Genomic DNA, 144179 nt, shown 5'->3' with positions numbered 1-144179 from the left:
TGTATGACATTGGTAGGGCAGTGTTCTATAGGAACGATAGCAGGGGACCTTACTTAATCAGGTAAGGGCTTCCCAGAGGGAGAGATTTTTAAGCAGATACCTGAAAGATGATAATGAATTACCTAACAGAGAAGAGGTAGAAAGGAGGGGAGCAATTTAGGCATGGGTAACTGGGAGTGGGGTTACAGCAAGGAGAACTAGTTTGGTGATAATTGAGAATATAAAATAAGCATAAAATTGAAGTAAGTTTATTAGGGCTGAAGCAAATAGTATAAGGAAGAGAATGTCATAAGATGAGGCTAGAGTTAGATAATGTAGATTCTTTTGAGTCACAGTAGTTTAGGCTTTATCCAGAGTACATGAAATGTTTTTGGAAGGGGAGGAGGGCCTAATCAAATTTGAATTTTATCTGAATGTTATGACTGCAGTGTGGGGGAAAAAGACTGGATGCCAAGAGACCAGTTAGGAGAACAGTGCTATAGTCCAGGAGGGAGTTGATGGTGACCTCGTCTACAGTGGCAAACAATGGAGATGGAGAGAAGTGAATGGATTGGAGAGATATTAGGGAGGCAGAATCTATAGAACTGGATGTCTGATTGAGTGAAGGAGAGCAGATAAGGGAGAAAAACGAGTTAAACATTGTTCCCAAGCAGATGTTTGAATAATTGCAGAGATTAGGAGTCACTGAAAAAAAAAAAAAAAAAGTGGAAGAGTAGGCTTAATACTCTAGATACTCTTACTACTCTTAGATAATTAGGGAAATGAACATAAAAAATATAAGCGACTAAGTAAATTTAGTACGGGAATGGTGAAAAAATACATCATAGACCGTCTGAATGTGTATGAGACATTTTGAAGGAGATGGGAAAATACAGGAGGGTGTAGGCATCTAGATAAGGAGATAGATCTGAGCTGGAAATGTAGATTGCTACTTGAAGCCAAGGGAATGAAGCAGATTGGCCAAAAAGAATATGTAAGATATAAAGACAAGATGCTTCTCAGAATGATACCTTTTAATGGGTTGATAAAGGAATGAAAAGCTACAAAGGATAGAAAGGAGTAACCAGAGTAGCAGGAGAATCTGAAGAATGCCCCCACTATAGCAGGTGTTTCAAAAGGTTGGAAGGGGGCAGTAGTGGCAGATGCTGCCAAGGGTCAACAAGAAAAGGATCGGAAAGTATCTGTTGGATTTAGTGGCATGGAAGTCCTCAGTGACCTTCAAGAGAATTGTGGGGTCTGCTACATTGCAGTGGATGAGAAATAAATGGTAGTGAAGAACTGAGGATGGCAAGTATAGAGAACTCTTTCAAGACAGTTTGATCAAAAAGGACATATGAAAGGCAATAGCTAGAGGGGGAGATGAGTTTTTTGTCTCTTAGGACAGGAGGAACGTAATGAGTATATTTAAATATGACAGAAAGGGACTATTGGAAACAGATATAAGACTCTAGAAAGAGAGGATAATTAAGCAAGGTTCCTGAGAAGGCAGATGAGGGTGGGATTCAGAGCATAAGTGGTGGAATTAGATTAGACAGGAGGTAGAACTCCTCTTCCATTGAAGTGAAGAAAGGAGGAAAGGATGAGTCCAAAAGCAGACAGGCATGTAGATGTGATGGAGGAGGTTGGAGGTTTTCCAAACTAATGCCGTTTTGTTTTGTTTGGATTGGTTTTTGTAAAGTAGAAAGCAAAGTTGTTTGTTGTGTTCTGATAATACAGAAGAATGTTGGGGAGAAGGAAAATATTTGCAGGAAGAGGAAAAAGTTTGGAGTAGTAATTGTGGAGAACAGAAGAGAATGCTGATAAGGGAAACAAAGGGATCTCCACGCAGGGTTGAGGGCCAATTAAAGCTGGTGACGATGAATTTTAAAGGTGCCCTGTGCTTGGTTCTACCATGTTTCTGTAGTGGTGCCTAGCAGGTCGGACCCAGCTATAGAAAAGGCAAGTAATTGAGTTCATCCAAGATGAGGGGCTTTTATCCGGCTCATTTCCCAAAAGGATAGTGGGGAGAGATAATTTAAGACCGACCAGAAAGTGGTTTGAAGAAATGAACCATAAATTTGAACTAGACAGGGCGGCTGATAGACAGGGGTCGCTTCAGACAGGTTGATAACTTAGGAGTTTCCATGAGGCCAAGGAACTGGTGACTAGGAGTTACTGAGGAAGAATGCTACAGAGAGAGCTCTGCATTTTGCCCCATCCCTCCTGCTCTATCAGATGCCCAATTCCATCTGGTGTAGTGGCTTTAACTTCCTGGGTGTTGATGGCTACAAACTGTGTGTCTGAAACCCTTACATGGCACCTGCACCTATATATATATAGCTATTTGCTGATCATATCCACTTAGACATACTACAAATACCTCCAACTGCACTTGACTAAAGTTACATTTCTCATTCATGATTTCTCTCTAGTTAAGGTCAGCCATCATCTGCCCAAGTCAGAAAATAGAAGTTATCCCAGATTCATCTTTCCCATCCCCACAACTTCCTGACACGCATCAAATCCAAAAGTGATTTTACCACCACTCCTTACTTCAAACTTGACCTTTTGATGGCCCTTAGTGAGTAGTTCATTATCAGCACTAATTCACGCTGAATTAGTAGTAGTTAGCAGCCTCCTAGAGGAAGTGAGGTCCAGCATATTACTAGAAGAGAATAAATATTCAGTAGGGTTTTTTTTTCTTTCCACATTTTATTACTTAAGATTCTGACCTCCTATGAAGTTTATTTTGTTTGCATTAATCTAATAAACATCAGAAGTTTATGTCATAGCAGTTTCAGTTTATACTACAACTTTGTGTTACTAAATTATATCATAACTATGACTAATTCTGTAATTACATAGCAAATACTTAGAACTACATAATAATTTCTGCATGATGAAAGAAAACATTGCTAATCTGAACTCTTTTAGGTAGAGCAGATTGTCCATATTATGCTAAAACAGAACTTCTGGCAGACTATTTACAAAAGAATCTTCCTGATTTTCGGATACATAAAATCACACAACGTCCTGAGGTTTGGGAGGTAAGAAGCCTTTATAGTTTGTTGAACTCACTCATGCACAAAATGTGTTTTAATTTGATTAAATATTAGCTGGTGTATTAGATTGGCTTCTAGTAATGACTGTTCATGTACAAGTGATATTTGAATACTAGTAAAACAAGTCCCTACTTACCAGTCTCAAAATAATATTTATGTTTTTCCCTAATACCTAGTAGTACAAATGAGACTCTAATCAATAAGTGGATGAGTTTGGCCGCACCCCCTGAAGAATCCAGGTAGCTTACACTGCACTTGCTAACTTTTCATTCTCCTTGGTATTGATTTCCAGTGACTTCTTTGGGATACCCTTCTTTGGGACTCTGTTTCACCAGAAACAGACTTTGAGATGTAGATTTTGGTGAAGGGTCTTTACTGGGAAGTGGTCTTGGGAACAGCATCCTGAAATGGAATGAGGGCGGCAGGATTGGGTAAAGGAAGAAGTTGAATTTCGACATAACTGCAACAGAGGGCTCAGTGGATCCCACAGTGAACTCTTGATGGCCTTTCAGAGGTATTCCAAACTGAGGCAAGGTAGTTGAGCTTTTATGCTCCCTCCTCAACCAGCCATTGGATATCAGCTGCCCCTGAGAAGGAACTTAACCTTAGGCAAGGCAATTTTCTTTGGCTGAAGTCAATTCCTAGAGAGAGAATGGAGTCAGACTTTAAGTTATCAGCCTCTAATACGCCGGGTGCCTGAGAGAGTGAGTGCCTCATTTGTGAAGGGGGAACCTGGAGTGTACATGACAGCACTGGCTACAGTCCACCTGTTGTGCCTTTTGGATCCACATGCTCCCTATAATCAGTTCACACCGTCTTGGAACAGCTCCTTGGATTCTGGTTGCCATCTTTCCCTGGGGAAACTTTACAAGAGAAAGGTTAGTCAAATGAACTAAAGGTTAGTCAAATGAACTATAGTCTCCACTGCTCATAATTTCAGGGACAAACTGACAGTCATCACCTCTTTTCTCTCCCTCTCTTCTCTACCACCCATTGTAGATTTCCCTCACTCTCTGGTGGTCTGGTCTTCAGCTAGGTTATCTCATCTGCTGGGTTGTTTAGTGCTTCTGTCACAATAAATGTTCTCTGGTTGTCACTGCCCACTGGCCTCTATTATTTCAGGATTTTATCATCTCAATTGCCAGGAAGTTCAGGTGTGTAGCAGCATGTCCTTTAACAGCCTTGGCCACAATCATATGAAAAAATGCTCAACATTACAGGTTATTAGAGAAATGCAAATCAAAACCACAATGAGATTCCATCTCATACCAGTCAGAATGACTGTTATTTAAAAGTCAAAAATAACAGATGCTGGCGAAGTTGTGGAGAAAACGGAACACTTATACACTATTGGTGGAAGCATAGAAAGATAGAAATAACAATCAACCCAGAAATCCCATTACTGTGTATATACCCCCCAGAATATAAATCATTCTTTTATAAAGACACATGCAGACATATGTTCATTGCAACACTATTCACAATAGCAAAGACATGGAATCAACCTAAATGCCTATCAATGATAGACTGGAGAAAGAAAACGTGGTACATATACATCATGAAATACTACACAGCCATAAAAAGGAATGAGATCATGTCCTTTGTGGGGACATGGATGGAGCTGGAGATCATTATCCTTAGCAAAGTAATACGGGAACAGAAAACCAAATACCGCATATTCTCACTTATAAGTGGGGGCTAAATGAGGAGAACACATGGACACAGGGAGAGAAAAAACACACACTAAGGCCAATTGGAAGGTGGAGAGTGGGAGGAGGGAGAGGATCAGGAAAAATAACTAATGGACACTAGGCTGAATACCTGGGTGATGAAATAATTTGTACAACAAACCCCATGACACAAATTTACCTGTGTAACAAACCTGCACTTTTACCCCTGAACTTAAAATAGAAGTTTAAAAAAAAAAAAAACAGCCTTGGCTTAGAATAGACAGCTACACTGGGCTTCTCAGTGACACTGGGACCCCTCTCACCAGTGCATTCCTTATCACTTAGGTGCATGTCGTATCCTGCAGTCCCTTCCAGAGAACATGGTTGAATGGTGGGCTTTCTAGCCTTCTGTAGTACCACGTTCACTAGTCTTGTTTTTTTTTCTTTTTAATTTATTTATTTTTTTTGAAACGGAGTTTTGCTCTTGTCACCCAGGCTAGAGTGCAGCGGTGCAATCTCAGCTCTCTGCAACTTCCGCCTCCTAGGTTCAAGCAATTCTCCTGCCTCAGCCTCCTGAGTAGCTGGGATTACAGGCGCCCACCACCACACCCGGCTAATTTTTATATTTTTAGTAGAGATGGAGTTTCACCATGTTGACCAGGCTTGTCTCGAACTCCTGACCTCAGATGTTCCCTCTGCCTCAGCCTCCCAAAGTGCTGGGATTACAGGCGTGAGCCACTGCACCCGGCATCACTAGTCTTTTGATCCATTCTTCTACTGTCTTCCATGAAGTCTGGCATTTCTATTTTATTTAATTACTTTCTCTAAGTTTCTAAGAGCCAGCCTGGCAACATGTTGTCCCTGTCTTCTGAGGTCCTTGCCACTGTATACACTCTTGAATTGCAGAAAAGTGATTTATACTAACGAATTCTCCCTTGTCAAACTTCATGTTCCACTCTTGATTCAGCACTGTAAGGGTCCAGTCCTTTACACACACTCGCAGCTCCTGCTGGGCCATTAACATGCTCTGCAGGGTGCAGAAGGTTTTTTGGGGTAATGTTTCTTTCCTTCATAGGCCCAGTACTTCATTGGTCTGGCTATGCTGTGGCTAGAGGGGCCATGTTGGAATCCTCATAGCAGCACTGTTTGCTTTAAGTGAGATAAAGGCAGGCATATCTTCAATATCAGCAAGGAAATTAGTTTCCAGGATTTTATTGGTAAGGTGGCTGCATTACCCGTGCCTCCAATGACATGGTTTTTAAGACTGCTGCCATGTACTTTGCTGATAAAAATGTTGCTGTTTGACTCTACTCAGATCTTGTCATTGGAAGGCCTAGCCTCTACAAACCAGATAATGATAATTTAAACTTTTTCTGATAAATATTATCAGAAATCTCCAAATAACTTTTAGCTTATTAATTTAGTCTGAACCACATAAACCACACTCACAGATTTGAAAAACATTATCAAATGTTATATGCCCCTAAGACTGGAAATATTGCATGTGTAGAAGAATAAGGGCAAAACTAGTTGAATTTTTTAAAAAATCAGTTGAGTTGGAACATGTAGCCTCTCTTTAAGCTAAACACTTGCATTCCAGATCTCCTCAGCAAAAAGAACAACTTTCAGTACCTTTATTTGGTCAATTAATTTGAAGAATATGCTTTCTTATCTAATTAATCTGCTACTAACATCATCACTATTTTCTATAGTTACATTTTAGTCTTTAAGGATATCTAAATTATATTATATATATGTAGTGAGTAGTGACATTAAAAACAACCTGGTATTTTAATGTTTGAATTCTAAAGTATTAAATTGAATTCCCAGGCAGAGTTAATATATGACTTCACTTGGAATATCATTCAACAGGATTGGCTAAAAGATGTGTGTGAAAAGAATAAGTGGAGTCACAAGAATTCCCCTATCATATGGAGAGAGCTGTTGGATCGTGGAGGAAAGGGTTTGCTTTTGGGAGGATATAATGAGTTCCTGGAGCATGCCCAGGTATATAAGTTAACTTGACTTATCTGTTCTAACAATGATAATTCTCTTACATTATTTTATTTTTCAATTATCTTGCTTTCTGAGACATTCTCTCATGTCTCTTTTTATTGTATTTTGACTTTAAACAAAAACTTTCCATTATAGCCAATTTCCACTGGTTATCTATTCTCTCATGTTGACTTTTTCTCTCCCAATATTTAGCTTTACTATGATGTCACCTCTAGCATGACGACTGAGTTGATGATGGTAATTGCACAAGAGAACCTGGGGGCACATATAGAAAAAGAGCAGGAGGAAGAAGCCCTGAAAACTTGCATCAACCCCTTGCAGGTCTGGATCACCAGGTAGGACAGTCAAATCCCAGGATTCACAAGATTGACTTTTTATATTTAGAAAGGACAATGAGATGGGATTAATTTCATGATGGAATAATAACTGAGTGTGTGTGTATACTTATATGTATACACATATACATATGCCTCTGTGTGTGTGTGTATGTGTGTGTGTGTTTGTATTCTCCATATAACTCATAAATGAGTTTTAGGTTTTACAGACACACACACGCATATACTTGGTCTAAAAACAACTCAATAGCATGGCTGCCTTGCAGAAGCTCACCCTTTCTGACTGTTGCTCTCTCCCTCTTTCCCACTTGCTAGAGCTTTGTTTGGCTTTTCTCTATGCACCCACTCCCTCCCTGTAACCCCACTCCCCTCACCTTGCTCCCTTTTGCTTTTCTCCTTCTCATGTGTGCTCCTCTTTGCTCCCAGTCTGGGCACATGCAGTCCTTGTTGTCACACTGTCTCTCTTTCTTTCTCTGCACTGTCGCTCTGTCTCTCTTGCTCTCTCACTCCCACCCCCTCTCCTTTCCTCACACCTCAGTTTGTCTTTTGTACTTTCCTGCTCATACGTACGTGTGTATCCTAATATATACACTCATTTTTAAAATTGTTATAATGAAATATTTTAAATACAGAAAGGAATTGAGAATGATGTAATAAACATCCATGATCCTATCACCCAGATTTAATAACTGTCACATCTTCTTTAGATGTTTCAAAGGATTAAATCGGTACAGATACTGTTGAAACCCCCGTTGTACACCTCCCCAAACCCACTGTGAATACCAGAAATGCCCAGATATGTTTCTGAACTTCCCGTGGCAGGCATTACAGTTCACAGTTGATAGTCACAGCTGTAGACAACTGCAGAATTGTGGCTACAGATACACTTTACATAGCCTGTGTTGATCCCAGCCATCTTTGTAAGGATTTTTCTGTGTAAGAATTTGGAAAAGGTAGCCCTTTCCAAAAAAAAAATGTCATTATTGTGTAGATGAGGTTGTATTTTTTTAAAAAGAGCTATGGCTAACTGAAACTTTTATCTTTATCTTTTTAGGAGGAAATATAATACAGTTTTTTTCTTTTGATTTCTGTATGGGGGAATTCTGTTTTCTTTGAAAAAACTAATGAACAGGTGTATTTATTATTTGGGGACTGATTTCAGATGGTCAGAGCAAGGGATTGGTAGTGAGAAGTTTTTGTTCTACTTTTGACTTCTAGCCTTAAAATGTCAAGGAAGCTGTTGTGTGCTTATTTAAATATTAAACCACCCTATTGATGCACATGCAGAAATATCTATTAAGAATAAAGGCTTAAAAGGGACAAAGGATGTAACTATTCACAGTCCAGCTTTGCATTTTTATCAGTGCCTCTGCTCCTGCCTGCTACAACCTAATTCCCATCTTGACGAGTGGCGAAGTGTTTGGGATGCATACAGAAATTAGCATAACTCTATTTGACAACAAGCAGGCGGAAGAATATCTCAAAAGCCTTGTGATGGAGACCCAGGACCTGGCGTCACCCGTCCTGCGCAGTGTCTCCATCTGCACAAAGGTGGAGGAGGCCTTCTGCCAGGCCCATGTCATTGTGGTGCTGGACGAAAGCACCGACAAGGAGGTGTTCACTCTGGAGGACTGCCTCCGAAGCAGGGTGCCTCTGTGCAGACTCTACGGGTACCTGATAGAGAAAAATGCTCATGAATCCGTCAGAGTCATCGTGGGAGGGAAAACCTTTGTGAACCTGAAGACAGTTTTACTCATGAGATATGCCCCACGCATCGCACACAACATTATTGCTGTGGCACTGGGGGTGGAAGGTGAAGCGAAAGCCATACTGGCCAGAAAACTGAAGATAGCTCCTTCATGTGAGTGAATGTCTCTTTATGTTTTTGTTTTTATTTTGAAGCAACATGATTTCAAAGCAGCTAGGAAGAACACTGTCCCCTCTAGGAACATTCTGAGTATCTGGAATAGGAAGTATAAAACAGGCATAAAGAAGTTATTGTGTGATTCGACTACTGTGCAAATGTTGTTGTTGTTTTTTATTTTTACTGGCTTTTGTGTCTGGCTTTTTCCATCATTATAAAAATCAATAAATGTTTAATATGATACAATTTATATTATGCAGGTGATAATTTGACATGTCGTATTCCATTTGTTCCCATAATAATAGTCAATTAAGGTAACCAGTGTTTAAAAAAAAAATCAAAGCTATGTGCAAGTGGCTCTGCCCCACTTCCCACCCGTATGACCTTGAGCCGTCATTTAGTCTTTTCGGTGCGTCAGTATCCTCATCTGTAAAATGAGGACATTAACAGTGCCTATCTCCTAGAATTGATGTGAGGATTCGGTGAGATGTATTCCTAAAGTGCTTAGAAGAGTGTACGGCACATAATAATAAACATTTCCAAGGATGTTAGGCTTATTAATAGGATTACGATATCTGATCAGTTTCTGCTCCTATTAATCTTTGAATTGGTAAATATCAGAATCATATGAAGATAAGAAGATGAGACTAGATCAGAAAATTGATTGTTGCATTTGAAAAGGGAGATAATTTTGGACATATTTTAGCTACTTTTGCCCTTAGATGGAGCAGGTGCAACAGTGTCCATTGAGAAGGGAAGGAGATGCTAGGCATTCTCTCAAGCAAAATTGGAAAAACAATGAAATGTGAGCCTAGAATGTTCCCAGTCAGGACAAAAAAGGTTTCAGTGAACCCTTAACACTATAGCCAGAGCTGTATTTTCTTTTTTGTTACAATGAAACTCTGTAAATAATAATTTCTGGTATTCTTGCATACATATCTTTAGTATTTTATCCCCACAATCACTAAAACACTCAACCAAATTGATGCTAAAATTATTCAAAAGGAAATGAAAACTTTTTTCTATATTATCTCTGTCATCAACCTTCTAATTATATGTGTAGACAGTGACTTATCACAGAAAGTCTATGATACACTACTGAAAAGTATCAAGAAGAATCTAAAACAAGGTGTATGTGTGGGTTAGGGGGTTCAGGGGGGTTGGGGGCTTTCAGCCAGAAAGCTGCTGTCTTGTGGGTCTGCTGGTGCCATGACTCTAAGCTCCACTCTACTCAAATCCAATAAGCATGTGAGAAGCAGAAAAAAGATAAATGGAGGAAAGTTGGTAAAAGGAAAAAGGCATTAGAGGGACAGTAGCCCAAGTAGAAGTGTCAGTGAGGCAGCAAGGAGACAGCCAGCAATGACCAAAGTTGAGCAAAACATCATGAAAGAGAAAAACCACCAAGGAAATTATTCAGGGATTATTTGAGATGCCAAGAGGGTGGCAGACCTTTTCAGAAAAGCAAGATTCATGATAACCCCTAAGTTCAGTTCATAAATTGCACTATTTATCAGACCATGTGTATTGGCTCATCAGGACTCCTTCTGTTGCAAAAAAAGTCAACTCGAAGTGACTGAAGTCACCAGGTACCATGGCTCACACCTGTAATTCCAGCTACTTGGGAGGCTGAAGTGGGAGGATCACTTGAGCCCAGGAGTTTGAGGCTGCAAGTAAGCCATGAGGCTGCAGTGAGCCTGGGCAACAGATAAAGCCCTTGACTCAAAAAAATACAAAAAGTGATTGAAGTCAAATAGAGAACTTTTTTCCCCACATAACTGAAAAGCACAGGAGGTAGTTGTTATTTCATAGCAACTACCTATAGGAGTTATAGGTATAACTACCTATAGCTCTGACATAGCTGGATGTTGGAGCTCAAACGGTGGTGCCAGGACATACCTGTGCTCTCTCTGCTGGCCTATCACTGTGCTGTGCTCTCCGTGTTGGTCTCCTTCGCAGTTTGGTCCTAAAAGGTGGCAGAATGGTCACTGGCATCCCAGACTCACATGCTTGTAGTTTACATACCCCAGGAGAATGAGGGTTTTCTTTCCTAGATGTTTGTGCAAAAAGGAGTACAAACTTATCATCCAGGCTTGGACTGCTTGCCCATCTCTAAATCAACCATCACAGCCAGGGGCGGATGGGGGGTGGGTGGAATCTGCATCTAATGCCTATAGGTGGACCTAAGGCATGAGGACAGTCCCACCCGACACATAGATAGGGACTCACATTGGAGAAGGAGTACTTATTTAAAGAAAAATCAGGATGCTCTTAATAAAAAAAAAAAAAAAAAAAAAAAAGAAGAAGGAGGAGGGGGAATTCATGCCGAGAGGGAAGAAAGCAGATATCCACTATCATTTTCTGCAGCGTAATTTAGGGTGTTTAGAGCTATCAAGGTCCTCAAAGCTGGTAAGAAAAATGAAACCCAGCAAGATTAAAAGGCTTCTTTAGGCTGTAGGAAGGAAGCCTCCCATGTGCTTACCTGGCCGAAGAATTATTTTCCCCATGTGGGGAATCCTATGTGGGATCCTATGAGCTCCTACATAGAGACCTGGGAGCCATCACTAACTTCCCTGAGAGTTGGATGGTGGAGGGAGAACTAGCTATTCCTACTGCATGAGTCATTCTGATGGGGGCGGGACTCTCCCAGGATGAAGGTAGACAGTGGCAGTGGGCTACCCAAAATCTGTTTCCCACCCTCTTCTCCTGCTAGCCTCTCTCTACTACAGAGGCTCAAACAGTCACCCCTTAGCTTCATTGCAACTAGGAGTGGTTGAGTGATATAGTCTATTTGGGGTCCCCTGGGAAGAATATTTCACTTTTTGAAAAGAGAAAAGGCCAAAGAGGAAGCTTCTACCCCATCCTTTTCCCTATTGCCTGCCCTTGAACACAACTGTGTGAGGGTGATACCTGAACACAACTGTGTGAGAGAGGGTAATAGTTGGAGCTGCTGCAGCTATTTTATGACCATGAGGGGAAGGCCAAGAGAATCACATCTCTGAGCTGCTGAACCAGCACATGTCACTGCCTACCATGACTTACCTGAGAAAAGTAGTCCTTCTAGTTAAGACAAGTCAAAGACAAAAGCAATCTTATACAGAAGAACAGGGAAGAAGTTAATCTCCACAGTAAGAAGTGGTGTGGACTTAAAAGTGATTAAGTTTTTAGGCAAATAAATAAGTGAAATAAGTAAATAAATAAAATTATTTATTTGCAGTTTTCATACAACCTTCCTAGACAGTTCACAATGATAAAATCATATTGAATGCTAATGCCTATTTCTCTCTAACCGCTGTGGTCTTATTTTACTTCTTAGCATGTATCACTTTGTGTATAACAGTTGTTTTCTCATCCAATTTCCACCACCTCTAGAATGTTGCAAGGATTTGAGCTGATTTGTTTTCTTCTAAACCTAGTACCTTAGAGTTGCCTCACACATAGAATAGAATTCATAACTATTTGTTGACTAAGATGTTGCCCAGGGTCCTCTTACAATATCCTCATTTTGCCAGAGATGAAACCCATCAGAGAGTCAAGTGATTTGCCCTAATTTCTATTCTAGTCCAGAAGCAAGAACTCCTTGTCAAAAATCAAAGCATATTAAAAAGTCCTTTCTCCCTCACCTCTCTTGACCTCTCACTCACTCACTCTCCACCTCTCTCTCTCTCAGTGGCAAGCAAAGTCAGGACAAACACCAGTGAAATAATTTTCAGTAGCAGTTTCTTTCAGGGAACATTTCATTATTTCTTTAATTTAATTATACACCATACCATTCATAGAACATTATTAGGTACTGCCAAACTATGATAATTAGGGAGGTGATTCACACATTTTGCACAATTTTAGGAATCATAAACTTAGATTCATTTTATAACAAAAGAACCAATCCGAAAACAAACATGTACACAAACAAAAAATAGGATTCAAGCAATTTGTATATTAATATACATTATTATTTTTTTAACTTTCCGTTCTTCACAGACATTAAAGATGTGATCATTTGGGGTAATATCAGTGGAAATAATTACGTTGATCTGAGAAAAACAAGGGTGTACAGATACGAGAGTGCCATTTGGGGACCTCTTCATTATTCACGCCCTCTTTTAAACTTGATTTTTGACAGGTACGGTATATTTTTAAGTGAAGCATACTGACAGTGTTAAAATAAATGTTTAATGGTTGTAATCTTTTAAATCATCTTATAAATCTTTGTACAAAAATAACTTGCATTGTTCACACTCATATTTGTTCATGTTGTCTACCACAGAAACAGAAAATTCCACAGAATATCAACTAGGTAATTGATTTGATTTTGAAATTATGAATTATTATATTTCAGATCCTTTAGTAACTCATATATTCAAGTAAGGTTATCTCTAAAGCAAGCGTGTATAAGGGAATCTTACTAAGTGTAAAGACAGAGCTATCTATCCAGGTTGAAATTAATTGAAATGTTTTCAAGCAAGGAATTAAGATGATGAGCAGGCACAGGCCAGGCTGGGCGTTGTGTGGCAGGAGGCCGAAGCAAGAGGTCATGAGGAACACGGTCCCAGGACCAAGCCACCCAGGCTGGGATTCTCACTTAGCCACTTAGTAGCCGTGTGACTTTAGAGAAGCTGCTTAGCCTCTCTATGACTCAGTTTTCATCTGCGAAGTGGAAATGGTAACATAATAAGGGCCTTCCCTATAGGGTCTTGGGGAAGATGAAATGGATTACTCCCGATAAAGGACTTAGAGCTGTGTCTGCACAATAAGCCCTAGCAATTATGATGAGGCAGAGGAGAAGGAGGAAGGAGCACCTCTGAAGCATTTTTTCTAAACTTTGCAGCACTTTCCCAGTGGTAGCATTTTCTTTCCATTGCCTGTTGCTTTCCTTTTCTTCCTCAGACCATAGGAACTTCACCCCTGCCTAGGGAGGATGTGTCCCAGGTTCGCTATTTTGAAGCGTGATTCCTCTGCATTTGCTGCCTGGGCAGGACCAGTGTTGCATAGAGCTGTGTCGTGCAGGGTTAGCAGAGACTGACCAACTGGACTATTCTCTGAGTTTAGACTTCAGATCATAAACATATAATTATTTTCCTAATTCTCAACGTGATCCAGCTTGAGCACCCCAATCCAAAAATCAGAAATCTGATCTGAAATGCACCAAAAACTAAAACTTTTTGAGCACCAACATGATGCCACTAGTGGAAAATTCTACACTTGGCACCTTTGCTTTCCGGTGGCTTAATTTACACAATCTTTGCTTTGTGCACAAAATTATTAAATACGTTGTATAAAATTCCCTTCAGGCTATGTGTATAAGGTATATGTGAAACATAAATGAACTTTGTGTTTAGACCTGAGTTCCATTCCCATGATATTTCATTGTGTGTTTGCAAATATTCCAAAATCTGAAACACTGTGGTCAGATTTAGGCTAACATTTAGCATTTAGGCTAAGGGATACTCACCCTGTAATTCAATGTTTTATGAAATTATTTAGTTTAATGTGTAGGGTACTACTGGTTCCAAGGTAGTATCTACACAGGATCAATTCTTTGTAATGAAAATAATGGTTCTTGCCATTTTTAGCCACATTTCTGTGTTCCATATTTATAGTATCATATTTTTAGTTTGACATCTTGGGACTCCTTTCTACTACATTTCACTATTTTTCAATTGACTTTTTATGGGGTTGAAGACTCTTGAGGAAAGACACTAGAAATAAAGTCATATTTCTATTTTGACTGTGGATTAGGTTTCTGATACTTAGTTCCATTGAGCCAGGGAATACTCTTTTTCACTTTAATTCCTCTCTCCATTGTAAAATTGTTTCTTTCTCTCCTTACAGTGAGTGGGTAAAAAGAGAATTTGTAGCAACTCTTAAAAACTTGACCGCCACAGGAAGACAATTTGGAGGCATTTTGGCCGCACACAGTATAGCCACTACGTTGAAATACTGGTATCATGGCTCACCGCCTGGGGAGATTGTATCTTTAGGAATATTGAGTGAAGGTAAATCTGGGTTTTCCGTGTCTTGTAAAATCTTAAAACCTATGTCTGTGCCTTGTGCTCCTAATTCTGTGTCCCCACCCATCTAGCTCTTAACGTGGTCCATAAGCTGCCTGGACTTTTACAATTTCATAATAATTCATTCATTCAATTATTCATTCAGAAAGTCAACAATATTTTGTATGAATGCATTGGAAATACACATAGGAGTTAAGATGTGGCCTCTGCCTTCAGGAAACCTACGGTAGAATAAACAAGAGCCACATACATAAACAAAATCTGTTGTTAGGTTTTCCTAGCAAGAGATAAGGGGAAAGCAAGTTCTATTCTAGGCAGGAAGCAGGGGGAACCAGTACAGGCTTCATAAAGAAGGCGACACTCCAGTAAGCCTAAAGTATGAGGAGTGTTGACCTGGAAGACAAGTGTGGAAAGAACGCTGGTCACAGGGAGCCATAGGAGCACAGACACAAAGGCAGGATAGAGAGGGACACTTAAGGACCCAGATCTCAGGGTAGCAGGCAACACTGGGGATGTGGAAAGGTTGCTCTCCATCCACAAATACTGCATATAAACTTTTACAGCCCTAATGTTTTAATCTGCTAAAAACGATGCAGAAGACTTCTACATTTTTGTTTGTTTGCTTGAGATGGAGTCTTGCTGTGACACTCAGGCTGGAGTGCAATGGCACCATCTCAGCTCACTGCAACCCCCGCCTTCCGGGTTCAAGTGATTCTCCTGCCCCAGCCTCCTGGGTAGCTGGAACCACAGGCGCACGCCACTATACCCAGCTAATTTTTGTATTTTTAGTGGAGACAGGGTTTCACCATGTTGGCCAGGCTGGTCTTGAACTTCTGATCTTGTGATCCTCCTGCCTCGGCCTCCCAAAGTGCTGGGATTACAGGCGTGGGCCACCACGCCCGGCTGACTTCTACCATTTTTACACAACAGGAAAGAGAATAGCTGCTGTTCTGTCATCTATAAGGTCTATCTTAAGCATCTCTTCCCTTTGGGTTCTACTTTCTCCCTTAGCAAGCTTATCCACTCCCAGAGCTGCAGACCTGGGCCTCTCTGCCTCTAGCTTCTGAAACATTGTCACCTGGATGTCATGTCATCACTTCCATCCAACATATACCAAACTGTGTGTACTGTCTTCCTTCCCAATTGGTTCCATCTCTCGTATTCTTTATGTTATATGTAGAACCACGATCTTCCCTATTGTTTCAGTGACACCAGTGCAGGTTAAGGAAATCTCCCCAAATCCCTCATGTCAGAATGAATCTCTGTCTCTCCTCTGTATCCCCACATAGCATTTTGTTCCCCTGTCACAGAGAATATTATAGTCTGCCTGTTTTGATCGTGTGATTAGTTGCATATGTCCCCTTCATTGTGGCACCCTGAGGGCAAAGGCTTTTTCTGGGCCATCTCTTTGCCTCTTCACGGGAGAAGCATTTTATATCCAGACACTCAGTGAATCTTGTTCAACTGAAGTTAAGGTGCATGAACATTGCCATAGTGTGAATTCAGATCAGCAAATTATCTCCTTAGGGAAACAGGCATTTAAAACCTTACCTTTATTTGTAGAAAGAAAGTTTAATTAATCTCTGTAGGAATTATATTCAGAAATAAACAATGCAGTACTTGGGGGAGAGGGCTAGATGATTGTTGTCTGTCTCTCTGAAACCATACCAAGTAGGTAAACCCTCAGACCTTGTCTGCCCATAAGGCTAGCTCTTCACACATTAAACAAAATACAGCATTACTTGAAGACCTGGGAAGCCTTCTAAGGAAAAGTCTTTTAGATCTTGGTTTCTTGAATGTCCTCAATGTTTTTTGTTGTTGTTGTTGCTTCTTTGTTTTTGTTTGTTTGTTTTTGTTTTTTGCCCTGGTGACATTTTTGTTGTTTAGAATGGCAGAAATAATTTTCTTATGTGATTGAGGCACCAGAAACAGGGACAATTTTGTCTGAATGGTGCTCAGTTAGTAATACATATGGTCAATCTTTTTATTTAGAGCACATCCAAATATAAGTATTTCTGTATATCTTAAAGAAATTAAATGTGTTATTAAATGAAGGATGGCTTCTGCTTAAGATGTAGAAACATGTAAAGGAAATCATCCTACATGAAGCAAACACACACCAAAACACATGGCAAACTGGGGACTGCAAAGGAATAACCAAATTTCCTGCCTCCCCTCCTTTCCCTTCCCAGTTCCTCATACTCTGGCTGTGTGAGTGCCATAGCAGGCGAGAAGAGTGGAAGGCCAGATGGACAAATGACTTGGGCTCATGGGCTGCATAGGGGTCCAGGGAAAAGCCATGCAGACAGACAAAAAGAATACAGACAGGGCTCAAAAGAGAAAGACTGCACTAACCTCTGGATGAGAGAGAAATACAGATGGCAGAATTGTTAGAACTTAGATAGTTGCTTAGTCAATCCTTCTAGAGGGAGCGTTTCTGTCCTCCTTGGAGAAGAATTCCCAGAAATTTAATTCCATCATTATCATTAAAAATCCTGTACTATGTTTGTCCTTTTCTACGGTGCTTAACAGAAAAGGTGCATGTTTCTAAGTTCTGCCACATTGCTTTGCTTTGTGTTTGCTCACTGCAGGCCAGTTTGGTATTCCTAAAGGGATCGTCTTTTCTATGCCTGTGAAATTTGAGAATGGAACTTGGGTGGTTCTTACAGATCTCAAAGATATTGAAATAAGTGAACAAATAATGACCAGAATGACAAGTGATCTAATTCAGGTAATGTCAGAATAGATGCAAGGGGACTGACCTTGATAATGATCTTAAACCGATTCCGCTAGGCCAAGGCATATATTGGTTTTTCTATGGATTCAAATTTTTTTTAATTCCTAAAAGTAATGAGATAATAAAAGTTTGAAAAACATCAGTGAAAGAACATTACTCATTTGGTTATACAATTTCTGATATGTTAAAAATATTTGTTCATTATTTAAAAATGAAGAATCAAAGTGTTTTTCTATTAAAGAATAGTTAAGTTGCCAGGTGCGGTGGCTCACGCCTGTAATACTTTGGGAGGCCGAGGTGGGTGGATCACCTGAGGTCGGGAATTTGAGACCAGCCTGACCAACATGGAGAAACCTTGTCTCTATTAAAAAAACCTTGTCTCTATTAAAAAAATTAGGCGGGCATGGTAGTGCAGGCCTGTAATCCCAGCTACTTGGGAGGCTGAGGCTGGAGAATCACTTGAACCCAGAAGGTAGAGGTTGCAGTGAGCCAAGATTACACCACTGCACTCCAGCCTGGGCAACAAGAGCAAACTCCATCTAAAAAAAAAAACGAATAATTAAGTTAGGAATTGTGGTCATTTAATTCTGTGATTCTGTGATTATAAAATTTTTCAACAGGAGAAACTTGTTGCACTTGGAGACAAGATACATTTTCAGCCATACCAATCAGGTAAGCTCTTAGATGTGATGTTTTATTGGACTGCTATTAAATGTATTAACATATTTATTTTAACTGAATCATTGGTAATATGAATAACTCCCATTTGTATTTTATCATTTCTAAACTAAATTCATGACAAAATAAACTGTTAATTTCAATGTGTCCTTTGAAATTAAACATCTCATAAGAATTTTAAAGAAAACACAACTTAAGAACGCTATGATCTTATAAATGTTGTAGGTATCATATTTATTAATTTCCTAGGACTACCATAACAAATTACCACGAATTGGATGGCTTAAAAACAACAGAAATTTACTTGTTCATAGCTCAGGAGACTAGAAGACCTGATGTGAGGTATCAGCAGGGCCACACTCTCTCTGAAGGCTCGAAAATGAATTCTTTCTTGCTTTTTCTAGCTTTGGGTTGCAGTGCTTGCATTCTTGGCTCGTTGCTGCATCACTCCAACCTCTGCTTCTCTCTTCACATGTCTGTCTTTCCTCTGTATATGTCTGTGTTTCCAAATCTCTCTCTCTCTCTTTACAAGGATACCAGTCATTGCATTCAGGAGCCACCCTAAACCAGTATGATCCCATCTTAAATTGATGATGTCCACCAAAACTCTATTTCCCATAAGATCACATTCACAGGTACCAGGCATTAGGATGTCAACATATCTTTTTTTTTTTTTTTTTTTTTTTTTGAGATAGAGTCTCACTCTGTTGCCCAGGCTGGAGTGCAGTGGTGTCATCTCAGCTCACCACAACTCACGCCTCCCGGGTTCAAGCCATGCTCCTGTCTCAGCCTCCTGAGTAGCTGGAACTACAGGTGCACACCACCATGCCTGGCTAATTTTTGTATTTTTAGTAGAGACGGGGTTTCACTATGTTGGTCAGGCTGGTCTTGAACTCCTGACCTCGTGATCCACCCACCTTGGCCCCCCAAAGTGCTGGGATTACAGGCATGAGCCACCACGCCTGACCAACTTCAACATATCTTTTTGGAAACACAATTCAAGCTACAACACCAGATTTATTTTTAGATAACTTTATTAAAAGCCAACAAATTTCAATAAGCTTATATTTCTTATTGGTATTTTGTCCACTCATAAGAAATAAGGGAGGGCTGACATCTTTTCTTTGCCTTAAAGATGATCTCATCTTAGGTATGGATATATACATCTAGAAATAAAGCAATTTATTTATGCAAAGGGCTTTAGTCAAGTGTCTTGGAGCCCAACATTCCTTCCTTCTGCTAATGTGTGTGCGGTACCAACTATAAGCTAGTGCTAGGAGCTGGAAATACAGAGGTAAATGAGATAGACCTGATCTTGCCCTCTCGGAACCTGCAGTCCATCAAGGGGCTGGCCACACACTATATAGATGACTGCAGTTGTGGTGCATTGGAGGAGTAACTGCTGGCTGCCATGCTGTCAGAGCTCATGCCTGTGGATAGAAGGGAAGAACCTGAAGCAGGAAAGTATATATCAACTTGTTTGGAAAAACTGCAGAAAAGCTTATGTGGCCAAAGCCAGAAGAGATGGAGCTGAGAGATATAGCCATGAGGAGATGTGAGAGCTACAGAAGATTTCTAGATGGAGAGAACCTGGTCAGGTGTGGGATTAGTTTGAAAAACATCCTGGAATAAAGCAAGACTGTTTGCAGAAAGACTGGTATTGTGGGATACAGCGCATACAGCCAAGACCAGAGGCAGTAGAAATTTGAGAGATATTTAGGAGGTGGAATTATCAAGACTTGCTGATGAATCTGATTGGCTCTGGTGAATCCCAACTGGCAACCGGGCAGATTTACTATTGATAAGGGGAAAATGGTAAAAGAATGAGAGAGAGAGAGAGAATATGAGAATGTGGGAGGTGTGTGTGTGCATGCATGCCTGTGGATGGAAGAGGAAGAAGCATGGTGCCAGAGTAGAAAAAGTGTGAGTTTCATTTCTTACATTTTTATTCTGAAATACCTGTGTGATACCTAAAATGGAAATGTCACATGGAGAACTGCATACTTCTTGGAGCTCAGAAAGATCTGGACTACAGTTGCCAAATGGGGAGTTGTTGACTCATAAATAGAAATGAAGCTATCTGTGTGATGGAGATTGTCTAGAGAGAAGGTAAGAGAAGAAAGCCTGGAGGAACTTAGCCTGTCATGGTTAACTGACAGAAGGCCATGAGAAAGGGGTGGTCAGAGAGTCAGGATAAGCCCCTGAAATCTGATGATATAAAAGACCTGAAGACAGAGGGTGTTTCAAGAACAAGGACTGGTCTACACTGTCAGATGCTACTGGTGTGTTAGATAAAATGAGACCTGAAAAATACCCAATGGTTGTATGACCAAGGTCATTCATGACTTTGATGAGACTGATTTTATGGAATGGAGAGGGCAGAAATGAGACTACAGTAGAAAGGAAGGACTTTAGCCTTAGGGGCCAGAGTGTCACTCTGGAGCTGGCATGCTCAGTGCTGTGGGCCAGAGGAATGTGCCATGCACCTTGACAGCAGTGGGAAGGGCCCCATCAGGGCTCTGACCTGATAGAAGGGCTTTTGGGAGGAGGTAACATCGAAACTGTGTTATGAGAGGAAGGAAGGCCAACAGTCAGGGGCATGGAAGGGGCAAATGGGAGAGTTGTTCAATTCAGAGAAAGCAACGCATTCAAAGATAAAGAAAAAAGAAAGAACTTTTGAAGAACTGCCAATTTGCTTTATCTGGAAAATAGAGTTTGAGGAATGTCAGGAGGCCAGGAGGTAAGTAGAGGCCTTGTTAAAACCAATGAAGGACTTTAGGCAGAAGAGGGACAGGAGCAGCTTCTAACTTAAAATGATCACTGTCTGCAATGGGAAGAATGAATTGGAGGGGGAGAGACAAGAAGCAGGAAGACCAGCTCTGTTGCAGGTAGAGAAATGATGAGGACCTTAAGCAAGCAGTGACTGTGGGGATGTAGGGAAAGAGCTATATTTGCAAGAGATACAATTGACAGAACTTGACCAATCTGAGATTGAGGTTAAGAGAGCGCTCAAGAGAGTCAAGAATGCCCCTGATGTTTTCAACGTCTCAACACATGGTGATGGTGTTATCTGAGGCAGAACTTCCCAAACAGTGGGCCACAAATGAATTGAATGTGTAGAACTCTTGATCTCCTCAGTCGTGGGGGCAGAATCTGGGGCAGCTGGAGTCCCCAAGCTGGTTGCCTCTCCTGTCCTTGTCACTTACTATGTGCTCTGAGTCAGGAAAATGATTGGGAAGATGCAATTAATGTAATAATACAGGAAAAGGAGCAGACTTTCAAGAGGCATCTAAGTGAAAGTTCTGGTGGGTAACATATCTCTGGAGCCCAGGAGAGAGCTCTGGGCTGGACATGGGAACACAGAGTTGCCAGCAACTGATAGTAATGAGAAGAAATTGATAACCATCATGACCTCCTGGAGGAGGACCTGAGTGGTGGGGGACGGAAGACTTCTGCAGTTCAGGGTCTCTTGTGCCTGTTGGATTTTGTTCTGTGTGCATGACATACATATCCAAAAATACAAAGACATGGATAGATATCTGGATGGTTGGATGTTAAAGTTTAACTACTATTAGAGAGGAGAGGGTGAAGATAGAGGGGGAGTGAGCAGAAGGGTTCTCTGCTCAAGTAGAACTCAAGTGCCAGAGCACAGGGTCAGCTGCAAACTGAAAGTGTCTCTGCTGCTAAGGCCAGAGGGAAGGGGAGAAAGTGATGGATGCAGATGCAGGTCGGTGTGTGGAAGGGAGGAATACGGAACCAAACAGGCAGCGGGACCAGGTCCTGAAGGCCAAAGACTCAGGGAAAGGCTGGACTTCTAAGGAAGGACATGAAGGTTTGAAATGCAGGCATGTATGCATAACGACATTTTGGTCAATGGCAGATGGCATGATACCACAGTGGTCCTGTTGCGGGCCAAAAGAGTGAGGGTCATGATCAACTCAGTGGAGGCTATATGAGTAAACAGCAAACTGTTCTCATAAATGCAGAATGTTGGCAAACTGACAAACTGCATCTGCTGCCCAGAAGGAATGCTGAGGGCTGTCGCACCCCAAGTGCAGTGTTTCTTGTGATTAGGCATATCTGAAGCTTGTTAGCTATAATAATGGGAACCTGTGATCAATCAAGCAGCTGACCAACCATTAGCTCCTCCCTCCTCTTTCTACCCAATAAATATGAAGGACTGTAGAAGCTCAGGGCTGCCTTTGCTCACTAGAAGCAAGAAGCCCCCTTCTTCCCTTGACCCCTTCTTTTTCTTTAAAACAAATCCCTTTTCTTTGTCTTCATTTCTACATTGGTCCTCCTTTGTTCAGTCCGGTAGTAACTGGGGCAAACCGTGGCATGGTCTCATAACGTAATGGAGTTGAGCAATTCCTTCCGCCTAGTGACCTCCTGATGATCCTGACGCTGTGTAGGCCTAGGCTAATAATGTATGTGTTGGTGTCTTTGTTTTTAACAAAAAAATTTGAAAAGAAAAAAGTAATTTTTAAAAATAGAAAAAAGCTTATAAAAGGACATAAAGGATCTAAAGAAAAAGGATATAAAGAAAAAATATTTTTGTATAGTTGTACAAGGTATTTGTGTTTTAAGCAGAGTGCTAATACAAAAGAGTTTTTAAAAACATAAAAGCTTAAAAATACAATAAGCTAAGGTTATTATCAAAGAAAGAAAAAAAAATTCAGTGTAGCCTAAGTACATGGTATTTATCAGTCTGCAGTAGTCTACAATAACGTCCTAGGCCTTCACATTCACTCACCACTCACTCACTGACTCACCCAGAGCAACTTCCAGTCCCGCAAGCTTCATTCATGGTAAGTGCCCTATACAGTTGTACCTTTTTTTAAATCTTTTATGCTGTTTTCTTTTCTTATACCTTTTCTATATTAGATATGTTTAAATACACAAATACTATTATGGTTACAATTGCCTACAGTATTCAGTACAGTAACATGCAGTGCAGGTTTGTAGCCTAGGTGTATGGTAGCCTATACTATCTAGGTTTGTGGAAGTACATTCTTTCATGTTCATGCAATAACAAAATTGCCTAGCAATGCATTTCTCAGAATGTATCTCCCATTATTAACTGACATGTGACTGCAACTGTTAAGCGGAAGGGAGAGACACAAAGCAGAAAAAAATATAATTTTTTTCAGAGTTAAGGGCTCAGTGGAAGTTAGGGACCATTAATTTGTAGTGCCTGCAATGTATGATTGTGTGATTCCTTGCAAAGATGCTCAGCTGCCTGGATGCAGGAGCAGAAACCTAGATGCATGATTGTAGTAAACCCCAAAATATTAGAGTATACTGCTACCCCCTGTTATTAGAATAAATGCAGTTAGAGTAAAAGTAACACCACAACGTATTCCAACAAAATTTTGAGTTCTTCCATGTTGACTTTATTTGGAGTAGCAAATTATTTCCAAAAAGTTTTTATTTTTCTCACAATTGTGCACGTGCTTTACTGGTGCGTTAAATAGGTGCTAAGGTGACTTTGGTTATCCACATTGAACATGAGAGTGGAAAATGAGTCCAGTTCACTTAGCACTTGGGAACGAAGAAGGTGAGGCAAAGAAATCGAAGGCCATTGCAAGAAAGCAGATGAAGTGATAGACTATGGGAATCTAGATTGGATAAGGAAGTAAGTAATAAACAGAAATAAAATAAAAGAGTCCAAACAAAGGGGATATTGAAACTATTTAACAACCAGTATGGGTACAGATCCCAACAAATTGAAACAGTTGCTGCCTTTCAGAATGGACTAACTCATCAAAATCAACTGCAGGGGACAGAGTGGGTGCCATTGGTCCAGACCATAGAGGGTTGAGTAAGGTGAAAGTACAGGAAGTTGGGGAGGAAGGACAGAGGGAGGGTGGGGTTTGGGAATTCAGAGGAGGTTCTGGCTGATGGCCAAGTCACCAGGAGGGGGCCAAACCAAAGCCCAGAGGAGGCAGGAAGGTGGAGGTGCAGGCACAGAGGGATATGTGGCCATTGATTTTAACTCATTCTTTTATTCTTAGAATGTAGAGGCCCTCTGTGTGGCTTCCTATACTAAGCAGAATAGAGCTTCAAATTACTTTTATGAGAGTGGGCCATAAAACAGTCATTCTAAAATTGACTCCATTGACTTATAGTTAGTCCTAACTGTCCCATATATACTTGCATTATAGAAGTTTTGTGACAGACAAAAAAAAAGACTTGATTTTATGCTGTGTTTTTACTAACGAAGGTCAAGGGGTGTGTGTGTGTGTGTGTGTGTGTGTGTGTGTGTGTGTGTTTGATTGATCTTAACTCTGTCACCTTTGGCTCTTGCCCCTGCAAAGAAGCACTCTTCCAGATACTCCAAAATCAGTGAATCTCACAGTGTGGAGATCTCTGCTTACTAACATATCAATGAGATTATTCTTGTGTGAGGCTTGTTTAATCTCTTCAATTAATGCAATAATAAATTTCCTGATTTTAGAAACTGAACTACATAAAAAAGATAAAAGGATCTCCTTACCCATCACAGATGACAGCCAAGAAGAACAGGTCTCAGATGGTAGGTACACTTACACTCAATTTTTTAAACTGCCCTTTTTATTCAAGAGTTAACAGTACATTGCAAAGAAAGAAATTTGATCACCCACTAACCATAAAGTGGGAGTTAAGTCATCCTATATTCAAAAAATAGGATTATATTTAAAATCTGTTTAAGTCTTTGGAGAAAATTGCCAGATAGTCACTGTGCACCTTCTATCTGCTGGTCACTGTGAGAGACACTGTCTATCTTCTGGTCACTGTGAGAGAGATAAGGAAGTGATGGCCCCACTTACTGGGGAAAGAAGCCATGAGAATATGAAAAGGTAAATGCCAAGACACACAGTGAATTAAATGGCTTAATCAAACAAGGGAAGATAGGTCAAAAGGAAGGAAAGTACATAATAAGTGGTCTAAAAACTCACATGTAAAGGAGAAAGCCTGTAGAGAGGAGAAAATGTAATTGTATCTTGAAATCTAGTTGGGACCTAAGATGGCTAAAGATCTAAAAATGGGCATTTCTTCAGAAACTGAGCTAGTTCAGTCACGGAATATGAAAAATGTCTGGAATCTTCTGTACAACAATGTGCATGTCTTCCGAATACAATGTCTTCCAGATGCATATAGGATGGATGAGGCTGGAAAGGTAGGTAGGGGCCATCTGTTGTTTGGCTGAGTGGTTAGTTAGCAATATGACTGATGAATGGTGGATGATGGGACTGTTGATGAAAAGAGTCAAACTCTGTAAGATATTTTAAGAGATTTATTCCGAGCCGGATATGAGTGACCATGGCCCATGATACAGTCCTCAGGAGGTCCTGAGAACGTATGTCCAAGGTAGTCGGGGTACAGCTCAGTTTTATATATTTTAGGAAGGCATGAGACATCAATCAAATACATTTAAGAAATACATTGGTTTCATTCAGAAAGGCGGGACAAGTCAAAGATGTAGGTGGGGGGCCTCCAGGCTATAGGTAAATTTAAACATTTTCTGGCAGACAATTGGTTAAGTTTGTCTAAAGACCTGGGATTGGTAGAAAGGAATGTTTAGGTTAAGATAAAGGATTGTGGAGATCGAGTTTTATTGTGCAGAGGAGGCTCTCAGATAGCAGACTTAGAGAGAGCAGGTTATAAATTGTTTCTTATGAGACTTTAAAGGGTGCCTGGCTCTTAGTTGATTATCTCCTGAATCTGGGGAGAAAGGAAGGAAAACAAAGGGGAGAGGGGATTCTCTATAGAATGTGGATTTTCCCACAAGAGATTTTGCAGGGCAATTTCAAGGTCTGGCAAGGAAATATATTTTGGGGTAAAACATTTTGATTTTCTTCCTTGTCATGGCAGAGTCAGATTGGAAAGTAAGTCACGATATACAGGGTTAAATATCTGATGAGAATTTATGGTTTATAGGGCATGACTCTCAGACTCCTTAGAAAGGAATTTAGGTGGCCGGGCACAGTGGCTCACGCCTGTAATTCCAGCACTTCTGGGAGGCCAAGGCAGACAGATCATCTGAGGTCAGGAGTTCGAGACCAACCTGATCAACATGGAGAAACCCCGTCTCTATTAAAAATACAAAAAAATTAGCTGGGTGTGGTGGCACATGCCTGTAATCCCAGCTACCCGGGAGGCTGAGGCAGGAGAATCACTTGAACCTGGGAAGCGGAGGTTGTCGTGAGCCAAGATCACACCATTGCACTCCAGCCTGGGCAACAAGAGCAAAACCCTGTCTCAAAAAAAAAAAAAAAAGAAAAAAGAAAAGAAAGGAATTTGGGCAAGATAAAAAAAATCAGAGCTTAGTCCTCAGGACAAAGCACAAAATAGATGGGGTCAGGCTTAGAGAATTAATCCAGCTATAACATGAGCACTGTAGGGGATTATCAACAGCCCAAATCACTGTCCTGACAAGTGTGGTGAACTCAGTCCCACCTAGACAGTGTCTCTCTAGATATCTGAGTGGCAGCACTATTATTGCATTGGCCCAACTGGTGTTAAGCAACACTTAAGATCTGAGGGCACCAAGGCCCTTGTCAGAACTGAGGAAAACTGTAAGATCTGTCATGAAGGAGATGGCAGCTTTCCAGGGTGAAGGGAGAGAAGCCAAATTGTAGAGTGTGTATTCCTGAGACTACTCGCATCAGAACAGTTTAAGTTGCTAATTACAGTTTTAGGTTCTTAGACCTCTACCTGAACAAATCATAAGCTTATGCAGATTAAAGAACTTTAGTTGTGATAAAAGAAAATGGGGTTGATTTAAGGTTGTTTTGCAGACCATTTGTTGAATAAGCATAGAATCAAATATAACCAATTACAGTGTTTTCTACATTTTGAGAAACATTTCCATAAGCTTAGGTGGATTGTAAAAAACATACAGTGATTAATGAAATCAATTTAATCACTAGCATTTTTCTCACAGAAATAGAATGAAATTGATAAGAAAATAGTAAGGAGACCAGATTTTTTTCCCCAATGAACTAGAATAGAATAGAAAGAAAAAGTCAAGTAGAAAAAACAAGAAAAGGGTAAGTAGGACTAGATTAGTGTATTAGTCAGGGTTCCCTAGAGAGGTAGAACTAATAGGATATATAAATATATATATAATATATAATTATATATTATATATTTTTATATTTTATAATATATATACATTATATATATTTATAAATATATAATTTATAATTTATTATATATTATATATTAATATATACTTTATATATATATAAAGGGCAGTTTATTAAGTAACAGCTTACATGATCAAAAGGTCCCACATTAGGCTGTCTGCAAGCTTGAGGAGCAAGGAGAGCCAGACCGAGTCTCAAAACTGAAGAACTTGGAGTCCAATGTTTGAGGGCAGGAGGCATCTAGCATGGGAGAGAGATGTAGGCTGCAAGGCTGGGCAATTCTCACCTTTTCACATTTTTCTTCCTGCTTTATATTTGTTGGCAGCTGATTAGATTGTGCCCACCAGATTAAGGGTGGGTCTGTCTTCCCCAGCCCACTGACTCAAATGTTAATCTCGTTTGGCAACACCCTCACAGACACACCCAGGATCAATACTTCGCATCCTTCAATCCCGTCAAGTTGACACTCAGTATCAACCATCACAAATTCACCCCTTGTCAACTTAAACCCATACACATCTCCTGAGATCATACATAATCTTCAAATAAAGACAATAATAAGGTCATAATTATGCCTAACATAATACAACTCTCCTTCATACAACCGGAAACGCACTAATTTCCAACTCATATACTGTTACATAAAGTTAATAATACTTAAATGGTAATATGAAGTCAATAAATCTTATTTCACATGATAAAGCAAAAGGAAATAAAATGAAGATATTTTCTAAGTGTATACATGCACAAACATGTTTTAAACAAAAGGAGGAAACACTCATGACATTTACAGTCCTCATTTCTGCAGCTGGTCACATGGTTGTAGCTGGTATCAATGACTATCTTCTACTGCACATTCTATATTCCCTTTGCCTTCAGCAAGCACCTCTGCAGGTCGTAGTTTTTTCCCTGGTGGAGCGACCCAAGCCTTCATTCCTGAGGGGTCTGGACCATTTGTAGTCCTGCCTGGATTGGGCTATTGTAGTTTCCCACTGGCCTTAATCACAGGGCATAGTAATACTAAGATAGGCCCTAATGAATCTCCCGTATTCCATGCATACTCTTCCTTACCTCCATTATGGAGTAGTAAACTGATTTCATCTTGATAGTCTGGGTCAGTCACCCCAGCTAACACTGTAACTCCTTTCTTAGCCTGTTGACTGAAAGGTAGGAGGAGCCAAAGTGTCCAGGTGGCAATCTTAACTTCCAGTTTAATGGAATGGTTGTGTCTCCTGGTGACAGTGTTCTTCCCTCTGGAACTAAGACCTCTAGGCCAGCAGAACATAATGTCACAGGAACAGGAAGCAAAAATGTTGCTAATGGATCACTAGAGGTGACGGTGAGTGGTGCCACTTCCACTTCCACCCCTTGATTCCTAGACCTGTGATTCCTGGCTATGGGAGAAACAGTATCATATATTGGACGCTGATTCAGATCATACACGGCCTTCTGGAGAACTTTGCCCCAGCCCTGCAAAGTATTGTCACCTAGTTGGCATTGTAACTGTGACTTCAAAAGGCCATTCCACTGTTCTATCAATCCAGCTGCTTCAGGATGATGGAGAACATGGTAAGACCAGTGAATTGCACGAGCCTGAACGCACTGCTCCACTTCTTTAGCTGTAAAGTGAGTGCCTTGGTCAGAGGCAATGCTGTGTGGAATACCATGCCAGTGGATAAGGCTTTCCATTAGTACATGGATGGTAGTCATGGCAGAAGCATTGTGTGTAGGATAGGCAAACCTATATCTGGTGTAAGCGTCTATTCCAGTGAGGACAAACCTCTGCCCTTTCCATGATGGAAGAGGTCCAGTATAATCAACCTGCCACCAGGTAGCTGGCTGATCACCCCAAGGAATGGTGCCATATCGAGGGCTCAGTGTTGGTGTCTGCTGCTGGCAAATGGGGCATTCAGCAGTGGCTGTAGCCACATCAGCCTTGGTGAGTGGAAGTCCGTGTTGCTGAGCCCATGCGTAACCTCCATCCCTGCCACCATGGCCACTTTGTTCATGGGCCCATCGGGCAATGACAGAAGTGGCTGGGGAAGAAGGCTCAGTGGTGTCCACAGAACAGCTCATACTATCCACTTGATTATCAAAATCCTCCTCTGCTGAGGTCACCCGTTGGTGAGCACTCACGTAGGATGCAAATGTCTTCAGTTTTTGACCATTCAGAGAGGTCCATCCACATACCTCTTCCCAAATTTCTTTGTCACCAATTTTCCAATCATGCTTTTTCCAAGTCCCTGACCATCCAGCTAAACCATTGGCTACAGCCCATGAATCAGTATATAATTGCACATCTAGCTATTTTTCCTTCCATGCAAAGTGCATAGTTACACTGCTCGAAGTTCTGCCCACTGGGAAGATTTCCCTTCACCGCTGTCCTTCAGGGATGTCCTGGAAAGGGGCTGTAGTGCTGCAGCTGTCCACTTTCGGGTGGTGCCTGCATATCGTGCAGAACCATCTGTGAACCAGGCCCTAGTCTTCTCTTCCTCTGTCACCTGATCATAGGGAACTCCCCATGAGGCCATCAGTGCAGGCTAGGGAAGAGAAGGCAGGGTGGCAGGAGTGGAGACCATGGGCATTTGAGCCACTTCCTCGCGTAACTTACTTATGCCTCCAGGACATATTTGAGCCCAATCACATATATACCACTTCCATTTGATGATGGAATGCTGCTGAGCATGACCCACTTTATTGCTAGATGGGTCAGAAAGCACCCAGTTCATGACAGGCAGTTCAGGTCACATGGTGACTTGATGACCCATAGTCAAATGTTCAGTTTCCACCAAAGCCCAGTAACAGGCCAAGAGCTGTCTCTCAAAGGGACAATAGTTATCTGCAGAAGATGGCAGGGCCTTGCTCCAAAATCCTAGAGGCCTCTGCTGTGATTCACCTATGGGGGCCTGCCAAAGGCTCCAAACAGCATCCCTATCTATCACTGACACCTCAAGCACCATTGGATCTGCTGGGTCATATGGCCCAAGTGGCAGAGCAGCTTGCACAGCAGCCTGGATCTGTTGCAGAGCTGTCTCCTGTTCTGGACCCCACTCAAAACTGGCAGCCAGCCTTTCAGGTCACTCAATAGATGAGTGGAAGTAACACACCCAAATGAGGAATGTGTTGCCTCCAAAATCCAAATAGGACCACTTAGCATTATGCCTCTTTCTTGTTTGTAGGAGGGGCCAAATGCAGCAACTTATGCTTCACCTTAGAAGGAATATCTCCATAGACCCCACACCACCAGACCCCTAGAAATTTTACTGAAGTAGAAGGTCCCTGAATTTTAGTCAAATTTATTTCTTATCTTCTGGCATGTAAATGTCTCACCAATAAGTCCAGTGTGTTTGCTACTTCTTCCTCAATGGATCTAGTCAGCATAATGTCATCAGTGTAATGAACCAGTGCGATATCTTGTGGAAGTGAAAAGCGATCAAGGTCGCTCCAAATAAGATTATGACACAAAGCCTGGGAGTTGATATACCCCTGAGGTAGGACAGTAAAGGTACATTGCCGGCCTTGTAACTGAAGGCAAATTGCTTCTAGTGGGCCTTATGGACAGGAATGGAGAAAAAGGCATTTGTCGAGTCAATGGCTGCATACCAGATACCAGGAGATGTGTTAATTTGCTCAAGCAATGAGCATCTGGTACAGGCAGCCGCAACTGGAGTTACCACTTAGTTAAGCTTACGATAATCTACTGTCATTCTCCAAGATCCATCTGTCTTCTGCACAGGCCAAATGGTACAGTTGAACGAGGATATGGTGGGAAAGACCACCCCTGCATCTTTCAAGTCCTTGATAGTGGCACTAATCTCTGTGATCCCTCCAAAGATACGTTATTGTTTTTGATATACTATTTTTCTAGGTAGAGGCAGCCCTGACGGCTTCCATTTGGCCTTTTCCATCATAATAGCCCTCACCCTACCAGTCAGGGAGCCAGTGTGGGGGTTCTGCCAGCTGCTAAGTGTGTCTATGCCAATTATGCATTCTGGCACTGGGGAAATGACCACAGGATGAGTCTGGGGACCCACTGGACCCTCTGTAAGTCAGAACTGAGCTAAAATTCCATCAATTACCTGACCTCCACAAGCCCCTACTTTAACTGGAAGACCACAATTATGTTTTGGGTTCCCTGGAATCAGTCAGCTCAGAGCCAGTGTCCAGCAGTCCTTGAAATGTCTGATTATATCCCTTTCCCTATTGCACAGTTACTCTGGTAAATGGTCAGAGGTCTCCTTGGGGAAAGATGGGGAAAAGATTCACTGCATAAATTGTCAGTAATGTAGTGGGGTCCTTCCTCAAGGGGGCTTGGTCTCACCTTCATTCAAGGGGTTCAGGGTCTGTAAACTGGCTCAAATCTGGAAATTGATTGAGGGGCCATGATTCTCTGTTTTATAATTCAAATGAGTCTTTTATCTATTCAACCTAGAAGTTTTCTCCTTATATAAATTAAGTAGGAATGCATAGGCTTCCTGTCAATTTCACTTCTAGGAACACCATGATTAATTAGCCAATGCCAGAGCTCTACACAAGTAAGACTATTCTGATTGCTGCTTTGTCTCTGCTGTCCATTATGGCAGTTATACCCACCTTGGCTTTTTTTTTTTTTTTTTTTCTTCTTTTGAGATGGAATCTGGCTCTGTCACCCAGGCTGGAGTGCAGTGGCATGATTTTGGCTCACTGCAAGCTCCGCCTCCCAGGTTCACGCCATTCTCCTGCCTCAGCCTACCAAGTAGCTGGGACTACAGGTGCCTGCCACCGTGCCCAACTAATTTTTTGTATTTTTAGTAGAGACAGGGTTTCACCATGTTAGCCAGGCTGGTCACAATCTCCTGACCTTGTGATCCATCCACCTCGGACTCCCAAAGTGCTGGGATTACAGGTGTGAGCCACCGCGCCCCGCCCCACCTTGCCTTCGACCGTTAGTTAAGTGCCACAACTTGGCCCCTGCCACCTTGGGATCCAGTTATTCCCAATGTATTTAAGTTTTGTAGTTGAGTGACTATGGTTCCCACTGTTAGATCTGACATAGAGAGTAGAGCAATTACAGGGTTCTTCAAAGATGCAGGTGCTACCCTCACAAATCTGTTTCACAAGGCATTCGTCAAGGGTATATCTTCTGTATCCTCCCAGCTGGGATGAGTAGGTCTAAAGTGACGAATCCACTCCACCATCCCAATCTCTCTAAACCTTTGGATCCCTTCCATTAAACCAAGGGAGATCAGGCATTTCCAGCTTACTCATAGTGGGCCATCTTTTAATCCATATTTCAGCTAACCAAGCAAATAAACTACTAGAACCTTTTTTAACTTCCCGAGCAAAACATTAAATGCAGAGTCCCTACTTAGTGGTCCCAAGTCAATAAATTCAGCCTGATCCAATTCTGTGTTCTTTCCACTATTATCCCATACCCTTAATATCCATTCCCATGCCTGTTCTCCAGATTTCTGTTTATATAAATTAGAGACATCAACTGGGCACAGTGGCTCATGCCTGTAATCCCAGCACTTTGGGAGGCTGAGGCAGGCGGATCACAAGGTCAGGAGATCGAGACTATCCTGGCTAACATGGTGAAACCCTGTCTCTACTGAAAATACAAAAAAAAAAAAAATTGTCTGGGCTTGGTGGCAGGCACCTGTAGTCCCAGCTACTCGGGAGGCTGAGACAGGAGAATGGCGTGAACCCGGAAGGCAGAGCTTGCTGCACTCCAGCCTGGGTGACTGAGCAAGACTCTGTCTCAGAAAAAAAAGAAAAAAAATTAGAGACATCAAGCAGCTCTTTTTGAGTGTAGCACACTTCTTCATGGGTCATACTCTCAATCTCACCTCTGGAGGCCCACCGAGACTTTAGTCTAGTTATAGGTCTAGAAGCAAACAAGGGTGTTAGGGGTGGCTCCTGAGGAGAATCAACATTATCTTGCCTGGCAACTGCCTCAGGGGAGGCCATCACTTTTGCCTCAGGCAGCACAGGGTTTATCTCCTCAGACAAAGGCAGAAAGGCTGATGACAGCATGGGTCGGGGAGGGGATATTGCTGCTACTGATATGGGGAAGCTGTTCCTTCCGGCAAAAAGTTCATCAGAGTTTACAAACTCAGTGTCCCCAGCTTCATCAGGGTTCTCCCACGTGTCTCCTTTCCAAGTTGCAGGGTCCCATTCTTTTCCAATTAATGCCCTCACTTTAACAGGAGACGCCTGGCAAGGCTGTGCATGCACCTTTAATTGCAGTTCAGCCACTCACATAATAAGAGCTTGTGTCTGGTTTTGCACAATTTCAGCTATTTCTCTACAGGAGATAAGACTCACTTAGGGCAATCTTTGCAGATTTGAGGCTCAGTATCTGCTTCTGTAGCCAGGAGACAGAATCTCTGAGTTCATTATTTTCTTTCATCACTTTGTCTACTGAACTTAGGAACAACTAACCAGCTTCATTATGTTCTCTTGTTCACCACATATGGTCAAAGGTATTATGTATAGAGTCATTAAACCCCCTGCCTCTCATGAGCAGTGAATCAGGAGTGTGAAATGCATTTATTTTGCGTAACTCATTAAACAGTTCATGCCAAGGACTATCAGTGTTCTCCATACTATTAGAAGTAGAGTCCTTAGCATTGGGGGTCTAATCATACTAACCAGCCAACTCCAGAAACCCAAAAACCAACAAAAGAACTCCATCCTTAATATTCTGTTTCTCTAGAACCACTTCTGGTACCAAAATCTATATAGTCAAGGTTCCCTAGAGGGACAGAACTAATAGGATACATATGTATAAATAAAGGGGACTTTGTTAAGTATTAACTTACATGATCACAAGGTCCCACAATAGGCTGTCTGCAAGCTTGAGGAGCAAGGAGAGCCAGTCTGCATCTCAAAACTGAAAAACTTGGAGTCCAGTGTTTGAGGGCAGGAAGCATCCAGCATGGGAGAAAAATGAAAGCTGGGAGGCTAGGCAGTGCTCACCTTTTCACATTTTTCTTCCTGCTTTATATTTGCTGACAGGTGATTAGATTGTGCCCACCAGATTAAGGGTGGGTCTGTCTTCCCCAGCCCACTGACTCAAATGTTAATCCCCTTTGGCAACACCCTCACAGACACACCCAGGATCAATACTTTGCATCCTTCAATCCAATCAAGTTGGCACTCAGTATTAACCATCACAATTAGAAAAGGATAAGTATTATTTCATGTAATTTTGTTTCATTAATATGTACACAAATGTGCACACTGAACTATAATGTAAAATATGCCTTTTATTGTGTGTCATAGTCACTGAAGTTTGAAAAACATTGACTTAGAACATCTCATGACCTAGTCAGGTTGTTGGTTATATTCTATATCCAGCATGTTTAATTTAATTTTGATTTCAGAACATAAAGATCTGGCCCCTGATGAAGAAAAAAATCTAGTTATGTCAGACGGTAAGTCAGTGGGGTTATAAACAGTGTCTGTATTGCTAATAATCATGACTCGTATTGTCCAGTTGTTAGGGAATAATGTTATGGTCTAGCAACCAAAGCAAGTTTTAAATAACTTCATATGCTTCACAGATACTTTGAAATGTGCACAAAAATGTCAACTTTTTTTTTTTAAATCACTAAAACTGCTTCCTTGTCATATTCACCTCAAACTCTCCCAAAACACTCTAACTTCAGCTCCAATCCCTTGTGTCTCTTGCTTCTCACCTATCCCTTTTCTTCTCAATTCTTTATTATGAAGCCCAAAATAACCAATATGGCAAGACAGCGTCTTTCTCAGAAGACAGGTGAGAGGAAGAGACTGAGAGGACCAAGTTAGAATTCTCCTTAACAGGGAAAATCTGGGAATTTTTGTCTCATTATGTGTATATATATATCTCATCATATATATAATTTATAATGTGTTACATAAATACACACACATGTATATGCTGTTGACCCTTGAACAGCATGTGTTTGAACCGTGCAGGTCCACTTATCACGCAGATTTTCTTCCACCTCTGCCATCCCTAAGACAGCAAGACCAACGCCTCCTCTTTCCTCCTACTCCTCCCCAGCCTCATCAACATAAAGAAAATGAGGATAAAGAACCTTATCATGATCTATTTCCACTTAATGAATAGTAAATATATTTTCTCTTCCTTATGATTTTCTTAATAACATTTTCTTTTCTCTAGCTTTTATTGTTAGAATGCAGTATATGATACATATAACATACAAAATATATGTTATTCAACTGTTTTGTTATCGGCAAGACTTCTGGTCAACAGTGGGCTATTAGTTAAGTTTTGGGGGAAGTCAAAAGTTATAAGTAGATAATTGATGACACAGAGGAATGGTGTCCCTAATCTCCGCATTGTTCAAGGGTCAAGTGTATACATATAATATGAGTGCTTGCACATATTTATGTAGAGGACTGTATTTTTTCTAAAGCTGCCTATACAAACCGTATATCCAAAAAATAATAATTTAGTCTGTTTCCATTTTTACAACTTCACCTGAAACTGTCTATTTAGAAGGAAGCTAGCAATCATTGAGAAGTTGCCTAGTGGTTTATGGGGGCCAGGGAAGGAGGCTTCATAGGGATGTTGGTAGAAAGATGCTATACTAAGCAGTTGACTGAACATCTGCTTGTTCATATTGTCCACTCAGGACATGGATAAGTCATCATCAATGGTTGAGACTTTATATAACAGTGGTCTAGCATCTTGTAACTCCTAGGAGAGCAATGCATTCAGAGAAACTTCAGAGTGGAAGGAACAAGATAGAAGAAAATGAAAATAACTGCAAAAATTATTGCGCTTTACATACTAAAAACTATTCTTTTAACTCTATTTGCAGCAGCAGATTTTCTAAATCGGATTCCTCAAACCACCTTTGAAAAGCCACAGAGTCTTGAGTTCCTAAATGGTAGGTGGTAGACAAAACATTAACTAATATTTTCTTATTCTACAAGTGTAACTGGGTAGTAGAGGATCAAGTTTCCTTGCAATACTAGTCTTGTCAAACCCTCCCCACTTCCCACATTCCCCAGGGACCCAGCCTTGATTGCTTACTCTCCTGGATCCTAGCTTCCAACTTTTTTTTTTTTTTTTTTTTTTTTTAAAGACAGAGTCTGCTGTGTTGCCCAGGCTGAAGTGCAGTGGTACAGTCACAGCTCACTGCAACCTCAGCCTCCTAGACTTGTGATCCTCCCAACTCAGCCCCTCAGGTAGCTGGGACCACAGGCATGCACCACCACACCCAACTAATTTTTAAATTGTTTTTGTAGATCTAGGGTGTCACAGCGTTGCCCAGGCTGGTCTCAAACTCCTGGACCCAAGTGACCATCCACTTTGGCCTTCTAAAGTGCTAGAATTACAGGCATGAGCCACCATGCCTGGCCTGCTTCCCACTTTTGCAACCAAACCTTTGAGAACCTAATCCTTCCCTCAAGATGAATAAGTAAGGAAATTGACACAAGTAATCTGCATGTCCAGAATTCCCAAGTATATAAGTGAGTTGAAAACAAAGCTGATGTAGGTTTCTTTGTGGTTGACCAGTCAGGATATTCACCCAAGCCCCCACCCTTTTATTTAAATGTCCAACAAAATGAACAAAATCTCATGCACCTTTCATTCTGAAATGTATGGTATGAAGGACGTAGGAATGGGGCTAATCGGGGGAATTAGAATTGGTGCATAGAGGAGCAGCAAAGCCAAGAGCAGAAATGGAGCTGACAACATAGCTGCATACACGATTTGGAATGAAAAGCAAGGTGCCAGGAGAGAGCACATAAAAAAATAGCTTGTGGCCAGGGAAGAGGCCACAGTTAGTTTTGCTGTATGAAAATACCTAGCTAGCTATGATCTCGTGGCTTTATTTCCCCATAGAATCACTCTCACGCGTGCACTTTCTCTGCTATTGAATCATGAATACAGGAATCCAGCAAACAAAAAAGCTATAAAAACATATGCTACTAACATATTTTGGAAATAGTTACATATTTTCATTTCTTTTCCTTTTACAGGCTTTGAAGGCAAAACTGTGGAATCCTAACAGATCAAATTGGATGAAATACATAATTATTTGGTAGCATAATAAATATAGAAAGAATTTACATAAATGTCTATATTGAAGGAAGAATAATTTGAAAGATTTATGTCAATCTTAGATAATACCATGCAAGGCAATTAAATCACTGTGACAACATAAAGGTCAGAGTTCAGTTATTTTGCGTTACTTGTATCCACTTACATTTGTTTAATAATAATTGCATTTTCTCAGAAATATTTTGGTGTCAAATGCTATCTTTTATACTACATTAAAATAGAGTTGTCAGTTATTGCATCTGCCCATACATCTTCTGAGAGAACCTGCTTCCTTCCACCAGTCATACCTAAGACCTGCACCTAAGTGACCATGTTTGCTCAAATGTCCTCACCACCTTGGTCTCAGCTAATTAAGCCAAACAGATGTACCTCACTCAAGGATAACCAATCATATTTTCTCTCTCTCTCAAAAAAAAATTGAACTGAGACCAATGAGTAAGTTGGTGACTGGGTCAGGTTAATGGTAGTGAACTATGTGCCTGTGAGCTCTTCAGAGCTAGTTGGGTTCACCACCTTCATAAGACCTGCCTTTGTACCCTTTTTCCTTGGATGTGCTTTGTTTAAGTGTCTGTACAATAAATCACACTTTTTTAAAGCTTAGATTGAATAGGTTTCTGCTCCTTGACAACAGACATGGCCTGAATAAAATGAATTTTGAAAGAAAAGCATAATATTTTTACCATATAATTGCATGGTTTAAGTAAAAATTACAGTCTTTTATTAAAGCAGTAATAGCCAAACCAGTATGCTCAGATATTTTCCAGCTAGTAAGAACCTTTACAAATGCCAATTAGGAACTTTTGAAAGCTCAGGAGTCATGTGAAAAGCTGCTGATATCTGTGCTTTCTCTGTATGCTTAATAGCTCTTAAGATATAAATCATATTCTGAAAATTCAGGGAAATTGCAGATGCATCTTCTGCATTGCTTCTGCACCATTATAATGCAATGGGTAGTTTCAAACCCGTGACTGACTTTTGCTTGTTTCCAAAGTCAGCACTTCATTTGATGTTATTGTGAAGAAAGCTTAATATCTGTGTTAAGGACATTGATTTTGTGCCCTAATCTTACCAATACCTTTGCCTGACTTTGTGGGGTCCTCAACCCAAGGAATGTGACCACAGAGAACAATACCTGGATGGAAAATCAAATGGCGCTTCACACAGAGCTGAGCACATGGCGATTTTGCCCGTCAACATGCAGGGCTTCTTATGAGAAAACTAAGCAAGATTGGAAACCGTGATTCAGACCAAGAAGCCCAAGCTAAACTTCCTGCTCCATATCCCTTGAATCAGTTATGTGACTCACTTATTACCCATAACCAGATAGAAAAGCTGGAACAAAGAACACAACCACGAACACATCATCTTTCAATGTAGTGGCCCTGCCCCTTAGTGATTTTCTTCCCATGAGTGCCAAATTGTGAACAATGAGGTAACGAGCTTCTTCTCCAATTGGCGGACATCTAGAACAGGGCTAGAGGAGATCTAGACAGAGTTTTGTCCCATTTTGCGACATACTCATCCCATCCCCAGAAGTCTGTACTTCCAGCATGAATATGAACTGCCACATGTTTGGACCACCATAGGATGACAAGAATGCTCTAGAATAGTCTCCTATAGGAGAGTAGAATGGATTGATTTTAATCACCATATCTACTACCACACATTTGTCCCAAATTAATATATGGAATTACACTGGGAGGAAAGTGTTAAGTGTTTGCTATTTATTTAGAAATAATAATGATGCCACTTCAAAATATTTTTCAGGGTGATTTCGTTTGACTCTGTGTCTCCACCCAAATTTCATCTTGTAGCTCCCATAATTCCCATGTGTTGTGGGAGGGATCCGGTGGGAGATAACTGAATCATGGGGGCGGGTCTTTCATGCTGTTCTCACGATAGTGAATAAGTCTCACAAGATCTGATGGCTTTAAAAATGGGAGTTTGCCTGCACAACCTCTCTCTTTGCCTGTCGCCATCCACATAAGATGTGACTTGTTCCTCCTTGCTGTCCACTATGATTGAGAGGCCTCCCCACCCTGTGGAACTGTGAGTTCAATTAAACCTCTTTCTTTTGTAAATTGCCCAGCCTCGGGTATGTCTTTATCAGGAACATGAAAATGGACTAATACATGGGGCACAGGGAGGTTTTTTTTTTTTTTTTTTTTTTTTTTTTTTTTTGACTGATGCACTAGTTCTTATGGTAGCCTGTTATACATAATAGACCAACTTGGGAAATCTCAAGTCTGATTTTCCCGTTAAAAGTAACTTTAATGTGAGGTTATTGTAAGTAGTTTCTCTATGTTGTTAAAGCTATCATGGTAAAGCCATGAGGGAGGAATATTCTGTAGAAAAATTAGAGTATTGTTTGGAGAAAGGCATTATGTGTATAAAGTAATTAATTGGTCACTGAAATCTGAGTTAAGCATCTATAAATCTTTGTAGCTATAGCAAGCACTATTAGTTGCCCTCCTTACAGCCCGGCTTCATTCTCGTGACCAACAGAAGTCTGATTTTGTTGGGATGGTTGATGGGCCCGATAAATGGTGAAATATCTAATTTAGTCCCATTTGCCAGTGATTGGTCTAGGGGTAGGCATACGGCTCAATTTTGGACACTGATAGATAAGTGTTCTGGAGGCCTGCATGAGAGAGAGAAAATAAATGGTATGCAAGGAGAAAGCACTTTGGCTCCCACCTACTTCCTTCCTGCTTAAATGCTGTCCTACTGAGATATAATGCTCACAGCTTCAGCAACCATTTTGTAGCCATGAGAAGAGACATCACCAACATAGGAGGGTAGCAGTAAAGAAAGACAGAAAAAGCCTGGTGCCTAATCCTGAGGCCTTGATGACTTCAAAGAGCCTCTGAACCAACCCTGGATCAACTCCAGAACTTCTGTCTAACAAACAATAAATAACACTAGGTTTTAAGTCCATGTTAATGATGGGTTCTATTACTTATAGACAATGGCTGCATACTTACATATGTGGCTATCTATATTATAGCTAACAGCTATTTAACTTAATAGAGAAATATCTTTCAATCATTCGTTTTAAGTGAATTAATAAGAAATATATTTAGATCATTTGTTTTTTAGAGACAAATTCTCGCTCTGCACCCAACCTGGAGTGAAGCAGCACAACTACGGCTCAGTGCAACCTAGAATTCCTGGGCTCAAGCCACCTTCCCACCTCAGCCTCTCAAGTAGCTGGGACTACAGGAACATGCCACCACACCTAGCTAATTTATTTTTGTAGATGGGGTCTTGCTATGTTACCCAGGCTGGTCTTGAACTTCTGGACTCAAGTGATCCTCCCGCTTCAGCCTCCTGAGTAGCTGGGACTACAAGCATGAACAACCACACTCAGCCCCTAGACAAACTGACTTTTCTGACTCAGCCAGGCTCAAAATCTATACTGACTGTTATATTTGTTCTATTTTCCCCAATTCCAGTCAGTAAATGCCATCAACTTACTTCAGTTTTAGACCATGATTTTTGACATTAGTATGAATCAGAATCACTTGTTAAAACAGATTGCTGGGGGCCGGGCATGGTGGCTCACATCTGTAATCCCAGCTCCTTGGGAGGCCGAGGTGGGCAGATCACTTGAAGTCAGGAGTTCAACACCAGCCTGGCCAACCTGGTGAAACCTCATCTCCACTAAAAATACAAAAATTAGCCAGGCATGGTGGCACCTGCCTGTGGTCCCAGCTACTCCAGAGGCTGAGGCTAGAGAATCACTTGAACCCGGGAAGGGGAAGCAGAGGCTGCAGTGAGCCAAGATCGTGCCACTGCACTCTAGCTGGGGTGACAGAGCAAGACTCTCTCAAAAAAAAAAAAAACACAAAAAAACCAACAAACAAAAAAGATTGCTGGGGACCATCTCCAGAGTTTGTGACTCAGTAAGTCTTAGTTCTAACAACTTCTCAGGTGAGGCTGATGCTACTGATCTGGGGACCATACTTTAACAACCACTGCCCTACACTATGTCTTCAAATTTCATCTCACTGAAGCCTCGATAGATCTTACACAGTGAGGTGGCCTTTCCTCTCTTGGCCAAACCATTACTTATTTCTTTTTATTTCAGGGAGATGAACATTATGAGACTCCAAGAGACAGAAATAGGATAAAGGGCTATTCCTCCATCTACACCCTACCAGATGCAACTGTGAAATAATGTGTGACTTCCATTTGCTCCTTTGCTGGCCTTAAAACTAACATCTTTAACTCTAAAACGGTCCTGGCCCAGAGCTGAAAGCTTACTCGGTCTGCAGAGGACACAGAAAGGTTACCCAAGCTTGCAGCTGAGTTTCTGGAAGCAAACTGGTGACTCTCCCAACAGTGAGCAGCTGTTCTGCCCCTCATATTAATTTCTTCTGGGCAGAAAAAGTGAGCCCACAGAGATATCTAATCACAAGTCTCTCAGTTTCTTGGTACAAAGAAGCATGATTTCTATACGGAGAGGCCACAGCAAAGGTTTTGCAGAGTCCTGGCAGCCTCCTTCTTTGTAGGTGGGCTACCCATCTCTGGGAAAGCAGCCACAAACCCTAGTGTGTCTTGCTCAAGAGCAACACACATAAGTCACACTTAAGCAATGCCATCAAAATTACGTTTTCATCTACAGTCCCCAAAATTACCACCATGTTTGCAAAATCCCATGATGAACCCTCAGTCCTCATGCTGACTTGACCCATCTGTAGCATTTAACATACGTCTTAGGCCCTTCGTGCTACTATAACAAAGTACCATTGACCAGTAGCTTAGAAACAACAGAGATTTATTTATCACTATTCTAGAAACTGGGAAGTCCAAGATCAAAGTGGCAGCGGATTCAGTGTTAGGTAAGAACACGTTTCTTGGTTCATAGGTGGTACCTTTTCACTGTATCTCCACATGGTGGAAGGGGCTAGGCAGCTCTCAGATGCTTTTTTTAGAAGGACACTAATCCTATTCATGAGGTCTCTACCCTAATGACCTAATCACCTCCCAAAGTCCCCACCTCCTACAGCCTGCTGTGGTTTGGACGTTCATCCCAACTAAACCTTATGTTAAAATTTCATCCTAATGTTCAATGTGGAGCCTAGTAAGTATTTGGGTCATGAGGGTGAATCTCTCATGAATAGATTAATGCCCTCCCTTGGGGTGAGTAAGTTCTCTTGCTCTTAGTTCCTGTGAGAGCTGATTGTTGAAAACTGCCTGGCACCTCCCAACTTCTCTTGCTTCCTCTCTCACCATGTGATCTCTATATATGCCAGCCCCCTTTTGCCTTCCACCATGAGTAGAAGCTGCCTGGGGCCCTCGCCAGATGTCCAATCTTGAATCTTCCAGCCAGCAGAATTATGAGCCAAATAAACCTCTTTTATTTACAAACTACCTCAGGTATTCCTTTATAGCAACACAAAGCTAACTAAGATAGCATCACATTGGGGATTAGTTTTCAAAATATTAATTTGGGTAGGGGGAGCAAACACTCAGTCCATAACAACATAGCCAGTCACTTCCTTTTCTCTGATACACTTACTTCACCTGCCTTTTAGGGCATGAGACTTTCATGGTTTTCTTCCTACTTCATCCCCATGAAGTACTTTACTATTTTTTAGTCTCTGTGCTGATTTATCCTCTTACACCCTTATAATATTAGAGTACACCAGGGATCTGTCCTTGATTGCTGTCTATAGCTACTCATGACTCCACCTAGTCCATCTATATGCAAGTAATCCCCTAATTTATATCTCCAGGCTAGTCATCTCTTCCAAAATGAAGATTCCCCTATCCTACTTGCAATTTGCACTTAAATGGCTGATAGATGCGTGAATTAGCATGTTTCAAACTTATCTCTTAATTCCCATATCTCCCACCTGCTCCTCCAACAAAATCTCAATAAACAGGAATTTCATCTTTCCATTCACTCAAACCAAAATTCCTGGAGTCATCCTTACCTTCTTTTTCTTTTACACTCTATGCTCAATCACAGGAAGTCCTGATAGCTCTACTTTCAAAATCGTTTTCTGGATTTACCAGAAGCCAAATTTTACCATTACTCTCTGGGTCCAAGCCTCTACTGTCTTCTGGATTATTGTAGAGCCTCCTAAGTAGTCTCACTTCTTTATCCTTGGCATCTTACAGACTATTCTTAGGATAGTAGCTACTGTGGGGTTTGTATATTTGATTGAAATTTCTAAATGTCATGTTGAAATTTTATCCCCAATATAGATTCTAACAGGAGGTATTGGGTCATGAGAGTGGATCCCTCATGAATTGCTTTGTGCCATCCTCACAATAAATGAGTCTCACTCTGTTAGTTTCCACGACAGTTGATTGTTGACAAGCATCCTGGACTTCCCTCTTCATTCTCTTGCTTCCTCTCTCACTGTGCAATCTGTGTAGGCCAACTTCCCTTCACCTTCTGCCATGAATAGAAGTTTCCTGAGGCCCTTATCAGAAACAGATGTTGCCACCATGCTTCTTGTACAGCCAGAAGAACTATGAGCCAAATAAACTTATTTTCTTTATAAATTATCCAGTGTCGGGTATTCCTTTATGGAAACACAAATGGACTGAAATGGTAGCCAAAGTGATACCCTTTCTTAAAATGTAAATCAGGTGTAAGGAAGGGGTCCAGTTTCAGTTTTCTTTATATGGCTAGTCAGTTTTCCCAGCACCATTTATTAAATAGAGGATCCTTTCCCCATTGCTTGTTTTTGTCAGGTTTGATGAAGATCAGATGATTGTAGATGTGTGGTGTTATTTCTGAGTTCTCTGTTCTGTTCCATTGGTCTATATGTCTGTTTTGGTACCAGTACCAGGCTGTTTTGGTTACTGTAGCTTTGTAGTATAATTTTAAGTAAGGTAGCGTGATGCCTCCAGCTTTGTTCTTTTTGCTTAGGATTGTCTTGGCTATATAGGCTCTTCTTTGGTTCCATATGAAATGTAAAGTGATTTTTTTCTAATTCTGTGAAGAAAGTCAATGGTAGTTTGACAGAAATAGCATTGAATCTATAAATTACTTTGGGCTGTATGGCCATTTTCACATTTATTCTTCCTATTCATGAACATGGAATGTTTTTCCATTTGTTTGTGTCCTCTCTTATTTCCTTGAGCAGTAGTTTGTAGTTCTCCCTGAAGAGTCCTTCACGTCTCTTTTAAGCTGTATTCCTAGGTATTTTATTCTCTTTGTAGCAATTGTGAATGGGAGTTCATTCATGGTTTAGCTCTCTGTTTGTCTATTGTTGGTATATAAGAATGTTTGTGTTTTTTGCACATTTATTTTGTATCCTGAGACATTGCTGAAGTTGCTTACCAGCTTATGGAGTTTTGGGTCTGAGACGATGGGGTTTTCTAGATACAGGATCATGTCATCTGCAAACAGAGACAGTTTGACTTCCTCCCTTCCTATTTGAATACTCTTTATATTTTTCTCTTGCCTGATTGCCCTGGCCAGAACTTCCAATACTGTGTTGAACAGGAGTGGTGAGAGAGGGCGTCTTGTCTTGTGCCGGTTTCCAAAGGGAGTGTTTCCAGCTTTTGCCCATTCAGTATGATATTGGCTATGGGTTTGTCATAAATAGCTCTTACTATTTTGAGATATGTTTTATCAATACCTAGTTTATTGAGAGTTTTTAACATGAATGATGTTAAATTTTATTGAAGGCCTTCTCTGCATCTATTGACATAATCATGTGGCTTTTGTCATTGGTTCTGTTTGCATGATGGATTACATTTACTGATTTGCATATGTTGAACCAGTCTCACATCCCAGGAAATGCATGCAGGACTTAAAGCCTAAATGATGAGTTGATAGGTTCAGCAAACCATCATGGCATATATATACCTGTATAACAAACCTGCATATTCTTTGCTTGTATCCCAGAACTTAAAGTAAAATAAAAAATATATATGGAAAAGAAGATTATCCTTTGGGAATTAAACTGCAGTCATCACATACAAAATGGATTGCAAGAGAGATATACAAAAAGGAAAAAAGAATTTTCTTCTCACTTCCAAGAATAGGATAGTAATGAATTATATTTTGAGGGTGAAATGACCAGTCATCTTAAAGTAACAGAATGAATCCCAAGCTTCAGTTAATAGCTAACTTTGACTATAAATTAATTTTAAATTTTGGTACGTCTAAAAAAAGGAATTATCAATCTAAAAGGAATTATCAATCAAAAAGGGATTGTGTCAACCATGGAAAAAAAGAAAATCACAAAAATTGGTGATATTCATCCAAATAGTTTCCAACAGAGTAACAGCTTTTTATAATACATAGTATAACCCCTTTGGTAAGATTATCTCTACAGAAAGGATAGATGAATCTGATGATTTTTAACTTTTACCATTAAACATATACTTTATTTAAAAAAAAAGTGAATCAGATTGTAGCTCAACTACGTTTAGGAGCTCAAAGAGGCTCTCCACTACAGAATAAAAGTCAAAGTCCTTATGATGGCCTAAGAGGCCACATGATCTGTTCCCACTCCCACCTTTTCATGTCCCTGATCTCCTCTCCTACTACTATTTTTCATGCTTATACCACTCTGCTGTCACCACATAAGCCTCTTGGTTGTACCTTACATCTTCCAGGCACACTCCCACCTCAGAGCCTTGCACTAGCCATTTCCTCTACATGGAACACTCTTTTGTTAAATGACATGTGACCAACGCTTCACTTCCTACAAGCCTTTGCTCAAATTTCACCTTTTTAATAACGCCTATATGTACCATGCTGTTTAACACTGCTATCTGCCACTCTCAGGAATCTCAGGCCCCTTTATCCTGCTCTACTTTTTGTTGTATTCCACAGCGCTTACAATCTCACATTATTATTGTTAGTTCATGTATTACACTTTTTGCCCATTGTCCTTCTAACACACTAAAAAGAAAGCTCTATAGCAGTAATACTTATCTGCTTTGTGGTGTTTTCTAAGCACCTAGAATAATGCCTAGCACACAGTTTTGATCAATACATACTTTGGATCCCTCTCTTCTAAATTCCAACAATACTCATTCTTCTTTTTTTCTTTTTTTTCTTAATCCCCTGGGCACCCACCCCTGAGTACCATGCACTGGCCGACCCCTGGAGTTCCACTTTGCCCCATTCCTGAGTGCCCTCCGTGTGTGCCTTCCCCCGCCATGCCCTCTGTAGGGCCCTGGGCACCTATCCCACCAACTGGGTGCCAGTCCTTAGCCCACCCTTTTGGATGTCCATTCCCTCCCACTCTGGGTGTCGGCAGCCTGGGTGCACTTCCCTGCCAGCATGAATGGGCTGTCTATCAGGCTGATATCACCTTGGTAAAATTCGCCACCATAGTCTATTCTTCACCTTGGCAGGATTAGAAGTATAGTTTGCAGCTACCATTAACGTCCCTCAGATAACCAAGCCAACAATACTAATGATAGAACAAGAATGCCAGCTTACCAATCTTAGACTTAAAATAGAAGTACCAAAGTTACCAGATGTTCACAGCTCTAAAAGTCCATTAACTTCCTGCACAAGCTACATGGAAACACAAATTATAATCAGAAGGCTCAGAGTCAGAACAAGAAGTAGTTACATGATTTGGGTATCTGATGGTCTTAGATGCTAATTAACTTGTATCTTCACAATGGAGCCATATCCAATGTCTACTGGTAGAGATCACAGGCAAGGCACTCTCCCTGCACAGTGCTAACCAGCCTCTCCTGATTCATTTATCCAACACATTTCTTGGGTACTTATGATGAGTCATGTAGTGTGGGAGGCAGACACTGAGCATACAGGGACAAATAAGACAAAATAGCTCTTGTTCCTGCTTTTGAAGAGTTCGTTTTCTAGTGAAGAAGGCAAATATTAAGCCAATAAACATATAACGAAGCAAGATGACCACAGGCTGCGCTGGGAGCAATGACTAAAACAGAGTGATGTGTTAAAGCTATTCCAGATAGGGTTGTCATGGAAGAGGTCAGTGGAGCCTGACGATGAATGTGAGGCAGTCGTGAGATGAGCTGGAGGAAGCTTTCCAAGCAGGGGCAGCAGCAAGTGCAAAGGCCCAGTGTAGGGGGTAAAAGAGGAGACGGTTACTTTTTAAAAACAGAAAGAAGCTAGCCAGTATAAGTGCAAGAGAGTTATGGGATATATTTGAACAAAAAGGCAGGTCTTGGAAATTTTCACAAAATCTTGGTAGGTAATTTGGATTTTCAAGGCACTAGCAAGTACATTCTGAAGAAAAATTTAGAGGAATGTAAGAATAGATGGTAGGATACCATTTAGGAGGCTATTATGAGAGTTCATGCAAGAGATGCTAGTGGCTTAGACTAGGAAGATGGTAATAAGGATGAGAAGCAGAAAAATTGAGATATATTCTGGATGGATATATCTCACTCATAGGATTTCTTTTTTTGAGACAGAATGTCACCACTGTTGCCCAGGCTGGAGTACAGTGGCATGGTCTAGGCTCACTGCAACCTCCGCTTCACAGGCTGAAACCATCCTCCCACCTCAGCCTCCCAAGAAGGAGTAGTGGAGACTACAAGTGCACACCACCACACCTGCCTAATTTTTGTATTTTTAGTAGAGACAGGCTTTCACCATATTGCCTCAAACTCCTGATCTCAAACGATCCACCCGTCTCACCCTCCCAAAGTGCTGGGATTACAGGTGTGAGTGACTGTGCCCAGCCGCATTCATGGGATGTTAAGTTGGAATGAATATAGCAAGGAGAGTAAATAAAAAGGAGAAATCAAAAATTAACTGGTTTCAGTTTGAACAACCAGCTGGATGATGGTGCCATTTCCTAAAATGTAAATAGAGAGGGGAACAGATTTGTGGGTAGAATAGAAAATCAGAGGCATGTCAAGCTTAATACCTAAGTGGAAGTACTAAGTTATCGATGAGTCTGCAGTACAGAGAAGAGGGCAGGCCTAGAGTCATCAATTTGTGAATCACTAGCTTAAAGGTGGTAAGGGACCTAGGCACAATGTGACATGTGTAGGAAGGGAAGGGTAAGGAAGGGAGCCCAAGACCCATTCTGAAGGCACTCCCATATTTAAGGGCCAGATCTACAAGGAGAGGCCAACAAAGAGACTTGAGACAAACTTCAGTTGGAAGAGAACCTGTAGAGTTGTAAAATAGAGGCAAAGAGACAATGTTTGGAAAGGGAAAGTTTTAAAAGATAAGCTAAACGTTGAGCAAATGAACATATATATCAATGTTTTTGGAAGCCAGGATAATCAAGATTGGGGAAGGGTAAAACAGATATAGGAAAGGGAAAGGGAAGGAAGAACACTGTGGTTTTGGATTGCTAGATTGGAATTGAAGGTATCATGATGAACTTATGAAAAGGCCTAGAAAACAGTGGCACCCCCATACAATGAACACATTTAGCACCTAAATTTTGAGTTCTAAAACCATTCCCTACTAAAAGAAACCAACCCTTTTTGAAGAAATTATTGGTTCTAGCATTGGGGCAGGGAACATATGTGATAAATCTGCAATATCTTATTGACCCAGAAAATGAGAAAATGCTAAAAAAAAAAAAAAGATTGGATGTGATATGTTTAAAGGAAGGACACAGACATCAGCTTTCAGGGACACCACCTTAATTAAATATACACACGTAATGTCACACGGTAATTAGACAAACAGTAGCATCCCCATAGCAGTGAACCTCCTCATGTGATACACTAAGAAGGACAAAGAGTTTCTTCTGGTATCCTTGCTCCCCAGAAATGTATAAATTGAAAAATAATCTTGGGGAAACAACATACAAACTCAACTGGAGAAACTTTCTACATGATAATTGACCTATATACTATTCAAAAATGTCAATGTCACAATAAACAAGAAAAGGCTGAGGAAGTGTTCCAAAGTACAGGGTACTAAAGAACTACGACAACTAAAGGCAATGTGTGATGCTGGATTGGATCTTGGATCAGGAAATAAAATGCTATAAAGGACACTATTGGCAAAATTTAAATACTGTCTGTTAGATAATAGCATTATATCAATTTTAAATTTCTTGATTTAAAAAATTATATAGTAGCTATGTAAGGGAATCATCTTAAAAAAGTACAGGCTGAAGTATTTAAGAGTAAAAAGCCAAAATGTCTGCAACTTAGTCTTAAATGGTTCAGAATAAAATCATGATATATGTGTATTTGTACAAACATTTTTACAGTAACAATTAGTGATTCTGGAGGAAGGGCATATGAGAGGTTTTTTTGTTTTTGTTCTTGTTTTTTTTACTGTTCTTCCACCTTTTATATATTTTGAAATTGCAAAATAAAGTTTAATAAGATAAAGGGAGAAAGATGTACTTTGGACTTAGCAATATGGAAGTCACTGATGAATTTGATCTATAGTTTTAAGAGTCTCAGCCATGAAATCATAGTCTCTGCTAGCTTTCTACCTAAATATTTTTAAATTTCTCTCAAATTATGAGTTAAATCTTTCTTTTATATTTTCCAACTGGATTGTTTTTGTAATTTTTATGTGTTTCACCTGTTCTGCAAACTGTGGCAAAATCATGAAATAAGAAACAGAAGATGTAAAACAATGGGAAAAAGATAAAGGGAAATCTCCTTGACATCAGTCTAGGCAACGGCTTTTTGGATCAGACCCCAAAAGCACAGACAACAAAAGCAAAAATAGGCAAATGAGATTACCTCAACCAAAATGTTTCTGCATAGCAAAGGAAACAATCAAGAGAATAAAGAGACAACCTACAGAATGGGAGGAAATATTTGCAAACCATGTCTCTAATAAGGGGTGAATATTCAAAATACATAAGACATGCAAACAACTAAATAGCAAGAAAACAAATAATCTGATTTTAAGATGGGCGAAAGACCTGAATTAAAATTTCTCAGAAGAAGACAACAAATAGCAAGCAGGTTTATGAAAAAAATGTTCACTATCATGAATCCCCAGGGATATGCAAATTAATACCACAATGAGATATCACCTCAGACCTGTTAGAATGGCTATAATAAAAAAGACAAAGAGTAACAAGTGTTAGCGAGGAGGTGGAGAAAAGGGAACCCTTTCATGCTGTTGGTGAGAATGTACATTAATACAGCCATTATGGAAAATAATATGGAGGTTCCTCAAAACATTAAAAATAAAATTATATGAACCAGCAATCCCACTACTGGGTATATATCCAAAGGAAATGGATCATTATATCAGAGATATCTGTCCTTTGTGTTTACTGCAGCACTATTCACAACAGCCAAGATTGGCGTAAACCTCAGTGTCCATCAAAGGGTGACTAGATAAAGGAAATGTGGTGTGTATACACAATGGAATACTAGTGAGTCTTCAAAAAGAAAAAAAAATCTGTCATTTGCAACAACATGGATGAACCTAGAGGACATTACATTAAGTGAAATAAGCCAGGCACAAAAAGACAAATATTTGCATGATCTCACTTATATGTGGAATCTTAAAAAAGTTGAACTCATAAAAGTAGCCACTAGATTGATGGTTACCAGGGGCTGAGAGAGGAGGGTGGTTGGGAAGATGTTGGTCAAAGGATACAAAAATTTCTGTAAGACAGGAGGAATAACTTGGAGAGATCTATTGTATGACAACTATAGTTTATAACAATGTATTGTGTTCTTAGACATTGCTAAGAGAGTAGATTTTAAGTGTTCTCACCCCAAAAGTGAGTATGTGAGGTAATATGTGCCAATTAGATAAATTTAGTCATCCCACAATGTATATATATTTCAGAATATCCCATTAGCACAGTGGCTCACACCTGTAATCCCAGCAACTTGGGAGGTCGAGGATTGAGGATTGTTTGAGGCCAGGAGTTCAAGACCAGCCTGGGCAACATAGGAAGACCCTGCCCCCACAAAAATAAAACATAAAAAAGTAGCCAGACATGTAGCGTACACCTGTAGTCCTAGCTACTTGGGAGACTGAGGCAAGAGGATCCCTTGAGCCCAAGAGTTCGAGGCGGCAATGACCTATAATCACATCACTGCACTCCAGTCTGGGCAACAGCACAAGACCTTGTCTCTAAATAAATAAATAAAAATATCATATATACAATGAGCATACACCATTTTTGTTCATTTAAATAGTTAATAATAATACCAAATGTCTTTGTAACATCTACTGAAATTATCACTTGATTTCGCTTACTGGGCCTATTAATAGTTATGTTATCAATTCCATATGTCAAACATCTTAGTAGCTCTAGAATAAAACCTACTCAGTTATGGTAAACTATTCTTTTAATATATGGTTTCTAGGTTCTTTATTTAGGATTTTCTCATTGATATTTTTAAATTACACTGGCCCATATGTTTTTATGTGAGAGTATGTGTGGGATAGAGAGAAACATATGATTGCTTTGTCATTTTTGGCATTCAGTGTTTTGTTGGCTTTATAAAACAAATTTGGTAACCTTGTCAGTCTTCTAAGCATTTCCAAAGTATAAAAATCTTTTGTTTTTTAAAGCTTTGAAGGCTTTACCCATAAAATGATCTGGGCTCAGAATGTGATATTTTAAGTTCATTTGTTCTATCTTCCTTGGTATAGGTTTTCTATTTTTTTCTTGAGTCAACTTTAGTAACTTTTTTTTTTTTTCTGAGATTATTCATCATGTATGTAAATACATGTAAATCCTCTTTCTCTCTTGGGAGTTATAGTCTTCAAATGTATGTGTAAAGAGCCATCAGAGAGAGAGTGAACAGAAAGAGTGCCTATACACAAGGAGTGGCTGCCCAGGTTCTGGCTGGTGTGAAACATTTATGTCCCAACCAGGGCGAATTGCGATTTTGTGGGAAGATTGCACCTTCTTCCTACCTGCTTTCTCAAGGTAAAGACAGAGTCAGTTACCAATTATGATTTATAGAAACTACTTCCTTGCTAGCAAAAAATGCCACCTCATCAGTTATTTATGATATTATAAGATCATAAATTTGATTTATAACCCAAAACATTTATAGGAAGAAAAAACTGGTTTTGATTTATAATCCAAAACATTTTACAGAAAGAAAAGGAAAAGTTTTAATATGACTATATGAACTTGAGCCAGCGGGCTGCAACAGTAACTACAAAGTTCCAGTTGACAGAAGTAAGTGAAACCAAAACAGTCCTCAGATCTTTTCTCTAAGCCTGTCTGAAATCCAGCCATGCTAAGAGCTTAGGACTATCAGTTGCCCATTTGCTTAGATTACTTTCCAACATACCCTGGTTCATTCTTAGGTACTTAAACATTTGTCTATTTAGTTATGTTATTTTGACTGAAACTTCAGACAATTTTTTTTTTGGCACTGAGATCCTTGTTCCACAGAATTAGTCAATGCCAGAGATGTCTGATGAAATCTAAAAATGTCAGCACTCAGAAAAATGTTCAAACCTCCTTCTATTGCTGCTATCTCAGACACTATGATGTGTCACAATGCAGATATAACGTAATATAAAACTTCTAAATACAATTTCAGCTTTGAGTCTGCAGTACTCAAACAGATACAGATTTCGTGTGCAATAGATTTACTTTCTTCCTAGATTTTTGTCTTATCTGTTCCCAGAAAATCAGTCATTTATCTAGACAAAGATCCATGATAGATTATTTTCTCCTTCACTTGATTCCATTCTTGCCCTGTAACTTATCAATTTTTAATTTTTTAAATGTCTCAAGTTTCAGTTTTTAAGAAACCAATATGTGATATTAATATGTTTCAAAAAGAAAATAATAAATTAGCTATCATTGGATGTCATTCTAACTTTTCAAAGCTGATTTTATTATGGGACATTCTAGAGTGAGTCTGTGCCCATTTATCAGAGTTGTTTTAAGTGTATCTGTTGGGACCTGAACACTCAGATATTTCAGCTCTCCAGGTGCTTCTCATGAAGTAAAATACCTATGCTTGGAGTTCAAACATTTTTGAAAGACATGTTAAAATTGATTCCTATATTAGTTCATTCTCAAACCCCAGACTGGGTAATTTATAAAGGAAAGACGTTTAATGAACTCACAGTTCCACACGGCTGGAGAGGCCTCACAATCATGGCGAAGGCAATGGAAGGGGAAAGGCATATCTTACACGGTAGCAGGCAAGAGAGCTTGTGCAGGGAAACTTCCACTTATAAAACCATCAGATCGCATGAGACTTATTCACTACCATGAGAACAGTATAGGGGAAACAGCCCCCATGATTCAATTTCTCCACCCAGCCCTGCCCTTGACACATGGGGATTATTACAGTTGAAGGTGAGATTTGGGTGGGGACACAGACAAACTATATCAACTCCCTACCTTTTCAACAGCTTGAAGTCATTAATGGTGAAGTTGTAATACATTTGGTTCAGGTGACATCACCTTTTAAAAATCCTAATAGGATTAGAACAAATTCATTTTTAATCTAAACTTCTTTAGAAATAAGACGTTTTCAGATTATACTTAAATTTAAGAGGAAATGTACATTCATAACAAATTATTACTATCCTTTTCAAGACCTGCATTATATGTAATGCCTTTTAAAAATGTGTAACCACATCTCTGTGTTTATGAAAGAATAAAATGACTTCAGTTCCACTCCTAGGTCACTCCTGTCTGAATTGGTTTGGAAGGTGGCGGTTATGTGGGACATGGAGCCCTTCTGACTGCTTGCTGCTCTCTGTGATATACCCTCCTCTCAATAGCACCCAGAAGTTTTACCTGCCTCTCCTACACATGAAACTGATATGAAAATGGCCCTTTGAAATAAGAGATGTGGGAGTAGCCTTAAATTATTCAGGATCTTTATTGTTAATGAATGTGCTTCTGCGAGCCCTTAAAAATAGTGCATCCTCAAAGATTACTGTTCTGCATACAATTGCTAGACAGCCAGAACAAGAAATCAACTCTGCATAGGAATGCTATATCTGGAAACCTGATTTTACTCAGCTTCTGTCTTCCAGAACTGCTGAGTCATATTTACGGAGGTTTGACTAGAAGGCTTCTCTGGGGAAACTAAGAAAGGTAAGGACCTGGCGTGGAGGCAGATAAATCGTATCTTCAGCTGTCCTGTTGACTAGCCGGGAGGCTGCACGCTTCTAGGCCTACCTGGGAACTTCAGGAATTTCTACACCAAGAAGAGTTCCAAACTGATTTCTCATGCTAGAACTTTTCTAAAAAATCGTATTTGAATATATATGGAAACTTGCTAGGTTTTGGGAAGTCTTAGATTACCACTATTGCTATTATTATTATTATTGTTATTATTATTGAGACAGAGTCTTGCTCTGTCACTCAGGCGGGAGTGCAGTGGTACATCTCGGCTCACTGCAACCTCTGCCTCCCGGCTTCAAGCAATTCTCCTGCCTCAGCCTCCTGAGCAACTGGGATTACAGGCACCCACCACCACGCCCGGCAAATGTTTGCATTTTTAGTAGAGATGGGGTTTCACCATGTTGGCCAGGCTGGTCTCAAACTCCTAACCTCAGGTGATCTGCCTCCCTCAGCCTCCCAAAGTGCTGGGATTACAGGTGTGAGAGCCACTGTTCCTGGCCGCTGTTATATTTTTAAAGAATGAAAGTAATCAGATTTTTCTTTAATTTTGCTTTTTGTAAAATGTTATTTATCTGCCCAAATAACTTGTGCTCTAATCCATTCATTCATTAGAAGGTGGGTAAAGTATTATTTAAATTTAATTATCATATAACTTCTAAAATCAGTTTTAAACTACCCATGATAACACAGGTAGTTATGTACCCATGTTACATCTTTTTCTGAGAACTAATAAGCCTTTTCTTATACCATAACCCATTCTTTTTGTTGAAAATGAATATATATATATATATAATATTAGACACACACACAGACTTCAAAAGTTCATGGAAAAATGGAATTAAAAGATAAAAATAAAAACAAATTTATTTCTCAGCATAAGCCTTATCAAGTTCAAGACACTTTTGTAAGTGATAATACCAGCCATTTAGTCCATCCTTAAAGAATCGAGGGTACTGAGAATTTAACAATGTCAGTGTAGTCCTTTTGACATTATTAACTGAAGAAAACTAGGTGCCCTTTAAAGATTTTTTAAAATTAGGAAACAAAAAGAAGAGAGAAGGAGCCAAATCAGAATTGTAAGGTGGATCCCTAATGATTTCTCTTCAAATCACTTGCAAAATTGTCCTTATGTGATGACAAGAATGAGCAGAAGCAGTGTCATGGAGGACTCGCTGGTGAGGCTGTCCTGGGTGTTTTTCTGCTAAAGCTTTGGCTAACTTTCTCAAAACGCTCTCATCATGAGCAGATGTTATTGTTCTTTTGGCCCTTCAACAAGCAAAATACCTGGAACATCCCAAAAACTGTTGCCAGAACCTTTTTTCTTGATAGGTCTGCTTTTGCTTTGACTGGACCACTTCCACTTCTTGGTAGCCATTGCTTTGATTGTACTATGTCTTCAGGATTATACTGGCAAAGCCATGTTTCATCTCTTGTTACAATTCTTCAAAGAAAGCCTCCAGAATCTTGGTCCCACATGTTTAAAATTTCCATTGACTCTGCTTTTGTCTGCAACTGATCTATGTGTAATGGTTTTGGCACCCTTCTAGTAGAACGCTAGCACAACTTCAATTTTTCAGTTAGAATTGTGTAAGCTCAATCAGCTTACACAATTCTATCTATGGAGTTGGCTATTGTTTCTTCTGTTGTTTGTCCTCTTAAATTACAGCATTCACTTTTCTTTAAAGAAAAACTTCATTTCTATCTTGCAAACTGATGTGGATGGTCTGTTGCTGTTGGTTTCATCTTCCACATCATCTCATCCCTTCTCAAAATGAGTTCTCTCTCTGTGAACTACTGATTTCTTTTGTCTTCTCTTTTTTTTAAATTTTATTTTATTTTAAGTACTGGGATACATGTGTAGGGAGTGCAGGCTTGGTACACAGGTAAATGTGTGCCATGGTGATTTGCTGCACCTATCAGCCCAACACTTGAGTATTAAGCCGTATATGCATTAGCTATTCATCCTGATGCTTTCCCTCTTCCTGCACCCCCAACAGGCCCCAGTGTGTGTTGTTCCCCTCCCTGTGTCCATGTGCTCTCATTGTTCAGCTCCCACTTATAAGTGAAAACATGCAGTCTTTTCTGTTCCTGTATTAGTTTGCTGAGGATAATGGCTTCCAGCTCCACCCATGTCCCTGCAAAGGACATGATCTTGTTCCTTTATATGGCTGCATAGTATTCCATGGTGTAAACTACTGATTTATTTGGGGGCATTGTCCCCATAAACTTTTTGTAAAGCATCAATTATTTCACTATTTTACCACCCAAGCTTCACCATAAATTTGACGTTTGTTCTTGCTTCCATTTTAGCAGAATTCATGTTGCTCTAAGAGCTATTTTCAAACTGATACCTTATCCTTCTTAGTGCTTCAGACTAAAGCCTGTTCAGACATGCTTCAACATGCTAGTGTGAGTTCATTTTGGTACAAAAAAAAATTTTGAAATCCTTGCCTAGTTTTTTCAAAGTATACATTTTCCACAAACCTTTCATGTGTGTGTGTTGTTTGAACAATAGTTGCAACATGAAACAATTAACAAAGGTAGCTAATTGACTACTCTTTTAAAAATTATTAACAGAATCTTATGTATACATATACATAATGTATGTATATATGCATATATGTGACAAATTGATAGCTTTTGTTAGAAATTTAATATGTAGAATTATTTAGCATAGTGTCATTAGAAATTTAAGAATTGAGAGTTTCAAATTTTGTTCTTAAAGTTCAAGCAAATTGAATCATCTTAAAGTAAGAATACAGTCCACTCTTAAAATTATAATGCCTCAAAGGCTGTAAGTCATCACGGTATTAGTTTCAGGAGCTGTTCTCAGTTTTCTGAGAAGCGTGGCCAGTATCGAAAGCCTCTACTTCTATGTTTCTCCTTGCTTTTTCCTCCCGAGATATTTCAGTCTCCTTGAACACCTTGCAGTCACTTTCCACAGGTAAAATGATTTGTTTAGTTGCCTTTTTGTTCCCCTGGCCTCATTCCTCTGCTGCAAAACCTTCTGCTTAAAATACTGGTTCATTTCTAGTTACAGGGACCCAACTGCCATCTGTCATTTCAAGAAATTTGTGAAATGGATCCAGATAAACAAGGTGAGTATTATTGTCAAGTTTCTGAGCATAGTTTGTAAACAGAAAAATTAGGCACAGATGTTATATTTTCAGACCTCTGATTTGAAGGAGAGTAAACATTTGGCAAATTTCTGGCTGAAAAGAAACTGTTATTTGATTAAAGTGGCTTTCTCTCTCTTCTAAACAGAAATCCACCATGTACTGAAGAATATTTGGTCTATTGTCTCGAAAGCACCAAAAATAATCTAACAAAAGACTTGATGTCAGCATAATTACATTTGAATTGCTATTCAAATACACGAAACTATTACCTTAGTTTTATGTATATTCATAGTTTACTATTAAAATGAACTTATCATATATATTTTAGTGTCATGGGTAAGTTCACAGTACTGTGTGGTTCAAGTTGGGAGAAAGGCCTCATGGTTGTCACTATATGAAAATTTTATAAGCGGATATGGAGAAACTAGTTCGCCTTTCTTCTAACTTCGCTGAATGCCAAGAACTGATCTGTGGCATTTCTATTGCTGGATCTATTTGCAGCCTTACTCCCCTAACCGAAATCTACATTGTTATCTTGCTTGTTTTATATGAAATTCTGTACGATCCCTAGTTGTTTATCTAAAACAACATTATAAATGATTTCAATACCTTCGGGTTTTCCAAATTTGGGCTCTCATATTAATATGCTTTACACAAAGCAGTAGGTAATTCATTCAACTCTCAATTTTCTTTTTCTAAGACAATGTGTCTCAAAATTAGCATGCATCAGAATCACCTGAAAGGTTTGTTAATATGCTGCAAAGTTTGTGATTCTGTGGGTCTGGGGAAGAGTCCAGGAATGTGCATTTCTAACGGGTTCCCAGGTGACCTGATGCTGCTGACTTGGGACCACACTCTGAGGACCACTGGCCTAAAGCATCTATTTTGGATCATCCAAGTAGATGATGGACATTTGAAAGAATTGTATTACATCCACCTTAGTATCTGTGGAAAACAAATATATTGATGGAGTTAAGCAAAAACAAGAATCCCGGTCAAAAGATATTTCCCAATCATTTTGCTTCCGTGAACAAGAACATGTAGCTTGTGTTACTATTTCTTTAAGCATCTAAAACTACTTTGTTTATAGCTTTGGGCGTGATACATTTGGTAATTTCTTCCTTTCTTGAGTTTGTTTTTGTTGTTGTTGTTTTTTTTTTTTTGTATCAGAAAAAAATGGAAGTTAGCCTTTAGGAAGTGAGTCTGGTGTTGGCTTACCTGGCCTCCTCATTCATTTTCCATGTTGCACTGTATCACAGCTTGCTGTGTTATGCTGCATAACTTCATCAGATGACGCTGCAAAGCATAACTTGACAGGAGAGTGATGGCCAGATGGTAGAGCAGCTACAGAGTTGCTCCTCCACCGACAGCAGCATCTGGGAACTTGTAGAGCCCCTTGTCTGCTGATTCTCTGTATCTGCTTGGTGCATCTGAGAGGAAACAGGGCACAAACACTGGCCAGTTTCCAGAGGAAAGAAATGTTGGGCATTACACTGTTGTAAATTATTTCCACCCTATTATGCCTACTCTCAATTTGTTTTTTTTCTCCAGACATAGGACAGAGGAGTTTCTGACATCTCCCATTCTCTAACATTGTTGTCTTATCTGAAAACTAAGCATTTTTAAAGCCTAAGGAAATGGTGAATAACAAAAGATTTAGAGCAAATTGTAGTTTTTTTTTTAAAATTTTTTTATTTTTTATGTTTGCACCTCTTGAAAAAGAAAGGAAAACATGTAGAGGGTTTTTAAACCACCTCTCTTGTGTGGGCGACAATGTTTAGGCACAGCCCGCTTCACCTGAGATAGGGGTCTTTAATTCATGATCATGTGCTGACTGTTGGATCAATATATATTCAGAGAGAGGCCTGTGGCATGCTCTCACTACTTTGGGATGGCTCTGGCCTGGTTCAGCACTGTAATCCCCTTTGTGGCTCCGCACAGTGCCTGGCACTCAGTATCTTATGTGTAACTTTACCCCACAACACTCAAGGGCAAGAAACATCATTTCCTAAATCAAAATCAAGTCACTGTACCTTGATATGAAATTTAGGCTAAGTTTGGGAGGGAACTATCCCTGGGAGACAAATAGAAAGCTCTAAGGCTGCTACCTTGAACCTTGGTCAGGGCCCTGATTGAAGTCCACTGTGACCAACACTTGTGATGCTCTCTGCCTTTGGCTTTGTATTCCACTTGAAGACATGGGACTCCATATCAAGACTGGACACAGAAGTCCTCATCACGCCTGTGGCTGGCCTCCCTGGCTACACCATGCAGCCATCCCTCCACTCAGGGGTCTGCTAGGAAGGGCAGCCCTGGAAACACCTCCTAAACCCAGTCAGACATTTCCCAGCTTCTTGTCCAGGCATCAGCCTCTCTCCACCTCCAGGAAAATTCCAGATTAATTCTTTCATGGGCCTGTCCATCTTTTCATATGAAGCCCTGAGTGGAGGTGACTTTAAGAGTGGCCCTTATGTGGTGGCTCACGCCTGTAATCCCAGCACTTTGGGAGGCTGAGGCCCGCAGATCACGAGGTCAGGAGATTGAGACCATCCTGGCTAACATGGTGAAACCCCATCTCTATTAAAAATACAAAAAAAAAAAATTAGCCAGGCGTGGCAGTGTGCCCCTGTAGCCCCAACTACTCAGGAGGCTGAGGCAGGAGAATGGCTTGAACCCAGGAGGCGGAGCTTGCAGCAAGCCGAGATCATGCCACTGCACTGCAGCCTGGGTGACAGAGAGAGACTCTGTCTCAAAAAAAAAGAGTGGCCCTTAAACACAGAGACATTGTTAGATCTCCCAGAGAAGTGAAAACAGCTTAGACTTACAGGATGAACACAGAAACATTGCCTTTCCATTATTTAAATTATCTCCCTTGCTGCAAGAACAAGACAAAAATGAATGTTACCACAAGTTATCTTGCCACATATGTTTGAATCTAAGAAATACACCAAGCAGTTCCTTGTTTCATTTTTGCTCAGGCCTATTCCAAGGCTGGAGACTCACTGTCTCACTGTGTCTGTCTTCTGTCTTACTCTCTCTCTCTCTCTCTCCGTCTCTGTCTCTCTTTCGGTTTGTTTCTAGGCTGTGTTTCTAGTCACAAAACTCCCCAGCACACCCTGCTAACACCTTATTGCCTGAGTTTTATGTTAATCAGCTAACATTACATTTGAAAGTAGTTTCATTTTCCTCAGGACTTCTTCCTCTGGGCATCATAATTATACAAGTAAGTCTTGGCCTCAGAGCTTGCTTGTGTGTGAAATCCTTGCCTCAGAATGAGCATTTCTGGGTGTAAACTCTAATTGGAATTTGTTACCACTGGAAATACTGGAGATGCACTGCTGCTTGGCAGTTCTTTCCAAAGTTTTTGACTGATTTCCTCTTTCACCCTTCACTATAACCATGCAAATCTTCACTATTCCTCAAGTTTTCTCCCCCACCACCTCCTCCTAACTCTAAGTGTGTGAACATGCCCCCAACTTTACAAAGAAAACAGAAGCTCTCAGACATGGCCATTTCCCCAGCCCATCATCTCCTTTTATAAGTCCTTTCAGGGAATGAGAGACGGCTTCTTACCAAAGCTAATTCCTTCACCTGTGCGTTTTCCTCCCCTCGCTACTGCAGCGATGGGAGCAGTTAGCAATACTTCAGCGATTGTGGCAGCAAACTTACCTCAAAGGGGCTGTTACCTTATAAAGTTAATTACCCAATCAAGAGATCTACCGTGCAGCATGGTGACCATAGTTAATAACAATGTATTATATTGTTGAAAATTGCTAAGAGAATAGATTTTAAATAGTCTTACCACAAAAAATGAATATGTGACATAATATATATGTTAATTAGCTTGATGTAGCCATTCCATGAGATATACATATTTTGAAACATGCTGTGCATGATTAATATATACAATATTTATTTGTCAATTAAAACAAATGAAAATAAATTAAATAACCAAAGGAAGGACTAGCTTTCCTGGGCTGGGACACTGTCACCAGGAAGCAATTTTTCTCCATCTCTAAGTTCATCTCTGCTCACCTTTGTGTATTGATTTCATTCTCAATGAAAATGAGAAAATACGGCAAGCTGTGCTACGGTGCAACATGGAAAATGAGTGAGGAGCCCAGGTAAGCCAACACCAGACCCACTTCCTAAAGGCTAACTTTCACATTTTTACACAACCTGACAAGAGAGTGATTGCTGCTCCAATCTACAATTTCAAATTCAAGACCAAGAAAAAAAAAAAAAAAGTCTGCTTCCCTGATAACTTGAACCGAGAGTCCTCGAACCCAGATTCATTGGAACATTTCTCACCTGACTTTGGTGTGTACCCACCTCTGGGGAGTGCGATGGTGCTCTCATCGATGGGCTGGACCTGGGCCACGTGCCCCCATGGAAGTGGGAGAGTTGCAGTTGACACTACTGGCATTTCATGGACTCAGATTAGGGGAGGTAGTTCACCTGAAGAAAGAAAAATGGATGCTGGGTGGCTAGGGGAACACGTGCCCTCTGAGAGGGACTTTGCTACATCGTATACTACCTGGATTCCCTACTTCCTGAGTCCTCAACCCCACTCTGTCTCTCCTGGCTCCTCCTCCCTGACCCATACATACATTCTGGAATTTCTCCTGCCTTTGAAAACCAATTTCGATTTGATGTGTTGTTCTAGCTGTGGCTCTCTTGTCTTCCCTTCACATTATAAGATCTTGAAAAAGTTGTCTGGTTGTATGTTTTCTCCTCACCTTACACTCACTGCTCAATCCTCTGCAATTGGATTTTGACCCCCATGACTCCACTGAAACCGCTGTCACAAAGACCTTCAATAATCAAACTAGTCATAAAAAGCAGAAGCAATAAATTCCCTTTATACCAGTAGTTTTCAAACTTTCGTTTGCATCAGATTTACCCCCAGGGCCTGCTAAGACTCAGGTTGTCCCCTAGATTCTCACCCCTAGATTCTGGTGTCAGAGACTTCTTAGAGCTTTGTTAGAAATTGTTTTTCTCCCAAGTTCCCAGGCGATGCTGCTGCTGCTGCTGGTCCAGGAACTGTACTTTAAGGTCCACTGGTTTATACCACAATAGTCAGTTAGAACACGCCATTTTAACTGCCTAAAACAAACTAAGCTATTAATGTGTATGATCTTATATAGCTTTATTGAATAACATTAAAGATAATATGACTAAATAGGGAGATCTACTCTATAGTTATTTTTTCTAGATATGAACACTGATCACTTCAGTCAGCAGAAAGCTCTATTGTAATGTTGTTATAATCTCTTAAATTAAATAACAATCAAATTTGGAGCAATGGAAAAAATTTAAAATTGTGGGTCCTTAAGAAAGGTAAGAGAAACAATTTAGGAAGTATATTGCCTATATTTTCTTATTTAAAATGTGCAAATACCCTTTGAGGAATGTACTGTAATTCCCATTCATCTGATGAAGAAATTGAAGATCAAAAGTAACTCATATTAAGAAAAATGAAGGAACAGAACTAAGTATAGCTGGCTCCAGAGCTCTCTCCCCTCCTCTACACTGTGCAATGGGCAAATACACACTCAATGCCTAGAAGGGCTCAGGAATGCTCGCTCTTGTTGTACTGCTATTGCTGGTGGTAACTCTCAAAAGAAGGTATATTAATAATTCTTTTTCTTATTATAAAAATAGCATATAGTTTTTATAGAAAATTTAGGTGATACTGAGTAGAGAGAAAATAACCATGAACACTAATAATTCAAGCACTCAGAGATGTCCACTGTTAGCAGTTTGGTGGATGGTACTAGAAGTTAAGCTCCACAAGGGTGGCCATCTTTATCTGTCTAGTTGAATGCTATATTTCAAGGGCCTAGAATCATGCCAGGGCCATATAGTAAGGGCTCAATAAATATTGGCTAAATGTATGAATAGATGGATAGCTTTGGGGTCTTTTTCATTTATGCATAAATACATGTGTCCACGTATAACTAGAATATATTTGCAAACTGGAATTTATATTTTACATGTAGTTTTTTTTATCCTGTTTGTTTCAAAGGCCATTGACTTTTTATATAAAAAGTGGACAGATTGATGGAGTATTCCCCACTTTTTGGTGGACTGAGAAGGTGAACTAGGTTCACCCATAGCCCTAGAATAATATAAGTCTATTATTATTTGTTTACAGAAAGAAAAAAGAGCTCTAAACCTTAATTTCCTCACCTGCAAAATAAAGTAAGCATATCTGATCTCTAGGATTTCCTTCCAGGATGTGGGATTTATATAATGAGACAGTACTTTATTCATAATATTTTATGTTTTCTTCACAGATGCTCTTAATAGTATTGAGAATTCCATTTACAGAACAGCCTTCAAATTACGATCAGTGCAAACTCTGTGCCAGTGTAAGTATAGGCTCTCCTGAAATATTTGAAATAATCTGAGCTTGATATGTGATGTAAAATTCATAGAGAAAACAAACACTTCCCCCATGCAGTGGACTGCTGGATTCTGGAAGTCTGGATTTGTGCATTTAGCCCATTCGCAACAGAGAAGGTGGAGGGATGGGAAAACATTGCGTGCTTGCAACCCATGTGTAGTTTTGCTGATGAGCGATAGAAATGACTGTGGATGAGGATTTTTAATTTTTTAAATATTTTCTCCCCCTGGCTTCTTCTAGAAAATGTTTTTGGTTTCCTTTTCAGGATACCAATATGGACACAAAATAAAATTACCAATAAAAGGTAGTTTCAAATCTGTACTTTTAGATTTAAGCATAAAAATGTAAAATTCCATCTACCACATAAGATTTGCGTTTTCAAGTTGTACCTGTAATCTATATATGAACATACAAAAGTAGGTACAAATGAATAAATAACCCATGGACCGTGAATTTTAAAATTATCTCGAGAATTCCCTGAGAACTGTCCCTTTTGCATTAAATTTATATCTGATTGAATGTATGGTTTTCTTTTCTTTTCTCATACTGTTATCTAGGCAAAATAAGGTAAAATGTAGTAAAAACATGTATCCTGTGAAAATTTTCCAAGGTGGAAAATAAACTGGGTCCAAGCTATGAAAAACACCAGGCATTCAGCATGTCTACAGTTATTGATTTCTCACTGCATGAAAGAAAAATCACTTCATGTAAAATGATTTCTGAAATTTATCATATCAGACCTAAGTTATGTTATATATGTGACATTTCTACTGAAGGCTGACACTTTAAAATATTTTTCCTCCTGCCTAAAAAGTTACATAGAGCAGTGGTTTTCAAATTGGGCTTCACAAAGTACATGTGAATGTGGGGTAGGGCACAAAAGAGTTAGCCAGGTGGAAAGAGGAGTTGCAAGCAGGGTGGGAAGATTTGGAGACCACATCCTCAACAGAAACAGCTCCATCCTTCTCTATTTTCTATACTGTGTTTCCTTGTGTGTGTGTGTGTCTGTGTGTATGTGTGTAAGTTGGGGGGGGTCTCACTCTGTCACCCAGGCTGGAGTGCAGTGGCGAGATCTCAGTTCACTGCAACCCCTGCCTTCCAGGCTCAAGCCGTCCTCCCACCTCAACCTCCCAAGTAGCTGAGACCACAGGCGTGCACTACCACACCCTGCTAATTTTTTGTATTTTTAGTAGAGACAGGTGTTTCGTCATGTTGCCCAGGCTGGTCTTGAACTCCTGAGCTCAACTGATCTGCCCATGTTGGCCTCCCAAAGTGCTGGAATTATAGACATCAGCTACCACGCCTGGCCTCATACCATGTTTCTGTATCAGGTTCCTTTGAAGAAGAAATTTTTGGTTTTAAAAACAGTTTTATGTAGATTACTGCTCTAGATAAAGAAACTCATAACTATTATTTATTATTCCAGGAACAAACAAAAGGCTAAAAATTTATCCCCAATTATGCTATTTTCCTTGAGAATTTCTCTCTCAGAGAAAGTTAGCAGCAACTGTTCACATGTCCCCATCATGAACGCCTGAGTATGTACCACAGTGTAATTTGAGGATGCACAGTTTTCAACATTTTGTTATCTCTGGCATCAGAAACAGTGAATATAAATAATACTCATGGGAAATATTAACAACACACAAAATCAGTGGTTGAAAAATGTTACCTAGAAAAGATATCCAAACAAAAATCTAAAAACAGAAAATCCCGGGCCGGGCGCGGTGGCTCAAGCCTGTAATCCCAGCACTTTGGGAGGCCGAGACGGGCGGATCACGAGGTCAGGAGATCGAGACCATCCTGGCTAACACAGTGAAACCCCGTCTCTACTAAAAATACAAAAAACTAGCCGGGCGAGGTGGCGGGCGCCTGTAGTCCCAGCTACTCCGGAGGCTGAGGCAGGAGAATGGCGTAAACCCGGGAGGCGGAGCTTGCAGTGAGCTGAGATCTGGCCACTGCACTCCAGCTCGGGCGACAGAGCAAGACTCCGTCTCAAAAAAAAAAAAAAAAAAAAAAAAAAAAAAAAACAGAAAATCCCAAACACCAAGATAAAGCATAACGTGAGCTCCAAATAGGAAGATCTGGAACACATCGCTGTATAAATCTTGTGGTGAGATTAATGGACACCACTATTATCTGGTTTGGTGTAATATAGAACTCTCAGCAGGAGATGAAATCAGCCTGTGTTCAGAATGCCTGGCTCAGGTGACAGGTTTTAATGATAAAAGAGTTTACAGCCTTCACCACCTGCAGCCAGGTTTTTATTTAACTCACATTCTGAAACTTGCTCCTCTGTTCCTTAGACTCTCCCCTTAAAAGCAATATCAGAGAACAAATAAAAATTTTTATTATACTTGCTAGATTTCTTATCTGAGGTTGATTTACAAAGTAGAGAGAAACCCAGGGTTTTATGATTTCACAGGCTGAAGCGTTTTAAATGCCAGGAGCTCTTGGCGCTGTTGACATCCCCACCTCTCAGATGGCGCAAGTGGCTGTTTATTAATTTTATCTGTCATCCTCTCTGCAAGAAGCTATGGGGTTAGCTCTATTACATTCTTGTTTCTATTCATTGCCTTGTAAAAATTTTAGGAGAAGGTGGTTAAAAAATATTCAGTATAAGAAATAAACCATTATTTTTTGTAAGCTGCTCTAGTTTTATTAAGTGCCTTCTCTAGATAATAATACTGATGGAACCAAGATTGTTAAAAGTGATATTACTGAGTTGCAGAATTCTCAGACTCTTTAGCCTAAAGATCTTTATAGAAGAGTAACTGCTCTTTTATAAAGATCACTGTTTTTTATTTAACTATGGCAATTGCTTTTTAACACACCATATTGCTTCTGAAGCTGGGCTGCAGACAAGAAAAACTATATTTGAACAGGAAAGGTAAATTTATTCAATCCACTTAATGAAGAGTATAAAAATGTTTTCCCCAACTTTTCATCACAGTGTCATAACTTTCTTGGAAAGCGTATTTTTCATTTCTCACTTCCCTTTTTAACTTCTTTCTATAAAACAACATCCTTGAAACCGTACTGTAATAATGTTACAGCTATGCTTTACTAACAGATGCACTTTTCCAAAATCAAATGAATTGGTAGAATAGTAACGCCTGAATTATGCACAAGGAATATATGTCCAAATAGTAGTCATATCTCATTCCCCTTAAAAGAAAATAGCGACCATAAAAAGTTCTTAATTACAAAACACTAAATGACATTTGTTTCATTTGAAGCCTTTTGTTCCCATCAGAAAATAAGGCTGAATTTTTCATTTGCTTCCTACAGTGGACTTGATTGACAGCTCCCTGATTCAGCAGGTCCTACTGCGTCCAAGTTTCTGGGAAGCTCGCAAGCGCTCCCTTTCTGTGCAGCAGCTTTCTCAGGCACTCCAAGAGCTGTTTCAGAAGGCCAGGGAGGAAAACCCAGGGCAGGTGCATCCCAGAGCTCCCGAACTCACTCTGAGCCTTCTCACGACAATGTGCAACAGGTAAGGGTGTGGACGTCGCGCTGTGACCTCATAGGCGATGTTTAGTTGCCAGTGGTCATTTACCATTTGGTGCTGGCTGATATTTGCTTGAGGTTTGGTATATAAGAAGCCTTCTTTGTTTTTCACTAATTTATTCCTCAGGAGTAGAACAAAGGAATAAATGCCCATCGGCTTTACGAATATAAATGACTCATGGATAGCAAAAAGAGGGGGAGAATTCCACATTATTCTTTCCTTCATACAAATTCATTCCTACTCTAGAGAAGCATAAACACCTTTTGCTAGGGCGTTTTCACTTCTATACATACATGTGAAAAGCGACACTTGATTCTTGTTACTGCTAGCTTCTTTGCTCATTTCTTTGTAAACTATTATCAATTTTTTATTTAGCTAGAATAAGGTTGAAAATACTGTGCATGGATGAGTAACTTATAAACCAGTGTAGACCATGTCAAAGGGCTGATTACATATGCTCTGAAGTCAATAGTTCTGCTAGTGTGTGGTAGGGGTGGGTGTGTTTTTTGAGCTGTAAGGTTTCAATTCCTCTGCCCCCTCCTCAATTTGGTTTACCTTATATATCCTTGACTCAGTAGACTTCATCCTTTAGAATAAACTTTTCAAAAATCATAGTGAATGCAAAACATTTGGAAAATAGAGGAAAAAAGTAAAGAAGAAGAAATACATTATTACCCATCAGCCTGCCTCCCAGAAGCAAGCACTGTTTTAACCACTGGGCAAATTCCTTAAGGTTATTTCGTTTTCTAGTTTTTTTTTTTTTTAATTTTTTTAACTGCCAAAACAATACACATACACATTCTCAAGTTATTTTTTCATTTCAGCTTCCTTAAACGTTAAGCTTTTGACTGTCATTTCTATTATCTGTGTGTGTCTCTAACAATTCCCCCGCCTTTGATAAATTGTCTAGTAGGTTTGTAAACTAGCCAGCAAGTGGGCAAGGATGATTAGGCTCTGAGTGAGGGCCTGTGAAATAGATTTTTTTTTTTTTTTGCATAAATATTTCCTCCTTTGCCTGCCTTTTGGTCCTTCCTTGTCTCTGTTGCTTGGTTTCCAGGCAACTGAGGCCTGAGGAAGTGATGCTATCTGCTCCATGAAGACAGGGTTTATCCCTGCATCCCTGGTGCCCGGTGCAGTGCTTAGCACAGAGGAGGCATCCAATACGTATTTTGGAGTGAATGCAGGAACACATAAATGACTGGTGAAATACGTTAATTCCATGCTCTGTTCTGCTAAATTCTAGGTATAGGATAAGAGGCCAAAAAAGCTAGAACTTAGAGCATCATGTCAAAAATGCCTATTAATAGTTATGGTTTTTATCATCCATGACACCAAAGGTAACCCTGGCCCCCCATTCTTGTCTCTGTTTGTCACCGTGCAGCACAGGAACAGGTTTCATCCAGCTTATGCCTGCAGCCGCTGCCCTAATAACCCTCTCAGGAGACAGCCCTCTTACGAAATACCGAGGTAACATGCGGAGGACTACGGGTGTCCTAAAGTGCAGTGAGCCCCAAATCCCCAACCTGGTATTCTGTATCCCCACCACAAGGCCTTCTTCTTTAGCATGTACTCAGCATGACTTGTGTGTTTATTGAAGAAAAATATTTACCATTTGAGGAATTTGGAATTTTTCAAAATTTACACTTCCTAATTACTTAGTTGTTCTTGATATTTATTTCTTTAGGGATTACCTAGACACCCGTAATCACTGTTGGTTTGAAGCCTGGGAGGATTCTCACATTTCTGTTTACCAACCTCATGATCTTCATCCTAGATTCACTGAATGATCAAGAGGTTGAAATGTGAATGGATTTCCATTAGTTATCAAATTATGGCTATTACAAAATCGATAGTGACCAGGCGCGGTGGCTCGTGCCTGTAATTCCAGCACTTTGGGAAGTCGAGGCAGGCGGATCACCCGAGGTTGGGAGTTCGAGACCAGCCTGACCAACATGGAGAAACCCCGTCTCTACTAAAAATACAAAAAATTAGCTGGGCATGGTGGCGCACGCCTGTAATCTCAGCTACTCTGGAGGCAGAGGCAAGAGAATCACTTGAACCCGGGAGGCGGAGGTTGCGGTGAACTGAGATCGTGCCATTGCACTCTAACCTGGGCAACAGGAGTGAAACTCCGTCTCAAAAACAAACACACACACACACACACAAAAACAGTTTTGGAGGCCTTCAAAATAGTAAGCCAATAATCAAGAACATAACTTTCCCTTCTCTTTCCTTTCATAGCCACAAAGAGACTGCTACTTCAAAGCAAGTACTCTTCAAAGATACATTGCAAGTATTCATTTTAAAGATTTTTCCTCCTACATGTCTAGCTCTTTTTCAGCTCTACGCAGAAAATAGCAGGGGAGGTTATGATTCTGGGCCACGCATGACGCAAAGGGTTTTGAGAAAACTACTAACAGATCTACAGCAGGTAAATCCCTAATACTTAAGAACTGTACATTTGTTTCAGTTAATTTGCCACACTTATTATTAAAGAATCTGATGTATTCAGTGTCAAGTCTATCTTTATATATATCTCCATGCAAGCTCTCTCCTCCATAGCCATTGCTGTTACTTGAGTATAACTTAACTTATACTCTAAGGTTATGAGTAGAAGGTTATGAATTATACTCATACTCATGAGGCTAAAGCTAATGGGGTCTATAGATAAGAATTATCTGCATTGCTATAAGTTTGCTACAAGTTAACTTTACTCTCTATAGAATTGTAAAATAGCCTCGCAAAGACAATGATGTATCTCTCTATAGGTACAGATAATCACCACTGAAAACATATCCAATAGTCTCTTTTGCTTATTCCAAAGAGTTTAATTTTTCCTTATGCTCCTATACCTTTTTCACTCCTATGTATTAAAATCTGTGCCTGACATGCACTAAGTTCTCCATGCCTGACTTCCGCATTTCTATCTACCCACAAGGCCATTGCCTATCCTTTCACTTGACAGACACTACTTGTCTTTCAATATCACTCAATTATTTGTCACCTCCCTACTCAAAACTTCTTTGACTTCCTATGCATAATTTTGTTGCAGCACTTGTCAAATTGTGGTAGATGCTTCCCCACTGGACTACTTCATTTTTATATCTCCAGTGCCTTGAACAGTGCCTGATACTAAAAGACATCCAAAAAATACTTAAAGAATGCATAGATGGAGTGCCACGTCAAGTACTCAAAATTATTTCCATCATTTCCTGTGCTTTAGGAATGTGTAAATTTGATTTGGTTTTTATTCTTACTAGGCAAGGGAATTTAACCTCCTCAAAGATGTTTTTTAAATGTTGAAATGAAGTAAATTGGTGTAACCAAGCAAGAACTTCTGCAAAAGGATTAAACAGGCTCTGGATTGTCTTGCGTGTAGGTGCTGTTGTCCTGCTGTACCTTTCCCTTGTTTTGAAGGATATCTCCATTCTTCCAGCTCCTACAAAATCCCCACACTAGATGTTTTGGACTGTAACAACTTAGGAACTTTCTGTCATTTTTTTCCTGGGTCTGGACCAAGGATTCTGAACTGAGGATAGCCATGATGGGAGCAGGGAGGGATAAGGAGAAAGATAATAAAAATCTCTAGGACAGGGAGTATGGATTGGAAAAACCTATTCAAAATTATCTTTGCTTTGATTTGGTTTTAATATTAAAATTTTGTGTTCATGATGATCACAATAATTAATATTTAACTTAAATTCCAAACATCATTTAAGATATTTATTTCTTAAATGGAGCAATGATTTTTTTTTTTTTAATTTGTAAGGTTAGAATATCAGGCATAGATACTTCCAAGCTGTCCTGGTAGTTGCAGCAGTCACATAGATCCCACCACCAAATGTTCTGCTGATTCTAAGGCATTTCTCAGGGAGCCACCATAAGTTGCAGGCTCACTTCCACCCATCCCATATCACAAGACTTGAGTTGATGGGGGCCTGATTTATGCAATCAGACTGGTGAGACTAGATAGGTGCTTAGAAGCGGATGTGACGAAAGGGGATGGACTGAGGGACATTTTCCTTTTAGAGAATTCTTTACGCTCTCCTGACTACTTGGTCCAACAGGCTCTAAAAATCTGCCCTTGTCTCAGGCTCAATTGAGGTCAATGAGCTGCTGAACTAGAAGGGGCCCGCAGCACTCGGCCCCTACCCGCACCCCAGGCATTAGTATGCTCTTGAGAAGGCAGAGATTTGCACAGAAACGATCATCCCATTGACTGCTATTATGGACTCAGAAATGGATTCCCAGAGAAAATTCCAGGCCCCACCACATGATTCGAATCCTCCCCTAAGCATTGTAATTATCACTTCAAGTGGTGTCTGCCTGTGCCGGTGTGCCATCTAGCCATGTTTAATTCTTCCTAGAGCACCTGCAAGAAATTAGCCACTTGGGCCATTCATCCACAAAATCTTTATGCACATCTTTATAGGCAAAAATGTAGGTTGAAAACCCACTAGAGAAGTGAATTTTCTTTGTACTTGTGTTAGAATCACAGAGCTGGTGAGAGTCATCCTATGTTATCCACCCACCTTATTTTACAAATGAAGTAAAACTCCTTTCCCAGAGCTCAAGGACATCAGAGGAGGGTGAATGTTGAATCAGCAACACAGTCTAAATAAGTGTTTCAGTTAGTTCATCAGCACTCCAAGCCAAAAGATGGGTAATGAGTTATGCTTTCAGACAAAGGCTAAATAACATAGGGAGTAGTTACTTACATTCAACTGGCGACAGGATTATTATCAATTTAAAGTACAAGCCATCTTGTCACTATTACGCAAATGTTTGTTGACTTCTGCCTGGCTAATTGTCAGCAAAGAGGTTCTGAGTGCCACTTTCCTGATTAGAAGAACGTTTATTCGAGTTGATGGACTCAGCAGGAGGGTCTCTGAGATTACTTCTGAGCTTGCGGGCAATGCCTGCTGACAGCCTGTGCTGTAGAAGACATCAGATGTGAAATTAGGACCCGTGACCAAATGGGAATAAATGGAGGTGACAGGTACATGTATCTGTGCATATAGATGATGTCAGAGCCAAGTCCCTGGCCATCTTGGCAGTCACAAAAGGTTCTTAGTGCCTTAATTGAATGCCTTATGGTGACTGTGGCTGAAAGGTGGAAACCACTGAGTGTGGTGGCACAGATTGAGCCGTTGAAATATATGTAAGTTCGGGCTGTGACAAAGCTTCATGGAAACTCCTCAAGAAAGAGTAAGAGTCCTGGAGTGAGACCCCAATTTTGTGCTAACTTGCTTTTTTGACCTTCAGCAGAATATCAAATCTCAACTACTCTTTGCTTTATTTCTTGAAAACTATTTAATTGATAATCAGAAACTGTATATATTCAAGGTGTACAACATGATGTTTTGAGATAGATATACATTGTACAGTGATTATCACAATCAAATTAATTAACCCATCTGTCCATCATTATGGTAACCATCATTACCATCTTGTGGGGGTGGGGGGTTTGAGGACACTTCAAACCTGCTCTTGCATCAATTTTCTTTTTTTTCTTTCTTTTTTGTTTTTTTGAGATGGAGTCTCACTCTGTCACCCAGGCTGGAGTGCAGTGGTGCGATCTTGGCTCACTGCAACCTCTGCCTCCCAGATTCAAGCAATTCTCCTGCCTCGCCCTCCCAAGTAGCTGGGATTACAGGATGTGCCACCACACCCAGCTAATTTTTTTGTATTTTTAGTAGAGACGAGGTTTCACCATATTGGCCAGACTGGTCTCGAACTCCTGACCTTGTTTGTGATCCACCCACCTCGACCTCCCAAAGTGCTGGGATTACAGGCATGAGCCACCGCACCTGGCCTCAATTTTCAAGTAAACAATACAATACTATTACTAGTAGCCATGCTGCAATTAGATCCCCAGAATTTATTCATCTTATAACTGAAAGTATCTACCCTTTAATCAACATCTTCTCATTTATCCCTGTCCTCAGCCCCTGGCATATTCACTATTCTTCTGTTTCTATGAATTCAATGTTTTTAGATTCCACATGTAAGTGCGATTATGCAGTATTTGTCTTTCTGTGCCTGGCTTATTTCATTTTGCAGATTGTCCTCTAGGTTCATTCCTGTTGTTGCAAATGACACAATTCCCTTCTTTCCTAAGGCTGAGTACTATTCCACTGTATATTACATACCACATTCTTTATTCCATTCATCTGTCAATGGACACTTAGATGGTTCCAGAAATGTGGCTATGATGAAGAGTGCTACAGTGAACATGGGAGTGCAGATGTCTCTTTGACAAACTGATTTCCTTTCCTTTCATCCCTTGCTTTCAACATAGGTAGTGATTGCCACCCTACCTCAGAAATTGGCATTTCTTAAAATGATATGATATGAAAGTGTTTGGAAAGGTTTTTCTTAAAGCCACTCTAGGCTTTTCCAAAGGTAGTGAGTTATCTCAGTAGATTGTTTACAGTCAGTTACAGATTGAACTTCTTGATCTACTCTTTCCTGCTTCTCACTACTGCACTTGACTAGTCTTAAAAATATGCATATATATAATAGCAAAGACTTGGACCCAACCCAAATGCCCATCAGTGATAGACTGGATAAAGAAAATGTGGCACATATACACCATGGAATACTATGCAGCCATAAAAAACAATGAGTTCATGTCCTTTGCAGGGACATGGGTGAAGCTGGAAACCACCATTCTCAGCAAACTAACACAGGAACAGAAAACCAAACACTGCATGTTCTCACTCATAAGTGGTAGTTGAACAATGGGAACACATGGACACCGGGAGGGAAACATCATACACTGGGGCCTGCCAAGGGGTGGGGCAAAGGGAAGGGAGAGCATTAGGACAAATACCTAATGCATGCAGGGCTTAAAACCTAGATGACAGGTTGATAGGTGCAGCAAACCACCATGGCACATGTATATCTATGTAACAAACCTGCATGTTCTGCACATGTATCCCAGAACTTAAAGTAAAAAAAAAAAGGTATATATATTTTAAAACTCTAAACTTTAAGACAGTATTATTGTTAACTTCATTTCATACGTGAACAAAGGCAAAGAAAGGTTAAAATAATTTGGAATCACGAGAAAATAAAACAGAAGGAAGCAGTTTATCACCCCATTGGCAGACTTCCTTCCCTTACCCTCCTCCCTCTTGTCTTTCCCACTTGCTTATTCATTGTCTTAACCCAAACATTGCACAAAACCTATACATTGCTTTGTTCTCTTGGATTGAGACAGTTCACCTGGTCTCAGATACCAAATACCTGTGACTTCATGGCCGTGGGCACCAGCTCTCAGCCCTGCTGCTTCCGGAGACGACATATTTCTCCACTTTCTAACAGCTAAGATGAGGTTGTCTCTTGCAGATCCCAACTGTCGTGGGAGAGAGTCGTGCTCTGTGCCCTGTGGAAAGTGCCACCCGCAGCTGTTTCCAAGGGGTGAGTGCCTTGCAAATGTCCCTGGAGATGGGGACAGACATGGTGCGTTGGGATAGTTTGCTGACTGATTTACGTTACAGACCTATTATTACTCCACACAGCATCTCAGATAACTGAATTTAGGAGGTAGTCTCACCTCCAGCTTTTCCTATGATAAACTTCTTCAGCAGAGCTGACAGAATTGGAGTCAGAAAAGAAAATGAAAATATCAAGTCACGCCTAAAAACACATCTTAGGGTGCCACTGTTTTTCAGGTGTTGAGCCCAGCAATCAAAGAAGAGAAATTCCTGTCTTGGGTCCAATCTGAGCCTCCCATCCTCCTGTGGCTCCCGACCTGCCACCGGTTATCAGCTGCTGAAAGAGTCACTCACCCTGCTCGGTGTACCATCTGCAGGACTTTCCCAATCACGGGACTCAGGTACAGCCATCAGCAGCATTTCTTGGGTTATCATTCTCCATACGGTTCTGCAGTTGGAGCTGCATCCCTTCAGATTCTTTTTGGGGTCCTCCTTACATATCTGAAATTCAGTTGACTTTTTTGGTTCAATGATTTCCTGGCAGGAGGCATCCTGGTTGATAATAAATTGTCTTTTATCTTCTACAATGGATGAAATATTAAATTCTTCCACTGATGCATAATGTGACTAATAGACATTTTTCTTCCTCTAAGGGGAACACATTTTGTCTTTGTTTTGTTTTGTTTTAGAGACCGGGTCTCTGTCACGCAGGCTGGAGTACACTGGCACTATCATAGCTCACTGCAGCTTCAAACTCCTAAACTCAAGTCATCCTTGCAGCTCAGCCTCCTGGGTAGCTGGGAGTACAGACACAGGCCACCATGCCCAGCTAATTTTCTATTTTTTGTAGAGACGGGATCCTATTGTGTTACCCATGCTGGTCTCCAACTCCTGATCTTAAGTGATCCTCCTGCCTCAGCCTCCCAAAGCATTGGGTTTCAAGCGTGAGCCACTGCACCTGGCCTGTCTTTTGTTCCAAAGAAGTCTTTTAAGTATTGACCCATCCATCATCATCATCATCCTAACAACACTACTTTTGTTAACTGTTAGACAAATGCCAAGCTGAGCAGTTCACATGGGCCATTTCATTTAAAATGTGTTGTAAGCCTATGCAAAGGGTTGTATTATTATCCCCAATTTGCAGAGAAGTTAAATAACCTACATGATTAGCAAGCCGCAGAGGCTGACAGCCTAAATCCAGAGTCTCTGCTCTGCAGCCATGATGCTCTGCTGCCTCCCTGTGCAGACAACTGCAAATGAGCCTCATGTTCACACAGATGATCAGCATTCATGAGAGCAACTCAGGCCTGATCTTCTCTCCACCTGGAGCTAAAAGCAGATTAGAGAGCTAGATTTGGAGGTGGGAGATGCAAATATTTCCATAGCTTTGAGGAGAACAGTCAAAATCCCATCCTAGAGAAAGAGTGTTATAGGTCTCCCGTAAATACAACCATAGGGAAGTTAAATAGGTTATCATTAAAGCTTGGGAGAAGAGAAAGAAACCACTAGGTGTAGGCCAGGCATGGAAGATGCCATTATTCACGATGAGTGAACAGGGGGCGGGAATGTGGGAAGACTAGAGCTATGGGACATCAGGCAGCTAAATACAAGGCAAAACTGAGGGTGCCCGGAAGAAGAAGGGGACAAGAGGCCTCAGGCCTCAGCTCCTGCTCACTTTGTTCCTTTTCTTTCCCATGCTTCTTGACCCTAGCTAACCCAGAACTGAAATATGCTCCCCATGGAGATAAACTAGGTCTGCTTGGTACACCAAAAAACTGGAGATCTGATTTTAATTTTGCCAAGAAAATGAATTGGGTTTGCAGAGAATTTGCAGGACACACTAAAACTTCATTCATGAAAATTCTGCAAGTAACTGATCTTTAGACAATAACACATATAAATGAACAGGACTGTTGGAAACCAAGCAAGCAGGAACAAGGAAATCTTCATACTACAATGAAAAATAAATTATTTATATTGGACAATGGGGAAATCCGAATATGATTTACCATGTTATGAATACATTATAATCATTTAACCAATAAGCAAGTATTAGTTAAGGAGTTACTGCCAGTCCTGCCCTAGGTCAAGTACAAGATTAACTTTGCAATTATATAAAACACAACTTTTACATTGACATATTTTTCAAAATTATTATATGTAACATAAAGCAGATACTATTTGTATTCTATAGATGATGAAATTTGAGTCTCAAAGAATTTGAGTGACTTACTTAAGTCGCCCCTAAAACTGGCAAAGGCAGAGGCCAAGAAATGCTGTACCTCACATATCTGTTGAGAATGAGAACAGAATTTCTTTAAAATGCCTCCAGGTAAACCATCTTTCCTCTTATACACCCAAGGCAATAAACAGGTGTCCTATATACAAAGAGCTGGGAGACCTGGGCAAGGTATTTAACCTCTATGGACCTCAGTTTTGGGTTTTTTGTTTTGGTTTGGTTTTAGTAAAATTCAGCAGGGTAGAACAAATGATGTCTGAGACTTCTTTAGCTCTAAACTTCCGATTCTATTAAAAATTGCCTGGATATATTATAATCTTAGCTTTAAACTTGTGTTTTGGGATCTCAAAAAACTCAACTAGTAGCTTTGGTTCTTTGGGAGATGAAGAAAGTCATGTTAGAGGAGAAGCACTTGCAGATGTGCAGGTAGCAGGAAGAGGACAAAGATCTGGCCTTCTAAAGAAAAAGAAGGTGCAAAGACCATACAGTGGCCCTAATCCAAGATTTAAATTCTAGAAGGACATGTGACATTTTTGCTCTGTGATAGCCATGGAAGGTTGAAATGAAATTGGGGGAAAACCTGGGTTCTATATTGGTAAAAACATCAACAACGGGCCAATCTCATTACCCCCACAATAACCATTCTCATACACCTGTAGGTAGTTGCAGAGCACAGAGGAACAAATTTAAGGATTGATCAGCTTATTATCCTAGATAAGCCAGTCATAGCCGTCTAGTTAATGCTTGATAAAGCAGCCAGCATGGATGGCTCATCAAATAATCCTTATAACAATAGTTTATTATGTTGTACGCTTCGTTGAAAAAGTGAATGTCTTCCCATTAATGTATGTTAAACAACTTTTAAAGTTTTCCAAAAATTTTACAAGGCCAGGAGGATAGGGTTTGCTAGGTCCATTTTTCCTTAGTTGAAGAAACTAAGTCAACTTCATTCAATTAACGTTCATTGAAAAACCTACCATGTACCAGGCATTCTCCTAAACTTAAGTGAGCTTAAGTTTCCAATTCAACTATTAGAACTGCTATAAGTAGTAATGATGGTACGTGAATTCAAACTCAGGGCTCCTGCCTTGAGGAGTGGTGGTCTATTCTAGTGGTTAAAATGGCAGGCCATCAATTCAGATAGTAACCTGGGACTCAAAATCTTCTACTACTTACTAAGTAGTTGTGTAACTTTGTGCAAATTACATAAACTCTCTTTAGTTCCATTTCCTCATCTGCAGAATGAGAGTAATTGTAAGAATACTTGAAAGAATTTCCATGGGGATTAACATGTACACTGCCTGCACATAGAACATGCACAAAAATGCTAGCTGCTATTATATCATCCCACACTATTTATGAATATCCTGCCATGGGACTCAGGGTTGGAAGTACAGCAGTGAACAAAGGTAGCTGAGGGGCAATCTCAAGGTATTTACATTCTCTTGCTCTGCCTCTAAACGACATGGATCAGACCATCAAACCTTCTGCCATCTGGCCTCAGAAGCTTTCCGAGGTTTTTTCCTGCTGTTATTCAGGGCAATTAGCAGGTCTGATAGATTCAATGCCCTCTAAACCCTTCTTACTCATCCCAATCTTCGTTGCCTTATTCCTCCTCTTCTTTCTACTTGGGATTTCCTTTGCTTTAATCTCCAGCCCAGCTTTCCATGTATAGCATGAGCCTCACTTTCCAGACCACACCAGCCCATAGGGCTCTCCCTTTGCCTCCCTGCTATAACCCTCTTCTCCATGCCTCTCATTGGGCACTTAATCCCACATTGCCTAATTCTGGAAGTTTCAACCTTCCATGTCAAAGTTTTGCTGCAAGATATGACATTTAAGAGCACTGGAATCTTGTCATATTTCTCTTTTGTAACTTTTAAGATACGGGTTGAAAACCCACATGCTTCAAAGGCAAGGCAAGCGGTGTACATGAAGGAAATAGGACAGGTAGGGACTATGGCTAGCTCAGAACTGTATGTCCAGTCTAAAAGGAGTAGCTGCCGCCTGGTTCTCACCAACTGTCACCATACGAGGACAGAGCTTTATACCTCACACACTGCAGTTAGAGAAGAGAATTTACATATCAGGGGAAAAATGTATAGCTCCCTGTTATTTTATAGACAAACAACATGGTCCCACTCAAATATCCTTAAAAGTTACTAACTGATGATTGCTAGGTCTCACTAGCTCCCCACTAACATCGCAATAGTTTCCTGAGTATTATGGGACACCCCTCCTAACCAGAGTGTGTCAAGACTCTCTCCTCTCCTTCTGACTATGAAGGCATTTAAAGTTGTCATTTCTCATCAGGAAAAAATCTCCAATGTTGATGGGTCCAGAAACTTGGGTGTGGTGAGGAATTCCCCTCCTCCACTTACATCTTTCTTACATACAGACTCCTATAAAATGATGAGTGCTTATTTTAAAATCTGTTATCTATGGCTTAATTTTCCCCAACACCATGCAGGAAGACAGGCCCAATATTATCATATCCTCCAAAAGTTTAAGGAAAGCCAAAATTTGATTTTATTGAAATCTATTTTTTAAACTTAGCTATTAAATTCAAAGTATTTGAGTGCATTGTGCAGCTGCACAAAACATGGCTGCAGATTTAAGGGTTTATCCTAAAGGTTGTAGTGCACAGCACCCTGCATGTAGAAGGCACTTTGTATTTTGGGAAATAAATCAGACCTCTATACCATAGCGTATGCGACATTAATATAATGCCATTTGAAAATACTTTAAAATGAAGATTTATTTGAGTAAATAAATGCATTAGAGTCATTTAATAATCTTATAGTTTAGGAGAAACTTTACACTGATTTGGTAGTTCGGACATCTTCTGTATATTTTGGGGTGCTCATTCTCCACTTGGATTTTTTTTTCTCATCTACCAGTGATGTAAGCTGTGCTTCTATTTTAATTGGCAGATACCGCTGTCTGAAGTGTCTCAACTTCGACATCTGCCAGATTTGTTTCTTATCTGGTCTTCACAGCAAGTCCCATCAGAAGTCTCATCCTGTCGTTGAGCACTGTGTTCAGGTAATACTGAATGTCACATACTAAACTATTAATTAATCAATTCAGTATAAGCTATAGCTGTGAAAAAATCTTTCCCTCCAGTGAAACCACAGATTCTGCTCCTGTCATACATTACAATATTTAAGACTAAGCAAGTGGCAAACTCCACCTTGAATATCTCTCAATATAAGTATGCTTTCTTCACGTTGTACATCTCAATGAAAGTTTTTGGGCACAAGAAAAGTCCAGAGTTCAGTCTGCAGTAATTGATCAGATACTCTGGACTAGAAAATGTCAGTGAAGAGTTAAAGGCAGAAGCATTGGAAATGAGTACAGATGGAAAAGAGATGTGCTCTGATGTGGCAAAAATGATGCAGCAAGACTTCTAGTTACTAACATATTTTTGGAGAATTTTTCTTTTTTAACATGTCTTTTCCTGAACCCTAAATTTCAAATATTTCTTCTTTAGGAAAAAAGAAAGATTATTATCTCAATGTTGACTGAAAAAGTATAGAGCTAAAACTTCACAGCTGCCTTTCAAATTTTTTAAAATTAGAAATACCTAGCAAGTGAATTCAGTTCTTTGTAAGAAGAGAACTAGCATAGTACATTTTAAGCAAAAAGCATTCTATTTTTTCCCAGAAAGAACATTTTCTTTTCATTACTAAATTCCAATGAGTAAGTTTCTTCACACAGATGGCAACCCCCTCAAATACCACAATAGCGAAGGATGTTGATTAATTAACTTTGCCAAGGATAGTTTCCCCTCCCTCTCTCCTTTACATGAATGGCCCACAAAGGTCAAGTGCCTGAATCTTGCCAAATAATTTCCAGTGGGCATTTCTTTACCCAGGTCCTCAGATTCACTGGCCTAGGATCTACCTTCCTATGGCTAAAAGTCTTGGATTTGTTGATGTCAGAGTGACACCATGTGGCCACTTTGTTATTACGCTTTAAATTCCAAGTGCTGAAACCCTTAAAATGAGACATCTCATCCCTTCTTTGCTTTCTTTTGGTAGAGATTCTTAACTTGGGGTAAATAAATGGATTTCGGGTGGCCTGTGAGTCCACTGAAATTATAGACAGAATGGAATGTGTGAGTATTTCACTGGAGATAAACCCACGAGTTATTACAACCCTAAATGTGAGCAACCACAGGCTTAATCCTCTTTGATGCACTCTTCTAGGTGTAGAATGCCAAATGGCTGGGTTACTCTAAGGAAGAAGACTTATTGAGGGGTTTGGGGTATTTAATTTGGAGACTTATGCTATCCCTATGAGAATGTGAAGAAATTCAGGGACAAGAAGGAGGTAAGATTATTTTTCTGAGGACTTAAGAGAAATAATTCCAAAAACTTTCATGGTGGCCAGTCCACCCAAGTAAGGAAAGAAGACCATACATAGACTGATCTGACACTTTTTAAAAATGCTGGCTCTTTCAGCAGATGTCAGCGATGCAGAATACAAAACTTCTCTTCAGGACCCTCAGAAACAACCTTCTTCAGGGGCGCTGTAGGAAGAAAGAAGCGGCGAGAAGGCAGCAGCTACTGGACCAGGTGAATCCAAAGGGTGTACCTCACCGTGCACAGGCCAGGTGAGTGGCTGCGAGGATCGGCCGGTCCCACAGAGCAGCGACCAGGGCCCTGGGTGTTATGGTAACCAGTCAGCAATCTGTCTAATGCTGAAGGTCCTAGACAAGGCAGGAGGCAGGTGAGGGATGGACTTCAGATACTGTTTTCCTCTAAAAAGGGCCTTTAATTTCAAAGTAGAACTAAGAGGCCACAAGATCTTTTGGTGACTCATCCAGATGTTTAGAGTTATTTCTACAACTGAAACCATCAGAAAGACAAAGAAGATATTTAATATTAGAATATTTGAATAACTTTGTTATATTCCTAGTTTTTGCTGGTTTGCTTTTGGACACCTAATCCAGAATTAATACTTTATTAAAAAAAAAAAAGGAAAAGAAAGACACTCAGCCTACTACCACTGACAGATGAGTGCTATTCACATTTTAGTGTGAAACAGGGATTAACCAAAACAGGGATTATGCTATAGATACAATTTTTCATTCTTAGTTCCCAAAACATCGCTTTTAATGGTCTTATTCTCTTCCTTGTAAGAAAATGCCACAATTCAAAAGCAATACATTATTGAATATTTGGCTATTTCCAAATGTTGTCCCCCAAAATTCTAGAGTCAACATCCCTATGCATACATTTATCTGATTATTTTTATGTTTTTATTAAGGGAAAACTCATTCAGTGAAAATCATTGAATAAAAAATTGCAAACTTGGTTAATCCTCAAAATGTTGAATGCCAAATTGTGCTCCAGAGGGGCACAGCCTGCCACTTCCAGTATATGCATCACATACCTGATCACCAACCTAAAGATGACTTCTAAAAGGTTTTTGTGACCTTCATTTTTGAAGTAGCCACTTTCTTTGTAATTTAAAATAGCAGAAGACAAAGGAAACACTTTTTTTTTTTTTTTGGTTTTTTTTGAGACAAGATCTCACTCTGTCGCCCAGGCTGGAGTGCAGTGGCATGATCATAGCTTACTGCAGCCTTGGACTTTCGGGCTTAAGCGATTCTCCCACCTCAGCCTCCCAGGCACACACCACCATGCTGGCGTTGAATTTTTATATTTGTTTTTTACAGAGGTGGGGTCTCACTGTGTTACTCAGGGGGGTCCTCAAACTCCTGGCCTCGAGTAATGTTGCACTTCAGCCTCCCAAAGTGTTGAGATTACAGGTACGAGCCACCATGCCCAGCCTCATCACACTTTTGAGAAAAAGAAATATTTATTCACTTCCATTTTGCCTACCAGGAGTATAAGAGTAGACCAGTTTAAGTCAGATTGGTATTCATTTGTTAATTTCTTTTGTAATTCTCTAAACTTTTCTCAGACATCCAGCAGCAAATCTCCATTTCAGTCCCAGACCCCTATTTCTGTGGTCATTTTGTTGCTTTAAAGATTGTTGTATTTTACAATATGTTTTTATGACTCTTTAAAGGATAAAGTACACAATGACCTCACAATTAGATGCTATCTATTATTCCTATGTCACATTTACCTATCAGGTTGTTATCAATATATGATTAAAGTTAGAGAATTTGGATATCATCTTGATGTATATCTTTAATATCGCACATAGAATTTAAATTTGAACATAAAAGCAAAGATATCAGGTTCCAGTTTATCTTTATTCTTAAAGCCAGCTATTTTCACCTTTCACTAGGAAAGTAATGATAAAATGTTAATCATCTGGATATATTGGCTACTTGAGATCTTGCCTAAATTTCTATATTCCCATAGTCACATCACAAAGATCCATACTCTTTTTTTTAGTTTTTCTTTTCTTTTCTTTTTTTTTTTTTTTTTTTTTGAGATGGAGTCTAGCTGCAATGCTCAGGCTGGAGTGCAATGGCGCCATCTTGGCTCACTGCAACCTCTCCCTCCCGGGTTCAAGCGATTCTCCTGCCTCAGCCTCCTGAGCAGCTGGGATTACAGGTGCACGCCACCACACCCGACTAATTTTTGTATTTTCAGTAGAGACAGGGTTTCACCATATTGGCCCGGCTGGTCTTGATCTCCTGACCTCAAGTGATCTGCCCATCTTGGCCTCCCAAAGTGCTAGGATTACAGGTGTGAGCCACTGTGCTCAGTCTCCATACTCTTATTTGCATTTCTTTTGGCTACTGAAGCCAGACTGATCTTTTACACATTTTTGACAAACATGACAGCACGTTTCACCCACTCATCCCCTCCAAACCCTCATGCCTTCCTTAAATCAGATTCCTCCATCATTTTCCAATTGTTTTTAGGCTACAAATGAAAAGTTGTAACATGACTTAGTCTTGGTCCTTTTGGTCCACCATGCTAATCTCTCCAGCTTCATTCCTCCTCCACAGTCTCTGTGTTCCAGCCCTGATTCTGCCCCACACATAACTAAGCCAGATCTATCCCACCCTTAAGACTTACACCTTTATTTTAAAGGATTTGTCATAGTTTGTAACTACACATTTATTTATCTAACTATCTGATTACTGTCTGCCTTCTCATTTTGCTAAAAGCTCCATCAAGGAACCTGATTTCACTCCCTCTTGCAACTCTACCACCTAGCTCATAAAGTCATGCAAACCATTCAATCCATCAGCAAATCTTGTTGGTTGTACCTTCAAAATAGATTTGAACTCTGAGTGAGTCTTGCTATTTCCACTGCCACCACCTTAGTGGTCCCTTTCTCCCGCATTGTCACACGACCTCCTAACTGGTTCCCCTGCTTCCTCCTTGGTCTCCCCATGGAATAATCCTGGTGCCACAGGCAGGATGACACTTTTCAAATTTTGGCCAGATCATGTCACTCCTCTGCACAAACTTTTTTGTGGCTTTCCCTCTTCCAAGAAAGCCACAGTCCTTCCAGTGGCCTTTAGCCTGGACCTATAAACCCTGTTCCCCACCAGCTCTTGGTCCTCCTCTGCACCTCTCCCTGACTTGTTCTGCTTCAGCCTCACAGCTCTCCTTGCTGCTCCATGAATATACCAGGCATGCTGCCACCTCAGGGGATTGGCACCCCTAGATCACCTCCCTGTATGGCTTGGCTGCTCACCTCCCAAAGACCCACCGAGGTCTTTGCTCAAATGCAGGCTCATCCTGCAGGCCTTTCCTGACAACCATTTACCATTCAACCCCTGTCCTCACTCTGGCACTCCCAGTTATCCTTGCTGGCTTTATTTTTCTTCAGAGCACTTCATCACCCTCTGACATCCTCTATCTTACTTATTTATTATTTATTGCTGTGCCCTTCTCTATAATGTAAGCTCTATGAGGGGAGGAATGTCCACTGTTTCCAGTTGTATTGCCAGCATCTATAATGTCTGAATATGATAAATGTGCAATAAATATTTGTTGAATAACAGACCAACTGAATGAATAATAAAATGTATGGTGCATGATGGAGGGATTGATGGATGGATAGATAAGGTGAACCATGAGCTCTTTTAGAATGTAGTGGGAAAGAGTCAAGGAGTGTTGGAACAAGGTAATGAAGTTTGACTGAACCTGGAACAGAGACAGAAGCCTTGCCCTCAACTAACCATATGTGTGGCCATGAGGAAGTCACCTCACTTTTCTATGGCTCAGTTTCTTTGCCTGTTAACTGGGATAATCTCTCCTCTCTACTCCCAGAGTAGTATTTCTGGAGGTGAGATGAGGAAAGGGAATTGCAAGGGCTGTACAAAGCCAAGGTTCTCTAAATGTCAATGTGTTGTACTCTGTCCACCCCAAGTACAATAGAGTTGTTTCCCAAAATAACATTCTTATGTAATAATTTTCAGTGTACCCTAGACTTTGATGAGTTCAGAAATTCTGATTTGTGGCTGATCTAGGAGAAAAGAATGTGGAATATTACTAAATCACAATGTAATAATAGTAAAAAACACATCTTTGATATCTATTATGTTGGCACACTAGCACTGACCATCTTCTAAGAGATTAATGGTTATTGCCAAATGATAATATTTAATTCATTCAATGATTCAGCAAATAATCTGCATGGTAATAAGCCTTCTCCCTTTTGATGTGGTTTTATTTACTTTACATATGCTAGTTTGCACTGAGAATACTTTCATTTACAAAACTAGAATTGAAAGTTAGATGCCAAATATCATCAGTCTTATTAAATATTTCAGGGAGTTCTTGAAAATATAGTTAAAAAGAATATTTAAATGCTGAAAAATAACAGAAGTACTTCTCTTTGTAGCTAATTTAATTGTGGATTACCAAGAAACCCCAAGTAACTCTAGCAAAAATTACTAGAATTAATAGACTTCAAATGATGGCAGAAAAATAAAATAAACATATACAAAATTCTTCACTGTACTAGCAATAACCAGCTAGAAATTTTATAAAAACCTCATTCAAAATACATGTAAAAATTATTTTTAAAAGAAACTACAAAAAGTTTAACAAAAAAGATACAAGACCTAAATAAGAGTATAGTATTTTATTGAGTACAGAAAACAAGTCCTGACCAAAAGGAAAAAATACCAAATTCCTAAATGAGAAGACTAGCATAAGAATGTATCTGCTCCAGAAATTAATAGTTGATTTTTGTTTTTTGCTTCAATACTTACAAATTTGCCTATTTGCAAAAATTTATTTGTAACCCGAAAATTAACACTCATGGTGCTTTTGCAGTATTTGCAGACTTGAGCAGAGTGGCGAAAAATTTTTGAGTTGCCTGATGCACGTGTTCCCAGCTGAGGTCAAACCGAATAGTGCTCTGTGTCACTGTTTCAGCCCTCATACTATAAGCAAGTGTCCTTTCTGTGTCTATTTTGTGTCATGATTTTTGCATATCTGTTCTTTTCGTTGGCAATTTTACTTTTGCAAATGGCTCCAAAGCATGGTACTAAATTGCTGTCTAGTATTCCTAAGTACAGCAAGGCTGCAATGTGCCTTGAGGAAAAAATACATGTGTTAAATAAGCTCATTCAGGTATGATTTATATTGCTGCTGACCATGAATTTAATGCTAATGAATCAACAATATGTATTTTTAAAGTGTCTTTATACAGAAACACATAAAACAAGTTTGTGCATTGATTGGTTGACAAAAATATTGTGGCCAGAGGCTTGTAGGAACCTAACTCTGTATTTCCTCTAGGAGCAATGGGTTCAGTATTTCCTAATTCAGTGTTCATGGTGGTCTTATAGAGCATAAGTACTGTGAATAATGAGAATCTACTGTATTTAAATTAAATGCATTTCCAGATAGAATCACAATGTTTTCTAAATAGGATAAAATAATTTTGAAGGTATGTGGGAAGAATAGTTGTACAAGAATAGTAAAATTATGAAACTGAAGAATAGTGAGAAGGGATGTTAATATCTGAAGAACAGATGTTAATACAACAGATATTAACACTTACTACAAAACTACTATGACCAAATAATATAGTATAAAACAGGAGTGAACATGTAGGTCTAAGGATGAGAATACAAAATATAATAACTGATATAAACATATATGGGAACCTAATATGTGATAAAGGTGGTATTTCAATTCATGGAAAAACAATGTATAATTGGCTATCCATTTGAAAGGAAAATTGGCCCTTATTTTGCCCCATATACTTAAATACATTCCAAATTGATTAAAATTTAAATGTAAAAAGAATTTAAAATAAATATTAGAGAATAGCAGAACATCTCCTAAGGAAGAGAGAAAAACAAAAAACTATGAAGGAATAAACAATGTATATGATAGCATGCAATTTTAAACATTTTGCTATGGCAAATGATACTATAAACAAAATTAAAAATAAGCCCTAGACTTAGAAAAATATTTTCGGTAATAAGACAAATGATGCTATAAAAAGGGTCCCTAAAAAGGGTCCCTGATAAGAAAAACTTGATGTGAGGCCAGAAGTGTTGGCTGCTGTGGAGAATTCAAAACAGGGACCTCCCTGGCCATCAAGATGGGAGAGCAAATAGTTTCTCATGCTGGAGAAATACTCTCCAGTGTGGTGGTCATATCTTGTAAGGATTCAGTCCCACGTCAAGTAATGTCTTTGACAACGGAAGGAATTGCAATCCCCCTGCTCAGTGCCAAAAGTGTGGGTGTGTTTGAAGCTTTTTATAATTCCATTAAACCTATCCAGATTATCAACAGTGCCATAGAAAAGATGAAGCCAGGGAAATTTCCCGATGGCAAAACAAATTTATTTGGCATTTCTTCTGTATGTGAAGGGTAACAAAGCTCTGTATGAGACTTATTATCAGACATTCAGTATACACTGTACTGTGACGTGAGGTTGTCTCTGTTGACCAAGGACTTGACAAAGGCTGGTGAATTTACCATCTACTCTGCTCCTCAGGAGGGGAAGTTGACTCCAAGTCCTGTGGACTTCACAGATTACACCTGCAACCTTACAGAATATCAAAGAGAGCCTTGCTCTCCAGATTTCTCATTCGAGAACACCTCAACTCAATGAACTGTGTCATCATGCAGCTGCTTACAGGAGAGCTGGTGGTAGAAAGGCATGGGGCTGCAGCTGGTGCAGGTGGAGACCTGTGGGTGTGCAAAAAGCTATGCCCATCATACCACAGAGATTCCGTATATTCAGATGGCCATGGGGACATTTGTAGGGGCCTCTCTGTCCCTATATACATGGTCTTCTCTAGGCTGTTTACTGCCCTATGCTGAAGACCAACTTCAAAGTTGAATGTGAGGCCACCATCGACATTCATCTTCATGCTGACCACCTGGTCACGGAGGACTTCCCATTGCAGCTCTGCAGGATTCAGCCTAGGAGGAGGGAAGCTCAGAAAACAGGAGTGGCCTTATGGCTATCCCACTGGTTATCTTTTATGGGGGAACAAAAGCCAGCAGTATATACTTGTTTTTGTGATTATTCTGTATCAGAAATGAAATGGACTCCTTAAATTACAATTATTTTTCTTCCTCATTTCCTCGAGGCTTCTACTTCCAACAGGCACCTTTAATCAGATTTTTCTTTGAAATTCAACAGAATTTCTTAATGCTATTTGCAAGATCATTTCACAGAAAACGTTTCCTATGACCTCCCTGTGTTTGTACCAAAAAAGGCACAGAAAACCTGTTGCAACAGCCGTTGGAGCTGTGCTGGAAAGTAAGATCATGGAGACAAAAGGAAACTTCTCTCTGACTCACTAATAATGAAAGTAGCTGAGCACTCCCCACAGCAAAGGGTCTGTGGCCAGGTGGCATTGCTTATGAGGTTTGTAGGTACCCTCCAAGGAAGAATGCAAAGTGGCATCCACTGGAAATGTGTAGCTTTTTTTTTTTTCCCCCACTCCATTTCTGTAGTTCTGTTTATAACATTTTTCATTATAACTTCAAAATTTTTAGGGAACTGAGAAAAAAGTGTCCCTTGCTCTTATAGGAGTGAGGGGATTTGGCTGGTGCTGGCATGTTTCTGAACCCTCAAGAATGTCATAAGAACTCATGCTGCCATCTTCTGGGAATATATTTAAATGCAGAGTTATGTAAGGGGAAAAAATGAGTGTGTGCTCCTTTTGTTATTGGGAGGGTTCTGAATGGCAGGAGCCCCGTGCCCAGGATGGGTTGGTGAAGGCCCCTCTCCTCAGGGTGGTGCCAGGAAAATGTCCTTGACTTGATGAACTTGGCTTGCCCCTCACCCACCTGAGGGACCTGTTTTGATCCAGGGGTTTTTGACTTGAAGCCAGTGTTTCCTTAGTCTCCCTTTGTGGTTCAAAGTCAATGATGAGTCTGTTGCAAAACATTTCTTCCTTCAAACCCTATCATTGTTTTGTTGGTCCACAATTCACAGGATCTCAAAAATAAGCTATGCGACCAGGCTAAGTGGTTCATGCCGATAATCTCAGTACTTTGGGGGGCAGAAATGGGAGGATTGCTTGACTCCAGGAATTCGAGACCAGCCTGGGCAACATAGGGAGATACTGTCTCTACAGAAAAAATTAAAAATTATTTGGGCATGGTGGTGCATGCCTGTGGTTCCCGCTATTCAGGTGACCGAGATGGGAGGATTGCTTGAGCCCAGTAGGTCAAGGCTACAGTAAGCCGCGATTGCACTGCTGTACTCACTCCAGCCTGGGTGAAAATGTCTCAAAAATAATAAATAAATAAATAAATAAATAAATAAATAAATAAATAAATAAATATATAAGCCATGCTACTTTGCACAGTAATTGCCCTTCCTTCATAGTCGCCCTTCTGGGCAGGCCTGGGCAAGGCAGGCTCAGGCTGAAGGCCTCCCAGGCTGTACTTCCATTGTCCTGTAACAGCATTTGGTGATCTGTAATGCTCCCTACATTACATGCCTTCAATGCTGAGGGTAAACAAACCTGATTTAGGCAATGCTTTATCTTAGGACTTCACCAATTAAACTGATAAAACTTATTATCTGAGTAATTTGCAAGTTGCTTCTCAGAAAATACATTTCTGGTTTATAAATCTTCTTTTATGCTCATATGACATTAATAACTATCTGTATTTGATGATATGTTCAAACTGAGTAGCAGAAAATAAAGAAGCTATACTTTCTAAGAAAAAAACTAAAAACTCAAGAAGAAAAAGAAAATGGGGAAGAAGAGGTGAGTGAAGAGGAAAATACACAAAATACATAAATAGGCAATCACAGAAGAAGAGTTCCAAATGGCCCTTAGACACCCAAAAAGATGTTCAACCTCTCTATTGGTTAGAAAAAAGGCAAATAGGCCAGGCTCATGCCTGTGATCCCAGAACTTTGGGAGGCTGAAAGTTCTGCCTCCCAAAGTTAAGGAGGATCACTTGAGGCCAGGAATTTGATACCAGCATGGGCAACATAGGGAGACCTCATCTCTACAAATAATTTTAAAATTAGCTGGGTGTGGTGGTGTGCACCTGCGGCCTCAGCTGCTTGGGAGGCTGAGGTAGGAGGATCGGTTGAGTCCAGGGGGCCAATGTTGCAGTGAGCCGTGATAGTGCCACTGCACTCCAGCCTGGGTGACAGAGAAACAGACCCTATCTGAAACAGAAAAAAGAAAATTGCAACAATGACATATTATCGTTTTACTTATTGAAAAGACAAAGATAAAAATGAATGGCAACACCCTTTGCTGGTGAGGAGGGAAGAACATAGATGCTCTTGAAATCTGGTAGAACAAATGGCTACAGAATTTTCAGAAAATACACTGAAAAATATTTATTCAATAAATTTATTGAACGCTGTTATAGGCACTTGGGCTACATCAATGAAGAAAAAGAGAGAAGGATTTCTGCTGTCTTGGAGCTTGCATCCTAGTGAGGACCAAACAAACGACAATGGTGTATAAGGGAATTATATCATACGTTAAAATATTTAAGTATTAAAGTTTAAAAAAGGAGAAGCAGATAAGAAAAATAAAGACTTGGAGAGTTGGTAGCAAATTTAAATATGGTGATTATAGTGGGCCTCAGTGAGAGGTGATATTTGATCAAAGTTTTGAAGGAAATGAGGGAGTAAGAAAAGCACACTGCAAACTGAGGAGACAGCCAGCGCCAAGTGGGAGCATGCTTGGTCTTAGGTTGGTGCAAAAGTAATTGTGGTTTTTGCCATTAACTTTAATGGATCCAAAGAACAGCAAGGGGGCTAGCATGGTTGAGTGGGATGAGGAATGAGAGTAATAAGAGAAGAAATAAGGTGGGGTGTGGTGGCTCATGCCTGTAATCCCAGCACTTCAGGAGGCCAAGGTGGGCAAATCACATGGGGCCAGGAATTGGATACCAGCATGGCCAACATGGTAAAACCCTGTCTCTGCTGAAAATACAAAAATTAGCCAGGCATGGTGGCAATGTACCAGTAATCCCAGCTACTTGGGAGGCTGAGGCAGGAGAATCACTTGAACCTGGGAGGCGGAGGTTGCAGTGAGCCAAGATAGAGCCACTGCACTCCAGCCTGGGTGACAGAGCAAGACTCCATCTCAAAAAGAAAAAGAAAAAAGAAGAGGTGAGAAAGTCGGGGCAGATGGAAGGCCAGTGTAAGGACTTGGGCTTTTACTCTGGGGAAACATTAGAGGATTGTGAGTAGAGAATCTAACTGAGGTTTCAAAACTCTCAGTCTGGTTGCTATGTTGAGAATAGACTAAAGAGGTCCAAGAGTTAAAAGCAAGGTTCTATAAACATTTTCCTAAATTTTTTCCAATATTTCTATTACAAATTTTAATTTATAATTTCAATCTGTTTGGAATTTATTTTAGCAAAGGTCTAACTTTACTTTTTTTCCTGGGGTGAGGAATTATGTGATCTTTTAGCCAATTATGTGATCTTTTTCCCACTTAATTAAAATGCCATCTTTCTCATGTATTAGCTTCCCTTGTATGCTTGGATTAATAGAACTTATATTCTCATCCTTAGATCTATGTGTCTATTCTTGCATTTGCACTAAATTGTATTGTCATGGTCATTCTATAGTAAGTAGAAGAATAAGATTGCCATCAACCAAGATGGGGAGGCTACAGGTGGAGAAGGTTTGTGGGGGAAATCAGGAGTCCAGTTTGAGACACACTAAGATTGAGAAGTCTCTGAGATGTCCCTGGGGAGATATTGACCAAGCAGCTGACTATTCATATCTGGAACTTGGAAAAAAGGGTCTGTACTGGAGATACCAATTTGCGGGTTGTTGGCATGTTAATGGTTTTTAAAGTCATGAGATTATATGAGATCACCAAAGAGAGAACGTAGAAGAAAAAGAGAAGAAGATCAAAGACTGAGCCCTGTGACACTCACTTTACAAAGCTGCAGAGAAGAAGAAAAACCAGCAAGGGAGACTGAGAAAGAGTAAAGAATGGAGAGGGAAGAAAACCAAGAAAGTGAGGAATCCTAGAAGACAGGTGAAGAAAGTGTTCAAGGACGAAGGCGTGGTGTTCTACTGTCAAATGCCACTGCTAGGTCAAATAAGAATTGACCTTTTACCCTTGAAAAGTCAGTGAATCCAGGAGCTGGATTAATTTGAAAAAAAATTAACAAAATAGATAGACCACTGGCTAGACTAATAATGAAGAAAATAAAGAATAATCAAATAGACACAATAAAAAATGAGACTGGGGATACACTACTGATCCCACAGAAATACTATCTACCATCAGAGAATACTATAAACACCTCTAGGCAAATAAACTAGAAAATCTAGAAAAAAATGGAAAAATTACTGGACACACACACCCTTCCCAAGACTAAACCAGGAAGAGATCAAATCCCTGAATAGACCAATAACAAGTTCTTAAATTGAGGCAGTAATTAATAGCCTACCAACCAAAAAAGTCCAGGACTAGACAGATTCACAGCCGAATTCTACCAGAGGTACAAAAAGGAGCTGGTACCCTTTCCTTCTGAAACTATTCCAAACTATTGAAAAGCAGGGACTCCTCCTTAACTCATTTTATGAGGCCAGCATCATCCTGATACCAAAACCTGGCAGAGACATGAAAAAAAAAAAAAAACAAAACTTCAGGCCAATATCCCCGATGAATATCAATGCAAAAATCCTCAATAAAATACTGGCAAACTGAATCCAGCAGCACATCAAAACGCTTATCTATCACAATCAAGTTGACTTCATCCCTGGGATGCAAGGATGGTTCAACATACACAAAGCAATAAACACAATCTATCACATAAACAGAACCACTGACAAAAACCACATGATCATCTCAACAGATGAAGAAAAGGCCTTCAATAAAATTCAACATCACTTCATGTTAAAAAACTCTCAATAAACTAGGTATTGATGGAATGTATCTCAAAATAATAAGAGCTATTTGTGACAAACCCACAGACAATCTCATACTGAATGGGCAAAAGCTGGAAGCATTCCCTTTGAAAACTGGCATAAGACAAGCATGCCCCCTCTTACCACTCCTGTTCAACATAGTATTAGAAGTTCTGGCCAGGGCAATCAGGCAAGAGAAAGAAATAAAGGGTACTCAGATAGGAAGAGAGGAAGTCAAATTGTCCCTGATTGCAGATGACATGATTCTGTATTTAGAAAACCCCATCATCTCAGCCCCAAAACTCCTCAAGCTGATAAGCAACCTCAGCAAAGTCTCATGGTGCAAAATCAGTGTGCAAAAATCACAAGTATTCCTATACACCAAGAATAGACAAGCAGAGAACCAAATCATGAATGAACTCCTATTCACAATTGCTACAAAGAGAATAAAATACCTAGGAATACAGCTAACAAGAGATGTGAAGGACCTCTTCAAGGAGAACTAGAAACCACTGCTCAAGGAAATAAGAGAGGACACAAATGGTAAAATAGTCCATCCTCATGAATAGGGAGAACCAATATCATGAAAATAGCCATACTGCCCAAAGTAATTTATAGATTCAAAGCTCTTTACATCAAACTACCATTGACATTCTTCACAGAATTAGAAAAAACTACTTTAAATTTCAGATGGAACCAAAAAAGAACCTATATACCCAAGACAATCCTAAACAAAAAGAACAAAGTTGGAGGCATCATGCGACCTGACTTCAAACTATATTACAAGGCTACAGTAACCAAAACAGCCTGGTACTGGTACCAAAACAGACATATAGACCAACGGAACAGAACAGAGACCTTAGAAATAACACCACACATCCACAACCATCTGATCCTCTGCAAACTGGCAAAAATAAGCAATGGGGAAAGGATTCCCTATTTAATAAATGGTGCTGGGAGAACTGGCTAGCCATATGCAGAAAATTGAAACTAGATCCCTTCCTTACACCTTATAGAAAAATTAACTCAAGATGGACTAAGGACTTAAATGTAAAACCTGAGTCATACATTTAAAGACTTAAATGTAAAACCCTGAACCATAAAAAGTCCTAGAAGAAAACCCAGGCAATACCATTCAGGACATAGATATGGGCAAAGACTTCATGACAAAAATGCCAAAAGCAATTGTAACAAAAGCCAAAATTGACAAATGGGATCTTATTAAACTAAAGAGCTTCTGCACAGCAAAAGAAATTATCCTCAGAGTGAACAGGCAACCTACAGAATGGGAGAAATTTTCTGCAACCTACCCATCTGACAAAGGTCTAATATCCAGAATCTACAAGAAATTTAAACAAATTTACAAGAAAAAGAAAAGCCTCATCAAAAAGTGGGCAAAGGATATGAACAGATATTTCTCAAAAGAAGACATTTATGCAGCCAACAAACATATGAAAAACAGCTGAATCATTAGAGAAATGCAAATCAAAACCACAATGAGATACCATCTCATGCCAATCAGAGTGGTGATGATTAAAAAGTCAAGAAACAATAGATGCTGGTGAGGCTGTGGAGAAACAGAACATTTTACACTGTTGGTGGGAATGTAAGTTAGTTCAACCATTGTGGAAGACAGTGTGGCGATTCCTCAAGGATCTAGAACCAGAAATACCATTTGACCCAGCAATCCCATTACTGAGTACACACCCAAAGGAATATAAATCATTCTACTATAAAGACACATGCACACGTATTTTTATTGCAGCACTATTCACAATAGCAAAGACATGGAACCAACCCAAATGCCCATGAAAGATAGACTGGATAAAGAAAATATCATACATATACACCATAGAATACTACGAATCTATAAAAAGGAATGAGATTATGTCCTTTGCAGGGACATGGATAAAGCAGGAAGCCATCATCCTCAGCAAACTAACACAGGAAGAGAAAATCAAATGCCACATGTTCTCATTCATAGGTGGGAGTTGAACAATGAGAACACATGGACACGGAGAGGGGAACAACACACAGTGGGGCCAGTTGTGGGGGTGGGGAGTGAGGGAAAGGAGAGCATTAGGACAAATAGGTAATGCATATAGGGCTTAAAACCTAGATGACGGGCTGATAGGTGCAGCAAACCACCATGGCACACCTATACCTATGTAACAAACCTGCACGTTCTGCACTTATATCCTGGAACTTAATTTTTTTTTTCTTTAATAAAAGAATTGACCTTTGAATTAGCAATGAGGAGATCATTAATGACCTCCAAAAACAGCATCACAGGACAGTGGTAGTAGAAAAAGTCTGACTGGAGGCGGAGAGAAAGGGGAGCTGAGGAACTCAAGATACCAAATAAGATTCCAGGATTTTTTGCTGTGGTGGGAGCAAAGAGATAATGTAGGTGATAGGGCCACTGAGGTTAAGATAGCATGTTGTTATGATGGCAAAAGTAACAGCATAGCTTTTTTGTATAAATTTATGGAGTACAAGTGTAATTTTATTACATGGCTATATAGTAGAGTGGTAAAGTTAGGGCTTTTAAGGTGTTCATCACCTGAAAAACATACATTGTACCCTTTAAGTAATTTATCATCATCTACCCCCTTTCCATCCCCTCATTCTTCTGAGTCTCTGTTGTCTGTAATTCCACACTCTATGTTCATGTGTGCACATTTAGCTCCCACTTATGAGTGAGAATGTGTCGTATTTGACTTTCTGTGTGAGTTGTTTCAGTTAATGGCCTCCAGTTCCATATATATAGATGCAAAAGACGTGATTTCATTCCTTTTATCGCTGAACAGTATTCTTTCATGTATATATACCACATTTTTGTTGTCCAGTAATCCAGGAAAGTAATAGCATGTTTGAGGGAATGAATTCATAGAGAGAAACACTGATGAACTGGTACAACAGGGGAGAATTATTGGAGCAATGTCATTCAGCAAAGAGGGGGTGGGATACACATGTAGAAGGATTGACTTTAGAATAGTGTATTTACTAGATAATAAAATATACATAAGATTTGGCCCTTGGAGTACAGGACAATAAGCCAGAAACAACCTAAGTGTCCCTTCATAGAAAAGTGGTGGAATATGTATGATTACGAACATTCTGCAGAACATGATGAATCCACTTAAAAGAACAAGTTTTAGCTGCTATCTACTATACTAGAAGGAATTCACCATCGTGCATTAGAGAAAAAAGCAAGTAGCAGAATAATGTGTGTGGAATGATTTCCTTGTTTTTTAAGAAACAAATTTAAAATACATATTGATGTTTGTAAATATCTGAGTACAGAAAATGGTGTGTGTATGGTATTGTTTGGCTATCTCCCCACCCAAATCCCACCTTGAATTGTAGCTCCCATAATCCCCAGGTGTTGTGGGAGGGACTTGGTGGGAAGTAATTGAATCATGGGGGCAGGTTTTTCCCATGCTGTTCTCATAAGAGTGAGTAAGTCTCATAAGATCTGATGGTTTTATAAAGGGCAGTTTCCCTGCACACACTCTCTTGCCTGCTGCTATGTAAAACGTGATTTTGCTCCTCTGTTGCCTTCTGCCATAATTATGAGGCCTCCCCAGCCATGTGGAACTGTGAGTCCATTAAACTTCTTTTTCTTTATAAATTACCCCATCTTGAGTATTTCTTCATAGCAGTATGAAAACTGACTAACAGCAGTGTATGACCGACCATGCTGGCACTCTGATCTCAGACTTTCAGCCTCTAGAACTGTGAGAAAATAAATGCCAGTTGCTTACACCACCCAGTCTATTTGTTACAGCATCCTGAGCAAATGAAGACAGAGCAGAACAATACCAAGATATTAAAGTGATCTCAGATGGGGTAGGAATCGAGTGTGTCATTCAGAAGTTTTGTTACAAAGAAATTGTGGGTCATCCTATTCTTCTACCCCAAAATGCACACCCCAGTATAATTAAGTATATCACAGAGTATTCATGTCTTTCCCTATGTTCTCATTGTGTCTTGTAGAAAGTATAATGTTATGTTTAAAATGATTGTATATTTATCTGTTCTTTAGATGTGAATTATCTGGGATTAGGAGTTCTCTGCTTTTTTGTTTTATATCTGCCATAACTTGAAATGATGTTTAAAAATAATTTTCGAATAAAGGAATGAAACCAAATGGAATTATATAACATAGAATATACCTGACCTTAAACTAGTCTGATATATTATATGTTCTTTCCATTTGACATGATAAACACATACCTGCATTTATAGCCCCTAATGTCTGACCTGAACAAGATGACCCGCGGGATTTTCTGCCGTCACCCCTGAATTCTTTGCATTCTCATGTCTAGATTGTCAAGGAGGAGGAAAATAGAATTTTTATTTCTATTATTGGCTACTTGACTCTCTGTCAACAAAATTGTCTGGAAAAGAACACAGAAAGAAAAATTGGCCTACTTTATTGCTATTGTGGGGGTGGGTGAGTAAAACCTTCAATATCTGACTTACATTTTCTAAAAAGGCTTTCCTCAATGTCATGTCTGATAATTAAAAGTTGCTACAACTTTCTTATAAAACTTGGTAATAGGCGCTCCATTCAGTACAAGAGTTCTAAAGGAACAGCAGATACAAGGCCAACTAGACCAATGGAAACAGCAGCCACAGGTGCCTCAAAGCCTACGCCTGTACCTGAAAGAATGTCTCGGGGTCAACAAACTGAGGACAGCAACCTACGTTACCAGGTGAGTCCAAAACGGAAAGGAACTGCTGCTAAAGCACAAATAATCTGGACCATTTTGTAGCGAAGTTCAGTGAACCATTCCCTAGTTTGGGGATTCTTTGAAGATGTTCATATGACCAATGAAATATCTAAAACCTTCTTTCACTGAGTAACTTTTTATCTCAAATCATAAAGTGCTATACATTTATTATAGAAAGTTTCAAAAAGTCAAAAGAGAACAAAGAACAAAATTAAAATGGCAAATACTCCATTATTACCCCACTGTCAATGTATTAGTATACTTCCTTTCCTATAAACATTTTAAAATTAGTTTAGACTATACTGTAAAATGTATTCATTATATAGTTCTCTATAGTTAGATTATGAGCATTTTCCATTGTCATTATAATTCTTCAAAAACATCTTAATGGTTATTTAAATAAGCATCATATGATTTAACTCCACTGTTGTTGATATTTGGATTATTTCTAATTTTTGCTATAATTTAAAACTTCACTATTAAAATTCTTATATATTGTTCTTTGTACACAGATCTCCAATTATTTCCTTAGGATACATTTCTAAAGTGAATCACAAGAATGAAAAGTGCGAACATTTTTAAGGCTCTTCATGCTTATTGCAAAATCGCCTCTTAGGAATACCAAGTTAGGGTTCCAGTGAACGTAGCACCTTTCTCACGAGATCCTTGCTAATATTGACTATTATCTTGTTTTAATTTTTGATAATTTTTATCACCAGAATATATTTAATTTGCTTTAATTTGCATTTCTCCGACTCACAGTGAAAAGAAGCTTTTCCCCACATAGTGAACGAGGCAATTGTCTTTTTTCCTCTGTCAGCGCCTGCTGCCATTTTTACTGATGAATCAGCTTGATTTACCAATGTATTTAAACTTTTTGTATTTTGACTGGAGAAATCTTTCTTCCTGGTTATTTCCTTTTAGTCTTATTGATAATATGACTTCCTACGTATAAACTTTCAATTCTTATAAAAGTGTTAGTCTTTTTTTTTTTCTCTCGAGATGGAGTCTCGCTCTGTCACCCAGGCTGGAGCACAGGGGCACTATAGCGGCTCACTGCAAGCTCTGCTTCCCGGGTTCAAGTGATTCTCCTGCCTCAGCCTCCTGAGTAGCTGGGATTTCCAGGCACTCACAACCACACCCAGCTAATTTTTGTATTTTTAGTAGAGATGGGGATTTCACCATGTTGGCCAGGCTGGTCTTGAACTCTTGACCTTACATGATCCGCCCACCTCAGTGTCCCAAAGTGCTGGGATTACATGGTGGCGTGAGCCACCATGCTCAGCCTAAAAACATTATCAGTCTCTTTCTTTTTCTTTGTAATTTCTTACACAGTTTTGTGCTGGGAAAAATTTATCCATTAAGAAATCAAAGGACTCTAGCTGTATTTTATTTTAACTTGATTGGATTATCTTGACACACAGCTTTTAAATCTATCTGGTTTTTATGCTGATGCACAATAAGAGGTACGATAATAGAGTCCCCTATTCCTTTTTACTTGAATAAATCCTTTCCTTTTTAATTTCTGTGATAGTTCCTGTAGTATATACCAAAATGTTTATCATTTTAGAATGTGTTTTAATGCTATCTATTCAGCTCAATTGCTTTTCATTTTATTTTTACATAAAACAGCATTATTTGAATTATTCTAGCTTTCTGATAGCCATTAACATAAAGCAAGTTTTCCCTTTTTATTTCATTTTGTTAACCAATTTACTGAGATACAATTGACATGCAAAAAACTGTACATGCTCAGGTGCAGTGACTCACACCTGTAATCCCAGCACTTTGGGAGGCTGAAGGGGGCAGATCACTTGAGCTCAGGAGTTCAAGACCGGTTTGGCCAATGTGGTGAAACCCCATCTTTACTAAAAATACAAAAAGTTAGCCAGGCGTGGTGGCACACTCCTGTAATCCCAGCTACTCAGGAGGTTGAGGCAGGAGAATCGCTTGAACCTGGGAGGCGGAGGCTGCAGTGAGCCTAGATCACGCCACTGCACTCCAGCCAGGGTGACAGAGCAAGTCCCTGTCTTAATAAATAAATACATAAATACCACTTAATCAATTTTTTTTTAAGAAAAAGAAAGCTGTACATATTTAATGTATACTACTTGATGAGTTTGGGGATAAATATGCACCTGTGAAACCACCACCATCAAGGTCATAAACAACTCACCTCCTAAAGTTTCCTCCCTTTATCATTATTATAATTAATTTGTACGTGTGGTAAGAACACTACGAGATCTAATCTCTGAGCAAATTTTAAGTACACAATATACAATGTCATCATAGGCACTGCTGTTTAGTAGACCTCCAGAACTTACTTATCTTGCATAACTAAAACTTTATACCCATTAACCATTTTCTCCCTTTTTATTTTTATATTTTTACATATTAGCTATTATAACACAATTATTCCTTTTTAAAAATTTTAAGTTCTGGGATACATGTGCTGAACGTGCAGATATACATGTGCCATGGTTCTTTGCTGCACCTATCAACCCGTCATCTAGGTTTTAAGCCCCGCATGCATTAACTATTCGTCCTAATGCTCTCCCTCCCCTTGCCCCCAGCCCCCCAAAAGGCCCCGGTGTGTGATGTTCCCTTCCCTGTGTCCATGTGTTCTCATTGTTCAACTCCCACTTATGAGTGAGAATATGCAGTGTTTGGTTTTCTGTTCACGTGTTAGTTTGCTGAGGATGATGGTTTCCAGCTTCATCCATGTCCCTGCAAAGGAGATGAACTCATTCTTTTTTATGGCTGTAAAATATTACATAGTGTATATGTGCCACGTTTTCTTTATCCAGTCTGTCATTGATGGGCATTTGAGTTGGTTCCAAGTCTTTGCTATTGTGAATAGTGCTGCATTAAACATATGTATGCATGTGTCTTTATATTAGAATGATTTATAATCCTTTGGGTTTATACTCAGTAATGGGATTGCTGGGTCAAATGATATTTCTGGTTCTTGATCCTTGAGGAATTGCCACATTGCCTTTCACAATGGTTGAACTAATTTACACTCCCACCAAGTGTAAAAGCATTCCTATTTCTCCACAACCTTACCAGCTTCTGTTGTTTCCAGACTTTTTACCAATCGTCTTTCTAACTGGCTTGAGATGGTATCTCATTGTGGTTTTGATTTGCATTTCTCTAATGACCAGTGATGATGAGCTATTTTTCATATATATATATATTTTTTTTGCCACATAAACATCTTCTTTTGAGATGTGTCTGTTCATATCCTTCGCCCACTTTTTGATGGGGTTGTATAACACAATTATTCTTCTAAAAGAATCTTGAAATCATTTGTAAGGTGCCCCAAATTAATCCTATTAGTATTTTGATTAGCTTTGCATTAAACCTCTATGTTGATATGGAAACATCTTTTATCTTTGTGATATTTACCTACAGAATCACCTAATCCCCTTGTAAATTTAATTGTTAGTCTAAAGAGGGACAGCTCTTTAGACACTAGGAAAAAAACCTTGTATAGAGAGTAAAAAATTCAATCTCCATAGTTGGCCAAAAAGCAGCCATCAATTAAGAAAGCGTTCAAGCTCGACATCAAAACCTAAAAAATCCCAAACATATTTTTTCAAGTGTCTTTCTGTCTCTCAGTAAAAGGTTATATATAGCTGATTTCCTGTCATATTGTGATAATATTGTGAGTAGGGGCTTTTCCCACTGTATTTTTTTCTTAATTATTGACGATGATATTTTGGAAAGCTATGATTCTGCAAAGAGAAATTTTTGTGAATGAACTCTTTTAGAAACTCAAATATTGGTTTATTTTGAACATCTTGCTTCCAGGTAGACAATCACACAATTTGAAAATATATATATTTAAATATATTTAAATATCAACATATCAAATATAATTATATATATTTTTTAATATATATATATATGTCTTTTCCCCTCCAACATTAAAACCTCTCATTTCTATTTCAGGTCTTTATTCCTGAAAAACTCCACATCTTTCAGAGCAATGATAGATAATTCAAGAGATAATGGGGCAATTAGATAATTCAAGAGATAATGGGTCAACTATTTTTAATGAGAGTAGATTTAGTGGGGGCATTTCTCTAGTGCTTCTCCATTAGATATTACAGTTTTAGTTGTTGGCTTGAAATGGTTTTTAATGTGGAGGAAGTGTTTTTTCTTGTCCTCATTTTTAAAACTTTTTTGGGGGAAATGTTTTGATCTACTTATTTAAAATCTGTTTTCATCACCAACTGAAATTTTCAAACATTTTTTTCTTATTGGAAGTATTGCATTAATAGAGTACATGATAGTAAACATTTCTGGCATTGCTGCAACTAAAATCTGTACTTGTTTGTAGATCATTCTTTAAATGTCCTTTAAATTTTGTTTTCTATTTAGAATTGCAGCATTTATGAATCAGAATATCTCCCCACTCCATCTTATCTGCATCAGTTTTGAGCATTTTTTATGGCTACATTAAACAATGGAGTCATATTTCATCTTGTGTTTGAAATACGTTATCTAACAGAGGAACTGTTTATTTCTTTAACAATTGCTAATATCCAAGAGTAAAGCCCTGGGCACTGGAGGCTTTATAATGGTTTCATAAATTTTTTATTTGTTCAAACCTAATAGTCTGTTCATGCTTTCTTCAGCCAACTTTGATAATTTAATTTTCTTGAAGGAATTATCTACTTTATCAAGATTTTCAAAATAATTAGTTAAGAAAAATATTTTAAGTGTATCATTTTATTTATTTTTCAAATCTTCAAATATCTATTTTAATTCAACTCAAATATGCTCAACTTTTACTCCCAGAAATCAAGTCTTTTTTTTCCTAAGGATCATTTTTGTTTCTAAATATCTGCTAAGAAAATCTATAATATCCTCAAAATACGCAACTACCGGTCAGCCTTTGGTCTATTTAATATGTCCAATTGCATAATTTTTCTTAGAGTAGAGTAGACCAGATAATTTGGATGTTTGTAAGGATAAAAGTCTATTGTAAGTTGTCTATCCGTGTAAGAACTATAAATTAACTGCAACAGTAGTGTGCTGGTGTACACAATTATAATATAAATTATATTGCTCCTCTGTGGCATGTATTAGAAGACTCAATAGTGATGTCCTTAAGAAGACATAAAACCTATTCTCATTTACATATGGCTGAGCAACATGAATTTTCTTTAATCTATTGTCCCAAAAGAATAGGCAATTCTAACCACAACAATATGTGCCACCTCTGATATGCAACCAATGAACTGTGTTGTTTACCACGTTAATGGACAAAGTGCAGCTTTGAGGGGACCATTTGTAAGATAGGTTCCTTTCAACCCTGACATATTTAAACTACTCCAGTGTCCATAGATATGAAGTCTCTGCCCAAGACTTCTGATTGTAACTTACAGATAAGGCTTCCTTCTGCCCATAGAGCCTTAACTTGCCAACTCAGTATCATAAGATCTTAGGTTATTTTTAAAAAATCAGAGAACTAGCCAGGCACGGTGGCTCACGCCTGTAAGCCCAGCACTTTGGGAGGCCAAGGCGGGCAGATCACAAGGTCAGGAGTTCGAGACCAGCCTGGCCAACATGATGAAACCCCCGTCTCTACTAAAAATACAAAAATTAGCTGGGTATGGTGGCATGCGCCTATAGTCCCAGCTACTCGGGAGGCCGAGGCAGGAGAATCACTTGAACCCGGGAGGCAGAGGTTGCAGTGGGCCAAGACCGTGCCACTGCACTCCAGCCTGGTGACAGAGTGAGACTCTGTCTCAAAAATAAAAAATAGAGGAACCAATGCATGCATGTGTAAGTAAAATGTTAAGAAATTTTAAAAGGGAAGAGATAAGAAAGAAATATTCTCACTTACAAGTGGGAGCTTGGGAGCTAAATGATGAGAACACATGGTCACATAGAGGGGAACGACACACACTGAGGCCTACCGGAGGGTGGAGGCTGGGAGGAGGGAGAGGATCAGGAAAAATAACTGGTGGATACTAAGCTTAATACCTGGGTGATGAAATAATCTGTACAACAACCCCCATGACACACATTTACCTATGTAACAAACCTGCACATCCTGCACATCTACCCCTGGACTCAAAATGCAAGTTTTTTTAAAAAAGAAAAATAAGATGAGGGAGAGAACTTAAAATATCCCAGTGAAGTTTTTTCATCAAAGGGATTAGAAATGCTATCTTTTTTTAAGTGTACATTCTGCAAATACTTTAGCATGTTTTCAGTCAGCTGTTTATTTGCCCTCACATGTGTAACTCCACTTGTAAACTTGCCTGCAATCATCATCAGTACAGTACAGTCTGAGCTTAAGAAAGGTCTTGAGAATACGGTCATCTGTAATAGTCATCAGAGAAAAACTAGAGTTTCCATACTGCAGTCAAGTGTGGGTGGAGAGTAAGTCTTGTAACCATCCAGTGACAAGTGGCCTCTGCAGCCACCTATGTGTGATGTTTGCTTGGGTCTGTCTGCATTTTACTCATCAGCTCATGTAGACTGGGACACCTGGAGACACCCCTCATGGGACACCTGGCAAGACACAGGCATCATGCTAGAGTGCACGACAGATAGCTGGACCGACATACGAGGACAAATAAGGAGCTACTGTATTTCCTGCTTCAAACAAAAGAGGAAGGAAAAACATTTTCACAATGCAGGCTTTTCCTCACTGTAGCATCCATTTGTTCAGAGGGAAGAAATTTAAAAGCGATTTTGCTCCTTTATTTCACTTTTCTTTTACTTCCCTCTCACCTTCATTTTTAAAGTTGCTACATCCTATCTTAGGTATATAACATATTTTTATTTAAAAATGCACTTCATAGAAATAAGACATGAATCTGTTTGATGTATAAGATGTTAAAATATTATAGATACATCTAAGGTCCCTTTCAACCATAATTCTCAATCCAGGTCCAGTCCCTAATTCCCCAGAGGTAATCTGTTTGAAGTATAACTTTGCAGATCTTTTTCTATGAATTTTCAAGTGTATTTGTGCACACACCTGCCCAAAGAGGCAAATGGATAGTGTCTATTAAACTTAAAACCCAAGAATCTTGCACATGTGCACAAGGAGGCACATACAGCTATGTTTACTGCAGTATGGCTTTTCATTTTGAAAATTTTGAAATATTGGAAACAGCTTATGCTTTCATTGAGAATAAATAAACCATAGTATCTATTCCATGGATATACCACCATTTGCACTAACCTGAAATGCTTCTCAATTGCAGAAAATATGTACCATATAATATTGGTGCAAGAAATTCTTTTAAAGATTTTCTTCATATTAATAATATATATTAAACCACTGAATTATTTTATTTGACAATTTTAAGGTATTTCATTGTTCTCCCTAAGTGTTAGAACACATAAATAAGTTTATAGCATATGTATACACCTTTCCTACTCTATCTCCACCATATATAGAGAATGAATAGAGGTAAAAAATAGCTTATGAGAGTATAGTCATTTTACAAAGCCATGATATTCTGCAATTGTTATTTAAATTGTAATTATTTTAACTATAATATAAAGTTCACTGATTCAAAGACTATGCTATGCATGTGGAAACTGTTTAAGTTTTTTTTTTTTTTTTTTACCCCCCGAGACAGAGTCTCGCTCTGTCGCCCAGGCTGGAGTGCAGTGGCACAGTCGCGGCTCACTGCAAGCTCCACCTCCCGGGTTCAGGCCATTCTCCTGCCTCAGCCTCCCAAGTAGCTGGGACTACAGGCGCGCGCCATCACGCCCGGCTATTTTTTTTTTTTTTTTTTTTTTTTTTGTATCTTTAGTAGAGATGGGGTTTCACTGTGTTAGCCAGGATGGTTTCATCTCCTGACCTCGTGATCCACCCGCCTCGGCCTCCCAAAGTTCTGGGATTACAAGCGTGAGCCACCGCGCCCGGCCTGTTTAAGTATTTGAATGAAGAGGCAATGGCACATTTCACTCAAAGGGGCTGGAAAGGGCACACACCAACCAGAGAATGTGACTTTAAGTCTGTATATAGCTCAGTTTCTTCTTCCTGCTACTGCCCTTTTGCTCTTTCAGGCTGTGCCTGTGGAACAATGTTCCTAAAATGACCAGCCCCTCTTCAGATCATTTGCAGGGATGGGAGAAGGCTGCAGATTGTAGCCACAGCTGTTTATAAATGGAGTGTAATGAAATCCAATCTTTCATCTAGACATGTGGGAGCCAAGGGCTGGAACATGGTGCCCCAGGAGCCTGGGCCAGACTGGGTCAGGTCAGTACTTGCCCTGTGGTTGCAGTTCAGGGCAGAGAGTGTGATGTAAGAGACAAGGTTTGGTGAGGAAATCCTAAGTGACAGCCAAGTTGACCATTATTCATTCAAAACACTTGGTGGATTTGAAAAGTAATGATGACTGTAGTGCACACGCAGGTAGAAAGCAAAGGAAAGACAAGAAAGTGAAAGTTAAAGGTGGGTGGTAGAAGTAAGAGACTTCGAAAACCAAGGGAAAGAAAGTGACCCAACTGCTTCTTGTAGATGCCTTTGGTGAAGAAGACATTCACGGTAGCAACTTAACTTGAACAAAAGACTAATGTGATGTTATTTCTAAAACGGTTTTAATTTCTTTTGTGAAATTAGATATACAGCTGTACTTTGAGTGTATAAACATCGGCATCATCATACATGAATGTAAACCCAAACAGCAGCCACTTTTTGAAATAGATTGAATTTCTTTTTTTTTTTATTTTTTTGTATTTTTTTATTTTTATTTTATTATTATACTTTAAGTTCTAGGGTACATGTGCATAATGTGCAGGTTTGTTACATATGTATACTTGTGCCATGTTGGTGTGCTGCACCCATCAACTCGTCAGCACCCATCAATTCGTCATTTATATCAGGTATAACTCCCAATGCAATCCCTCCCCCCTCCCCCCCGTGATAGGCCCCAATGTGTGATGTTCCCCTTTGAGTACAAGTGATGTCATTGTTCAGTTCCCACCTATGAGTGAGAACATGCGGTGTTTGGTTTTCTGTTCTTGTGATAGTTTGCTAAGAATGATGGTTTCCAGTTGCATCCATGTCCCTACAAAGGACGCAAACTCATCCTTTTTTATGGCTGCATAATACTCCATGGTGTATATGTGCCACATTTTCTTAATCCAGTCTGTCACAGATGGACATTTGGGTTGATTCCAAGTCTTTGCTATTGTGAATAGTGCCGCAATAAACATACGTGTGCATGTGTCTTTATAGCAGCATGATTTATAATCCTTTGGGTATATACCCAGTAGTGGGATGGCTGGGTCATATGGTACATCTAGTTCTAGATCCTTGAGGAATCGCCATACTGTTTTCCATAATGGTTGAACTAGTTTACAATCCCACCAACAGTGTAAGAGTGTTCCTATTTCTCCACATCCTTTCCAGCACCTGTCTCCTGACTTTTTAATGATTGCCATTCTAACTGGTGTGAGATGGTATCTCATTGTGGTTTTGATTTGCATTTCTCTGATGGCCAGTGATGATGAGCATTTTTTCATGTGTCTGTTGGCTGTATGAATGTCTTCTTTTGAGAAATGTCTGTTCATATCCTTTGCCCACTTTTTGATGGAGTTGTTTGTTTTTTCTTGTAAATTTGTTTGAGTTCTTTGTAGATTCTGGAAATGAGCCCTTTGTCAGATGAGTAGATTGCAAAAATTTTCTCCCATTCTGTAGGTTGCCTGTTCACTCTGATGGTAGTTTCTTTTGCTGTGCAGAAGCTCTTTAGTTTAATGAGATCCCATTTGTCAATTTTGGTTTTTGCTGCCGTTGCTTTTGGTGTTTTAGACATGAAGTCCTTGCCCATGCCTATGTCCTGAATGGTATTGCCTAGGTTTTCTTCTAGGGTTTATATGGTATTAGGTCTAACATTTAAGTCTCTAATCCATCTTGAATTAATTTTCGTATAAGGAGTAAGGAAAGGATCCAGTTTCAGCTTTCTACTTATGGCTAGCCAATTTTCCCAGCACCATTTATTAAATAGGGAGTCCTTTCCCCATTTCTTGTTTCTCTCAGGTTTGTCAAAGATCAGATGGCTGTAGATGTGTGGTATTATTTCTGAGGACTCTGTTCTGTTCCATTGGTCTATTATCTCTGTTTTGGTACCAGTACCATGCTGTTTTGGTTACTGTAGCCTTGTAGTATAGTTTGAAGTCAGGTAGCGTGATGCCTCCAGCTTTGTTCTTTTGACTTAGGATTGTCTTGGCAATGCGGGCTCTTTTATGGTTCCATATGAACTTTAAAGCCGTTTTTTCCAATTCTGTGAAGAAACTCATTGGTAGCTTGATGGGGATGGCATTGAATCTATAAATAACCCTGGGCAGTATGGCCATTTTCACGATATTGATTCTTCCTATCCATGAGCACGGTATGTTCTTCCATTTGTTAGTGTCCTCTTTTATTTCACTGAGCAGTGGTTTGTAGTTCTCCTTGAAGAGGTCCTTTACGTTCCTTGCAAGTTGGATTCCTAGGTATTTTATTCTCTCTGAAGCAATTGTGAATGGAAGTTCATTCATGATTTGGCTCTCTGTTTGTCTGTTACTGGTGTAGAAGAATGCTTGTGATTTTTGCACATTAATTTTGTATCCTGAGACTTTGCTGAAGTTGCTTATCAGCTTGAGGAGATTTTGGGCTGAGACAATGGGGTTTTCTAAATACACAATCACGTCATCTGCAAACAGGGACAATTTGACTTCTTCTTTTCCTAACTGGATACCCTTTATTTCTTTCTCTTGCCTGATTGCCCTAGCCAGAACTTCCAACACTATGTTGAATAGGAGTGGTGAGAGAGGGCATCCCTGTCTTGTGCCAGTTTTCAAAGGGAATTTTTCCAGTTTTTGCCCATTCAGTATGATATTGGCTGTGGGTTTGTCATAAATAGCTCTTATTATTTTGAGGTACGTTCCATCAATACCGAATTTATTGAGCGTTTTAGCATGAAGGGCTGTTGAATTTTGTCAAAAGCCTTTTCTGCATCTATTGAGATAATCATGTGGTTCTTGTCTTTGGTTCTGTTTATATGCTGGATTACGTTTATTGATTTGTGAATGCTGAACCAGCCTTGCATCCCAGGGATGAAGCCCACTTGATCATGGTGGATAAGCTTTTTGATGTGCTGCTGAATCTGGTTTGCCAGTATTTTATTGAGGATTTTTGCATCGATGTTCATCAGAGATATTGGTCTAAAATTCCCTATTTTTGTTGTGTCTCTGCCAGGCTTTGGTATCAGGATGATGTTGGCCTCATAAAATGAGTTAGGGAGGATTCCCTCTTTTTCTATTGATTGGAATAGTTTCAGAAGGAATGGTACCAGCTCCTCCTTGTACCTCTGGTAGAATTCAGCTGTGAATCCCTCTGGTCCTGGACTTTTTTTGGTTGGTAGGCTATTAATTATTGCCTCAATTTCAGAGCCTGCTATTGGTCTATTCAGGGATTCAACTTCTTCCTGGTTTAGTCTTGGAAGAGTGTAAGTGTCCAGGAAGTTATCCATTTCTTCTAGATTTTCTAGTTTATTTGCATAGAGGTGTTTATAGTATTCTCTGATGGTAGTTTGTATTTCTGTGGGGTCGGTGGTGATATCCCCTTTATCATTTTTTATTGCGTCTATTTGATTCTTCTCTCTTTTCTTCTTTATTAGTCTTGCTAGCGGTCTGTCAATTTTGTTGATTTTTTCAAAAAACCAACTCCTGGATTCATTGATTTTTGGGAGGGTTTTTTGTGTCTCTATCTCCTTCAGTTCTGCTCTGATCTTAGTAATTTCTTGCCTTCTGCTAGCTTTTGAATATGTTTGCTTTTGCTTCTCCAGTTCTTTTAATTGTGATGTTAGAGTGTCAATTTTAGATCTTTCCATTTTTCTCTTGTGGGCATTTAGTGCTATAAATTTCCCTCTACACACTGCTTTAAATGTGTCCCAGAGATTCTGGTATGTTGTATCTTTGTTCTCATTGGTTTCAAAGAACATCTTTATTTCTGCCTTCATTTCGTTATGTACCCAGTAGTCATTCAGGAGCAGGTTGTTCAGTTTCCATGTAGTTGAGCAGTTTTGATTGAGTTTCTTAGTCCTGAGTTCTAGTTTGATTGTACTGTGGTCTGAGAGACAGTTTGTTATAATTTCTGTTCTTTTACATTTGCTGAGGAGTGCTTTACTTCCAATTATGGGGTCAATTTTGGAATAAGTGTGATGTGGTGCTGAGAAGAATGTATATTCTGTTGATTTGGGGTGGAGAGTTCTATAGATGTCTATTAGGTCTGCTTGGTGCAGAGATGAGTTCAATTCCTGGATATCCTTGTTAACTTTCTGTCTCGTTGATCTGTCTAATGTTGACAGTGGAGTGTTGAAGTCTCCCATTATTATTGTATGGGAGTCTAAGTCTCTTTGTAAGTCTCTAAGGACTTGCTTTATGAATTTGGGTGCTCCTATATTGGGTGCATATATATTTAGGATAGTTAGCTCTTCCTGTTGAATTGATCCCTTTACCATTATGTAATGTCCTTCTTTGTCTCTTTTGATCTTTGATGGTTTAAAGTCTATTTTATCAGAGACTAGGATTGCAACCCCTGCTTTTTTTTTGTTCTCCATTTGCTTGGTAGATCTTCCGCCATCCCTTTATTTTGAGCCTATGTATGTCTCTGCATGTGAGATGGGTCTCCTGAAGACAGCAGACTGATGGGTCTTGACTCTTTATCCAGTTTGCCAGTCTGTGTCTTTTAATTGGAGCATTTAGTCCATTAACATTTAAGGTTAATATTGTTATGTGTGAACTTGATCCTGCCATTATGATATTAACTGGTCATTTTGCTCGTTAGTTGATGCAGTTTCTTCCTAGCCTCGATGGTCTTTACATTTTGGCATGTTTTTGCAATGGCTGGTACCGGTTGTTCCTTTCCATGTTTAGGGCTTCCTTCAGGGTCTCTTGTAAGGCAGGCCTGGTGGTGACAAAATCTCTAAGCATTTGCTTATCTGTAAAGGATTTTACTTCTCCTTCACTGATGAAACTTAGTTTGGCTGGATATAAAATTCTGAGTTTAAAATTCTTTTCTTTAAGAACGTTGAATATTGGCCCCCACTCTCTTCTGGCTTGTAGAGTTTCTGCCGAGAGGTCTGCTGTTAGTCTGATGGGCTTCCCTTTGTGGGTAACCTGACCTTTCTCTCTGGCTGCCCTTAAGATTTTTTCCTTCATTTCAACTTTGGTGAATCTGGCAATTATGTGTCTTGGAGTTGCTCTTCTGGAGGAGTATCTTTGTGGTGTTCTCTGTATTTCCTGAATTTGAATGTTGGCCTGCCCTACTAGGTTGGGGAAGTTCTCCTGGATGATATCCTGAAGAGTGTTTTCCAACTTGGTTCCATTTTCCCCCTCACTTTCAGGCACCCCAATCAGACGTAGATTTGGTCTTTTTACATAATCCCATACTTCTTGCAGGCTTTGTTCATTTCTTTTTCTTCTTTTTTCTTTTGGTTTCTCTTCTCGCTTCATTTCATTTATTTGATCCTCAATCGCTGATATTCTTTCTTCCAGTTGATCGAGTTGGTTACTAAAGCTTGTGGATTTGTCACGTATTTCTCGTGTCATGGTTTTCATCTCTGTCATTTCATTTATGACCTTCTCTGCATTAATTAATCTAGCTATCAATTCTTCCACTCTTTTTTCAAGATTTTTAGTTTCTTTGCACTGGGTATGTAATTCCTCCTTTAGCTCTGAGAAGTTTGATGGACTGAAGCCTTCTTCTCTCATCTCGTCAAAGTCATTCTCTGACCAGCTTTGATCTGTTGTTGGCGATGAGCTGCGCTCCTTTGCAGGGGGAGATGTGCTCTTATTTTTTGAATTTGCAGCTTTTCTGCCCTGCTTCTTCCCCATCTTTGTGGTTTTATCTGCTTCTGGTCTTTGATGATGGTGACGTACTGATGGGGTTTTGGTATAGGTGTTCTTCCTGTTTGATAGTTTTCCTTCTAATAGTCAGGACCCTCAGCTATAGGTCTGTTGGAGATTGCTTGAGGTCCACTCCAGACCCTGTTTGCCTGGGTATCAGCAGCAGAGGTTGCAGAAGATAGAATATTGCTGAACAGCGAGTGTACCTGTCTGATTCTTACTTTGGAAGCTTCCTCTCAGGGGTGTACTCCACCCTGCGAGGTGTGGGGTGTCAGACTGCCCCTAGTGGGGGATGTCTCCCAGTTAGGCTACTCAGGGGTCAGGGACCCACTTGAGCAGGCAGTCTGTCCATTCTCAGATCTCAACCTCCATGTTGGGAGATCCACTGCTCTCTGCAGAGCTGTCAGACAGAGTCGTTTGGGTCTGCACAGGCCTCTGCTGCTTCCCCTGTTGTTTTTTAGCTGTGCCCTGTCCCCAGAGGTGGAGTCTACAGAGACAGGCAGGTTTCCTTGAGCTGCTGTGAGCTCCACCCAGTTCGAGCTTCCCAGCAGCTTTGTTTACCTACTTAAGCCTCAGCAATGGCGGGCGCCCCTCCCCCAGCCTCGCTGCTGCCTTGTGGTTAGATCGCAGACTGCTGTGCTAGCAATGAGGGAGGCTCTGTGGCCGTGGGACCCTCCTGGCCAGGTGTGGGTATAGTCTCCTGGTGTGCCCGTTTGCTTAAAGCGCAGTATTGGGGTGGGAATTACCCAATTTTCCAGGTGTTGTGTGTCTCAGTCGCCTGGCTAGGTAAAGGGATTCCCTTCCCCCTTGTGCTTCCCAGGTGAGGCAATGCCTCGCCCTGCTTCAGCTCTCGCTGGTCGGGCTGCAGCAGCTGACCAGCACCGATTGTCCGGCACTCCCCAGTGAGATGACCCCAGTACCTCAGTTGAAAATGCAGAAATCACCGGTCTTCTGTGTCGCTCGCGCGGGCAGTTGGAGACTGGAGCTGTTCCTATTCAGCCTTCTTGCTCCGCCCCCCGATTCCTTTTAACTTGAATTTCTTTGAAAAACATCATTATCATGTTCTTATACTGGATTTTTAGGAATGTGGGTTAAATTCAAACCAAAAACTTATTTTCTTATTTCTTCCTTCTCTAGACCATGGTCAGCACTAGGAATGAACTGCCGAGGACTCATGAATCCATTAATGCTCTCCACAGGGAAAGAAGGTAGGAGCCACATGAATATGTGCAAATACTGACTGCAGAGAGAAATCCACAGCATTTCCTTTGCTTTTATAGAAAAATTTTCTACAAAAATTTTACCTTTTTTTTTTTTTTTTAAGTTTGGGAGAAAATTTTAAGCCAAGAAATCCTGTGATTCCAATATGAAAGTAAAAGGGAGCTTTGACTCTTTTTGAGCAGTTAAGCATAATAAAAATCACCAGGCTAAGTTCTGACTTTTGATTGCCTGATTTGGTTAAGCACTTTTAGTGAAGTATTGATTCTTGTGGGTATCTTGTGTATGTATGTGTTTTACCTACTTCTAAAGAAATTAGTTCTTGTTACCCAACAGCATCTAACGTTCTACTAGGGTTATTAGGCTGAATGGAAACTGTTTATCATCTTCTGATTGTGTCTTAAGGAACTAATCACTTCTTGAACTCCTAGCTCCTGCTGTTATTCCTTTAGAAGATAGAATTCCTGGCCCCCCAGTAAGAAGCTTCCCCTGAGGGAAGAACTTTGTTTTCAGGCACAATACTTAATATCCAGTAGACGTCCAACAAACTAGCAATTCTATGTATATATGTATGATGAGATATGCTTCCTAATCTAAATGTACAGAATATATAAAACATTTTCTAAATTCTGTGATAACTCATGAAAAGGAGTTCAATAAACACTTTTAAAGTATCAAAATAATTTAAATCTTAAAAGTAGTTTTAGTCTTTTTCATGGAATAAGAAAAAGAAATTAGAAAACATTTTTAAAGTAGTAAAGCAATAGAAAGGCTATATTAAACTTGAAAATGTAGAAATAAAGGCAAATTTTAAAATTTAGTTTGTTTAACTTAGTTCTTAAAATGATAATTTAAAATGAATTATTTTAAACTAAATATTCCCTTCGATATAATCCATGTCTACTATCTATACCATTTGTATCCTACCAAAGTATTTATCACTACAAAGTGTACCAAAGTGTAAGGCTGATTATTGAATGAAATATGAAATGAAGCTCTATCTTTGTTCCTGTCTACACCATCATTTTTATCAATAATTTGGATGAAACTGTAGAGAGCCCAATTCTCAAATGCATGTGTGACATGATACCAAAACCCCTAGGTAATAAACTGAATTACAGTCTTGGATCCCTGAGATTTAATAGACTGGAACAGTGAGGCAGTTAATAAAGACCAAATTTTAAGGGATTAAAGGAAAATCCCACAATTGCAGGCCCATGTGCACAAGTAGTGTGAAAAAGACCTGTGATATATATGATAGTTAACTGCAAGTTCAGTGATAGCCAATTATGTCACTGATTATTTTAAAAGCAACAGTCTCAGACACATTAACAGAAAGAGTACTATTAAATTACTAGTTATCTGTTATTAATCTACACTGTGCTAGGTAAATTTATTAGTCCGATCTTACACTGCTATGAAGAAATACCTGAGACTGGGTAATTTACAAAGCAAAGAGGTTTAATTGACTCACAGTTCCGCATTGCTGGAGAGGCCTCAGGAAACTTACAGTCATGGTGGAAGGCAAAGGGGAAGCAAGCACCTTCTTCACAGGGTGGCAGAACAGAATGAGTGCAAGCGGGGGAAATGCCAGATGCTTATAAAACCATCAGATCTCGTGAGACCTACTCACTATCATAAGAACAGCGTGGGGGAGACTGCCCCCATGATTTAATTACCTCCACCTGGTCCTGCCCTTGACACGTGGGGATTATGGGGATTACAATTCAAGATGAAATTTGGGTGGGGACACAGCCAAACCACATCATTAATGGACAAAGTAAGTAACATTTCACTGCTTTGGGCATGATTAGCTTGCCTAGGGAGTATTTGTGTTCCATTTGAACAGTAATACATGGGAGATTCAAGCTGTTTAGCCCCCACCAGAAAGCAGAAATACATGTAAAAAGTATAGAAAGGCAGATTTCAAATTGTTTGAAAGGAATTATGTCTTAGATAACCTGAACTGTTTGTTATGAGTAGATAATTGCCTGGAAAGTCCTGGGCTCCCAGTTGCTGAAGATATTGGCACCATGTGAATTGTATTTACTAGAAACAACCCGTAAGCATCTCTTCTTTAAAAAGATGCAGAAGGAGAAAAGCACTGGATTTCTGGCAGACTCCCACCTTCCACCTGGATTGTGGAAGGATAGGGATGCGTGTTTTCTAGTTGTCCAGGCCTGGTGGATGGGCAGAGAGGAGGAAGCGGACATGGGTGGTGGACATCAGGAAAAGAGAGAGCCTGACATCATTAGTGGTCATAATAAGCACAACACTTGAGAACACCGTCTAGACAGGCTGTCTGAGAATGTTTCTTTGTTGCTGGCTGTGTAAAACCCCTGGGCTGACTCCTTTCTGAGAAACCCACATAAAGATATACCTGAAACTCCAATTACGAGCAAGGATTTTAGAGTCAGACTCCTGTTTCACCTGAGTATGACTGTCTGGAAGTTAGAGGGCTATCTTTCAGAGATGCCTGCTTTGCATGGGAGCCCAAACTAAATTTCAAGACCTCCCCAAGCTCTATGCAATTAGGAATTTTGCAGGTTCTAACACTGAGACATGTTGCATTTCATACCAGACAGCCAATTTCCACAAATTCCACAAATATGCTAACAGCAGTGATCAAATAAAACTACTTTATTTAGACAATTTTAGTTGTAAACTACTATATGACAGGAACTATTTTAGGCCTAGTGCAGAAGACATGGCAACACACACACACGCAAAGTTGCCAGAATAAAAAGACAATAAGCAATTAAGTAGGGAGTAGAGTAGGTAATATATAAGTAAAATAATAAGTAAAGCCTGTAGTATGTCACAGTGTGTGGCTGCCTAGAAGTTTGAAGGCTGGACTCTTCAGGCTTTGTAGTAATTAGACATGGCAGAATGCCACAGAGACAAATAAAGAAGGGAAGAGTTTGGCCATGCTGGAGGAGAGGTTGGGGTTGTCGTTTGTGTATTCAAATAGGGCAGTCAGAGAATACCTCACTGAAAAGGCGCCTTGTGAGCAAAGACTTGAAGAAGGTGGGGGAGGGAACTGAGCAATGACCTGGAGAAGAAAGAGCGTCCAGGCAGAGGGAGCGGAAGAGCAGACTCTAAGTGGGGAACAGGCCTGGGGTGTTCAAAAAGGATCCAGGAGCTCCATATGGCCACAGGGCAGTGAATAAGCTGGAAAGCAAGAGATGAGTTCAGAGAGGGAAGGGGGCGTCTGTGCCATCTTTGTGGGGCTTGTCCGCCTCTGTAAGGACTTCTGTTTACTCTAAATGAAGAGGGAGCCCCTGGTGGATTCTGAGCAGAAGAGCAACACAGCCTGCCTTTTGTTTTAAAGAATTGCCCTGATTACCCTGACGACTTGGTTCATATTTTTTTAGAGACAGCGTCTCGCTCCGTCAGCCAGGCTGGAGAGCAGTGGTGCAGTTATAGCTCACTGTAACCTCTAACTCCTGGGCTCAAGTGATCCTCCTGCCTCAGCCTTCCAAGTAGCTGTGACTACAGGTGCCACCACACTCAGCTAATTTGTGTGTGTGTGTGTTTATAGATGAGGTCTTGCTATGCTATGTTGCCCAGGCTGGTCTCAATTTCCTGGCCTCAAGGGATACCCCAACTTGGCCTCCTAAGCACTAAGATAACACACACACACACACACACACACGAGTGAGTGCACCCAGCTTCTTAGTTCGTTCTTAAACCAATGAACAACTAGACAAAAAGAGAAGCCAAAGCAGACCTATAATCCATGAATTGCAATATTCTTCCTCCCCTGTGTTCCTGGTGAAGTGTTGGTGTTTAGCCATGACAGGTGTACGATCATTCTGAATGGAGTTTTTCTAGACAAAAGGATAATGTATAAAGTCAATATTCCTATTTAAGTAGCCAGTAGAGGCAAGCTGTCAAAGGAATGTATAATATGCCTGGTGAGTTTTCTGAAATACTTCTAAAGCCAGTGGAATGCTTAGTGGAATCATATCCATAATACACGCAAAGGCAGCTGCACATGGTGAACAAACAGTGTCAACAATATTGATCAATGTGAGATAACAGTTGAGGCACAGGGTTTCCCAGTAGCCGGGCATGGTGGCAGGTGCCTGTAATCCCAGCTGCTCAGGAGGCTGAGGCAGGAGAATCACTTGAACCCAAGAGGCAGAGGTTGCAGTGAACCAAGATCGCGCTTCTGCATTCTCCAGCCTGGGTGACAGAGTGAGGCTCCACCTCAAAAAACAAACAACAAACAAACAAACAAAAACACACAGTTGAGACACAGGGTTTTCCAGCATCTTTTTCCACAAAAAGCACTGGAATACGTCTTACCAGGGCTCTAATTAGTGTGCTGGCCTCTTGCCCTTCCAAATCACTCAAATCTATTCTCTTTTCAGGCTCCTTAAAAAACAGTTAAACCAATACAAAGACAAGTTGCAAGCTATATACACCTCCCAGGAAGAAAGAAGTTACCGATTTGAAACAAAGATTTACAAACTCAAAACCAACCAGGATAGTCTATGGAGCAAGCTCCAGCAGATAAGACGGGACCTACAGGTATAAAATGTGAGAGACACTGGCCATCTGGACCGCCTGAAGTCTAACCTTGAGTCCTTCAGCCAAGGGAGGAGCTTCCCACCTTACTTTGATCAGCCTTTTCTCCCCGTATCCTGACCTCCCACTTCCTCATCCAGGCTATATCCTATCCCTCCATGAAGGTAGTGCCATTGAAAGACAACAGGATCTGTAATATTTATAAACAATAGACTTTGGGGCAAAGTGATTCTTTATAGCATCGGTTTTTTAACCTTTTGATCTCAGGATCCCTGCACATTCTTAAAAATATTTGAGAATCGGAGAGGATTTTGGTTCTGTGGTTATATCTGTTTGTATTGATATCGATTGTTATAGAGATAACCACAGAAACAAAATGCAAATGAATTAATGAAAATTAAATTAATAATAAAATACATAATAAAATTACTGAAAATCAAAACTGAGTTGTTAAATAAATTAAATAAGTAATAAAATTAATGCAAATTAAAACTGAGAAGTTAAAATGTATTCACTAACGAAAACATAAAAATGATAAACCCATTAAATATACAGATAACATTTTTAAACAATATGTTTTTCTAAAAACCTTAGAAGAGTGGCACTACTTTATATTTTCCACAAATCTCTTTAAATATCTGGCTTAATAAAAGACAGCTGAATTTTTGTAACCACTTCAGTAATCAATCTGCTGCAATGTGTTTCAGTTGAAGTATCTGAAGAAATCAGGCCTCACCCAGATTTGCAGTTGAAAAAGAGAGAACTATATTAATAGCCTTTCAGATACCGAGGCATACTTCTCTTTAATACTACACCAAGACATGATTTATGACAGCTTCTTAAAGGAGACTTTAATCTGAAACCATATTTATGTCACACTGTTTCATTAAAATCCAGTGTTCTTACACGGTCTTTGAGTGGGTCTCCTAGCATGAGTGATTGTGTAACATTATACACTGATCATTTGGAAAATATTGGTTCACTGAGCTATGCTGAATGTCGTAATGCTCATCCATTTTATTATACAGGATCTAAACAATTCACATTCATTAATGTCACTACCAATCTCACTAAAAAATTGCGCAAGAATTGGAAAGCTATAAAGCTCAGAGTGGTAGGATGCAAGTTTTCCAAAATTCTAATTTTTGTTTGAAAGCCTGTTTATTATGTATGTAAACATACATTTTAGACAGGGTCTTGCTCTGTCATCCAGGCTGGAGTGCAGTGGCAGGATCATAGCTCACTGCAGCCTCGAATTCCTGGGGCTCAAGCAATCCTTCCGCCTCAACCTTGTGGCTAGCTAGGATCTCAGGCTCATGCCAGCACACCCAGCTAATTTTTATTTATTTATTTTTGTAGAGAGGGGGTCTCACTATGTTGTCCAGACTGGTCTTGAACTCCTGGCCTCAAACAATCCTCCCACCTCCACCTCCCAAAGTGCTGGAATTACAGACGTGAGCCACCGTGCCCAGCCTTAACTGTTATAACTGACAGCAAATACTGTTAATTGTTTTCCTTGCGGAGACATTCTCGCTTTGTTCATTTTTGAGAAACTGTTTGACGAATACCCAAGTCTGAATAACCATAGTCTGTCAGTCTTTCTTTGACACAAGAGGCAATCCTTTTTTATTTCAGTACACAGCAGAAGTGTCTTATGCACACTTCCCACTTTGTCACACATAATATTTAAAAGACATGTGTTAGTATTTTTAAAACTAAGAATTTTTCTATTCCATCAAAGGCGTTCTTAAGCAGAACTGGCTTTTTTTTTTTTTCACTGCTAGTGTATGAGGGTGAAGAATACCTTGATTATTAGCACTGTTTGGTGACGCTGCCTTGATTCACACTAAAGCACCAACAGCTTTACTTACTGATTTTGCATCATCAGTGCACATGTCAATACAATAAACAAATAACATCTAAGTATCCTTATGAACATAATTTTGACACCACAAACCCTAGAAGGGTCTTGGGGATCTCCTAGGGTCTGTGGGCCACACATCGAGAACTGTGCTTCAAGTGGAGCACGTCCCTGAATTTTCTCCCTGTGGCTTACTCTGAAGCCCCTCACAATACACCTACCAGAAAGACTATTATAAAATGCTTTATTGTAATAATTTTTATCTGTCAGTTCAACATATGCTTATGTTTTCAGAAATTCCTTATGGTATTTTTTAGAACCTGGGCTTTTTAGAACCCAGGATTTTCCTAAATTTCTTGTAATTATTCCCTCTGTTATTTTAGAACCTGAGCTGTTCCAACTCTTGTAGAGAGTTTTAGGTTGACATAGAATTAGCAGAATAAATTAAAATTAATAGTAATGATAATATATTTACAAAGGAGAAAGAAAAGTCTTGCATTAGAATGTTCTGTTGGAATGTTGAAATGTAACACATTTATGAAAAAGTAAGATAAACGTTAATTTCTTCATAAATAAAGTTTTGTTTCCCCAGGTAAAGTTGCAGCCACCCCATCCTTCATCTTCTTCCTTTCAAAGTGTGGGGACCAAGTTTGGCCATTCTTCAACTGAAAAGGTTCCAAAGGGAGGGGCTTATTTGCAGATCAAGAATGCCACTGAAGATGCTTCAAGACGGGAACCTCTTCCTAACCCTGATGAGGTTGACAGAAGTCACAGAAGTCACACAAATGCAGAGCATGCTCTGCGAAATCCAGAACCACCAGAGACCACTTTGCACAGCACCAGGGCACAAAGCCAAATGCAAAAGATGCCAAGGAAAGTCATTAGCACCCTACCCAGTTGTCAGGAGGGACTGAAGCAGGATAACTCCACAATGATTCCTGCTGAAAGGAGCAGTCCTGCTCTGGCAGCCATGGAAAAGAAAGAGGCAGGTAACATCAAGGAGAGAAAGGATGAGCTGGAGGAAGAGGAACTGCAAGAACTATTGTCAAAACTTATGGATGCCTTCAATCTAGAAATGCCATCAGGTAAGGTTTACACAATCCATAGACATCGTGATGGCCAAGGATTCAAGCTGCCTTTTAAAAAACTTGATTTTATAACAGCCCAACAGCTCCAGTTCATCTAGTATGTAGCAGTACTCTGAATCTACTGGTTATCAGTAGCATCTCTGAACTTGATTTTTAGGATTACCTAATTCATGGGGCTGTTGTGAGTATTAAAAGTGATAAACCATATAAAACTTTAGTATAGAACCTGGCATATAGTGAGCATTCAGTAAATGCTTATTATTTTATTATAAAATATTGTTATTATTATCAGTATCCCTAAATCATATATACCTGGGCAGCCTATGTCACCATTTAAAAATAGGGATAATATTGTAACTCTCTTTCTAGAAGAGAATTGATTACGATTTCTATATTATAAGTAGTATCATCACTATTATCTTCTTCATAAGCTATGATTCATTGCTAAATTTTGAAGGCTTTAAAAAAGATCCTTCTTTACTGTAATTATTGCTTCTGTTTTGGAATGCTGTTGTCTTATTTCTCATTAGGGTATTTTGTAATCTTTACATATATAGAGAGAGATCCTTCTCAGTTTACAATGGGGTTACATCTTGATAAACCCAACATAAGTTGAAAATATTGTTAGGTAGAAAATGCATACAGTATACCTAACCTACCAAACATTCTAGCTTAATCTAGCCTACCTTAAATGTGCTCAGAACATGTACATTCGCCTACACTTGGACAAAATCATCAAACACAAAGCCTACTTTATAATAAAGTGTTGAATATATCATTTAAGTCATTAAGTATAATACACTGTGGAGTACACTACTGGTCATTTACTCTTGTGATTACGTGGCTGACTGGGAGCTGTGGCTCACTGCTGCTGCCCAACTTCACAAGATACCATGTATTGCCAGCCTGGGAAATGATCAAAATTCAGACTTCGAAGTATTATTTCCTACTAAACACATATCACTTTTGTACCATCATAAAATTAAAAAAATGGTAAGTCAATCCATCATAAGTCAGGAAGTATTTGTACACACACACACACACACACACACTGTTGATTCTTGAACAATGCAGGGATTAGGGGTGCTGTCCCATTGCACAGTTGAAAATTTGCATGTAACTTTTACTCCCCAAAACTTTATTAATAGCCTACTGTTGACTGGAAGCCTTACCAATGAACATAAATGGTTAACACACATATTATATGTCATATGTATTATATACGGTTATAATAAAGCTAGAAAAAAGAAAATGTTTTCAAAATCATAGAAAGATAAATATATTTAAATGGAAGTGGATCTTTATAAAGGTCTTCATCCTCATTATTTTCATGTTGAGTAGGCTGAGGAGGAGAAAAGGGAGGAGGAGGAGTTGGTCTTGCTGTCCCAGGAGTGGCAGAGGCAGAAGAAAATTCACATATAAGTGGATTTGAACCCATACAGTTCAAACCTGTATTGTTCAATGGTCAACTATATATAAATTTCTTTCTAAGAAAGCCTAAGGTGCCTTATGTTGGAGTGATCATCTACAGACTTGTGATAAAATGAGGATAAAATACCCATGTGTTTATGCATCAGAGGAGGCCTTCTGAAAATATTTCTGAGTTGGTGTATTGGTTTGCTGGGGCTGCTATAACACAGTAACGCAGATTCCGTGGCTTAAATGAAGAACCAAAATATATTTTCTCACAGTCCTGGAGGCCAGAAGTCCAAGATCAGGGTGTCAGCAGTGTTGGTTTCTTCTGAGACTTCTCTCCTGAGCTTGCAGATGGCTGTCTTCCCCCATGCCTTTATATGGCCTTCCTTCTATGTATATCTATGTCTATGTCCAAATTTTTTCTTTTTATAAGAATGCCAGTTATATTGGATTAGGGCCCATCCTAGCAACCTCATTTTAACTTAATTATCTCTTTAAAGACCCTATCTCCAAATATAGTCACATTCTGAGGCACTGGGGGTTAGTCAGGGCTTCAATATATAAATTTGGGGTAGGAGCAGGGCACATTTCAGCCCATGGCTGTTGGAGGGCTATAAACTGAGTACATAATAATGTCAGCTTTACATAGAACTTGGTAGAACCAAGTCAATAAACTAATTATTTGGTGATTCTAAAATGCTCTACAGTAAATTGAATTGGAGTTATAATCTTTGTATTAACAAAAACAAGTTCAGAAAGATGCCAGAAGTATGTTCAAAAGGCAAGGGATGGGAACTCCTTGTGCCTGATTCTTAAGCTGATGCAAAATTCCACCCACTGCATTTCCATCTAAACATTTTTGGGGTCATGACGAGTATTCAAAGCAAAGTCAATATCCACTTGACCATTTTAGAAAAATTTCAACAAAAGTTTGCACTTTATAGAAAAGTTTTTTAGTCTTTAGCGTATTAATGTTTTTATTTTTTATTTTTGTTTCTCTAAATGAGCTGGAGAAAGCTGATAATTTCTACGATGTTGTGTGGGTCAGCACTCACAGATGTAGTGGCTGTATTGCACATTTTATTTTATTTTATTTTATTTTTATTATACTTTAAGTTCTAGGGTACATGTGCACAATGTGCAGGTTTGTTACATATGTATACATGTGCCATGTTGGTGTGTATTGCACATTTTAGATTGTTCGTAGGCTAGGTCTGCTACACATATTTGGAAGGCAGTTTCCCAATACTTGTGCAGTTTAATACTGAAAGCTAAAAGATTAACTCATATTCCAAGTGACCTTTTCAAGAGATATATATATATATGTACACATGTCATTATATCATTAAAAGGAAAATTATAAAAAGGCGAAGTATACTTCTAAATTCAGTTGATGCAATAATGTATAAATATGCAATTAGCATTATCAAATCTTGTAGAAAATATTTTTAGAAGTCTCAAAATATTTCCTTAATGCTTTCACTCACAATCTCAATAGAACCATTGAGATGTTTCTGCAGGAAGTATGCTTTATTATAGAAATGCGCTTATGATATGAGCAGAATGGTACATATCTCTTTTTATTATAGTATTCTATACTTTGCAAGTACAGAAAAAAATAAGTTTTCTTCAATAGTAATACAACAAATACTAATTGTTGAGATTTAAAATTTCACTTTCACTTCTTTCATATTAGTCTTATTACCTTGAGGCATTTAAACATGAGAAACTATATTAATCTTCATGGCTACTGTTTTGCATTATATATCACCCCTCACCCAATTATTTCTAATTATGTTTATATCATTATTAATTTTGATATTGAATATGATCCTATTTTCAAACTTCACTTAGTCATTGGCAATGTGGATTATTAAAATACACTTTATGATTTAAACATAATCTATGCATACTTACCAGAAGTATACAAAACTTAATCAGAGCCAGAACTATGATAACCACATGGATGAAGATGTGGAAAGTGAAACAAGCAAAATCAAAGTATTTTCATTTGCCTCTATCTCTATCATGGATGCATCAGATAATGACAAGAAGTTTCTAATCACTCTACTGATCCAGGTTTTTTTTTTTTTTTTTTTGAGAATTGTTGGGCCAGGCGTGGTGGCTCACGCCTGTAATCCCAACACTTTGGGAGGCCGAGGCAGGTGGATCACGAGGTCAGGAGATCGAGACCATCCTGGCTAACAAGGTGAAACCCCTCTCTACTAAAAAAATACAAAAATATTAGTCAAGCCTGGCTGCTGGAGCCTGCTCGGGAGGCTGAAGCAGGAGAATGGCGTGAACCCAGGAGGCGGAGCTTGTAGTGAGCTGAGATCATGCCACTGCACTCCAGCCTGGGCGACAGAGACTCCGTCTCAAAAAAAAAAAAAAAAAAAAAAAAAACAGAGAGACTATGAGAGCTTCATGAAAAAGAGAAAGTTGTGTAGAAGTTCCACAAACTTGGATTGAAAATTAGTAGTGAATAATGTGCCTAAAAATTGCAGTAAAAAATAAATTTGGAAAACTGTCTGCTGTTCCTTGCCTCTGTTGTGTCAAAAAAAAAAAAAAAAAAAAAAAAGACAGTCCTCTTGTTTTACTGTATTATTAAACTTTTTTTTCCATTTGATAGTAAAATTTCTTGCATACATCTACTAAGTTATTTTTCTAGCTTCTTTTTCCATCCCTTTTTACTATTCATTTGCCACTATAGATTTCAGTGATGAGAAGTCAAGACAGAGGTGTAGAGTGATGATATTAGGAGGGCATGGTTTGAGAACAAAGATGGTATCTTGGACTAGCATGAAAACACTTACCATATTTTTTCCAAAAGACTCAATGCAAAGCAAACAGGAAAATAAAACCCATATCCCAGCTTCTCACTTTGGGGTGGAAACAATTGGACCCTTCATCCAACTTTCTAACTCTTCTGGGGCATGTCAAGGGACTGGGCTTCTGTCTAACCTGTCTCAAATTACTGACAAGACCCATCATATTGTAGATGCCTGAGAGATGCTTAAAAACAAAAGGCAGCTGGGACTATATGAAGGTTTGAAGAGCCCCTGAGAATCTCTGACCAGGCTGATTGCTGAGGGTCTTCTTCTGTATGAGGCCAGTCTTGAAGACTAAGAGAGATAGTTATTTTTTCTATTGCACAGATACCAACATAAAGAGTAAAGAAGAAGAAGTAACAGAGAAACATAGTCCAACAAAGAAGACAGAGCTCCAAAATGGACCCTTATGAAATAGTAATAATATTTGAATTACCTGACAGAGAATTCAAAATGACCATCATAAAAATGCTCAATGAGCTCAGGAGAATAATGCATAAATGAAATTGTAATTTCAACAAAGAGAGAAATTTTTAAAAGAACCAAACAATAGTCTTGGAGCTGAAGAATATAATAACTGAACTAAAAATTTCAATAGACATGTCCAACAGCAGACTAGATCAAGCAGAAAAATCAGCAAACCCAAAGACAGACCATTTGAAATTATCCGATGAGAGGGGAAAAAAGAAGAATGAGTGATGAAAGTTTAAGGGACATATAGGATGCTATTAAGCTGACCAATATTTGTAATATGGGAGTTGTAGAAGCAGAGGAGAAAGAAAGGGTCAAAAAAGCTTCTTCAAATAAACAAGGGCAAAAACTTCTCAAATTTGGGAAAGAAAATGGATATCCAGATCGAAGAATCCTAACAGAGCCTGAATTAGATGAACTGAAAGACTTCAACACTGAGACACATTATAATCAAATTGTTAAAAATCAAACACAAAAGAGAATTTTGAAAGTGGCAAGAGAAAAGTGACTTACCATGTAGAAAGAAACCCTTATAAGATTATAACAGTTTTTACATCAGAAACCTCACAGAAATGGGATAATATATTCAAAGTGCTGAAAGAAGAAATAGACTATCAATCGAAAATACTATATCTAAAAACTAATTAGTAAAGGTAAATATATACAGGCAAATACAGAATACTATAATATGAAAACAGTGGTATTTAAATAATTTTAATATAAAAGTTAAAAGACTCAAGTATTAAAAATAACATTAAAATATGTTAATTAATATACAATACAAAAAATATGTAAATTGTGATGTCAATAACAAAATGGGGGCTGGATGTAGTGGCTCATATCTGTAATCCCAGCACTTTAAGAGGCTGAGTCAGGGAATTGCTTGAAGCTAGTAGTTCAAGACCAGCCTGAGAAACGTGGTGAGACCACATCTTTATAAAAAAATTGTTGTAAAGATGTGTGGTGTGGAGATGCATGCTTATAGTCATATCTACTCAGGAGGCTGAGGAGGGAGGGTCACTTGAGCCTTGGTGTTTGAGGTTACAATGAGCTAATCACACCACCGCACTCCATTCTGGGCAAGACAACAAGATCCCATCTCTAAAATGAAAACAACAACAAAACAGTGAATAAAACAAAAACAAACCAACCAAAAAGAAAAGTGTATGGGGATGGCTGGGTGAGATGGTTCATGCCTATAATCCCAGCACTTTGGGAGGCCTAGGTGGGCGGATCACCTGAGATTGGGAGTTCAAGGCCAGCCTGACCAACATGTAGAAACCCTGTCTCTACTAAAAATACAAAATTAGCCAGGCATTGTGGTATGTGCCTGTAATCCCAGCTACGCAGGAGGCTGACGCAGGAGAATCACTTGAACCCAGGAGGCGGAGGTTGCAGTGAGCCAAGATCGTGCCATTGCACTCCAGCCTGGGCAGCAAGAGTGAAACTCCATCTCAAAAAAAAAAAAGACTATTTAGAAAAGTGTATGGTGACTGAAAGTGAAAACTTTTTAAATGTAATTGAAGTGAAGTTATTATCAGCCAAAATAGGCTGTTATTACTGTAAGATGTTTTATATAAGCCTCATAGTAAGTGCAAATATAATAGCTGTCAAAGACGCACAAAAGAAAAAAATGAATTAAATAATATAAAAAAAATGAAGACAGCAAACTAGGAGAAGGGGGCAATGCAACTAAAAGACAAAAAGCAACTCTCAAAATGGCAAAATTGTCCTCCCCTATCAATAATTATTAAATATAAATGGATTGAAGCCTCCAATCAAAAGATATACATACAGTTGTTGAATGGATTGAAGAAAACGACCCAACTGTATGCTGTCTACAGAAGACTCACTTCAGATTTAAGGACACAAAGGCCGAAAATGAAGGTATGGGAAAAGATATTTTATGTAAATGGTATTCAAAAAATGGCAGGGATGGCTATAGTTGTATGAGACAAAATAGACTTTAGGTCAAAAACTCACACAAGTGACAAAGAAGTCATTATAAAATGATAAAAGGGTCAATTTACCCAGAAGATACAATAATTATAATAATATATACACCAAACATCAGAGCACCTAAATATGTAAGCAATCATTGACATAACAGAAGGGAGAAATAGACAGTGATATAATAATAGTAGGGGACTTCAATAATCCATTTTCAATAATGAAGAGAACCTCCAGACAGAAAATCAATAAGGAAATAGTAGACTTGAACAACACAGTAAACCAAATAGATAGACCTGAGAGACATACAAAGACTATTTCACCCAATAGTGCAGAATATACATTATTCTCCAGCAAACATGGAACATTTTCTGGGATAGATCATATGTTAATGCATAAAGCAAGTCTTATCAAATTTGAGAAGACTGAAATCATACCAAATATCTTTTCCAACCACAGTGAAATAAAACTAGAAATTAATAGCAGAAGGAAAAACTTAAAAATGTATACAGATGTTGAAACTACACAACACATTCTTGAACAATCAATGGGTCAAAGAAGAAATCAATGGCCAGGTGAAGAGGCTCATGCCTATAATCCTAGTGCTTTTGGAGGCTGAAGTGGGGGGACCAATTGAGGCCAGGAGTTTGAGATCAGCCTGAGCAACTTGTCAAGACCCTATCTCTACAAAAAAAAAAAAAAACCCAAACATTTGTTTAATTAGCTGGATGTGTTGGTACATGCCTGCAGTCCCAGCTAACTCAAGAGGCTGAAGCAGGAGGATGGCTTGAGCCTGGAAGATCAAGTCCGTAGTGAGCTGTGATTGCACCACTGCACTGCAGCCTGGGTGACAGAGCAAGACCCTATCTCAAAGAAAAAGAAAATTTAGTTGGGCATGGTAAAACATGCCTATAATTCTAGCTACTCAAGAGACTGAGACAAGAGAATCACTTGAGCCCAGGAGTTCAAAGTTACAGTGAGCTAAGATCACACCATTGCACTCCAGCCTAGGCAACAGAGCGAGACTCTGTCTCAAAAAAAAAAAAAAAAAAAAAAAAAATCACACAGTCATCACAATAGATACAGGAAAAAAGCATTTTATGGAATTCAATATACTCTCATGAGAAACTCTCAACAAACAAGGAATAGAAGGAAACTACCTCAACATAATAAAGTCTAAATATGAAAAGCCCACAGCTAACATCATATTCCTTTTTCTTAAAGATGAAAAGCTGAAGTTTTTTTCTTTAAGATCAGGAACAAAGCAAGGATGCCTATTTTCACTACATGTATTCAACATAGTACTGGAAGTCCTAGCCAGAGTAATTAGACAAGAAAAAGAAAGAAAAGGCATCCCAATCAGAAAGGAACAAGTAAAACAGTCTTTATTTGCATATGCCATGATCTTATATGTACAAGAGCATGGTTAAGGGTGGGGAGCAGGAGGTTTATTCCTGTTCCTTTCTTCCCCATCTAGAACCATCACTCAAAAGTATTAAGTAATCAGAAATTAAAACTTCAAATTTAGCAAATTCTAAGGAAATGACCAAGCTCAGGAGAATGCTTTATTTGTATCTCATTTGTTTAGAAGGTAATCTCAAATGTTGCCTGGGAATCCTAGAAGTGTTTACTGGAATAGTAATGGATACACAGTTGACCCTTGAACAATGTAAAAGTTAGGGGCACTGGTCCTCCATGCTGCCAAAAATCAGCATGTAACTCTTGACTCCTCTAAAATTTACCTACTAATAGCCTGCTGTTGAACAGAAGAAGCCTTACCAGTAAAATAAAAGTTGATTGACAAATATTTTGTATGTTATTTGTATCGGATATTGCATTCTTACAATAAAGTAAGCTAGAAAAAAGAAAATGTTATTAACGAAATCATAAGGAAGAGAAAATATATTTACTATTCATTATCTTCACGTTGAGTAGGCTGAAAAGAAGGAGTTAGAGGAGAGGTTGCTCTTGCTTTCTCAGGTGTGGCAGAAGTGGAAGAAAATCCACAAATTAGTGGACTCACACAGTTCAAATTCATATTGTTCGAGGATTAACTATATTCATTGCTTCATAGATAGATAGATAGATAGATAGATAGATAGATAGATAGATATACAGATATACACAGAAGTAATTAATGGGAAAAGATAGATTTCCAGCATTTAAGCTCCATGAAGGCAGAAAAAAAGTCTAGTTGGTTCACCATTCAATCACTAACTCATTCATTCAACAACTATTAATCAAGCATTTGTTATGTGCCGAGCACTGTGCTTGGCACTGGGCATTTATTTTGAAGTGGGGTATGTTTCTGTTTTTAAAATGTTCTGGCATTGTGTGGAGAGTGACTTAGAGAAAGGTAAGGGGTGAGCAAGGAGACCAGGTAAAAGCCTACTGTAGTCTAGTCAAGAGATGAAGGTGTTGCCCTGAATGAGTGATGATACACTTACTGCAATGGGGAAAGTTGGGAAAACTGTTATGCGGTTGGCAAATCAAGAGTTCTGTTTTGAACATATTGTGAATTGCCTGAGAGACATCCAAATGCAGACATCACAGAGGCAATCAACATGTACAATCTGGAGCTCAAGGGAAAGGTCTTAGTACAGAGTAGCTATTCAATACATATTGGCTTGCTTAGTTAATTATCGTAAATAAGATATGGGCTCAGTATTTCAGTTGCCCAGAAGAGTGAACATAGACTGAAAACCTAATACTTTTTCATTTCTACATCTATCATTCTTGTAGTCTAGTCTCACATCCCTGATTTATTCAAAGACTAGATAGACTTCTAATTACATTTAAGTGAATTATTTTGTTATTGTGATTTTCTCTGGACAGTCAATTTCACAAGTATTCCATCTAACATCTCATTAGGTCTCTACCTATGTGCTATATTAATTCAGTCCTTACATTTATTTAATTCCAAGTATATGCCAAGCAACATGCTAGGTGTTAGGTGAATATCTTTGGCTATTCTTAGTATTTCGAGGGACTAGAGCTGAAAAAGAAAACAATGAATAACAATAAGAAAAATTACAGTATGTGAGGTTGATTATGGCTTTCCTACTTATTTATTGCTGTATTTTAAGTTTTTATTACTGTGGCCCGAGAAACAATGTCTTAAAATAAGTTTGCCTCTGGACAAGGTTTGTTAGTTAGACAATAAAATATTATTTAGTAAAGGTCCTCTAGAGTGATACTGGAGAATAAGTGGGATAAAAAATGCATGAACCTTCTAGCCTTATGTTTAACAAAAAACAGCACAGGTGGACCCACAATATAATTATGTAGCTAAAAAGTAAACAACTAATGAAATAAATCTCCCCATGTTTTCATTTCCTGTGAGCTTACTTTTATTAATTACACAAATAATGTAATATTGCATGTTTATTGGAAATTAAAATGCAAAGTGCACAGATTTTTTAAAAAATGAATTCCTCATCATGGTCTTCCCTCTCTCCCACCTGTTTTTCAGAGGTAACCACTATTAACAGTTTAGTGAGTTTCCTTCAAACTGTTTTCTATGCACATATGTATGTCTCTACTTTTTCAACATAAGTTAGATCGTATTATGATTTTGCTTTCTTCTTAGACATTGAGCATGTCATTTTTTAAAACGCTGCATAATATACCAGGGTAGAAATGCACGGTAATTTATTTGTTGGTATATAATTAAGTTGCTTCCAATTTTTATCACAAAAATACTTTGGTGTGTATCCTTATAACATGTATCTTTATGCGCAAATGTAAATATGTTTGTAAGATCAATTCCAAAAAACAGAACTCTTTAAGTTAAAGATTATGCACATCAAAATTTTAGTTGATACCTGCCAAATCATAGATCTTTCTACACCACAATCTCTATTACGACAGATCACAGGGGCCACTCAAACCATTAATCAACCAGGTAACTATAGAGCACTGCTTCTCAAAATGTGGTGTCCGGATTAGCTGCATCAATATTACCTGGGAACTTAACAATAAATATAAATGCTCAGGCTCCGTCCCACCTGAACAGAATCTGAACTCTGTAGGTGAGATCCAGCAATCTGTTTTAACACTCTCCAGGTGATTTTTATATACACCAGAGTTTTGGAGCCACTGCTCAATAGTGGGCTTTCTGGCAACTCCAATTTGTGCAAGGAGCTGTGGGAAAGTGCTTCTTAAGAACTTATTCCTCGCTGAATTCGTAGTAATGATCATGGTAAATAATAGCCATCTTATTTGCTAGCTAACTTAAGGGCATTGTCCTCAAGAACTGAGGAAAAATGGATTCTGTTTCTTCTCCATGTGAGAGCTTTATCAAGATCTTCATGAGAACCTACAGGTATGTTCCTCTAAAAGACTCTTCTGTTTGTTGATTTCAGGCCCAGAGTCTTCAGTAAACATGGATCTGTACAGTGGAGCTCAGCAAGTGTGCAGGGCCTTCTCTGCCCTTGTTGATCAAATCACCTTGCCCAATTTGAAGTGAAATGGAGTCCAGGCTCAAAGGCTTCTTGGTGTGATGACAAAATGCAGTTGCACAACTGTATTAAAAGAATTAAGACTTCTACCTTTCTTTTAATAGTTTGGTGTGAACTATGAAGAAAGCAAGTTTTGTTTTTTGATCTCCCTCCCTACTTATGTGTCTTAGTTCTGCAGTTCAGAGTAAAGGCTGGGGGTTAGGGAGGCAAGTAGAGGATGAAGAAGGAAGGAGCAAATGGCAGAGTCAGATCTCTGCATGAAGGGCCATTCTTACTGTGAATACCTCCGGAGTAACATTCAAGTGTGTGACCTACATGGATGCATGCAACAGTCTTCTTCAAGTGTCATGTAAATTACTGAATCTATGGCCTAATTTTCTATCTTGATGTTTCTGCTGGAGAATAGGCTTAGCAAATAAATACATACACACACACACGCACACACACACACACAAACACACAGCTGAGTGCATGTAAAACTGGTAACATCTAGACCTAAAACCATAAAAACCCTAGAAGAAAACCTAGGCAATACTATTCAGGACATAGGCATGGGCAAGGACTTCATGTCTAAAACACCAAAAGTAGCAGCAACAAAAGCCAAAATTAACAAATGGGATCTAATTAAACTAAAGAGCTTCTGCACAGCAAAAGAAACTACCATCAGAGTGAACAGGTAACCTACACAATGGGAGAAAATTTTTGCAATCTACTCATCTGACAAAGGGCTAATATCCAGAACCTACAAAGAACTCAAACAAATTTACAAGAAAAAAAAAACCCATCAAAAAGTGGACAAAGGATATGAACAGACACTTCTCAAAAGAAGACATTTATGCAGCCAAACAGACACATGAAAAAATGCTAATCATCACTCACCATCAGAGAAATGCAAATCAAAACCACAATGAGATACCATCTCACACCAGTTAGAATGACAATCATTAAAAAGTCAGGAAACAACAGGTGCTGGAGAAGATGTGGAGAAATAGGAACACTTTTACACTCTTGGTGGGACTGTAAACTAGTTCAACCATTGTGGAAGACAGTGTAGTGATTCCTCAATGATCTAGAACTATAAATATCATTTGTCCCCGCAATCCCATTACTGGGTATATACCCAAAGGATTATAAATCATGCTGCTATAAAGACACATGCACACGTATGTTTATTGCGGCACTATTCACAATAGCAAAGACTTGGAACCAACCCAAATGTCCATCAGTGGCAGACTGGATTAAGAAAATGTAGCACATATATACCATGGAATACTATGCAGCCATAAAAAAGGATGACTTTGTGTCCTTTGTAGGGACATGGATGCAGCTGGAAACCATCATTCTCAGCAAACTATTGCAAGAACAGAAAACCAAACACCACATGTTCTCACTCATAGGTGGGAATTGAACAATGAGATCATTTGGACACAGGAAGGGGAACATCACCCACTGGGGCCTGTTGTGGGGTGGGGGGAGGGGGGAGGGATAGCATTAGGAGATATACCTAATGTAAATGATGAGTTAATGGGTGCAGCACACTAACTTGGCAGATGTATACATATGTAACAAGCCTGCAGGTTGTGCACATGTACCCTAGAACATAAAGTATAATAATAAAAAAAAAAACTGGTAACATCTGAATAAATTTGGATTATACCACTATCAGTTTCCTACTTGTAATATTGTACCATAGTTATGCAAGATGTTCCCACTGGGAAAACTAGATGAAGGTCATACAGATGTCTCTGTATTATTTCTTATAACTGTATATGAATCAAGTATCTCAATATAAAAAATTTAATATATGAATGTTTTTCTCTAAAATCTCCACATCCAACAAGTTTCACCAAAGCATCTGTGTGCCTCCTTTCTCTTATTATGTTGGATTAGGTTATAGATGCTTAACAAAGTAATAGCTAACCTTTTTTGACTGTTAAAGCACTTAGTTTTTAAGCACTTTCTATGTGCTGACTCATTTAATCCTTACAAGAAACCTAGGTAGTAGGTTTCTCATTTTATGAGGAAACTGAGGCACAAAGAGGTTTAGTAACTTGTCCAAAGTTGCTTTGGCCACTTCTTGATGAAGCTGTGATTTGAACTCAGCTTCTGAGCCTATACTCTAACTACTACTCTGTACTTCCTTTCAATAAATATTGTGGTGATTTCAATGTTTTTGTCTATTATCGTGACATACAGGCCATGTTACATTCAGAGAGGCTGTGGATTTTTATATGATCTGTAATTCCTGAAACTGTTTACAGAGTGAAATAACGTCCCATTGGATGGGATTAGGACTAGGTTATCCCTGTTCCATCTCATCCTAACAGTTTTTAATCTGCTTTTCAGCCTATCATAAACTTTTGGTTTCAGTTTTGTCACTTAGCATAGTTACTCTTCTTTTCACTTCATCCCAGCTTCTTCCTTACACTTTTGATAAGCTTCATCAGCAAGCTGCAGTCCCTGGGCCAAATTCTGCTCTCTCCCTGTTTTGAACAGGCTATGAGCTAAGTTTGGTTATTACATCTTTTTAAAAAAATTGAAGAAGTCCAAAGAAAAATATTTTGTGGCACCTGAAAAGTGTATGGATTCCGATTTCAGTGTCCATAAAGAGAGTTTTATCAGAACATAACCATATTCATTCATTTATATATTGTGATAACTGCTTTTGTTAGCCGAAGCAGAATTGATTAATTACAGTGGAGACTGGATGGTCCAGAAAGCCTATAATATTTACTATCAGACGCTCAGAAAACGGTTGCCACTCCCTGTCATAGAGTACCAAGGTGAGGGGAGAACAAAGGGCAGGCTCTTCTGCAAGTTCATTCTCCAAGTGTAGTGTCTCTTTGATGATTTATAAGAGATAATGAATTTACATGATAGTTCTGAAGAATATGATGAAAAACATTAGAAAAAGCATCATCAATGCAAAATCACGAGCCCATATGTAGAAAAGGTAGTCAAATGGTGATAGCTTTTTAATAAAATACTAATTTTCCCAATAAGCCAAAAGCTGAGGCTGGGCCTTCTCCCCCGCCTCTTTCCCCAAGCTCCTTTTTCCTGTTGTCAAGACTCAGCTAATCCTCCAATGAAACTGTGTTTTCTGATGATAACCCTTTAGATGCAATTTCTAGTTTAAGGAGGCCCTAATCATTCAATGAAGACATTTACTGAGGCTTCCTTTGGACCTGAAAAAAGCAAGGGAACCGCTAACATATCTGAAATTCAAACTGGCTGTCAATCCTATATATTGGTTATAATAGAATGATTGGAGAGTTGGGAATAACTAGAGATAAAAATAGCATTGTGTCTCGAACTCACATACATTTGCTAATTGGACTTCTCTGCTATAAACCTTGTTCAGGCCTGGTCATTTTTTCAGGGAAATAATTATCTATGGGTTCTTCTCTTATAATGCTGTTCCTTTTATTTTGCTTTTCAATGCAAAGTGTAAACACTTATAGAGTTATAATATTTAATCAAATAACAAATGTGCTTATTGGGAAATAGTTTGTACCTGTTTACACTTAAACATTATTTTATTAGAGTTTGGATGTCATTTGTAGTAACATTAAATATTGAAATAAAGAGACTCCAATAACATTACCTGGGGTCCAGAGCTTTTATTAATTTTGTTTTCATTAGAAGAATGCTTTATTTGCCAGTTTTTTGTTTTGCTTTGCTTTTTGCTTCATTCAGTATTCAAAAATATGCTTTCAAACAAGATTCAGGTATCATAGATTGTCAGTAGCTAGTAATTAATAAATATCATCCCTTATGTGCCTATGCATAAGCAATCCAGTGGTTAAAGTCTTGGGAGCCATGCAGTGTATTCAAGTTAAATGTATGGCACACTAGTTTATTAACATGTCAAGCATCCCAAACTGAACTATTAAATGGATACAAAGAATCCCCAAGTCATCTCTGGAAGTCATTTAACTCCTTTAGACTGTGGGATAGACTGGCAGTAATGTCACCATTTGAAGAAACATGCTAGCAGCCTAAAATAAATAAATAAATAAATAATAGAAAGCAGCTTTAAATAAGTACACTGAGAGAATTTGGGTTCATATTTATCTCTGGGCATTCCCACCATTTAAAATAAATAAATAATCAATAGTTAAGAAAAATGTTATATATTTGTATATTTAATTCCAAGGCATGAATTAGCTCCAAGTTCAATTTATTTTCTCTTTATTTCCAGGTTCACTTTTCCAATAGCACTAGACCCACTTCTACGCACATGCATGCTTATCAAATCTTCAATCAACTCTTTCTTCTTTAGTAAGGAGGTCCTTAGTTGCTGAGAATATGTACCTGAAAGTAGAAAAGTGGAACCTCATAAGATCACCAAATTAGTTTCAGGTTAATTAAATATCAATAAATTATTTTTAAAAGGCAGGTTTGATATTTCTGCCACTCCAATATAAAAATTCTCTATAAACTGATTTCAGAGGAATATATGTCAATGTGTGTTTGTGCAAAGTCTTGTGTCCTATGCAGTTTAGGTATATAATCTAAAACACATACATTATAATAAATACTTTTTTGTTGATTAATAGGCATTAAAATATTTGCCTGATTTTTAAAAAGTGAAGTCATTATATATTTTTAAATATAAATGTGAAGAAAAAAATATAAACCACTCATAATATAACCTCCTAGAGATAACCATAGTTTTGTGTATGCACACTTTATACTATAACTTATTTAACCACTACTCTATCTTGGGACATTTAGATTATTTCCAGGTTTTCTGTTACTATAAATAATATTGCAATGAATAGCCTTGGATTGCATCAATGGCTGCAGCTCTAAATGTTTCTTAACAGTAGATTTCTAGGTGGGTAATTGCTGAGTATGTGGCTTAGAAAATTTCTTGGAATGGGTGAAGTAGAAAATCAAGCATTTGAGAGTCTATTTATGTTTCTGAACAATTGTTTTCTCTTGTAGTTAGTGCTTAAAATATAAGCACTATAAGCATTTGCCAGCTAGTGAGACACCAGCTGCAAACACCATCAGATTACAAATCTAAATTTTAATTTTCTGATCACAGAGGAAAACAAAGACTCACTATTTTTCTAGAACATACAAACTGCCAGGCTCAGGAAAGTGGGCTTTTTGTCCCTCCCAGTGGCATAGCAAGGTTTCTTGAAGGAGGAGCCACCATTTTTGACACAAAATTTCTTCATTTGCATTGAAGCCTTTACTAACCCACGAGTTACTCTCAATTCTGTTATGTTCTATATAGGAGTCATCAGTATGCTCCTTCCCTAACTCTCTCTCTCACCCTTTCTCTCTTTCTCCCATGACATAACACATCAAAATTTAGTGGTTAACTGGTTAACTCTGGGTACATCCTCTTCATACCTTCTCTTGGATACCTCAACCTTCAGCTATTAGCCCATGTCTTTCTAGACTAAATAACAATGATCTTTAGAGGCTTTTCTCATAATGACATCTCTAGCCCTTTTATTTCTGAACCTCGTCTGTTCCTGCTCATCATTGTTACAAACAGCCATGGTATTCAGGTCATCATACAGCTCCATCAACTGTCCTTGGGGTGAAGCTCTTCCAGGTTCTTCTCACAGTTAAATAAGTACCTTTCGTATGTTTTTTTTTTTTATATATATATAATCACAGTTCATTGGAACAGAAAAGATGGGACTGACTTTGTGTGTCATCTACTTTCTATACACTTCTTTTTCAGTTGAAAGAACTGAGGGCTAAATTAGTTAGTTAACTTGCTCATGGTTACACAGTTATTTGATATTTTTTGTTTTCATATTGTTGACTCAGTATTAACAAATATGATATATTAACATGCAAAATTATATAGGAGTTTTATGTTTTTAACAAAGTGTGATTCATAGTAAGTTTTATCAAGTGCATTTGAACTATTTGATTTGAAGACATCAAAATAACAAGAACCTTTATGCATATTACGTAGACACTTATTTTAGTTCTTCTTGTCTTCTGCCCTGATGATGTGATTTCCTTGAGAACTACAGAGACAAGCACTGCTTCACCTTCTCTCCTGTCCCAACCTAACAACATATTATCCCCCAGGGACAAAAGAAAAACATACTAGAGGATCCATGCAGGTACATTCAGAGCCCAGTTGAACCACTAGAGATTTAAGCAAGCCTCTTGAGATGAAATCTCAATGTTCCTGTAACTATTTAACTTTTGGATGTGGTATTTCCTTGACCCAAGACCCTCTTTGACTGTGATTATACAAACCAAATGGAAAGTCTTGTTTCTTGGTCTGCAAACAATTGTTTGTGTCAAACAACATTAAAATAACCTCAATAAAGTGAAACGCTCACTCCTGCTATTTGGCTACTTGCATAACAACTCCCTAAAGTTTGCAGACCAGCTGAATCACTAACAACTCTGTAGCAAGACGAAGGAAGTGGCTTCCAAATCTGAAGTTGTCTTGGAGAAAAGCTTTATAAAATAAATGTGTGTGTGTGTGTGTGTGTGTGTGTGTGTGTGTATAAAACATTTTGGAGAAAAGCTTTATAAAATAAGTGTGTATATATATACACTTATTTTTTGTGTATATATATACATACACACACATATATATGTAACATTTTCATGTTCAGCCAAATACCAATAATATTTTCATTTATTTAGTAGACATTTCTTTGAGTTATTCAAAGTGAGTGCAAGATAGAAAAAATATTGCTGGTGATTTGAGTAAGACAGCTAAATATGATTTTTAAAATATGGAAGAAAAGGCCCTACAGATCATCCTAAGCAGTACAGAATTTAAAAATATACGGTCCCTACTGGTGCTGATGCCTGGGCAGCCTCTGTTCAAAATATTTTTAAAATATGGGTGATCAACATTTAAAAATATTCATTTGGTATTTCTACTTTAGTAGCAAGGCTGCTGAAATAATATTTCCTCTAAAAATGAAATTGGTTTGAGTTATAATAACACCAAAATAATAAACTTATCTGTCAATAATAGCCGAGTTATCTGGGTTTTTTGGATCAGCAAATCATGAAGATTTTTAATTACTAAGGTTAAAACAAACTAGATATATAAAAGCTCTAAAATACCTTGAGAAATGGTAGCACTAGAACTACCATTGTTAATTGCTATTTTAATACGGAGATTACAGGAATATGTAACAATTCTAACACTAAAATGTACAAATGTAAAAATTAGTTTTGCCCCTGTTTTCTAGTTGTTTATATAATTCTAAAGAGTTATTGCCACTCAAACAGCCCTTGATACAAGGTTTCAATGCTCATTGGTTGAAACGACATCAAAAAAGGATAAAAATAATATGTATAGGGTTCAGGCATCTCTCTGTTTACTCAAAGAGGCTTACTCAACCTCATTCTAATTCTATAAGGGACTTTTTTTCTGTGCCCTCAGATGAGACTATTTGAATATAGTATTTACTTCAATGAAAAACTCTAAATTTGTAGCCAGTTCCAACTTACTAAAAATTAATTACTCAGATTGCTGCAAGTTAATTACTTATTTGAGAGTCATTCAAAAAGCAACATGAAGTGAATCTACGTGCCAGCTGACATTTTTACTCTTGATTTCTTCAACCGAATGCCTCTCAAAGAGCCTCTCTATTTACATGAAAGCCATGCTTATTTTCAGTTTAACAAGGGCAAGAGTTTATGTGCTGCAAATGTTTCCTAAGCTTATATTCAAGTCTTCTCAATTCCACGGCAAGTAAACACCAGGTTATGACTGCCAGTGTTCAGGCTAATAGTAAAAAATAATGTTGATCTTGGGGGATCTGCTTATACTTTTTTGTTATATTTTGGGAATCGTGCTTTTTGTGTTTTCTTTCTGACTCTTCCTTGCTGCTGTTCACAGGAAGTATGAGGAAAAGGACAATATGTTGATATAAACAGCTACTATGCAGTACAAAAAGAAGTGCTATCTATCTTCCTATCAGTGGTGTGCTCTTGGGGTTCACCTCTTGAGAGGAATATATATGACATTGGATTCCCCTAATACCATTTCCCTCTTCCTCACAGTTCAGCACATTCATACTTGATTGACCCTTTCAAAAGACATGGGAGCTGGGGTTGACCACCTTGTTTACTCCTTGTGTGCTGTGGCTGTGCTGCTGAGATTTTCTCTTCCTCTCCAGCCAATTGCCTCCTTCCTAAGCCGTGGTTCCTAGAGAGCACACAGTCCACATAGATGTCCCAGAAGAGTTGAGCCAGATCCCAAAACAGTGCTCCATGCTTCAAGTTCTCAGATGACTTCAGGTAGATCATAAAATCCCAGAAGCCCGAAACAGTGTTGGAAATGCGAGGCTTCCGCATTTCCAGGAGAAGCACTGAGGAGGATTCCCAGCACTGAGGATCAGCTTGGTTAAGAGCCAGCAGGTCTGTCTGGCTATGGCAGAAGAAAGGAGATACACAGCACATTCCCACAATGAGCAGGGAGCAGGTGAAGCTCAAGGGGTGGTGGATCCCTCCTCTGTTCCCAGGATCAGCCATGGCCCTAAAACTGCACAGGATGGAAATATTTCATATCAGTCCCCGCTTGTGCTCCACTCGGTAAAGAAAATAAGTATGCCCTTAAGAACCTTAATTCCAGCAAAGGAAACACATCATTGTCGCAAAGTAGGGAAATCTTAGCCAGGCTCCCATATCACAAGCTCCATTCTATCTAAAATGACTCAGTCCAGGCATAATCCAAGTGAGCATAAATCCAAGGGAGTGAGCATAAATCCAAGATAGGCCAAGAAATATTCACTCCTAAGATGTGTTCCTTTACAAGATGAATAAATTAATCTGCTAATCTGTTTTTCCCTGGTACAGAAGAACGTAATCTAAAAGAATACTAAGTGAATATTTAAAATTTTGCTGCATGGCTTTAACTATTCCATAATATCTTAGTGAAGCCTGGCTTTCCTAATCTAGGACTTAGATGTAATTAAGAATTTAAATATATTTAATCTTTAGATGCGTTCCTGTTCACAGCGACTTTTAATTTTTTAAAAAATACATTAGAATTGTCAAATGTTATAGTGAAATTAACACAAGACAATGTGCTAAAAGTATGGATGAATATATGTGGAAACAAAGAGACATATATTCAACCAATTAGAGTAGAATCAATAAGCATTTTACAAATACCTAAAATGTTCTGCAATTCTGATATAACCTTCATAAAGATAATGTTTTATAATTTCTCTATTATTGCTATGAATCTCAAGGATTTTTTTTTTAAATGTGACTCTCATTCAACTTTTCTGACTTCCAATGTCTGTTGTCATAAAATTGAGGCATCCACAGACCACTTTGAAATTGTTCTTTTGCTACCACTTCAGACAAGTGCAATGATAAATGATGCTCTTAAAATAATAATAATAATCTAAAAGTTCACGTTTTGCCAGTAAAAGTGTATCCATTCCCTCACAGACTATACAAAATGTATATCACGTTTAAACAGCTCTAACATAAAGAAAAAAGTAAGAAGGGCACATGCTGCTTACTTTCAGGTTTGTATTATATTTCCAAACCTCTTAGACGTTAGTATCATGAAAGCAAGCAAAATACAGCTTATGGGAATACTCTTATATTGGAACATTTAATGATAACACCATAAGATGGATAGTCTGTCTCTTCTGAACAGCAGCAGGACATGTTTAGATACTGTTCAATAAATATTTCAGAAAGTGTCTTTGAACATGCATGTTCCTATATTGAAGAAGCATGTTAGAGATACAAGAGTATTCAAAAACCATTTTCTCTATCTTTCACATCATATATGCATTATCTCTACTTGAAATCATATTTGTTGCGTCCCTTTCCAAACTAAAATATCGAGGTACCTTGAAGGGTGATTTTCCTAAAGCACAAGTCTAAGCTTTCAGAGGGCAGAACTCTGTCCAAGGTACTGAAGTTGGCGTTATCCGGGACACCCTGTCTGCTGGCGCCACGGCGCTCAAATTGGCTCCTTTAGGTCCCCTTCTAAATTTTAGGAGAGGCTTCCCAGACCCTGGAAAGATGTTTCTCTGAGTTCCTTGAACCTGGAGTCCTCCGTGCACCCCGCTACGAGCCCCGCGCTGAGTCTCGGCCCCGCACTTGATTCCACAGCCTCACCCTCCGCAGAGCGGAACTGCCAGGGACCCGCTCTGTCCTTTGGGCCCCACTCACATCCTGACTCGGCGGCTCTACTCCCAGATGGCACAGGGGCTTCCCTCCGCACTCACCCGCCTGGCCCCTTCCAGGTTTCCTCGAACGCGTGGAGAGAGTTCCCTCGAGTGCGCGGAGAGGAAACGCTCAGGCTGCTCCCGAGCGAGTGGCTGTCCCCAGCTTCCGCGTCCTGGAGGCTACCGTGCCTCTACTTAAGCAGTGGGAGTGCTCGGCGCCTCTCCAAGTCTACGTCAAAGCTCCTGGAAACTGCAGCCACCTCTCGCCTCCAAGTCCATCTCCCGCACCCTCCTCTTCTCTCCCTCCCCGGAGAATTTCGGTTCAGGAAAGCAGCAGGCTTGGCCACACACTCTCTCATCGGCCCTGACCCGCACCCACTCTGCACCTGGCGGAGTTGAGCCTCGGTGCGGCTGGGCTTCCCGCTCCCACCTCGGGGGGGCGTGCCGCTGCGGCGGGAACTGCAAAGTTAGAGCCCAGCTCCGCGCGGGTCCGGGGAACAGAGGGGTTCCCGCTCACCGCATGGGCCTCGTCTCAAAATAAAGGGGTGTGAGGGAAGACTGTGGACTCTTGGGGTCGGAGGAGAGACGTGAGCACCCTCTCGACACTCAGCAAGGGCTCAGAGGAAATAAGGCGCCTTCTCGAGATATTCCGGGCGTGAATTTCTCCTGCCTGCCTGTAGCCCTGGGCTGAAAGGAGAAAAACACTCCCGAGGGCAGAGATGAGGATAGGGACTTGGCGCTGCTGGAAGCTCCCCCTGACTGGGGCCAGGACACCCGGTTGTTTGCAGACCCTGACCTGGGTCACTCAGGAGACTGGGTTGCTGCTGGCATCGCTTTGGTCAGCCCCTCAACCCCCCAACAACCACGTTCCAGATTTCACAGCAGAGTCCCGATTCCCAAGAAAAAAAGCGCCTGGGATTCCCTTTGATTCTCATCTCACAGCTAGTTACTATCCTAGTCCCAGATTAGAGCCCCGTCACTGCTCCAGTGCTCCTCTGAACGTAAGTGCCCACCTTAACTGAAACACACCCAGTCAAGGGGCCTGAGGCAAAAGTCTTCCGTTTGCAAGTGTTTCCAGGTTTTGTCCCTCCCCTGAAAATTCCTTCAGCCCCTGAAAACCACTTGTAGTCTCCATTAACTGAAGGCTTTTGTGCCAGCTCAATAGTATCCATGGTTACCTTCGGAGGGGCACAAGGCTTTATAGTAAGATTTGCTGAAGCCACAGAGAACCAGCCCCCTCCCCAAGGTATCATTAAATAGGAGGTCTGAAGAGGAGATCTGGGGGGCTCTGAGCTATTCCTCCTACTCGGAAATGATAGAGTGTACTTCAGTTTCTCCACGTGTGAGCTGGGTATCTAATGCCTGCTTCTATTCACACCATAGGGCTGTAGAATAAGACCAGGGTGAAGTCTTGGACTTGCTTCCTGAATTTCGAGGAGCTCATGCCTTTGGAGAAAACATACTTCAGGACATCATCCAGGAGAAGTTCCCCAATCTAACGAGACAGGGCAACATTTAAATTCAGGAAATCCGGACAACCCCAGTAAGACACTCCATGACAAGATCAACCCCAAGAAACATAATCATCAGATTGACAGAGAAAGCATTTGGAAGGGACTCATGAACGTCTGGAAAAAGGAATTGTACCGGTATCCTAAAGCCAAAGGGTCGGGGGTAGAAGACAGTACAAGCAAAGGCAGGGAGGAAGTGCTCACCGCAGTTCATGCTTCTAGGGAGCGAAGTCAAAGAAAGGACTGTAGAGAGGGAAGGTCGGACAGAACAGAGGTAAAGACGTGTCCCCTGGTTTGGGACATGTCAATAGTTACATTATTGTTGAAAACATTAATATATAAATATGCAGTGCTTACTTTATTTTCAAGTGCCTATGTGTTAGGCACTATTTTACATGCTGTGTATACAGAAGGAACAAAACAAAGTCCTTGGACCCATGTAGCTTACATGCTAGTTGAGTCTGGAGTGGCAGTGAAAAAAAATTTTATTCATATTTTAATTTTAATTTTTTTTTTTGAGACAGAGTCTTGCACTGTTGCCCAGGCTGG

General features: G+C 39.3%; 3 protein-coding genes and 1 pseudogene across 9 annotated transcripts in view; 3 read left to right on the top strand and 1 right to left on the bottom strand.

Annotated features, from left to right (window-relative positions):
• The window catches only part of MDH1B (malate dehydrogenase 1B), a 39594-nt gene extending 1383 nt beyond the window's left edge, over positions 1 to 38211 (top strand). Inside the window, exons 2-13 of one of the 7 annotated variants that reach the window (XR_004229218.1) lie at positions 2914 to 3026; positions 6584 to 6718; positions 6920 to 7062; positions 8427 to 8923; positions 12905 to 13046; positions 14756 to 14919; positions 17526 to 17665; positions 18292 to 18343; positions 18599 to 18691; positions 34572 to 34898; positions 36297 to 36365; positions 37465 to 38211. Coding sequence is in view for 6 of the 7 variants with exons in the window: in XM_023219554.2 (XP_023075322.1) it covers positions 2914 to 3026; positions 6584 to 6718; positions 6920 to 7062; positions 8427 to 8923; positions 12905 to 13046; positions 14756 to 14919; positions 17526 to 17665; positions 18292 to 18343; positions 34848 to 34898; positions 36297 to 36365; positions 37465 to 37493 (1535 nt within the window). In the remaining variant the exon portion in view is untranslated. The remainder of the gene's footprint in view (positions 1 to 2913; positions 3027 to 6583; positions 6719 to 6919; positions 7063 to 8426; positions 8924 to 12904; positions 13047 to 14755; positions 14920 to 17525; positions 17666 to 18291; positions 18344 to 18598; positions 18692 to 34571; positions 34899 to 36296; positions 36366 to 37464) is intronic. The other 6 variants (XM_031936510.1, XM_023219563.2, XM_023219554.2 and 3 more) reach the window with 6 other exon arrangements.
• Positions 38212 to 57499: 19288 nt separating this feature from the next.
• DYTN (dystrotelin) lies at positions 57500 to 132508 on the top strand. The gene is made up of 12 exons (XM_023219512.1): positions 57500 to 57635; positions 63956 to 64030; positions 67357 to 67558; positions 68955 to 69040; positions 69904 to 70004; positions 74927 to 74998; positions 75253 to 75416; positions 80188 to 80299; positions 81724 to 81872; positions 117741 to 117900; positions 120351 to 120843; positions 131876 to 132508. Exons 1-12 carry the CDS (start codon positions 57617 to 57619, stop codon positions 131977 to 131979), a joined length of 1737 nt encoding a protein of 578 aa, XP_023075280.1. The 5' UTR covers positions 57500 to 57616; the 3' UTR covers positions 131980 to 132508.
• On the top strand, positions 87764 to 88730 carry LOC111545515 (annotated as a pseudogene).
• A 3582-nt stretch (positions 132509 to 136090) lies between the features above and the next one.
• Positions 136091 to 140464, bottom strand: FAM237A (family with sequence similarity 237 member A). Its single transcript, XM_023217074.1, has 2 exons — positions 140047 to 140464; positions 136091 to 136285 (listed from the first exon to the last, which is right to left on the bottom strand). Exons 1-2 carry the CDS (start codon positions 140456 to 140458, stop codon positions 136152 to 136154), a joined length of 546 nt encoding a protein of 181 aa, XP_023072842.1. The 5' UTR covers positions 140459 to 140464; the 3' UTR covers positions 136091 to 136151.
• Between the last annotated feature and the right edge of the window lie 3715 nt (positions 140465 to 144179).

The sequence above is a fragment of the Piliocolobus tephrosceles genome, chromosome 11, assembly GCF_002776525.5.
Source record: "Piliocolobus tephrosceles isolate RC106 chromosome 11, ASM277652v3, whole genome shotgun sequence".
NCBI classification, from domain to species: Eukaryota; Metazoa; Chordata; class Mammalia; order Primates; family Cercopithecidae; genus Piliocolobus; species Piliocolobus tephrosceles.
This window is presented reverse-complemented; position numbering and strand designations above follow the sequence as displayed.

What these genes read in the sequence shown, in the direction of transcription:
- DYTN (XM_023219512.1), top strand. An exon ending in CCTCACCGTGCACAGGCCAG is followed by an intron (nt 81,873 to 117,740) that starts GTGAGTGGCTGC and finishes TTCTCTTTTCAG; the next exon opens with GCTCCTTAAAAAACAGTTAA. An exon ending in AGATAAGACGGGACCTACAG is followed by an intron (nt 117,901 to 120,350) that starts GTATAAAATGTG and finishes TTGTTTCCCCAG; the next exon opens with GTAAAGTTGCAGCCACCCCA.
- FAM237A (XM_023217074.1), bottom strand. Translation starts at nt 140,458, where the DNA reads ATGGCTGATCCTGGGAACAGAGGAGGGATCCACCACCCCTTGAGCTTC. An exon ending in GCACACAAGGAGTAAACAAG is followed by an intron (nt 136,286 to 140,046) that starts GTGGTCAACCCC and finishes TTCTACTTTCAG; the next exon opens with GTACATATTCTCAGCAACTA.